Source organism: Amblyomma maculatum, chromosome 1, assembly GCF_055883805.1.
Source record: "Amblyomma maculatum isolate TAMU_Amacu chromosome 1, ASM5588380v1, whole genome shotgun sequence".
Lineage (NCBI taxonomy): Eukaryota > Metazoa > Arthropoda > Arachnida > Ixodida > Ixodidae > Amblyomma > Amblyomma maculatum.
In genome coordinates this window covers 506,373,337-506,517,515 of record NC_139344.1, presented here as the reverse complement: position 1 = coordinate 506,517,515, position 144,179 = coordinate 506,373,337, and the positions used below count along the sequence as shown (strand labels likewise).

General features: G+C 47.7%; 2 protein-coding genes and 1 pseudogene across 5 annotated transcripts; 1 reads left to right on the top strand and 2 right to left on the bottom strand.

Moving 5' to 3' along the window:
• Positions 1-9,453: 9,453 nt before the first annotated feature.
• On the top strand, positions 9,454-10,310 carry LOC146210366 (uncharacterized; annotated as a pseudogene).
• A 23,860-nt stretch (positions 10,311-34,170) lies between these two features.
• LOC146210365 (uncharacterized) lies at positions 34,171-37,799 on the bottom strand. The gene is made up of 2 exons (XM_084575825.1): positions 36,498-37,799; positions 34,171-36,446 (listed from the first exon to the last, which is right to left on the bottom strand). Exons 1-2 carry the CDS (start codon positions 36,793-36,795, stop codon positions 35,674-35,676), a joined length of 1,071 nt encoding a protein of 356 aa, XP_084431951.1. The 5' UTR covers positions 36,796-37,799; the 3' UTR covers positions 34,171-35,673.
• Positions 37,800-42,072: 4,273 nt separating this feature from the next.
• Positions 42,073-134,753, bottom strand: Mcad (Medium-chain acyl-CoA dehydrogenase). 4 transcript variants are annotated; one of them, XM_084575804.1, is made up of 13 exons: positions 134,558-134,751; positions 133,186-133,282; positions 132,525-132,622; positions 123,065-123,134; positions 122,178-122,278; positions 111,015-111,095; positions 110,827-110,957; positions 102,296-102,404; positions 101,399-101,470; positions 85,670-85,738; positions 85,300-85,395; positions 75,810-76,058; positions 42,073-42,386 (listed from the first exon to the last, which is right to left on the bottom strand). In XM_084575804.1, exons 1-13 carry the CDS (start codon positions 134,576-134,578, stop codon positions 42,318-42,320), a joined length of 1,263 nt encoding a protein of 420 aa, XP_084431930.1. In that variant the 5' UTR covers positions 134,579-134,751; the 3' UTR covers positions 42,073-42,317. The 4 variants fall into 4 exon arrangements, with proteins under 4 accessions (XP_084431930.1, XP_084431926.1, XP_084431943.1 ...); XM_084575800.1 differs by lacking the exon at positions 122,178-122,278 and adding an exon at positions 116,770-116,870 and having other exon boundaries at positions 134,558-134,750; XM_084575817.1 differs by lacking the exons at positions 75,810-76,058; positions 122,178-122,278 and adding an exon at positions 116,770-116,870 and having other exon boundaries at positions 134,558-134,753.
• Positions 134,754-144,179: the final 9,426 nt, after the last annotated feature.

The window sequence follows — 144,179 nt, the reverse complement described above, 5'->3', positions numbered from 1 at the left end:
ACCGACTTCGTTGGCATTAAAGTATATTGCTCCTCGCCTTGCGGCCACGCGCTGGCGACAAAGCAAAAAATGCATGAATAACGTTTTTGCTGTGCTTAAAAGGAAAATGCACTGCAGACCGTGCCTGGCAAAATTTTTTAGTTTCCCTGACAATTGCAAGTTTTCCCTTTGCTAGACACCCTGGCACTGCCTGCTGGAAGCTTACTCATTGATACGTGGCCGAGATGACTCCGCACACAGCAGCGTTGTTCTCTAATGTGATGGCCCACACAGGGGGATCGGGGTGCAGAGATATTAGATTTTGAGATGTATAACTACATCGCAAAAATAAATAGAAATAAATGCTAGGGAATAGACAAGGAAATGTAAATATGATAAACCAAAATATAAAAGAGTAAATACTAACGCACGCAGTAGGAGAATAGTAAGATTTATATGTACAGATTAAAACTTCAAAGCATATTAGCAAGGTAGACGTTTTGTTTCTATTAAGAAGTTTTGAATGGCGTTAAAAACAGGCCTGTGGCTGTACCCAAGCATGGTGGCACCGAACGATAATAAAATTTGGCTGCTCAAATTAAGACCCAGCTGTCGTAACGGCTTCCCTAAATACCGTTTTCTCATCATGGTAAAACGGCGGCAAAATATCAAGAAATGATCTATTGTTTCCGGTTCCCCGCAGAATGCGCAGACAGGAGAAAGCGCCAAACGAGACCTGTGCATATAGAAATTTAGGGGCGGAATACGACAGCGTAGCCTGGTTAGAGAGACCTCAGTCTGCCTTGATTGACATGATTTCCTATTCCAGGAATACTTGAGATGCAGGTAGTCATCCGATGATAAAATAGATCCAGACTGCGTGCTTAATAAGGCACGCCGCCGAAATCGTGCTGCTGTTATGTACGCTGTTGCCGGGAGAATGGGCAATACAGGGCCATTCAGAGAATCTTTAGCTAGTCTGTCAGCAACCTCACTGGCTGTCGCATTGCTGTGTCCTGGTACCCACACTATATGTATGAGGCTCAAATGTGAGGGGACCAATGAAAGAAAGGTGTTCAAAATTGGCGAATCCATATTCGAAGAAAGCGACAAGCACAAGGAATAAGAGTCTAATTACAGCCACTGTTGAGTATGTTGGGTCTAGTTTGCGCAGAGCAAGCACCACCGCCAGCAACTCCGCCTGGAAAATTGGAGTAAAATCCGGAAGACGGACTGAAAAAGCCCAGTCTAAAAGCGGACAGTATATTCCAACGCCGGCTTTTTCAATAAATTGAGAAGCAGCCGTCGCTATCGTTATGCTAACGGGAAGACTTTGTAAATGATCTTCTAATAATCCATTTAAAATGTGAGGTGATAAGTGTTTTGCATTATTTGGGAAAATGTCATCATATACAATTTGAACCGACGATGCACTTACTTTTGTTGGAAGGATGTTAGAAAGGACTACGTGCAAAGGTTGTAACAAATTTTGCACTAGAATTACCTGCGGGGTATGAAACCGAGGCCATCCGACTCCAAGAAAGGAGTCTGGCTCGCAGCAAAAATTGATATGGAGCGGTGGAATTGTGATTCATATATTTTTAGATACGTCTGGACAGTCAAGAATTGTAATCTAGTTAACAACTGTGGTATTCGGGCTTCAAGGTATAGTACATTGTTAGCTAGAAATTTGGGGAGCTAAAGACATAATCTAAGCGCTTCTCGCTCTAAAAGAGCAAGCGCACGAATTTTGTTAGCAGGAGAACCAGAAAACAACACAGATCCAAATTTTATAATTGGCTGGACATACATAACATAAATGCTTAAAAAAGCATCTCGCCGCATTCCAGACCTTGGATTGCTTAACCTGCGCAACATGCCCACAGCACGAGCCCCCTTCGCTGCAACATGTTCAATGTGATCCCTCCATGCCAGATGGTCATCGTAAATCACCCCTAGATATTTCAAAGACTTAACTTGAGGAATCATTTCCTGCTTAAATGTTAGAGAAAGATTTACCGGATCCTGAATTTGGAAAACAAGGAACGCGCACTTTTTAACGTTTAATGTAAATCTTAAGTCACATAACCAATTTTGAAGGGAGCTTAGGTACGATTGCAGGCGCCTGTTGAGGGATTGAATGTCAGGTGCAGCCGTAAAGAATGCGATGTCATCCGCATAGACATACGTGCGAACCTCCTGATGAGTGGGAATTGAACTCATTAAAATGTTAAAAAACACGGGCGAGAGAACTGCCCCTTGAGGGACACCGCTGGTTTGTTGATATTTGCCAGAATGCACTCCATTCAATGAACAGTAAAATTGTCTGTTTTTTTAGGAATGTAGATTAAGTATTGTGGAAAACGTAGAGATTCTAATCTGTGCAATAAAATTCGGGGCTCTACACTATCATAAGCCTTCTCTATATCGAGAGTCACCAATGCAGCATGCATTTTTTTGCGCCGCGCAAGAAGAATTCGACTCTCAAGGTCGGTATGTGCATTCCATATTGAACATTTTGCTCGAAATCCGATTTGACAGGGACTAAGAATATGTTTTTGTTCGACAAACTCGGTAACCCGTTTGAGTACGACCCTTTCAATTAATTTTACCAAGTTTTATGTTAAAGATATTGGTCTGATAATGTCCAAAGTATAGCCACCACCATTATGTTTCCGTAAAGGAATCACTTTGGCTAGTTTCCAGTCACCAGGTATCAAAGAATGAATTATTGAGTAATTTACCAATTCTAACAAGGAATTTGGAGACACCTCAAAGAGGATCTTTAACATTATTGACGTTACTCCATCAGGGCCAGGCGCAGCAGTTGGCAATGTCATTACAATCGAAGAAAGCTGAGAAAATGTAATTTTAGGGACATCCTTAACCGAATATACTGGCCCTACAAACATAGGGGATTTGGGAAGTGTTGACAAAAAACACTTTTCTAAACCTTTAGCGATGTTTTCTACTGTTTTAAGAGCCTCTTTAGGAGTCGAAACACATGAGGGTAAATTTTCTGAGACAAGAATCTTTTTCCGTGATTTTAAAAACCTGAAAAGTGCACGTCGGTTATTAGATTGTGAAAGGTAATTGAAATACTCAGTATCATAATTATCTTTCGCTTATGCGACTGTGCGTTTAAATGTAGCTGCAAAAAATTTATAATCATGCCAATTTTTGGGGCACTGGTTGTGAAGGAGCTTCTTTCATGCAGCCTTTCTTCTTCTATAATCGCGCGAGCAATCTGCATTGCACCATTTTGTTGATGTATTGCCTTTAGATGCACGTACTAAGAATTCACACTTCTTACGACAGGATGCAATAGCCTGGCATAATGTTTGCGATTTTAACTCTTCCGTAGCCTCAACAACTGACTTAAGAGACGAAATCAAAAATGAGTGAAACTGGTTATAATTTACGTATGATCTCAACTGAGATGTCGGCGGAGTTAAGCGGCAGTTAACCTCAAAAACAATAGGTATATGGTCGCTAGAGGTGCCACCATCAACTGTCGACCAATTTAGGATAGATACACTAGTGCTGGAAAAAGTTAAATCTATCACAGATTGACTGTGAGCACGTACAAAAGTTGGTAAGCCAGAATTCATGCAGTTAAGGTTATTGTCTGAAAGCCAATCCCACAGACGCTTGCCGCAGGGATCCGTCTTGTAAGCCCACGAAACATGGTGCGAATTAAAATCTCCAGCCAAAATAACCGAATTTTGACAATTAACTAGTAGGTGGTCTAGAGATGTGGTGTCCTGAACACCATGAGGGAAATAAACATTCGCTAATGTAAACGGACTGAACCCTGGAATTTCAAAATCTAAAGCCAATAATTCAGAATCTAAAGTAGAATATTGAAAAGAAATCTTAGCCCTATGACAAAATTTTGAAGAAACTAGAATTAGTAACCCACCACCTCTTGACTGCCGATCTTGTCGGAATGATCGATAATTTTGTAAGTGAAAATGTTTTTCAGTTGTAAGCCAAGTTTCTTGCAAAACGATTATTACTGGATTATGTTTTAAAGAAAGATAAACTAAACCTGTAGTAGCTGAAAGAAGAGATTTACAGTTCCACTGAAGAACTTTTAACTTTCCAATGGTTATGTAATCCGGGCAGCAGCAACAGCCTGCCCCAAAATGTTTTCCTTTGGTTTAGAGCCTAGCTGTTGCTTTTTTGATTTTGCTTGTGGCCGAGGTGATGACGGGTTTGACAACGGGGATCCACTGCCTTTTAGAATTCGCGTATCTGTCTCTCCCATATCTGCATCATGAGCCTCGTCTGACTTGTGGGAATTTTGCATAGGTGATGCGGAAAGAGACTCATTTTGCGAACAAGACATTGCAGCTAATGAATGCTGTACTGATAGTGAATGCCCAGGTGCCGTAGGAGAAACCATAGCAGTTTGCACAGTCTGAGAAATGTGAGCTGCCAGAATGTTGGATATGCATTCTGTGACTGTTGTCATAATCCTATCCACCATTTTGGTCATGGTTGCTTCCACAGCAGTTACTATGGTTTTAGACATCGTGGAATCTAATGATGCTCCTGAACGGGCTGACACACCTGCATACCCATGAGCTCTGTCTTTAATTTCTTGCCTCGAGCAACGTTTGCGGTCAATAATCTCCAGAATTTTCATTTCATGCGCTCTAGAAGGACATTCCAAAGAATTTGCTGAGTGAAGTCCGCCGCAAAGACAACATTTGACAATTTGATCAGAGCATCACCGCATTTGCAACCGCCTGCAGTATGGCCATAACGCCAGCAGTTGTTGCACTGCAGAGGCTTTGATGGTAGGGGATCTACTCTGAATATTAAAGGCCACGCTTTAATCTCCGATGGACAGACTGTGCCTGCATATGTAGCAATAACCGATTCTGTCGGCACACGAACATTATTGACCTTCCGGCTACAGCGATAGACCGCAACAACGCCTGCCGCGGAAAGAAGGTCAAGGGTTTCTTGTGGACTTAATAAGGAATCTACACCTCGGACTAGACCTTTTGTGCAGGCCAGGTGTGAAGGGATAAAACTGTTTACCAGATGAGAGGCAAAAGTAGAGCATTTTAGCAGGTCCTTTATACATGACAGGTTTGGTGAACGGCAAAGAATCCCGTCGCGACCAAATTGGCGCACCTCGGCTATTCCTTCGTAGAAGGAAGTGATTTCCTGAAGGGCAGCTTGAACAACTCCTGGGTTGTTCATTTTAATGGTGCCCCCATCCTTAGGTACGAGTGCCACAGGGATGTTGCGGACACCGGAGCTCTGAAAAGCTTCCAAGGGCAGATCATCGGTCAGGAGGGAAGCCGACTAAGGGGAGCGCCCTTGGCCGGGGACAGCGTCGACATTACCTTAAATTGACAATATCACCGCGTGCGTTAGCCAACAGAGAACAAAAGAAGCACAGGGGAAAGACAAAACCGGGACCAGCAACCCAATACTTAGCCGATCGTGGTTGACTGACACTGCTCGCACGTCGTCTTCACCAAAACTCACGAGCTTCTTCTTCTTCCGTCCTCATGCCAGTACATGCACCGCCTAATGTAGCGCTACCCCGCCGGCTAAAAAGCACCCAAAATAGAAGCCTGGGTGAGTTGGTATGTATACACTCTAAAACAGCGCAAAAGAACAGGGACGAGAGAACGAAACGTACAACACGAGCGCTGACTTAAAACTGGGTAAGTCAGCGCTCGTGTTGTACGTTTCGTTCTCTCGTCCCTGTTCTTTTGCGCTGTTTTAGAATGTAAAAAGCACCGTCCCGGTGCGTACTAGCGTCCAAACCAGGGTCCGTGTAGTACGGCTTGAGGCGTGCAACAAGGATCGTCTCGGTGCGTGGTGGGGAGGTATGCGTTGCGGGGTGCAAGGGCTCAATTTCATATGTCACTGGAGTCACTTGTCCTAGAATGCGGTAGGGTCCTGTATAAAGGGGCAAAAGTTTCTCCGAGAGGCCAACGCGGCGAACTGGGGTCCAAAGCAGTACGAGTGAGCCGCAAGAATACTGTGTGTTGCGATGACAGGAATCAAAGCGACGTTTCTGTGAGTGCTGGGAGGCTGCGAGTCGGTTGCGAGCAACAACGCGGGCAGCATCAGCTCGGGCTATGGCGTCACGAGCATATGAGCTGGCAGTGGCGGCCGAAGGGAGCAGGCTATCAAAAGGAAGCAGAGGTTCACGGCCGTATAGAAGATAGGGGAGTAGCCGATAGTGTCGTGACGCGACGAATTGTATGCGAATGTCACAAATGGCAGCGTTATGTCCCAGTCGCGGTGGTCATCAGAAACGTACATAGACAGCATGTCAGTTAATGTCCGGTTAAGGCGTTCAGTAAGCCCGTTCGTCTGTGGATGGTAGGCAGTCGTAAAAGAATGACGAACGTTGCACAATCGTAGGATCTCGTCGACTATACGCGCAAGAAAACAACGGCCACGGTCGGTGAGCAGTTGGCAGGTGTCACCCGTTAATAATTAGGGGGTATTAGTAATGATGCGCCCTTAACGGTGCGCCCACTCCCAAACACCCTTAGAGTGAGTGGGGGTAGCTGTTCCGGTCGCAAAGGAGATGCCCTCGACCTGCGTGGCAATCTCAGTCGGAATTCAACTACCTTGTAGTGACAGAAGGGGGGTGGCCGTTTGGTGCCCAGCTGTCGCCGGTTCAAGCCAGAGTAAGGGTTGGAGTCAGAAGTAACAAACAAAACAAACTTTACACACAGCAAGAGACGATACAGAGGAACACACAAACGGTAAAATTGCACAGACGAGAGGTTCACAGAAGAACAAACGCTAAGCTTACAACTAGGGAGGTATTCAATAAAACAGAGGATTTACAACAGATCAAACACCAGAGAGTCACAAAAACAAACACCAAATTGTTCACCGGGCACTGTTGCAGTCCGACGACTCGAGAGTCACGATGTGGCCGCCATGCAAGACGAGCGCCGCTCCCTCGCAGGTCCGTGGGCTTGCCAGCAGCAAGTGATCCCCGGGAGTCCAGTCGAAGCACTGGCGAACACGCCGCAACCACTCACTCACTCACTCACTCACTCACTCACTCACTCACTCACTCACTCACTCACTCACTCACTCACTGACTGACTGACTGACTGACTGACTGACTGACTGACTGACTGACTGACTGACTGACTGACTGACTGACTGACTGACTGACTGACTGGCTGGCTGGCTGGCTGGCTGGCTGGCTGGCTGGCTGGCTGGCTGGCTGACTGACTGACTGACTGGCTGACTGACTGACTGACTGACTGACTGGCTGGCTGGCTGGCTGGCTGACTGGCTGGCTGGCTGGCTGGCTGGCTGGCTGGCTGGCTGGCTGGCTGGCTGGCTGGCTGGCTGGCTGACTGACTGACTGACTGACTGACTGACTGACTGACTGACTGACTGACTGACTGACTGACTGACTGACTGACTGACCGACTGACTGACTGACTGACTGACTGACTGACTGACTGACCGACCGACCGACCGACCGACCGACCGACCGACTGACTATGCAAGCGGCGCGGTCTCTAAATAGGGCGCGCCGCGTCTGTCTGTTAACACGCGCCAAAGCTAGCGCGCACGCACACTTAGCTTCGCTGGTTAGCTCTCTCTTCCTCCCGTCGAGCCGCGCGTCATCATTGGCTAGGTCCCGTAGAATGTTCTCGAAAGGTCTGGCACATTCCAGTCCGATGAACCACCGTCATCCCCGGGCAACGCGTACAAAGGTACGCGCTCTCTCGCGCGGGGAAGGAGGCTTTTCTCTCCATGCGGCGCCGCATGGGGCTCGCGCTGCGCCGGCTTGATAAAAATGTGCGCCGATTTCGTGACAGCAGGGAGCTCCGTAGACGAGTATAACGTCGTTGAGGAGGAAAGCAGCGACATCAGTTGCACAACTGGTTGGTATTGCTCGTGTGACCGCGTAGCGTGTTGTGTAATCAGTGGCCACCGCAATCCATTTGTTCCCCGATGCGGACAGTGGAAAAGGCCCTAGAAGATCCAGACCCACTCGAGAAAATGGGTCTATGGGGATGTCGATCGGCTGCAGTAGTCCAGCTGGTAAAACGGATGGTGTTTTCCGGCGTTGACAGCGGTCACAAGCAGCCACGTAGCGGCGGACTGCGCGGTATAGGCCTGGCCAAAAGAACCGACGGCGCACACTGTCGTATGTGCGAGAGACGCCTAGATGACCTGCTGTGGGAACGTCGTGAAGCTGTTCAAGGACGGTTGTGCGTAGGTGCTGAGGGACTACTATAGAAGGTCGGGGCCATCAGGTCGCATATTGTGCCGGTATAAGGTGCCGTCGTGGAGCACAAACAAACGAAGGGAAGGGTCATGGCGATCGGCGCTGAGGCGATTTATAATTTCGCGAAGCTGAGGGTCCTGGCGTTGCTCCCGACGAATGTTAGAAAAGTCAGAAATAGAGAGCACGCAAGCGCCGTTGTCACATTCAAGTTGGCTTGGCGGGTCGACTGGGTGAAGGGACAGGCAATCGGCATCTCGATGCTACTGGCCAGACTTATAAAATACTGAAAGATTGTACTCCTGAAGGAGCAAGGCCCAACGTCCAAGGCGGCCAGTAGGGTCTTTGAGTGTGGAAAGCCAGCACAATGCGTGGTGGTCAGTGACTACTGTGAATGGCCGCCCATACAAGTAAGGGCGGAACTTCGTAATGGCCTAAACTAGGGCTAAGCACTCACGTTCAGTGAGGAATAATTCTTTTTTTGCAGCAGAGAGGAGTCGGCTGGCATAGGCGATGACGCAAGGGGGACCGAGCTGACGTTGTGCGAGAACTGCACCAATTCCATGAGTGGGCTCGGTAGCTGTGCGACAGCGCAGTCTACTAATCCTCTCCTTTTCACAATGCAGGTATTTACCCTCGCACTTCACCTGCTTCTCGCCACTGTGCCGTCTGCAGCCTGCACGTCCGTCTCTCCCGTGACCCTGATGCGCCATGAAGATGAAATTTTTTGTTAACCTACGCGATCACCATTGTTGCACCTGCCTTCACCGCCGCCAGAGTACGTCATCGAGGATCTTCATTGGCCAGTCCCATCACCAGGAACATCAACACATCTGATCTTTATAAAGAGCATGCTGTCATCACCGCCGCTCTGTGGGCTCGGTAGCTGTGCGACAGCGCAGTCTACTAATCCTCTGCTTTTCACAATGCAGGTATTTACCCTCGCACTTCACCTGCTTCTCGCCGCTGTGCCGTCTGCAGCCTGCACGTCCGTCTCTCCCGTGACCCATGATGCGCCATGAAGATGAAATTTTTGTCAACCTACGCGATCACCATTGTTGCACCTGCCTTCACCGCCGCCAGAGTACGTCATCGAGGATCTTCATTGACCAGTCCCATCACCAGAAACATCAACACATCTGATCTTTATAAAGAGCATGCTGTCATCACCGCCGCTCTGTGGGCTCGGTAGCTGTGCGACAGCGCAGTCTACTAATCCTCTGCTTTTCACAATGCAGGTTAGTAATAAGTTTTCCCTATTTGCTAAAAGAACAGTAACTACTTCTTAATGCAGCTGCCGAGCCCTCAGTGCTGCTGTGATATTGCTGCCGAATGTTTGCGTGTTATCCGTCTTCTCTTGCTATTGTCAGGGGATGTTGAAACTAACCCCGGCCCCGACCATATCAACAGCGTACTTTTCGAGCTCCAGAAACTAACTGCCGGCCAAGCTACAGTAATCTGCAATCTACAGGACATTAAAATACAACTGAAGACTACTGAAACAACCTTAAGTGACTTAAACAAACGCATGGACGCTCTGGAATCACACTACGCTTCACTTTCCACTCTCCATTCCGAAATAGACGCTCTGAAAACTCTGAACTCTGAACTTACCTGCAAGATTGAAAAGCTGGAAGCACGTATGGACGATGCTGAAAATCGCTCTCGTCGCAACAACCTCATATTTTACAACATACCCGACACTAACCCCGCTGAAACATATGCAGACTCGGAAGAAACAGTCATTCGCCACTGCTCCACCCAACTAGATTTTGCCATCGAACCTAATCTAATCGAGCGTGCTCACCGCCTTGGACGCCACTCCACTGATCGTAAAAGGCCGATTATCGTGAAATTCACCTCACCCAAAACCAAAGAAAACATCCTTTCCTTAGGCACCAAACTAAAAGGCACTGACTACAGTATTGGCGAAGATTTTTCCCTTCCTGTACGTAACGCTCGCAAACATCTTGTAGCCTTTGCCAGATCGGTAACCGACAAGTTCTCCTTGCGCTTCAAAACTTTACACATTGGTCCCAAACGATACACGTTCGATGAATCCTCACAAACCGTAAAAGAGGTAAAATAGCAACCACCTCATCACCAACCGACAGGCTGTTCTAAACATGCACAACAAGCACTTTCATTGTCAGCGATCTTTACTAACATCCGAAGTTTGATTTCAAAGCGCGACATTATTTCCAATATCGTCACATCATCCTCCAGCAACCTACTAATCTTGACAGAAACGTGGCTGAGTAGTGACGTTTCTGATAGTGAAGTCCTTGCCGACTTGCCCAAATTCCGTGTTTTCCGTAAAGATCGTCCAGATAGAAGGGGAGGGGGGGGGGGGGGCACTTATTGCAACTGCACAGGAGCTATCATGCACGGCCATTCACCTTTCATCGGATATTGAAATATTATGGGTCTTGTGTCATGCCTCACCAAAGTCAGTTGTGATAGGCGTTTGCTACAGGCCTCCTAGCAGCCCAGACTTTCCACAAAAACTTAATCACGCATTAAATGAAATTAAAACCAAGCACCCTAACACATGCACTATCCTATTCGGAGATTTTAATTTTCCCAGTATCGGCTGGCATAATCTAACCGCTACAGGTAACAGGGATGCTAATGATTTTCTTGACGTTTGCCTTAATTTTAATCTCGTTCAACTAATATCTGAACCAACCCATGTAACGGATGTCTGTGCTAACATTCTCGACCTAATATTAACGGATAGCCCTGAATACTACGTTCATTCTATCACCTATCTACCAGGTATAAGCGATCACCAAGTCATACATGCCGGCTTCACGATTAAACCATCTTCACGCGCAACATGTAAGCGAACAATCCGACTTTACGATAAAGGGAACTATATTGCTATAAATAATGAACTTCGTGCTTTTTTACCAGGTTTCCAATTTAACTTTCATCAAAGATCCGTCCAAGAAAACTGGTTCATGTTTAAGAAGAAAATTGAAGATTTGGTCGACAGGTTTATTCCCAACATAAATATACGAACTAACCCTCAAAACCCTTGGTTCAGAAACACACTCAAACGTCTTGAAAATAAAAAGAAGCGTCTTTTCCGTTCGGCCAAGTCACGCCCTAGTCAAAACGCTTGGAACAAATATTACGCAGCTGAAAAAACGTATTTATTAAACATTCGAGAAGCTAAACGCACGTTTTCCATACCGATCTGCCCAAAATGTTGATTACTAACCCCCGAAGGTTCTGGCAAGTCATTAACCCCCAGCACACACGCACTATTTCCCTCACCGACGCATCAGGTGCTACCATCTGTGAAACTGAATGCGCCAATATGTTCAACACAGCCTTTTCATCCATATTTACCAATGAAAGAGATCCGATATTTCCTTCAAACCCGGTTATTATCCAGGATACCATGCCCTCTCTTACATTTTCTTCAACAGGAATTTTGTCACTAATAGAAAACATTAAACTTTTATCCTCGGCTGGAATTGACAATATCAGTGCCAAAATACTGATTAACACCAAAGATATATGTTCATCCCTGTTGTGCTTGTTATTCACTCAGTCACTCCTCACAGGTCAACTGCCCAAAGAATGGAAACATGGGAAGGTTGTTCCAGTCTACACATCAGGTAACAAGAACTCACCGCTAAATTACCGTCCCATCTCGCTAACTAGTATCCCTTGCAAAATCATGGAACATGTCATCTATACCCACATCATGGCATTCCTTGATTCCAACGATTTTTTCCATCCTACTCAGCACGGTTTTCGCCGAGGTTACTCCTGCGAGACCCAACTTTCTACATTCATTCATGAACTTTTTCTGAAGAACAGCGCGACTTGAACAAGTACGGAAGGAAGACAACACGGACAGGCGCTGACGTGCAACTGAAGTTTATTGCTCGGAACGTGGTATTATATATATCAGGCTCCAAACAACAAGAGAAAACACAGAAGCGATACACATTTGATTAAACACTTGAAAACTCGTGTGATGCCACCACGTCACTTCCCTGTAGCTAGATATCTAAGCTCCTTTGCTGACAACGCCAAGGACGGGCTGCTGATACAGGCGTCACTTAACCATGCGATTTGTGCGGCCTCAATAATTTCACGGGTTATCTTGTCCCGATGCCTATTTAACACTTTTGTTTTTTGGAAATAAGGTTAGCAGTCGTTACTTTCGCAAGCTCTGCAATGGATGCCGAGATGCCCTTTAACGGAGTTGAAAACATTATTATTGTGTTCTCTCAGGCGCTCATTAAGGCATCTGCCCGTCTGGGCGACGTACTGCTTGCCGCAAGATAGTGGGATGGAGTAGATAACACCATCTTTGCATGCAACAAATTGATTCTTATGTTTTATAGTGCACTTTTCTCGTATAGATTCAGCGTTAACAAGCTTGCACAATTTCCCAAGCTTTTCGGGAGCCGAGAAGACAACTCTGACATTAGCTCGGTGGCCTATCTTCTTTAGCCTGTGGGAAAATTTGTGGATGTAGGGAACGACTGTCATCTTTTGTTTTTCTTTGGCGGATTCGGCCGTTTCCTTCTTTTTGGTTTTGCCTAAACACGCAAGCATCGATTCAGGCAAAACCAAAAAGAAGGAAACGGCCGAATCCGCCAAAGAAAAACAAAAGATGACAGTCGTTCCCTACATCCACAAATTTTCCCACAGGCTAAAGAAGATAGGCCACCGAGCTAATGTCAGAGTTGTCTTCTCGGCTCCCGAAAAGCTTGGGAAATTGTGCAAGCTTGTTAACGCTGAATCTATACGAGAAAAGTGCACTATAAAACATAAGAATCAATTTGTTGCATGCAAAGATGGTGTTATCTACTCCATCCCACTATCTTGCGGCAAGCAGTACGTCGCCCAGACGGGCAGATGCCTTAATGAGCGCCTGAGAGAACACAATAATAATGTTTTCAACTCCGTTAAAGGGCATCTCGGCATCCATTGCAGAGATTGCGAAAGTAACGACTGCCAACCTTATTTCCAAAAAACAAAAGTGTTAAATAGGCATCGGGACAAGATAACCCGTGAAATTATTGAGGCCGCACAAATCGCATGGTCAAGTGACGCCTGTATCAGCAGCCCGTCCTTGGCGTTGTCAGCAAAGGAGCTTAGATATCTAGCTACAGGGAAGTGACGTGGTGGCATCACACGAGTTTTCAAGTGTTTAATCAAATGTGTATCGCTTCTGTGTTTTCTCTTGTTGTTTGGAGCCTGATATATATATTACCACGTTCCGAGCAATAAACTTCAGTTGCAAGTCAGCGCCTGTCCGTGTTGTCTTCTTTCCGTCCTTGTCCAAGTCGCGCTGTTCTTCAGAAAATGGCATACCAACTCGCCCAAGCATCAGTTCTAACATCATTCATGACCTGCATGCTAACCTTGATTCTAACCTACAAACTGATGTCATATTTTTAGATTTCGCTAAAGCTTTTGATAAAGTACCTCATAAACGCCTACTGATAAAACTTTCCCGATTAAATTTACACCCCGATATATTGAAGTGGATTGAAGAGTTCTTAACTAATTGTTCTCAGTTTGTCTCCGTTAACAATGTGAACTCTAACTCACTCTTAGTAACGTCAGGCGTCCCCCAGGGGTCTGTGCTTGGCCCGCTACTCTTTCTAATATACATTAATGATCTGCCCTCAAACGTAACATCTAACATACGTATGTTTGCTGACGACTATGTACTGTATCGTGCTATTCTCACCACCGCTGACCAATCTTCTCTTCAAAACGATCTTAATGCTGTTCAAGACTGGCGTAACGAGTGGCTAATGGAACTTAACCCACGTAAGTGTAATCTTTTGTCTATTAACCGTCGCCGTAACCCTCTTGTTTTTCCTTACGTAATCTCTGAAGTTCCCGTACAGCTAGTTCCATCATATAAGTATTTAGGCATAACAATTTGTAGCGATCTTTCTTGGAGTATGCATGTTACTAAGATAATATCGTCAGCTAACAGGACGTTAGGTTTCTTAAAGCGCCATCTTCATCATGCTCCCGAAAACGTAAAGTTATTAGCCTACAAATCATTCGTCAGGTCCAAACTAGAATTTGCATCGCCCATTTGGAATCCTCATCAAGCTTACCTCATTAGTGCCCTCGAATCTGTTCAAAATCGCGCCGCTTGTTTTATTCATTCATCGTATTCTTATGAAATCAGCGTTTCCTCCTTAAAAACAGCATCCGGATTATCCCCCTTATCGCTCCGTCGTCGCATTGCCAGCCTATCTTTATTTCACAAACTTTTCCACAGTCCTATGCGCATCGCACCTTATATTCTTCCCCCCACACGCATATCTCATCGCACCAGTCATCAGCTACAAGTTGCCCGTCCACGTTCACGTACCGTCACGTTTTCAAATTCCTTTTTTCCTCGAACAGCTGCAGACTGGAACGGCCTTCCGGACAACATTGCTCTCATCACTTGCACACCACAGTTCATCGATAGTGTCAAAACTTTCCTGTTATTGTGATTATGTATTTTTGCTCTTGCCACCCCTTATGTAACACCCCTTTTTAGGGGCCTTTAAGGTAATAAAATGAAATGAAATGAAAAAAAACCACTTCCGTCGGTGCGTACTTCTGTGGGCGCTGACGGATTGAAGTGAGCTAACACTGGCGGACCGGTGAGGTTGGCAATAAAAGCGACGAAGGCGGCCGATTGTTCGTGGCCCCAGGAAAAGGAGACCCCTTTTTTCAGAAGCTGCGTGAGTGGACGGGCGATTTCCGCGAAGTTTGGTACAAATCGCCGGAAATATGAGCAAAGTCCGAGAAAGCTACGCACGTCGCTGCTAGATTGCGGTATAGGAAAATCACTTACAGCGCGAATTTTGTACGGGTCTGCTGGATGCCATGGGTGTTGACCAAGTGTCCTAGGACCTTGAGTTCCCGGCGACCAAAGCTACACTTCTTGGAGTTCAACTGAAGGCCAGCTCGTCGGAAGACGCCAAGAATAGCCGAAACGTGATGGAGGTGGCCCTCAAAGGTCGATGAAAATACGATGACGTCATCGAGGTAGCACAGACATATGGTCCATTTGAACCCGCGTAGTAAAGAGTCCATCATGCGCTTGAAGGTCGCAGGGGCATTACATAATCCGAAAGGCATCACCTTGAATGGGTAGAGGCCATCTGGGGTAACAAAAGCCGTCTTTTCACGATCTCTTTCGTCAACAGAGATCTGCCAGTATCCAGAACGGAGATCGATGGAGGAGAAGTAGTTGGCACCATGCAGGCAGTCGAGGGCGTCATCGATCCATGGAAGAGGGTACACGTCTTTCTTGGTTATCTTGTTTAGGTGTCGATAATCTACGCAAAACCTCCAGCTGTTGTCTTTCTTTTTAACGAGTACTACCGGAGACGCCCAGGGGCTGCTCGACGGCTCAATAATGTTGCTGGCCAACATTTTCTCCACTTCTTCCTGAATGACCCGGCGTTCGGAAAGAGCAACTCTGTAAGGCCGTCTGTGAATAGGGCGGGCATCTCCAGCATCGATGCAATGTGTGACGACGGACGTTTGGCCCAGGGATCCGTGACCGAAATCAAAAATGTCGCTGTATGACCGCAAACGGCCGGCAAGGGCGCTTGCATATTCGGGACGCAGGTCAGAGGCAACCATGGCTGAGATGCGGTCCTCCGGACTATGTGACAGGACAGGTTGTGCAGGTACCTCGGCGTGACGGTCAGACAGCACTGCAGAAATAGTAAAGCTGGACAAATGTTACAGCTCGGCAAGGGAAATGCCCTCCGGGAGAACTTGCGAAGAAATGCTGAAGTTGATTGCGGGAATGTAGATGGGGTATTCTCGATGTGTACAATGTTATGAGGTAGGACGATGTTGCGCTGTAGAGGGACGTCGGTGATGGGGTTGACAACTTAGTCGCCATCAGGAAGGGAGAGAAAAGGTGACATGGGCACGTATACTGCCGCCTCGGGAGGTAGGCGCGTAAATGTACTGGAGCGGAGGCGAGGCTGGGATTGGTCAGCACTAGGGTCGTGAACACTATGGGGCAGGGCTAGGCGCAAAAGTCCGGAGGCACAGTCAATGAGAGCGGAATGGGCTGTTAAAAAGTCTAGGCCTAAAATCACGTCTTCAGGACAAGTAGTAAGGACGGCGAAGAGCACAGGGGCGTGATGGCCGGTGATGCTGACGCGCGCAGTGCACATTCCGATGATGACAGCAGTGTTTCCCTCGGCAACACGAACTGTGGAGGTGTTAGCGGGCGTAAGAACTTTTTTGAGACGCTGGCGGAACGACGAACTAAGGACTGAAATATGGGCTCCAGTGTCAATAAGGGCAGAAACGGAAACTCCGTCCACAAGAATGTCAATGAGGTTACGTTTGGGTGTGGGGGTCGGTTCCGAGTTGACAGTCCGGGTCGATAATGCAGCGTCACTCCCGGGCGCTGCACCCGCTAGTTTCCCGAGTAGGTGCCGGCGTATGGTGGGGAGAAGCTGCGAGGAGGGACCGGTGCGCGGGATCGACGAGCCAGTGGGGATGGAGATCGGCTGGTGCGACGGGCAGTGGGGACGGTTTCGTTGCAAGGCTGATCTGTTTGAGGACGATAATGTCCAGGTCCATCATAGGCGGGGCGGGTCTCCTCTGGTTGGGCATGGTAGCGTCGAGGTCTATTGTAGTATTGACGGTCGGCGTTGTAATAAGAGCGAGGGGCGAAAAAGGTACGGCTACGGCAATAACGAGATGTGTGGCCGGCGCGACAGCAAATGAAGCAAATTGGCCTGTCGTCTGTGGTGCGCCACTCTGCAGGATTGCGTCTAAGGCAGCGACGTGGGGAAGCCTGGCTCGCGGTAGCAGCAGCCACTACAGGAACAGAGTGTGTTGGTGACGGTGGCAGCACGGGGCTGGAGGAGATGCCGACGTTGGCGAGTTCTTGGCAAACAACGGCCTGTATCATGGCCATAGTGTCGGGCGGCGGAGACGTGAGTGGTGCAGGAGCCAAGGCCTCGAATTCTCTCCGGATGATCCGAGTGATGTTCGCTGGATGAGAAGGCTGTTCCAAAGGCGGCAGGTCAGCGCAGGATGATGTAGCCGCCGTGTTTCGAAGGCGGTCAAAGCGATGTACGATACGGCGTTGTTTACCCGGCTCGAATTTTCGACAGACTTGAAGTACCGAGTCGACGGTAGCGCAATCCGTACAGAAGAGGATGTTGAACACATCATCCGCTATACCCTTGAGGATATGCCCTATCTTGTCACCTTCTGACATGGAGCTGTTCACCTTGCGGCACAACGAAAGAACGTCTTGAATATAAGCAAGGCAGGACTCCGTGGGGGATTGGGTGCGAGTGGAAAGTTCCGTTTTTGCTGCGTGAGCCCGCTCAATCGGCTTTCCGAACAAGTCCTGTAGCTTTTGTTTACAGATTTCCCAGGTCACTAGCTCTTGCTCTTGATTTTGGAACCACGTCCGAGCTGTTCCCGCCAAATAGAAGATTATGTTCACCAGCATAATGGTCGCGTCCCAGTGGTTGTTTCTGCTGCAGCGCTCGTACTCATCTAGCCAGTCGTCGACGTCCGGCTTGTCTTCGCCATTAAAGATGGGAGGGTGGAGGATCTTCGTGAGTACCACTGGCTGAGCCGATGTTGCTGCGATGGTAGGGGATGCCTCGGAGGTCATAGTGGTCGTTGCTGACGTCGTTGTGAGCCCAGATAGGTGGCGGCCACTGCGCAAATCCAGCTTTTCTGTGCTATTTTGCTCTTATATTCTGTTCTGAGCGCACGGGGGTCTTGAGTCACCTCCACCAAGATGATACGTGGCAAGGTAAGGCCAAGAGATTAGTCCAAGATGACTCCGCACACAGCACACAGAAACACAGCAGCGTTAACCGGGCACCAACCAACACTGCTCGCACGTCGTCTTCACCAAAACTCACGAGCTTCTTCTCCTTCCGTCCTTATGCAGATGTCTGTGCATGCACCGCCTAATGTAGCAATATTAATAGAGTATATGGAGTAGAGTTGTTCACTGGCCCTGGCTGGCCCGAAAGCCCGTAGTAGGCCCGGCCCGCTCGGAAGCCCTCTATCTCGGGTTCGGGCCCGGCCCGAGTTGGTTTATTTATCTCGGGCTGACCAGGCCGGACACCCTGATAACATCATCATCATCATCGTCAGCCTGACTATACCCACTGCAGGGCGAAGGCCTCTCCCATACTTCTCCAATTAACTCGGTTCTGTGATAGCTGCATCCACGTGACCCTGCAAACTTCTTAACCTCATCCGCCCACCTAATTTTCTGCCTCCCCCTGCTACGCTTTCCTTCCCTTGTAATCCGGTTTGCTACCCTAAGCCACGGTGTAAAGATATTTAGCTGGGGACACATCACGGGCAAGGCACTGAACGCAAGTTTCCAGATAAAATACCAGCCACGCTCCTCCGAACCGGGCCGCTGATCGCAGCGTCAGCGTCGATGTGGCGGTGATTCTTCGCTGGAAGGAAAAAAACACATACATCGACGGCGCCGTTGCGATAGCAACCTGCTGATATTGCGTGAGCCATTTGCGTGGCCCGAAGTGTTTCTCCGCCAGGACCATCACCGTAGCACTTCATTCTTAAGCCGTACCCCATCACTGCAGAAGCCAAGTCCAGAATAATTATTGGCTTGTCAATACTATTGACGTAATTTAAATCCTAACAACGAAGCGAAGGAAAGGTTCAAGTTGCACCTTATGTATGGAGGAGTGAGTACTACATTACTCAGCCATTAAATCATGGTTATTTTAGTTATTTATACTGCTCCTCAAGGTGAGGCTGTAAGCACGAGCGGGAGACATCAAGTATAGCATAAATAATACATCCGAAAAACAAAACAAGGCACTATAAGCCAGCTTCCGCAAACCGACGCGCACAACTTGGCAAATGCAACCGCGAATAACAGAACAGCATTCTGTTAAAAAGAATAGAAATAAAAGTAATAATACAGAGAAACAAGTAAGGTACACGTGAAAGAGTTCAAAGCGCCTACTATCACAACTGACGGCATTTCTGAAATGATTCAGTGGTTGGGCTTTCCACAGCACTTGCTGGCAGTCGATTCCACTCACGTATTGTCCTCGGAAAGAATGAGTTTGCGAATGTGTTCGAATGGCAGGAATAATCTTGCAGTTTTTTATCATGATGTGATCGGGTGGTTCGCCTGCACACTGGCTGAATGTACTCGCGTTTGTTCACACCATATTTACCGTGGTATAGCAAGTACATGTATTTTAATCGATCACGTTGGCGCCGCTTTTCTAAACACTCTAATCCTGCCTTTCTTACCAAAGCACTCGCGGAAGTGCGCCACCTATAAGATAATCTCACCTCGCTGGTACACTGTCGCAGATTTCGTCTTAAGTAACCGAGTTTCCACATGGCTCGCTTCGCAACTTCCGATATTTGCTCATTCCACCTTAAATCCGAAGTTATGGTTATTCCTAAATATTTATAGCTGTTTACCCTTTCGAAAGCGCTACCACCTACGGAGTACAAGAAAAGTAATGGTTGTCGCTTCCGTGTTACTGTGACTGCAACTGATTTTTTTGTGTTGACTGTCATTTGTCAATCCGAGCCCCACATTGCAGTCTTCGCTTGAGCGCTGTTGAGTAATGCCTGGTCTCTGCTATTATGAACTTCCCGATAGATTATGCAGTCGTCGGCGTATAGTTTTATTTTGACGGGCAGGTTGTGAACTGTGTCAATAATTAAGATTAAAAATAACAATGGACCAAGAACAGATCCCCGTGGAATGTATTATTTAACATGTGCAAGATCGGAGTACAGGTCATCAATACGAACACACTGGCGTCGACCCCGAAGATAAGCTTCAATCCACGCAAAGAGCAAATTGTTTTTTAACAGAGGTTGAAGTTTTAACAGAAGCTTTGGGTGTGAAACGCGATCAAACACTTTTTTCAAAATCAATAAATGTAATGTCAATGTGGTTTTGGACATCGTTCGCTGCAGAGAAGTCGTGAAGTAGTTCTAGAAGTACGGTTACAGTGGAAAGTCCTTTTCGGAACCCATGTTGCCTGCTGTCCATCATGTTATTTTCAAAGAACGTCAAGATATGACTGTAAATAATATGCTCAAAAACCTTAGAACATGTGCACAATAATGATATCGGCCTATAAGATGAAAGTAATGATGAATTATCTCCCTTGGTATGGGTATAATATTGCTGCTTTTCCAATCAATCTGCTTTACCGGTTGAAGATAATACATAAATACTTGCTGCACCACTCGGCGTATCTAACGAGAAAGGCGATGAGTATGCCATCAGCACCTGGTGTCAATACTGAGCAAGAGTGAGAAAAGGCCCTCTTCGGAAACATTACTTATGGGCGCACAGTGCTCCGCTTTGTCGAAGTCTTACCGTCATCGTTAGTAAATACAGAGCAAAAAAATTGATTAAAGGCTGACATGACCAGGCGAGGCGATGTTATTGTTTCGCCATTTGTACAGAGTTTTTATGTTATTTTCTTTTTAGGAGATAAGTGGCGAAAGAATTTTTCTGGTAGCAGGAATTTCTTCATAGTAATATTGACATAGTAGTCCTTGGTTTTCTTAATGCATTCCTTCCGTAGTACACATTAGCTGCTGAAGGGGAAGATCGCCTTTGCTTTTTTTTATTTTACGCTCTATTTTGCCCCCTTTTTCTCTTAGTCTGTTCCTGCATACACTTGAGTAATATCTGCTTGAAAAATCGCCATCAACCGAGCAGTCCGATGATTCACTTAAAGAAAATCCAAAATATCAACGTCACCAGAAAGTTTGGAACTATGTGCGAAATCTTGTCTTTGCTGCGAGTAGAACTACTTGAAATGTTCAACACTGTGCAACTTTGTCACTTTGCTTTCGCCCAATTCTATGTATTCGCTCGAGCTGGCTGGTGAAGATATCGTTCAGGACAGATTCCTCACGATCTTCATGCGTTTCGTCTGCCTTCTACTCGACACCAAACAGAAGAAGATTATTGCGTCGACTACGGTCCTCTAAATCGGCAAGTTTGTGTTCCAAGCTCTCAACTTTTCTAAGCTGCGAGCTGTAGAGTATAGGGGGTATTCACTGACGCTCTGTGCGCGGTGCATTGTGGGTAATTGAGGCGCAGTCGACCATTTTTGTGTCCACGGAACGAACAGGGTGAACGTACGTATTAAGTGCTGTCGTGCGGTTCTAAAAGCAGCGGCATCCGCAGCTATATGTTGTTTATTCAGCTATCGTAGACTGTAATAGACACGTGCACAGTGTAAACAACTGAAGCTGAAGAGCTGCGTGAACGACCACGGCATTTTGGAAGTACACACGAAAAACTCCACTCGAACGAGACACCTCACCGAGATGCGACGTCACGTATGGCTGGCACGGCTCAACCGCACAAGTATAATGAAATATGAGAAATGTATGTCAAAATTGGCTGGACTGGAATCTTCCGGATGTGCCCTAGCAGCCAGCTCTTGTCACTATCCGTGCACGACTGTTCTTCATGCACTCGGAAGACACATTCCCGGTAAAAGAGCAGCGCGGCAATGTATCGCCTCCAGTCATGCGCATACATGCACCGCGCCGCCAACACCTCCTCGTCGTGTTTTGCTGCAATAAAATCCTTCAAAGAGGGCTCGCTAAACCTTGTTTGCCGTACTTGCCTCATTCGATAAGTCGGATGTTCGCATCGCCTGTGTCGGCTGCTAATCAAAGCAGACCGCGTGCAGATTCGGCGAAGGAGCGTAGGCGGGCAGAGTTGTTTTGCAGAAGGTTTGAAGAACTTTATAAACTTATTTATCTCTAATAACAAATCAAGTTTAGCTTGGCCAAAACTGCGCTGTATTTCAAGAGTTTTGATGCAAAAAGTTATGTCGAGCCCGCAAGGCAGTGAGGTGGCGCCACCGGTGTCATCGCTGTGGCCTGTGGCAGCGGTTTCTCTTGCTTCCTTACCGCCACAGACGATGCAAACATCCGACTTCTTCTGATCGATTGAGGCAAGTACACCAAACAAGTTTTGTATAAAAGATACTGACTACCAAACACCATTTCTATGCAGAATATCAGCTACAAAAACTCAGCGGTTTAGTTGGTATAAACGTTGGACGGCACGCACATAATTGCACAAAGAGCGAGTTCGTCTGCTTCAACCGCGGCTCTTGACCCAGCCGCTTGTAACGTAGTTGCGTTCTTCGAGTGATCAGTAGGCTTGCGATTGGTTTCTTGTGACGAAGCTTGTCCGTAGGACAAGGAATTCATGAGTGTCGCACATATTTATGCGTGGGCACAGGCCGACGCTTACCGTGCAGTGGCGCATATCGGCTGCACACGGGTCGATGCCAAAGTTATGTTTCGTACAGGTCTCTGTCCGCATCGCGCACACTTTGCCGATAAATCGAACTGTCACTCATAATACCGATTGAGTTTTCATAACAACGGTGCTGGCATGAGGCACAGTGACAGAACAAACGGACACGCACGAACAGCTAAGCTAACCGCCGCCCCGTACTAGTACTAGTCAGAACAGGACGCAAAGATGGCGTCGGCTGCATACTGACGTCAGCTGTGACGTCACGTGAATACCCCCTATACTTCAGTAAGAGCTGAAGCAGAGTCTTCAAAGCTCTTAAGCTTTGGTTCAGTGTCGTCCAGCCGACTTTGTTTCTGTCCCTCTAGGAGTTCGCCAAGTAGTCGATCAGTTTTTAGACCGGGGTTCGGCTCTGCATCGCCACAGAGCATAAGCAACGAGGAGGCGAAATTGGAAACAACCTTACACACAGTGCATATAAACTGGGGGCACGTCAGCTGGATCAGAAATGGATTACTGGATTTAAAAGTAGAAGCAGGTTTACTAACCTGCACGAAAAACATGATCGGGGCTATCCAAAGGCCAGCTGACGTGCCCACTGAGGGAGCGCGATGGTGGCAAGCTATTTAAGCGCCAGGTTGGTGACCTCGACGAGCATGTACGTGATGCCGCCCAGATATCGTCGGTGTAGATTGCGTCGTCCACGTCATCGGCTTGGAATGTCGAAGCATCGATAATGAAGTGTGCAGTGGTCTGCGCGGACTCTTGCCGCCAGGCCGAAGAAGATCTGTACGAAAAACATGGTCGGGTTTGAGACGGTGCTGTCCAATCTCCAGCTGACGTACCCACGTCAGTTGTCGAAGCCAAGAAATTCGCACATTTGCCGGTTGGTGGTGGGTCGGAGAAACTGACTGATAGTGGTGACATGGGCCGGTAATGAGCGAATGCCATGGGCGTTGTCGCAATGGCCGAGAAAGACCAACTTTGCAAAGCAGAAGTCGCTTTTCGGTCTATTGATCACAATACCAAAGCTGCTGAGTCTTGCGAGCACATGACGTTGGTGGACCGTTTTGGCCTCTGCCGTAAGGCTGAAGACGAGAATATTGTCAACATTAACAAAACAGCACACCGCGTAGTACTTGGTCAGAAAAGCGCTAAAGTCTGCGCCGCATTACGAAGACCGAAAAGCATCCTCAGAGGGTTCGATCCCGACCACAGGCGGCTGCGTTTCTATGGAGGCGAAACGAAGTGGCGGTCGTATGCTGTGCGATGTCAGTGCACATTAGAGATTCTCAGGTGGTCTAAATTACTCCGGAGCCCTACACTACGGCACCTGTTTCTCTCTTTCCGTTTTCACTCCCACCTTTCTTCCCTTACGGTGCGGTTCAGGTGCCCTCATAACAAGTGTGACAGATACTGCACCTTTCCTTTCCTGTGAACCAAATATTACTATTATTATCTTTAATTCGAACATGCCACAAGGTGTAATAATGTCGGTCTTCGGGATATCCGAGGGCTCCACAAGAATCTGGTGATATACCTTCACAAAATCGATCTTGCTGAAAATTGTGCAGCCATGAAGAGCCGATGTAAAATCCTGGATGTGGGTAATTGGGCAGCGGTCAGGGACTGTGGGCCTTGTTGAGAGCCAGATAATCGCTGCACTGGCGCCGGTCTATTGGGGCACCATGGGGAAGGGCGATGCCCGAGGACAGATTGAGGGAGGGATGAATCCAAGCTTCCAGCAGACGATCCGGTGCGAGGCGACGAGCAAGAGCAAACACAGGAGGACCCGTCACCACAATAGAATGAGTCACGCTGCGAGCGACCGCTGCTTGAAGGGACGGGGGTTGGAAAACATCCGGATACTCAGCACGTACGCTAGACCAAGGGTTAGGAAAGGTACTGTGCGCTTAGAGGAGCTGGAGTGGTGGATCCCGGCAAGAGACGCATAGGAAGACTAGGTTCGTTTCAGTTTCACAATCCAGGATGCGGTTTTGCCACATGTCAGCTAGGAGCCTTTAGTGCCATAGAAAGTTGGCGCCGATGAGTGTTGAGCGCATGTCCGCGATAAAAAATACCCAGCGAAAGGAACGGCGAGTCGGATGTCAAGAGTCACCAACTTCCGGCCGTATGTCCGTTTGTTTGATCCGTTGATTGCTGTCAGAGGAGGAGTCGGAAGGATGGCGTCGCTCAGCCAACGTAGGCGGAAGAACACAGATCTCGTCACCAGTGTCGATGAGGCAGATGAATTTTGTAACACAGCCAGTGGCGGGGGGGGGGGGGGGGGGGGCCGAGAACACCGATCGCATTCTGTGTTCGGCCCGACCGTTTCCCGCGAAGGATCAGAGCTTGCGGCATTGGTGTGCGCGAGAGCCATAGCGGTGGTGGCGGCGGTGGTATGAGCAAAAGGTCCTGGAGTGCTGACAACAGTTGCCAGTAGTACTGGGGCTGGTACGACGAGGTGGAGGCGAGAAGTACCAAGGGCTGCAACCTCAGCTGTAAGTTGCACTACCTGCCGGATTAGTTTCTCATTAGCATCGATGAGGCGGGCATAGTAATCGTCAGCAGCTGCGCTGGGTTACTGAGGGGCAAGAGAGCGATGAATTATTGCCACAGAGGGAAAACGAGACGTCCATGATATCTGCCAGGGGTTCCAGGGTCAGAATCATGCGCACTTGTGGCGGCAGTGGCAGAAAGAGTTCCCGCAGGATACCTATGGTATTGGCTACAAGGGCGGCCACGCGACGCAGTAGCTCGGTTGGCGATTTCTGAGCTCGTCTGAGCTACTGCAGACGACGCGGCTCCGTTTCAGGTATCTGGGTGAGCGTCGCCTTACGATCATCGTAAGAGCGATCGGCAGGCGGAGAGCTGAGGAAGTCGCGAGCAATCGCTTCAGTAGTAGGCGTGAGCGCAAAAATTACGTGGCCGAACACGTTCACCTGCAAAGTGAGACGGTGTCGGCGGAACAAGGCCTCCATGGTGAGAACCAACGTTCCGAGTTCGATAACCAGACGTTGGGGAGCTTGAGGGCGGAGACCGCGGACTCATGAGGTGGTAGCGTGAGAGGCGGCGGAGACGGTACATGAGAAGGATTTATGACCATGGCTTATACGATGGAAGGTAAGCTGGGTCTCGAGCTCTGGGCGGTGGTAGAGTAGCGAAGCGGCTGATAGAAGCGCAGGGCAGGAGTCCAGAGTTACTAAATTGGTGGATATTGTTACGGGGATGTACTTAATGTAAAAGCACTGCGATGGGCTGAACTCGACGCTGAGACTTCAGTAGCCGTACAGTGTCCACTCTGTCAGCGTCGTCCTCTTAACGCTTTGTCGTGCCCGTGTTCCTCGGTCGTCGTCTTCGTCAGTGAGCACATCACTTTGGTCCCGCGTTTCCCGGTAACACTACCCCCCTCGGCAAAAGGCAACGTCCCGGTGCGTATTAGGCGTGCGATGTGGAGGGGGAGTAATATGGCTTTAGGCGGGCGACATGTACGATTTCGGAAGTGGGTGTAGCAGTCGGTGACTTTGGGCGGAGCGGTGAAATCTCATAGGTCACGTCGGTCACTGGGCGTAGTACACGGTAAGGACTTGTGTAGTGGGGCAGAAGTTTTTGACACAACCCCACACGACGGCACGGAAGCCAGAGCAACACCAGAGATCCGGGAGGATAGTGCACATCGCTGTGGTGAGCGTCGTAGCGGCGTTTTGAGCTTCTTGAGAGATGGTGAGATTGTGACGAGCAATCTGGCGAGCAGCGTCGGCTCGGGCGATGGAATCGCGGGCATAGGTTGTGACGGGGCCAGCGGCGGGAAGCAAAGTGTCGAAGGGCAGTAAGGGGTCTCTTCCAAAGAGAAGATAGAATGGAGAGTACCCAGCAGTGTCATGACGCAAAGAGTTATATGCAAAGGTGACAAATGGCAGACTAATATCCCAGTCGCGATGACTGTCGGATACGTACATTGCGAGCATGTCGGTGAGTGTGCGGTTAAGACACTCCGTAAGGCCGTTCGTCTGAGGGTGATACGCAGTGGTGAACTTGTGCCGAACGGAGCAAGAACGAAGTATTTCCTCAACAACTCGGGAAAGGAAACAGCGGCCACGGTCGGTAAGTAGTTGACGGGGAGCACCATGGTGTAGTATGACGTCGTACAAAAGGAAGTCAGCAACGTCTGTGGCGCCGCTGGTTGGAATGGCGCGAGTGATCACGTACCGCGTGGCATAATCGGTGGCCACAGCGATCCATTTGTTTCCTGACAAGGACTCGGGGAAGGGCCCTAGGAGGTCAAGGCCAACACGAGAAAATGGCTCAGTCGGGATAGCAATCGGCTGCAGGTGTCCGGGTGGTAGCACAGGGGGTTTCTTCCGGCGTTGACAGAGGTCGCAAGCGGCTACATAACGTTGGACAGAGCGGTAGAGTCCAGGCCAGAAGAAACGCCGGCGCACGCGGTCGTATGTGCGTGAGAGGCCAAGATGACCAGCTGTAGGGGTGTCGTGCATTGGTCGGCCAAACAAGTAGGGTCTGAATTTTCCAACGGCCCAAACGAGAGCCAGGCACTCCCGTTCCGTAATAGAATAGTTCTGTTCTGCTGATGACAGGAGATGACTGGCGTAGGCAATAACGCAATGTTGGCCGCGTTGTCGCTGTGCAAGAATGGCACCAATCCCGTGGCCACTGGCGTCGGTGCGAAGTTCCGTTGGGGCAGACAGGGTCGAAATGGACCAACACAGGAGGATTGGTGAGAATAGCAATGAGGGTGGAGAATGCGTTAGCCTGCTCTGGTCTCCGTGAGAAAGGAACGCCTTTATTCAGCAGATTAGTGAGAGGACGAGCAACAGCGGCAAAGTTTGGGACGAACCGGCAAAAATAAGAACACAGTCCTATAAAGCTGCGGACATCACGGGGTGAACGGGGACATGGAAACGCAGTGACAGCGCGAACTTTGTCTGGATCGGGTTGCACGCCGAAGGCATTCACCAAATGGCCAAGCACTAAGTTCGCGGTGACCAAAACTGCACTACTTTGAGTTCAGTGAAGTCCGGCACGGCGGAAAAGTGCCAAGATGGAAGAAAGGCGACGAAGATGGCTTTCGAACGAGGGCGAGAAGACAATCACGTCATCCAAGTAACATATACAAGTCGTCAATTTGAAGCCGCGGAGTAAGGAGTCCATCATTCGTTCAAACGTAGCAGGGGCGTTGCAAAGTCCAAAAGGCATAACCTTAAATTGGTAAAGTCCATCGGGTGTGACAAAAGCTGTCTTCTCGTGATCTTGTTCGTCAACAGAGATCTGCCAGTAGCCGCTACGAAGGTGGACGGAGGAAAAGTAGCGGGCTCCATGTAAACAGTTCAAGGCATCGTCTATTCGCGGCAGCGGGTAAACATCTTTCCTTGTAATCTTGTTCAGATGTCGATAGTCGACACAAAAGCGCCAACTGTTGTCTTTCTTTCTAACGAGCACGACAGGAGATGCCCAGGGGCTGTTCGAAGGTTCGATGATATCGTTGCCCAACATCTGACTTGGCGTTCAGAAAGGGACACACGATAAGGCCTCCGATGTACAGGCTTTGCATCGCCGGTGTCAATGCGGTGAGTCACGACTGATGTTTGGCCCAGAGAACCGGCAGCAAAGTCAAAAATGTCGGAGAAGGATAACAAAAGGTTGTGCAGGTCCTGAGCTTATTCGGGGCTGAGGTCAGAGGCAATCATTGCGGAAATAGGGTCGGTAATTGTGGTGGAGAGTACGGGTGTTGGAAGGACGCTTGAATGTGGGCCAGGAGTGAGTGCACAAATGGTGCAGTCTGTGAGAGTGGACAAGGTAGCAAAGAATATTCCTTCGGGGAGAACTTGGGGTGACAGACTGAAGTTCAGGATAGGAAGGTAGGTGCTGTTCTGTGTAACGCGTACGATGAGATGAGGAAGAACGACGTTGCGGTCAAGAAAGACCTCGGTGATAGGGCAAGCAAGATAGTCACCGTCAGGCACAGGCGGCAAAGGTGGCAGAGGTAGGTAAACAGCAGAGTCAGGGGGCAGGCGAGCGAACTCAGAGGAGCGAAGGCGGGGTGCAGATGGAGGATGTTCTGAGCAGACAGATAGGTCCAAACAAAGAAGGCCGCTGGAGCAGTCGATAAGGGCAGAGTGGGCCGTTAAAAGTCAAGGCCGAGGATCACATTGTGAGGGCACTGGTTGAGGACGGTGAACAAAACAGGTATGTGATGACCGGCAAGGGTGACTCGGGCAGTGCACTGCCCAGTGACGGCAGCAGTACTGCCATCAGCAACACGAACGGTGGGAGAAGCGGCGGGGGTCTGTACTTTCTTGAGGCGGCGGCAAAACGATGAGCTCATGATCGAGACTTGGGCACCAGTGTCAATGAGGGCAGAGACGGGAACACCATCCACGAACAGGGAGAGGAGGTTACAGGGCGAAGAAATAGGCAGTAGAGGATTTCCAGGTCGGGGTACCAATGCAGCGTCACCTCCGGGAGCTGCATTGGCTAGTTTCCCGTGAAGCGGCCGGCAGAGGAGGGCGAGGAACTGCGGCCAGGAAGAGGTGAACGGGAACGGCGGGCTGGCGGGGAAGGAGACCGACTGGACACAGGAGGAGGCGGAGTAGTATCGGTGCGGGGCGGCTCATAACGAGGCGTGAAACGGGGGTGACCGTAATTGGAGTAGCGGTCAACGTAAGGAAAACGTCGAGGTGGTGATGTCCAGCGGCTGCGGCAGTGGCGAGCGATGTGGCCAATACGCGAGCACGTGAAACAGATCAGCCTGTCGTCAGGGGTGCGCCACTCATCAGGATTGCGGTATCGGTAGCGTGGCGCGTAGGTGTTGCGGGGTGTAGCGGTGGCGACCATGGGAGGGATGGGGCTCGAACTGTGGTGTTCCACGGTGTGGCTATAGGGGACGCCCAAGTTGGCAACCTCTTGACGAACGACGGCTTGAATGAGAGATATCGTCGCTAGGTTGCTGTCCGAGGAGGGCGGGTTGGATGCAGCAGGAGCGAGCGCTTCCAGTTCACGACGCACGATGCGTGTCACATTTTCAGTGTTGGAAGGTTGCCTTAGGGTCGGCAGATCCTCGCACGTGGAGATAGGGGCAGTGTTGGGGAGCCGATCGAAGCGATGTGCAATGCGTCTGTGTTTGGCCTGCTCGAAATGTCGACAAACGGGCAAAACGGAGTCAACCGTAGCACAGTCCCGACAGAGTAGAAGATTGAAGGCATCGTTGGCTACGCCTTTGAGGATGTGCCCCACCTTATCAGGTTCTGGCATGTCTTTATCCTTTTCGGCAGAGGGCCAGAAAGTCTTGTATATACGTAATATAAGGTTCGATAGATGTCGGGCCACGTTTGGCGAGGTCCCTCTTGGCGGCGAGTTGACGGCCAACCGGTTTTCCGAACAGGTCACGGAGTTTTTGTTTGCAAATATCCCAGGAGGGTATTTCTGCTTCATGCGTTTCGAACCAAACGCGTGCGTGCCAGTAAGGTAGAAGATGACATTGGCCAGCATCAGCATGGCGTCCCACCTGTTGTGCTGGCTAACACGCTCATAAAGCGAAAGCCAGTCCTCGACATCGACCTCATCCGTACCGCAGAATGGGCCAGAGTCACGGGGGTGGGCTACGACGACAGTTGGAGTTGCGGAGGTAGATGGAGCCGCGTCGGTTGTCATCGTGACGGTTCCGAGGTGACGGCCACTGCGGAGATCCAGCGTCAGATTGTGTCAAACCTGCGACCTCCACCAAGATGTTACGGGGATGTACTTAATGTAACAGCACTGCGATGGGCTGAACTCGACGCTGAGACTTCAGTAGCCGTGCAGTGTCCACTCTGTCAGCGTCGTCCTCTTTCTCAACGCTTTGTCGTGCCCGTGTTCCTCGGTCGTCATCTTCGTCAGTGAGCACATCACTTTGGTCCCGCGTTTCCAGGTAACAATATTAATCACAGACGCAGGTCGTTGTCGGGCCTCCACAAATATTTTGGCAGGACACGCTCGGCCAGGCAAAAACGGGACAGCGCGCTGTCGGTATTCAGTATTCAGTTGAGCAGCAACAAAATCTTCTCCTTCGGTGCATATGGCACATACCCGCAGTGGGGGATTGGCCAGAACTCATTGTAGGTGTCAGAATGCAATTCATGATGTCGATTTAGCTGAATTATAGATAAATTATTAATTAGTAATTAGTGTAACTAAAGTAATTTTGAATTTTGAGACGCTAAAAACACACATTTAAAAAAAGGGTTTAATGAAAATAATAAGAGTATAATTCACACAGGTCACAGCTAACACACAAATCTTCCGGCAGCAATATTATAGTTGTGAAGTAACTGACATACCGGTTTCAGGGCACACCCTTTAACGGTTGCACTAAAGGAGATGAGGACAGCAAGTGTAAATGGCAGCTCCTATTCGAGCAAGAGGTATTTCTAAATAATTTCTTCTCTGAGTAGCATACCTGCGGCAGGAGAGGATATAATGTTCAATTGTTTCGGCGTCATCACATGACGCACAAAGATTCGACGAAGTGCATCCACAGCGACATAAATAAAGATTAAGGCAAAGATTTCTACAACGCATGAGCGTCATGGAGACCTCACATTGCCTCGAGTTACAATATCGGACATTCCAAGGGAAATTTAAATGCTAGAAAACCGTAGTCGCAAGGAGCGGCTCATGGCTCAAGGAGTGTAACGTTTGAAACCGTTCAAACTGGGATATATTTAGCAAAGTAATATTCGGTACAACATCGACAACAGGCCCATTGAGAGCTGAATTTGCTGAGCAATCCGCCTATATTAGAAGCGATACCGCAATGCCCTGGAACCCACTGAAAACACACTTCCTGTAAATGTAACGGAAGGAAAGACATCTGGGTTTGTTTCAAAAGACGCATTTTCGGGCTTACTAATGCTGCTAAGACTGAGAGACAGTCAGAGAGTATGACTACGTGACTAGCGTGACCAGGGACTTTTTGAAGGGCCAAACAAATTGCAAGCAATTAAGAAAAAAATATTGTGTAACCAGGAATCCGTACAGAAAAACTCCGAGTCCCTGGGAATGAATACCTATTGCTGCTTTTTCATACTATTGTGAGGTATCTGTGAAAATAGTGTCACGTGGTGGTGACCAGGGTCGATGGCACAAATGAAGAGTCGGTGATTGCACTGAAGAAACTCTTTATTGGGCTGACTGGCACCCGCAAAAAAACTAAGCAACTCGGCGGCGGCGATAGCAACAAACGTGCTCGTCGATCGTCGAACAAAGAATACCCGTCGCACTCGTCAACGCTCAATTTAAAGGCTGCTCAGAACAATCTAGATAACGTCGCAATTGCTACCAGCACAAGCTGGAACATTGTAGAAAGACACACGAGTGGCCGGAATCTTCGGGACCGATCTCGGTGCATCTTGCGCTACAACGAAACTGATAAAGGTGTGACTCGCTACATCGAGCATTAACAAACAAAGAATGCGGAACTGATACGCGATCCAGAATTAGTGTGATAAGGCCGTATGCCGGCGGCTGTTAAAAAAACAACAAATACAGTTTTGAAGGTCTCGCGGCATTACTCCCCCCTTAAAAGAACATCGCCTCGATGTTCCAAAACAAAGCAACTTAAACACTACAAAGTTTAAACACCACAGATTCCTTAACGCGCGTAATATGGCTTCAGTCGTGCAACATGTACAATTTCTGGGCGTTCGCGTCGCCGTTGTGATGCTGACGTTCCGTCAGGAATGACTAGCGGTCCGACGCGGCGAATGATTTTGTACTGCCCAAAGTATCGACGCAACAACTTTTCACTTAGTCCGCGATGGCGAATTGGTGTCCAAACCCACACTTGATCTCCTGGATTGTACTCTGCGTGGCGTCGTCATAAGTTGTATCGTCGGCTGTCGGTGCGCTGTTGGTCTTTAATGTGCAGCCGTGCAGAGGAAGCCCGACGACTCGCACGGCTGTGTATTAACTGCCGCGCATTAACGCCTGGACTGCCGTTTATACGCAAGATGGCGTCCCAGGTCTTGTGTTAGCGTCGACGTAGTACATGGCGATCATGTCCGCAATCGTTTTGTTCAGGCGCTCGGTAAGGCCATTGGTCTGGGGATGGTACGCAGTTGTTCGTCGATGGCTTGTATGACTGTATTCCAGGATGGTTTGCGTCAACTCTGCCGTAAACGCCGTTCCCCTGTCCGTGATGAGCTATTCTGGAGCGCCGTGCCGAAAGATAAATTTGTTCGACAAAAAAATTTGGTGACTTCTGCCACGGTATCATTTGGTAATGCTCTTGCTTCGGCGTAGCGGGTAAGGTAGTCAGTGGCCACGATGATCCACTTGTTACCCATTGACGAAGCTGGAAAGGGGCAGAGGAGATCCATTCCAATTTGTTGAAAGGGCAGGTCTGGGGGCGGAATCGGGTATAGTAGTCCTGCTGGTCTGATAGGCGGCGTCTTGCGTCGTTGGCACTCACGACATGTCTTCACGTAGTGGGCAACTTCGGCAGGCAGTCGCGGCCAGTAGTACTTCTGGATTCGACGCAACGGGCGTGCTAAACCCGAGATGGCCTGCTGTGGGCTCATCGTGCAACGCCTGCAGAATTTCCTGCCGGGGGTTTTTAGGCACTACAAGAAGCTGCGCGGTCTCGTTGGATGCGAAGTTCTTCTTCACGAGGAGGTCATTGCTTAACGCGAACGATGATAAATGTTGCCTTAACACATCAGGAGGGGAAGCGGTCTTTCCTTCTAAGCAATCAGCTAGCGTTTTAAGCTCAGGGTCTGATCGGTGTTGTTCTGCGAAACTGTTGGCGTCTACAGGTCCCAAAAAGGCGTCGTCATCATCGTCCTTGGGGGGAGCGTCGACGGGAGCGCGTGATAAGCAGTCTGCGTCGGAATGCTTCCGGCCCGACTTATAGACTACAGTCAAGTCAAATTCCTGAAGTCGTAGGCGGCCGGAGGGATCTTTCAATAATGCCAGCCCGCAGAGCGCGTGATGGTCGCTTATTACCTTGAATGGTCGGCCGTATAGGTATGGACGAAACTTAGAAGTAGCCCAGATGATCGCAAGGCACTCCTTCCCGGTCGTCGAGTAAATGACTTCGGCTTTTGTGAGGGACCTGCTAGCGTAGGCGATTACTTTCTCCTCTCCGGCCCTCTTCTGGACGAGAAGGGCTCCTAGGCCCACACTGCTCGCGTCGGTGTGAGTTTCGGTCTCGGCGTTTTCATCAAAGTGGCCAAGTACAGGAGGGCATTGCAGGCGGCGCTCAAGTTCGTCGAAGGCTTCTCCTTGCGGCGCTTCCCATTTAAAAGGTACGTCAGCCTTTGTAAGCTGCGTCAACGGTTCGGCGATGCGCGAAAAGTTTCTGACGAATAGATAATAAGCGCACAACCTAAGGAATCGGCGCACAGCTTTCTTGTCGACAGGCGGTGGGAATTGTGTGATTGCAGCTGTATTCTCCGGGTTTGGGCGAACACCATCCTTACTAACGATGTGACCTAGGAACCGCAGTTCTTCGTAGGCGAAGTGGCACTGCTCTGCTTTTAGCGTTAGCCCCGATGACTTGATGGCTTCCAGCACTGTCTGCAGTCCTTTTAGGTGGTCTTTAAAGTTTGACGAGAAGACAACAACGTCGTCCAAATACCAAACAAATTTGCCACTTCAAGCCTGCCAGGACTGTGTCCATTACTCGTTGAAACGTGGCTGGTGCGGAGCAGAGGCCAAATGGCATCACCTTGAACTCATAAATGCCGTCTGGTGTGATGAATGCGGTCTTCTCGCGATCTCTTTCGTCGACCTCAATTTGCCAATATCCGCTCTTCAGGTCCATCGATAAGTACCTTGCATTTCAGTGCCGGTCGAGAGTGTCGTCGATGCGGGGAAGCGGGTAGACATCGTTATGCTATTCAAGCGGCGGTAATCAACGCAGAAGCGAAGTGTGCCGTCTTTCTTCTTCACCAAAACGGCTGGTGCCGCCTAGGGGCTGTTCGATGGCTGGATTACGTCATCATGCAGCATTTCCTCAACTTGATCGCGAATGGCCTGGCGTTCTCGCGGCGATACACGATAAGGGCTTCGGTGCAGAGGCCGGGCGTGTTCGTCCGTTATAATGCAGTGCTTGGCCAGTGGTGTTTGTCGTACCTTCGATGATGACGAGAAGCACTCCCTGTAGCTTCGGAGAAGACAGCGAATCTGGTTTTTCCTGCTGTGGGTGAATGCCGGGTTGATGTCAAATGTGGGCTGACGGAATTGGTGCGCTGCGTCTTGCAGTGGTTAGTCGTGGAGGGCGAATACATCTTTGAGGTCCGCTAATTCGTCGAGAAAAGCGATCGTCGTGCTCTTGTTGAGATGCCGGTATTCTTCGGTGAAGTTTGTTACCAGCACCTGAGCTTGTCCTCTCCGGAATTTCGCAATGCCTCTTGCGATGCCGACACCTCTTTCCAAGAGCAATTGGATATTTCCTTCGACGATGCCTTCAGCGGTTTCGATGTCGGCGCTACCTACGCTGACTGCGACGCTTGATCGGAGCGGCACGGTCAATTCTCCGTCGAGGACGTTTAGAGCGACATGTTGCATCAAGGTCGTCGTAGCAGGTATGGCTTTGTCTGCAAAGAGCTTGATGAGCTTGGATCGGAGGTCAATGATAGCCCTAGGTTCATTTAGGAAGTCCATGCCTAAAATCACGTCTTGGGAGCACTGCTGCAAGGCCACAAAGCTGGTGGAGTAAGTACGCCCATTTACGGTTATTCTTGCAGTGCATCGTCCCGATGGAGTAATCAGGTTGCCACCTGCGATGCGAATCAGCGGGCCATCCCAAGCGGTAGTAACTTTCCTGAGCTGAGAGGCTAACGGTCCACTGATGACTGAATAGTCAGCTCCGGTATCTACTAGGGCAGTGACTCTGCGACCGTCGATATCAACTTCAAGGTCACTTGTTCGCGTCCTCGCATTGCACGTGGGCCTTAGTGTCCGATCTCGGCTCCGTCGTTTCTTCAGGTCATGGCCGGGGCCTACCGTTGTTACTTCGCTGGGCGGCGGTGTCGGCTTGCACTCTGGTCGTGTTGTCGTCGATGTCATCGTGTGGAGCGGCGGTGAAATGGCTGCGTCGTCATTAGTGGTCGTATGCGGCGGAGGATGTTCGTCTTTTCGCCGTTGAGCAACCTCACCTCCAAAGGTTGCTGCCTTTAGTTTCCCCTACGGGGGCTAGGAGACCATCCTTGCACGTACCCGCGGCCCGGCGACACAAATTGGGCATTGCACGGTGATGGGGAGCGTGACAGACGCCTTGGCGATGAGTGTTCGCTGCGCAGGAAGTCATAGATTTCCTGTGGTCGCTCACCAGGACGGGGTCGTGGAGCGTCGACAGCGAAACAACGGAGGCCGATCCGCCTGTACGGGCAGTGACGGAGGATGTGTCCTGCCTCACCACAATGGAAACGGAGCGGTCAGTTGTTAGATGTCCTCCAGGCGTCATATTTCCTGGGGCTTGGAGATCGTAGACTTGGCGGGCGGGTGCCAAGGGGCGGCTTTCGGGAGCAGGACGGTAGCGACGAGGGCTTGGAAGGTCGCGTCGGGGTGGAGGACGACATAATGCAGCTGCATAGTTCATCGCTGCTGATTCATGCACTGGAGCTGTCGGAGTCGTCGCTTTAGGAACGCCCAGCGCCTGCTGCACTTCTTCACGGACAACGTCCGCGAGCGTCGCCACCTGGGGTTGTTGCGATGATGGCAGCAATCGGCGGAGCTCCTCTCGCACGATCTCCCGGATGAGATCCCGAGGGTTCTCTCCGCTTGCACATGCGCTGGGGTAGTGGCTTGAGTAGTCCGGCTGAAGTGGTCGCTCGTAGCGGCGCATCCGGATGTCCAACGTCTTCTTGATGGTCGATGCTTCACTTTCAAATTCTTCCACAGTTTTCGGCGGGTTCCGGACAAGCCCTGCAAGAAGCGACTCTTTAACGCCTCGCATTAGGAATTTCACTGTCTCACCTTCGGTCATGTTAGGGTCGGCGCGGCGAAAAGGGCGCTTCATCTCCTCAACGTAGACCAGGACGGGCTCGTTTGGTAGTTGAATTCTTGATTGGAAGAGGGCCTGAGCTCTTTCTTTTCGGAGAGAACCTGCAAAGGCCATCAAAAACTGAGCTTTGAATATCTCCCAATCCTTGATAGAAGTCTCGTGATTTTCGAACCAAACTCGGGCATGTCCTTGAAGAACAAAGTAGACCTGCCTGAGTTTCGCAGCGTCGTTCCAGCCGTTGAATTCTGCCACACGGTCGAAAAGCTCCATCAAGTGTCCCGCATCTTCATCCAGTCGTCCATGGAAGCAGGGGGGCTCACGGGGTTAGACGAAAAAAACCGGTGCTGTAGGCTGGGCCATTGTCAACGTCGATGCCTTCCGAGATCGAATGGGGTCAGGCAGCAGACCGTGTTCGAGTTGTAGGCCTTAGAGTCGGCAGCTGGCTCGGTGACCTGTAGGCTGGTCTTCCAGGGCGATAGGAATAAGGCTGAGGTCTTCGCTTGAAGGATCAAGGGCAGCACGTCCACCATATGTCACGTGGTGGTGACCAGGGTCGATGGCACAAATGAAGAGTCGGTGATTGCACTGAAGAAACTCTTTATTGGGCTGATTTGCGCCCGCAAAAGAACTAAGCAACTCGGCGGCAGCGATAGCAACAAACGTGCTCGTCGATTATCGAACAAAGAATACCCGTCGCACTCGTCAACGCTCAATTTAAAGGCTACTCAGAACAATCTAGATAACGTCGCAATTTTTACCAGCGCAAGCTGGAACATTGTAGAAAGTCACACGAGCGGCCGGAGTCTTCGGGACAGATCTCGGTGCATCTTGCGCTACAACGAAACTGATAGAGGTTACTCGCGACATCGAGCATTAACAAACAAATAATACGGAACTGATACGCGATCCAGAATCAGAGTGATAAGGCCGTATGCCGGCGGCTGTTTAAAAAAAACAACAAATGCAGTTTTGCAGGTTTCGCGGCATTATTCTTGGAGACGAAGAACCCATTGGGCCGTAGAGAAAGGCATAGGGTAAAAGAGCGGACACTTCCATAGGGCCCAATTGACTGTAGCGCACCAAGCGGCTGATGCTTAACGCACATCCGCTTTCGTTAAAGCGCGCCGTTTGTATGCTGAAACGCGCTGCGCCACGGCGCGCAGTTTGAATGCTATCAAGCGCTTGCCCTACTGCCGCGCCCTCTTGGCACATTATATTCTGTACGATGTGGTATTATTTTATTTATTTTCAGCAATGAAATATTATAGAAGGGAACAAAATGTAGCGCACCAAGACAAGGACAGAGAAAAAAGACACACACAAGAAGAAAGAAGACTCTGTCCTTGTCTTGGTGCGCTACATTTTGTTCCCTTCGATCATATACCAACAAGCCCAAGTATCTACCCTTCTGAAATATTATAACTAGGTCCGAATTACTGCTGATTGGCCATCAACGCAGCTGCGTCAAAGCCTTTGCCAAACAGCAGTATTGCAGGAAAGATGCCAGGTTTTGCTTCATACAATAACAAAATAGATACAATTCTGTCACACTTTGGTTCACGAACGTAACCAGGAAGAGAGACAAAGCGTAGGATACATCAGCCCACATGTACATTATAAAAAAGCAAAAAGAGATTACGCAAGGCAAGAAAAAATACATAGGTAGACAAATGTAGCATTGCATGCAGATATACAAAGTATGGAAAATGATACACAAGAAATTAGACACACTATGCTCAAAATACATTCGCGGCTCCCTCACAATATCCTATACTTTATTTTAAACAGAGATTTCAGACAAATATACTTCAAGTAGCCTTGGGTAATATGCCACAGACACATTGCTTTCAGCTTAAATGCGCACCCTTCCCCATACAATCATGCGTTTTTGGATACGCCCTTGGCAGCAAAATTCCAGCAGACAGTCACGTCTTTCATCCTCAGGATTACCTTTTGCCGAAAGATTGAAGGGTTCCTAATCACAAATATTCTTTAAGCTCGAAATAAGCTGCAAAACATTAAAGTGCCTTGTATTCATTTTACAGTGACAATGTAACTAGCGCTCGTTAAATTCATAGCCAGAATACTCAACAGTGTCAATATAAGAATGCTTATTCTATTATGCGCGCCTTTATAGCCTGGTTCTCTTTGGGTCGTTAAATAGAAACCAATCAAGCTTAGCTTGCAATGTCGCCAGATGGTCAGTTTGTTGGAATGTGAAAATATGCACTGATATTAATATTTCAAGAAAAAATTGGGACATTTATTTCATGCCTATTAACACATCTTTTATGTTAACAATTATATCGTTGTAGAAATACATATTAAATCATGTGAAATGGCAAGCCGCAAGTGAAAGTTCAAACATATCGTGGAATGCGGGATATTGGTCCGGACCTCTTGCACGCATGCTTCAATCGTCTCACCAGGGCAGAGACTGCCCAGCTGGAAAATTTACAGTATATATAATGTCACCGTGATACACCATTTACTGACACTGCGTAAACAGATTAAAGGCGAGAAATTTCTAAAGGAATTGGTCATTGATTTATCGAACCTCGCGTGCATATCCACGTAAAATACACAAATCAAGCTACACGGCAAAGATTCCTACCACTAATTTTCAAGCATTGCTTAATTTCGCGATGTTAGTCTTTGGTTGTTAAAAGCTGCATTGACAGCCGACTACGCGTTTCATTCCATAAAAATATTTGATACCTGGCGGTAACAACACAGGGGATACCACAGTGCACGTCAGTTGCATTGAAAATAAATGCGCGGGTGGAATGCATGTTTTTAGAAACCAAGAGGACGAAATTATCGGCGCGCCACTTCTTTAGCATCACGCTGTTTAGAAGCAGCTCGGCGTTTCCTTTTCTACTGCTTTTTTTTTTTAAGCACATTCCCCGCAAGTTTTTCGGTGCAGATGACGATCCTCGACACACAAGTTTCTGGTTCTCCAGATTTTGTGCGGTACCTTTTTTTTCTACCGTCTTAACAATAACGGTCCCGTATGTATATGCCAGCTGCACTGGGCAAAGAACATTGTCTTGTGCCTGTTGAACTTTTTTGCTGACGTTAGCTGGGATGCATCATAGCACGTACGGAGCTCATCTGCGGCGGCACATTTTTGCAGGCCCCCCGTCAAAACCGGACCCAAGCCGCGGCGGTGGTGAGGCGCGTGCTGCCGCCGCTCGAGTCCGGCAGTGCCCCATAGCGGCGGTCAAGCCCGGCCCTGCAAAAGCTTCCGTTGGGCAACTGGGAGGAAAACTACGCCGATGCAGCTTCCCCGGCCAGGAGCAGGGAGCTGCTGCGCAGGCCGACACCGACCAGCAAGTAGCCTGGTAGTCAGCAGCCTGACCATCAGGCTGCTGACTACCAGGCACAAGGAACGCCGCTGCAGCCGTCGCACTGGCTTCACACTTTAATGTTTTGCTGCAACCAACGAAACTTTAAATTCATCCCCCTTTAACACTTCATCATCAGCAGCTGGACTATACCCACTGCAGGGCGAAGCATTCCCAATTTCTTCCAGTTATCCCAGTCCTGTGCAAGCTCCATGCACTTAATCCCTGCAAACTTAACCTCATCCGCCCACCTGGTTTTTTACCGCCCCGTGCTACACTTTCCTTCCCTTCGAATCCAATTTGTTACCCTTAGCGACCATCGGTTGTCCTCTCCATGCATTACATGCCCTGCTCATGCACATTTCTTCTTGATTTCCACTAGAATGTAATTAACTCGAGTTATTTCTATGACCAACTCAACAGGATAGTCGCGTGGCATGAGGTTAACAGGACCAGTGAAAAACAGAGCGAAATGGCCTCAAGCTGCCCCATAATGTGCACTGCTGTCAGCTATGCAGCATGGTTTAAGCAGGCACAGCTCAAACTGTTAAAGGCCGCTGCAACAATGTGTTAGCCACCTCTAGTCTTGCCCGATTACATTTACGAAACACCCAAGCAGTGATACCCTTTGGTCAGATGCGAAGTTTCTACAGCTGCACACTGCAAGGTAGTAGTGGATGCCCAGCTGTCCAGTGGGAGCCAAAGAAGCCTTCTTGTGCATTCCACGAACTTCTTCTACAGCGTGACACTCCAGCGAACGGCTGTTGGGAGCTGCCACTGGTACAGAGTGCGTGCAGTACCTGCTTTATCACACTGCTATGCATTGCAAATTGCCTTGACACTGCCAATACAAGCAAGCAGCTTCTTTACAGAACGCATAGAAGTTATTTCAGGCCTTGTCTGGTGACCAATAACAAGTGGTTCCAAACTCCTTTGGCCTGCCCATAAGCTCAAGATAATAGTGTACAGCGCTGTAGGCAAAACAAGTTTCAAAATCTTTTCACCAGGCAAACACTTTAATGTTACTAGAAAGGACTGTATATCTATGCTCCACTTCTGTCGTTGTAGTGCCCGCAATGCCACAAGAGGCATTTGCGAAGAAGCCTTCTTGTTTCACTTGAGTGTCAAGGCAAACCTCACGCTGAGCTGTGCTAAATGCTGTGCTAAAATTGGCATGAAACCACCAAAAATACCTAACAAAAAATAGTGTGTTAAAACATTTAGTCACGCTTTACTCATTTCCTGTCTCCTTCAAATAATATGCTCACCTGTCAGTTAAATGTTAACCTTCAATTGACACTGAGCAAGTTCTAATCTCTTCATCTTCAATGCATAAAAGAAATCTACATAAATCTACACTTCAGAAATGAGAAAGACTGAGTGTTGCTGGTGCACATGGTGCATCACATTTGATCTCACTATCAACTAAACACTACAGAAATGAGAAAGCCTGGCCATCGCTCGTGCACATGGTGCATCACGTTTGCTCTCACTATCATTATCAACTAAATGCATCGTCATTATCATTGCTAATATCATTATTGTCATTATAGCTAACTCCAGCGTCATTGTCATCACTACTACCATCGTTACAATAGACAAAGTCAATTTTCATGTGCGCTTCACGATCCCGGGCGTGGCGCAGTCGTTTGTTTAAAGTGCTCGGTTGGGGATCCGAGGGATGGAGGTTCGATTCCCAGTGGAGACAGAATTTATTTTTAACAATCTTTCTCATGATAGACAAGGAGAATCACGATGCACATTTTACGATCCTGGGCAAGCTGACTTTGAACCAGAGTGGCACTCTCTTAGTGACGTGCTCTACATTGCCTCTTGTTTAGAGTTTTGTTGCCTTGGTGTACTCTATTGTGTATCGTGTTGATTTGATGCTCTTTTCTAAATCATTTTTACATAGTCTATGTACATAGGACATCGTTTCAGCGTAATAAATACCATATTTTAAAAAAAAATCCCAGGTGTGGCATAGTTAGTTAAAGCTCTCGGCTGGGGATCCAAGGGGTGGAGATTCGATTCCTGGAGAAGAGAGGATTTTTACTTTTCTGATGTCAACATGACATCATTTGATTGACAGCTATAGTGTGGCTAAACGAACACCAACAGTATGAGCCATTAAAGGCTTTTGCCTTAATACAAAAGTGTGACAAACTCTTTATATGCAATAAAAATATCGATACAAGAATAAACGAGGCAAGGCTTCCTTTATTCCTTGTGAAAAAGAAACCTTACTGATTAAAAACAATGAGGATTTCTTCCAGGACACACATCTTTTGCTGTAAACTGTAACACTGGATACAGCCTGTCAGAAACAAGAGTGCCTGACCCTCTTGTCAAGGTAATGCCTAACCCGTGAAACTGACGGTTTGGTCGGTTAAAAGTGATTACACCAACGGGCCTCCCGGACAATTCTTGGTGTCCCTGCAGGCCTCATTGGTACCGTCCCAGCAGCTCTCGGCCAATGATGAGTCTCTGGATCTGGGATGTTCCCTCATAAATCTGCACAGAAGGGGAGCAGAAACCTCGTCAGACCAGCACTTCTCAGCCAGACAAACTGCTCTGCAAAGTCCCTGCAATATTGTCACGTAGTGGTGACAAGGCCGTACACGCCAAAAAAAAAAGACAGGCGTGATGGTACTGAAATAACTCTTTATTGGGGCTGACTTGTGGAACTAAGCAACTCGGCGGCGGCGATAGCAACAAACGTGCTCGTCGGTCGTCGGACAAAGAATGCCTGTCACACTCGGCAATGCTCAATTTAAAGGCTGCACAGAACAATCTAGATAACGTCGCAAACAGCTACCAGCACGGGCTGGAACATTGTGGAAAGACACCGAGTGGCCGGAACCTTCGAGACAGATCTCGGTGCATCTTGCGCTACAACAAAACTGATAAAGGTGTGACTCGCGACATCGAGCATTAACAAACAAAGATTACGGAACTGATACGCGGTCCAGAATCAGAGTGATAAGCCTGTATGCCGGCGACTGTTAAAAAACAACAAATACTGTTTTGAAGGTTTCGCGGCAGTACTCCCTCCTTAAAAAAACATCGCCTCGATGTTCCAAAACAAAGAAACTTAAACATAAACACTGCAAAGTTTAAACACCACAGATTCTTTAACACGCGTAATATGGCTTCAGTCGTACATGTACAATTTCTGGGCATGCGCGTCGCCGTTGTGATGCTGACGTTCCGTTGGGAATGACTTCACAGTCCAGTGGTCCGATGCGGCGAAGGATTTTGTATGGCCCAAAGTATCGACGCAACAACTTTTCACTTAATCCGCGACGGCGAATTGGTGTCCAAACCCACACTTGGTTTCCTGGGTTGTACTCTGCGTGGCATCGTCGTAAATTGTATCGTCGGCTGTCGGTGCGCTGTTGGTCTTTAATACGCAGCCGTGCGAGTCGTCGGGCTTCCTCTGCACGCTGCAGGTAGGCAGCGACGTCAAGGTTGTCTTCGCTGGTTACATGCGGCAGCATTGCGTCGAGCGTCGTCGTGGGCTCCCTGCCGTGCACAAGCTTAAACGGGGTCACTCTGGTCGTCTCCTGGACTGCCGTGTTATACGCGAAGATCACGTACGGCAAGATGGCGTCTCAGGTCTTGTGTTCAGCGTCGACGTACATAGCGATCATGTCCGCGATAGTTTTGTTCAGGCGCTCCGTAAGGCCATTGGTCTGGGGATGGTACGCAGTTGTTCGTCGATAGCTTGTGTGACTGTATTCCAGGATGGCTTGCGTCAACTCTGCCGTAAACGCCGTTCCCCTGTCCGTGACGAGCACTTCTGGAGCGCCGTGTCGCAAGTGAATTTGTTCGACAAAAAATTTGGCGACTTCTGCCGCGGTACCATTTGGTAGTGCTCTAGCTTCGGCGTAACGGGTAAGGTAATCAGTGGCCACGATGATCCACTTGTTACCCATAGAAGAAGATGGAAAGGGGACGAGGAGATCCATCCCAATTTGTCGAAAGGGCAGGATTGGGGGCGGAATCGGGTTTAGTAGTCCTGCTGGTCTGATCGGCGGCGTCTTGCGTCGTTGGCACTCACGACAAGTCTTCACGTAGTGGGCAACTTCGGCAGGCAGTCGCGGCCAGTAATACTTCTCCTGGATTCGACGCAACGTGCGCGCAAACCCGAGATGGCCTGCTGTGGGCTCATCGTGCAACGCATGCAGAATTTCCTGCCGGAGGTTTTTAGGCACTACAAGAAGCTGCGCTGTCTTGTTGGTTGCAAAGTTCTTCACTAGGAGGCCATTGCTTAACACGAACGATGATAAATGTCGCCTGAACCCACCAGGAGGGGAAGTGGTCTTTTTTCTTAAATTTTTTTCCGATATAAAATAAGAATATCCCATCCATCTGTGCACTTCCCCACGTTGCTTTGCCTCATGAAAACTTTTGCTGGAATCGATATGTGCTCTACCCACTTGAACACACAAGAGGGCTGGCATTGAGGAATGGGTGGACTGCCTTGGCACAGGTGTCAGCTCCCATTTTCTGCCCAGCGTCAATCAATCCGCAACACCAACAGCACTAAATGTAGTTGTCCACAGTGTTAAAGAATAATCGGATGAAACAGAACAAGTCCTAAAACCAAAGTCATTGGCAAAGTATTTAGAGATAAACTAGGTGTGAAATGTGAATCCGTTGGTAGAATTCACAGACTTGGCAAGGGGAGCGACAAAAGACCCGTAATAGTTTTCTTTCAGGACTACAATGAAAAGATGGCAGAATTCAAAAAAGTCAGCAAACACAAAAAAGCACATTTGTGTCCAGAATGATTACAGCCATAAGACACTGAAAACGCGAAAGCTGTTATGGGAGAGCTCAAAATTTGATAGGGACAATAGAAAAAAAGTTACTCTCATACATGACATACTGTGCTTTGACGATGATCTGTTTGTATGGGATGACGTGCAGAACGACCACAAGCTAATTAAGAAGAAACAAAAAAAACTTACCCCATGAAACATGCATCAGACTACTTAATTTTAACGCCCGCAGCACCTTAAACAAGACTGTTCAGCTTAAATCTGTCCTTCTTTCTTACAACCCGCATGTAGTTGTCATTTCAGAGACATGGCTTAGCAGTACTGTAAACGATGACCTTCTAATCCCACCTAACTATAAGATATACCGCATGGATAGGGAGACTAGGGGAGATGGCATAGCTGTTACAGTAAAACCTCGTTAAAACGTACCCACTTTAACAATAGTTTCGTTTTAAAAGTAGTAAACTCAAGTCCCCGACTCGGCTCCTATTCCATATAGAGTCGAACCCGGTTATATCGAACCCGGATATATCGAATTTTGGTTATATCGAACTCACGGAATATCCCCTTGAAAGACCCATGTAAAAGTACAGAAAAGCCGCGTCATACATCGAACTCAATTTTACCGGTCGTTTGATATATTGAACTTCGCACCACGCACTGGAAAGTGTGCCTTCCCCAAAGACGGTCGCATCCCCCTTGGCCGTTTGCCGCGTGACATTTTCAAGCCACGCGCGGAAGGAATGGGAGGGGACAGTTCTGGACAGCGCCGCGCCCATTCCCCAAAGGCGCGCGCATCTGCAGTTATCGTTTCCCGCGCGCCAATACATGACGTTTGCAAGCCATGTGCGTGGGTCTGCCCATTCTTTTGCCGAGCTATCTCTCTCCTTCAGCACGCGCTACGCATGCGCCAAGCCTGCTCAGCCCGTTTTCAGACAGACGTCGGATGCTTTCTCCAGCGTGTTGCGAACCCTCAGCCCACGGCGGCTGACGTAGCTATGGCGCCTGCGAACGTTAAGAAGCGGCAGCTCTCTCTGTGTTTTTTTTTTTTGCGAGAGTCATCCTTTCTTATCGTTGTGCTGTATGCGCGACGTAGCGTAAGATGGCGGCTACGGACGTTACGTTAAGAAGCGGTAGGCTTTTTTTTTTTTTTTTGGCGGGAGCCGTTTATCTTTGCATGTATGAATCAACGGAAGCACGCGGTCTGCTGCTGCGATCATGACGCCCGCTTGGAGCCCGCTCCAAGCGCGGCGTGATAAATCGAACCAGGCTTGTGCAATCAAGCCATCACGGGCACTCTGCCAAGTTCGCTCCCCCCCACTGGAGGAGCTATAAAAAGATAAATGCGCCCTGATGTTATCGCTGCGCAGCATCTTGGCACGCTGCCAAGAAATGAGCTGTGGACCAGACGACCCAAACGGAGTGACGCGTGCCATCCACATGCAAGCGAAAACGCTCGCGATTTCTGCCGCAGCGACGCAGAAACCTTGTACTGAGCTGTCGTGGTGGCTTGAGCGGCAAAAGGGACGCAGTTCCAACAAGTTTGAAATTTTTCGCTCTGTTGCTGCCGCTCGTTGCTGAGATCGCTCAATCGCTTGCGTGTGAGCGAGCTGGTCTTAACGCATTTTTTTTTTTTCAAATTCTCGGGTGCAAAAGTGGAGGGTGGGTTCATTATGCGAGTGGGTTGATTACGCGACACATGCAGTATCGTTTTTTGGCATCGTAAGTGCCGTCACAAGCCGATTTTTGTATATCGAATTATCGATATATCAAACTATTTCGCGATCCCCTTCGAGTTCGATATATCCGGGTTCGACTGTAATGCATTTCGCATCCGCACAAACCGTACCAGCTTATCGCGGACGTATCGATTAGCACATACCATTTTCACTTTTCGTCATACAATCCACCTTTTTCACAAGGCCGCTCTGCGCATGCGTGCCTCTCCCCTGGTTGAAAACAAACCAACCTCAGCTGCACATGCGCAGTTTTGGCCTCCGTGATCGGCGTAGCCGTAGCTAATCTTGGAGGCCATGTGCAGGTAATATTCGTGACAGGCGTATGCGATAGATGGCGTTAGTTGTCAAGAACACAGACCGTCATTTCGCTGGCGCCAAGGAAGTTTTAAACCAGTAGCAGACGAATTTTCGACCTCTCTGAGAGGGCGCCACATTTTGTGAAAAAGGCAGATTCACGGCGGTAGTACCGCCTCGCAAAACACTGACTAGCACTGTGACAAACCTCCATAAACGCGACCGATGCAATAGCAAGCTACATAGCCAATGACAAGTCGGAGCCAAGTTTACCAAATGCAGCTACAATGATGATAATACAACTAGCGCCATCTTGCGGCGAGCGCGCCAATCCAAGCCGTAAACTAAATGTGGCCTCTGAGCACCGTGCCGCCGGAGCAGATTACAGAGTCATCCACATACTCCGTCCTCCCCCTAGCGGACCCTATTTTGGGCCAGTCCAAGCGACCACCCCTTATTGTTCCGTGCCCCTTGCACGCCTAGGCCTTGGTTCACTTTCTTTCGCACATGTGACGAGGTGACTTTGAGCGGTGTACGTCGCGAGTTCTCCATTCGTCTGCATCATGCCGAAGCTTGGACAGAAACATTGGGTGCTTAGTATAAATGACAAGGTGAAGAATGTCTGTGCCATCGAGAGAGGGGCAAAAAAATCTGCGCTGGCCCGTGAGAGAGACTTGCCACTAACAACTGTGTGCGGCATTTGGAATGCCAGAGAAAAGCTGCTCAGCAGTGCTGTTCCGACTGTGAAGAGATGCGGAGTACGAGGATCAACATTTCCAGATGTGGAGGAGGCGCTGGTGCGACGGCTGAAAACAGCTCGGTCAAAAAAACCTACCAGTTAGCGGACCTCTCCTCGTTGAGAAAGCCCTGGCTTTCTCCTCGCAGTTCAACCATGACAACTTCGTGTGCAGCAATGGCTGGCTAGCCAGATTCAATCAAAGCAAGGCACGGAATAAGCACGAAGACCGTAGCTGGAGAAGGCGCCGCAGCTAACACTGAAGGTGCAGAAGATTGGAGGAATGGCCAGCTTGGACAAATTTTGGAAGACTATGCGCCTGACGACATATTTAACCTTGATGAGTCCGCGCTTTTCTTCAAGCTGCTGCCGAATAGAACAGTTGCGTTCAAGGGAGAACCGTGCACCGGTGGCAAGCATGCCAAGGACATTTCAGTTGCATTCGCATGCAATATGTCTGAAAGCGAGAAGTTGCCACTTCTCGTCATTGGCAAGTCAGCCAAGCCAAGGCGCTTTAAAGGCGCCCCACTGCCATCAGGAGCCCTTCATAGGAATAACACCAAGGCATGCATTACTGGGAAGCTTTTTGAAGAGTACATGCACTTCACTGACCGCCGTTTTAAGGCGAAAGGAAGAAATGCTGTTATCTTTGACAATGCATCGGCGAACGTTGCATGGATAGCCTCAAGGCGCTGAAGCTGGTGTTTTTTCCACCAAACACCACAGCGATTGCCCAGCCCTTGAACCAGGGCATCATTAGAGCTGTCAAGCAGCTCTACAGGAAGAATCTACTGCGCAGGATGCTGCTTGCACTGGAATGCGGCAAGGTGTACGCCTTTGAACTGCTGGGTGCGATTCACCTGCTGGAAAACTCATGGCGGCAGGTTGAGTCTGCTACCGTGCAGAACTGTTTTAAGCACGCAGGTTTTCGCGATATGTGCAAGGGTGACGCAGACGACGCAAAGCGATATCACCAGCCTCCCGGACCAAACATGTGAGAGCCTGCTGACCGAAGTACTTGAAAGGGAAGGTTCTTCAGAAGGCACTACCTTCTCTGAATTCAGGGACGTCGACAACAAAGTGGAAACTTCGCTAGACATGTCGGATGAAACCATTGTTGCCTCAGTGGTGGCGGAAGTGGAGTGGCTCCAACTGACAGTGACGACGACGATACAGAAAGTGTGGAAGACCCGGGCACAACAGTGGCAGAAGCTGTGCATGCTGTGAGCGCCATGCGGCTGTTCGCCGAAAAAAAGGCGACTGGCCGAGAAGCTGGCTCGTGGCCTGAATGAGTTTGAAGCTGCTGTTGTCGCTGCTAGAGCACCGCGGCGTCAAACTAAGATTACCGACTTTTGCAGTGCAAAGTAAAAGCTGCATTTTTTTTTTCAACCTACTGCCCTTTTCCGCTTGTTTTTTGGCAGGTAAGTGGGTAACTTTACGCTACTCCTATTAAGCTGTAGTACCGTTTAGTACCTACTTTTTCAGAGTTACGGTCAACTAAGGCTTAACGAGGTTTTACTGTATTGTGAAAACTGACATTGAAGTCACTATTTTGCAGAAAATTTCACGTATTTAAACTCTGCGCCTAAGAATCAGCCTATTCGGACATGTTTTTGTACTGTTTGCAGTATACAGACCGCCAGATTCAACGCCTAATTTTTTTTTCAACTTAAAACCCATATGGAAAAATTCAGCAACCAGAAACTTATTGTGGCCGGAGATTTTAATCTTCCCGATATTGATTGGAGTCGCTTACAATTGCGCTTCGTTTCTGACGGCTTTTCTGGTATAATCTTTGATATCATGTTCTACCACAATCTACTCCAAGTTGTGCAAGAACCAAAACGTGTTACTGCTTCTTCATACTCGGTTCTTGATCTTGTTTTTATTCCCTTCTTATAAATAACTATGGTATAGTTGATCCAGGGATTTCTGATCGCCAGATTGTTTCAGTCACTTTTTCCTTGCATGGTAATCGACCTAATCATGCTTCCGTGCTAAAAACTGTGAAAGATAACGCTCATGCCGATGACGTAAGCATAATAAATTTCTTAGATTCTCACCTCAAAAACTTCTCTGCGTTATAAAGTTTAAAAATGTATGCTTCTTTTGTCTTGACAGCTACGTTCCTAACAAAGTAAAAAAGACTGCTAAACGTAATCCATAGATTACTAGGGACATAATACATTTAAGAAGGAAAGCGAAGCGGGCAAGAAATAACCATACAGCTTCACATGACTATCTAAATTCGTCTCGCCCTTTCAAGTGCCATTCAGCCAGCCAAACATTCTTATTTTAACACTACCTTGCCTAAATTTACCAAATCAGATTCTGATAAATTCTGGAACATTGTTAGTGAATGTAAGAAACCTATTGAGCACATTTCACATGAAGAGACCTTAATAACAGATCCTGAGGCTATTGCATCGCATTTCAACCGCCACTTCAGCAGTGTCATTTACATCTCTGAACCACTGTAAACACACCTTTGTATACTCTCGACATTATTTCATATGAGGGCATTGTTAATATGATGTTAAAGTTGAAAGTAAAATCATCCCCAGGACCAGATGGTATTCCAAATGCATTTCTCCGGCGCTATGCAGAGCAATTAGCAAGGTATATTGTATTAACCTTCCAGCTTTCAATCAGATCTTCCTCTCTTCCAGGTGACTGGAAGATAGCGCGCATAGTGCCTGTGTTTAAAAAAGGCAACCCACTCTCAGTATCTGATTACCGCCCTATTTCCTTAGTATCGTCAACCTGTAAAATGCTTGAACACATAGCGAGTACTCTCATCTCTGACTTCCTAAATAACCACAATATTCTATCTCCATTCCAGCATGGCTTCAGAAAGGGGTTTTCAACCACAACACAGTTATCAACAGTTGTTCATTTTTTCGCTTCTGTCCTCGACAGAGGTGGACAAATAGACAGTATATTTTTGGACTTCAGCAAAGCTTTTGATCGTATTCCGCATAACAAACTTATTATTAAAGGAGCTTGAACTTCCCAGTTTCCTCGTTGCTTGGATCTCCGCCTACTTTATCAACCGTTCTCAGTACGTACATATAAATGGTTCAGACTGTCTTCCAGTCTCTTCCTGTGTTCCGCAAGGTAGTGTTCTTGGGCCACTCCTCTTCCTGATATTTTGCAATGATATAGTTAATGGAATCCACGATCCCGTGAAAATTCGTCTCTTTGCCAATGAATGCATTATATTTAATAAAACTGTGGTACCCAAAGACCAGCACGCACTTAATGTCGAACTAATTAACATACTAGAATGGTGCCAGGAGTGGGGCCTGCTCCTAAACTCAGAAAAATCGGTTTTGCTTTGCATAACCAGGAAAAAATACCCGCTCCAGTACTCTGTCCAGGACCGCAGTAGAGCCGAAGTGAAGGAATATAAATATCTCGCCATTACACTAAATAACCGCCTCAGCTGGAACACACATATTCTTAACATCTCCGCTTTAGCCTTTCGCAAACTATGCCTGCTCAGACACAAGCTTAAGGGGGGAGGAGGGGATCAAAACTAACTTTCTTATTTCTTGACAGAATGGGCTGAAATTTGGCACACATACTGCAGAGTGCAATAAAAAGACAAATATAAAGTTTCATGAAGATATCTTCATTAGTTTTTGTTTTATAGCAATTTATATGTTCGCTGCTTGTGGAAAGCCTGGCACAGTAACAAAACATGGTAGAGAGCCAAGAATACTTTGCGTGCTTGCCCAAATGTTTAATCTACAGCAAGACAGTGTTAGAATTTTTTTTTTCAAGAGCTAATAATTTTTTAACAAACATTACATGCACACGACTGTGCGTCACTGCAAAGAGCCATATGCTTATTGTAAAATAATAAAATAATGAAAAGATAAACATTTCAAGACTCTTTAAATACAGAACAGTTTAAGGATAACAGCAAAAAAAGCTAGATCAAAATCGGTTTATCCATTGTAGTGCTATGCTTTCCACGAGCAAGATGATCGACAAAAAAACGAAATTGAGAAAACGGCCTGCAAAGTTTTGCAAGCACTGCACATTTATCAAAAGGCACCAGGGCTGTAATATTTTACATCACTGCTGTCAGGCATCTTCTTACACCTTTGCCTCTTTGTTTGGTGAGCTTTTGAAGCTTTCTTTGAGCGTTCGTAGTCCTTTTCTTGAGCCCTCCGGACAGCAAGGGCACCAGGATGTACACTCAACTTGGCTAACATTTCAGAGTACGCTCTTTGGTTCCCTGAATTGTAGTTTATGACTGCCTCATTTACAGCTGTCTCGACTGCAAAAAGTGAGGCATGCTCGTCCTTTGACAATGTGGACCAAATAACAGAATGCAAACTCTCAGCTGCATTCTGTGTCCTTCCATCCTTGCAGCGCTCCAGCAAGCGGACGTCTGAAAGGCGCTGATACAAGGGCAGAATGGCTTGGGCAACTCTGCTCATAAGCTTATATTTATGAGCAGGCTGTGCTTCATTTTTTGCTTCTGCTGCTCTCTGCTCACACCAGCTGAGTGGACCAGGGGGGTACAGTTGATGGTGGGGGTCACTGTCAGTAGATGTTACGTGCCAGTATGTGGCCATGACAGCTCTGTGCATCGCAGCAACATCATTGGTGTTCCTGCTGATGGCCAGGCCATAGTAGTTGGTGAGCTTTTTTTATCAGCTGTTGCGTGAGCCCACCTCTGCCACCAAGTGGTTCCCCTTTCTTGGCCTTACTCACTATGGAGCAAAGGCCTGTGCCCATTCTTTTTTTGACATGATTTATGCAGTCTTCTTTTGGGTTGGGTTGGGTTGGGTTGGGTTTTTTGGCACATAGGCAACTATGGCCATCATGCGCCAAACACTAGGTTGCTGAGCTTCTTTATGAATGAAAATGAAAAGTTTAGAAAATTACAGCTGATTTAGAATCCCTAACTCTTTAGGAAAACTAAAAACAGATGAAATTTCAACAAGCGGGTTGTCTCCTAATAGTAAACAGGGGTGGAATGGGATGCGTTCATTATAGAATGGAGTAAAATGTGACTGGTATAAACCCATAGGGCTGTTCATCTTGCAATGCCCTGAAAACACAGCTGTCTCCATCACAGACAACTGCCGTATATCGCAGGTCGTTCTTGGCCAATGAACGGCCAAAAAGCTGCAATGCGGCCTCCACTTCCATTCTGCCAGAGCCAACTTCCGTGTTTTTTTTTGGCACCGATGTTGCTGCTTCAGCTCAAGGTGTGTTGGGTCACTCTCTGCTGGCCCTAAGCTGCACCAAAGGCAGAAGTTTGAAAGAACAATGCTGTCCAGCACAAGCCCTGTATAAAACTCTGTAATGCACCCTACCCCAATATGGGAGCTATGACCGCGCGTCAACCACGTGCCATCATAAACGGTCACATTTTTTTGTGAAGCCAGCCTCCATCTCTCTGTAAACATTTTTCACAGCAGCTGCGGCATCCCTAAAGACGCTGTTGGCAGCCTCCTCTGCAGCAGGCTTGAATAACTCCTTCAAGTGACCTTGGAAAGTCTTGAGTAATCCAAGATGAGACACATTCATGATGGCCCAGAAATCGTTCAGAGCTGTTCGCCCTTTCCCTATTGTTTTAACGGCTTGCATTGAACGATCGTTAACATCAAACACCCGTGCACCTTCCTTCCTTTGAGATGACCACTGGGACTCGATTGGGCCACAAGCAGTGCATGACAGCACCATTTCCACCGCCAAACCGAGTCTTGTACTGCAGAGTACACTCACAGAACGCTGTTGACAGCTTGGGCACAAAGTTTTAGCGAGCAAAGAGTTGACTGTTGAAACTTGCGCAAGAAAAAACTCACTGTCAGAAGGAGCCAAAAGTTGTTCCTCGCCTTGCTGTTTCATCAAGCTCAACTTTCATTGAGTTGCGGACACTGCGCAAAGGGAGTCGCGAACGCCGCATGCCTGCTCTTCTGCCGTCATCGCACGAAACACGGCTCGTGGCGCGCCTGAATGGTGCGACAGTCGGGTGACGAATCATCCGGTGAATTTTCAGGCACCCCACTGTAGCTTGTCGACGGTTGGGGCTCATCCGCAGGCTGGATGTCCAAGTCCCGCGATGTGCCCGAGACAGAGTACACCGTCTCTGCTGGCGATGGTGACCTTCGACCAGCGTTGCTTGCAACAACGTGATCTTGACTGCTGATTATCGCGGCCGCTCGCCGCGGTGCGAGAGCCTCCGCTGGTGAGTCATTCGTCGTCTGGGTGATTGGCGTTGATGGCATAGGGCGATTACCAGCTTCGCTGCTGCTGTCGAACAGTGCAAGATAGCACACCACGCTATCCGCATGTTCAGTCGGGTGCTCCGCCGGCTCCGCGTCTCGTGCTGGCCGCCGTATTTTTCTCGCCGTAGGAGGCTTGCGCTTTCGTTTTCCGAAGGCGTGCTTCGTCAAACATTTCTTCTGAAACGAGCGACGATCCATCTCTATCATGGGAGCTGCGAGAAATGAAGACGCCGGCGTGGTTCGTGAAGCAGACAGCAGTGTTCCGCTGCGGTTGCCGACTTGCCCACTGCCGCAGCAGCAGCCAATGGGAAGGCGCCTTTCAACATGGCAGCCAATCGGAGGCGTGCTTTCATTGAAGGGCCCGCGTGATCCATCCCCGGCAGACCCACGCTTCTTTTGTGTTTGTGCAATTGTTACAAGATGGCGACGACTGAAGAATTCACAAACGGCACAGCGAGACGGTGAGTTTTCGAACGATACCAAGATGGCGGCGCTCAGTGGCGGGAAAGACGAGATATGGCTCCACGAACTTCGGTGATTTTGCGCGATTTAAAGCTGCTTTTTCGCCCTGTGCACTGACAAATTATTTTTTTTCAGGCACTTTTAGTGCGTTTTTAGCCAAACCATTTTGATACAATGTAGATTAGGTGTTGTAGATACTGAAACGCGTGGTTTCCAAAAATAGATTTTTTTATGCGATTTTCGCGATCTGATCCCCCGTCCCCCTTTAAGGATGCTCCCACTCATATTAAACTTCTCGCATATACAACTCTTATAAGGCCTAGGCTTGAATATGCTTGCACAGTGTGGGGCCCCCATATGCTGTGCAATATAAATGCTCTTGAAAAAATTCAGAGACGGGCAGTGTGTTTTATTTATTCCAAATACGATCGCACCGATTCGGTATCTGAATTAATGGCAAGAAAAAAATTCCTCAGTCTTAAATTTTTATTTCTCTTACTTAATAACAAACTCGCACTTGATTCTAGCCCTTACATTCGCCCTCTTATTACTAGGCAGACACGCCACTCTCATGCCCTTTCTTTAGCGCTTCACTTTGCAAGGACTAACTTATACAAATTCTCATTTTTCCCATTCTCATTTTTTATGTAAATGTATGCCACTCCTGCTTGGGCGCTCAGCCTGCACAGGGTTCGTACAGATTCAAAAGGGGCAAATTTAAGAATATTCATGGAATTTCAAGGCCCAGTTGGAGTATATTCAAGGACTCAACACAATGCTACACGCAGCAGTTTTTAATATCAGGCACCAATTTTACGTAGGCACATTTTTTCTCTCCGCAAGAAAATGCTTTGGCCACATCACTGTCGGGGAACAGACGCTGGAATAGCTAAACTGCTTCCGATGACTGATAGGAGAAATGCGATGTGACAACCTTCAAAGTCCACAGAATCTCTGCTTTCGTCACCAGCTCGTGTGTCTTGCAAGCATCGTCTAGCTTTCCCAATTGCGAAGGAGGCAAGGCAACTGACCTTTGGCTCGTACTTGGAACTAAATACTTTCGCACCGAGCTGTTGGCTGCAATCGTCATGACGCCAGCATGCTTAGCACTCTTCATACGGCTCTTTAACGTCAACTCGCCCATGGTGGTGATATCGAAGGTCTTGCTGCAAGGTCTGCATCTTGCGCGGTGCTCACTCGTCGTATCTGGTGCAATCCAATCTTTGTAAGCTTCTTTGTAAAGCCACATGCCTTGAAATTTGCTTTTCCCAGGCATTTGCTTTGTAGTCAGATGCTTCAGCTGCAACAGGTCGGGTGCAGACCCAACGGCAATATGGAATGCCGTCAACCACCATAACAAAGCGGTAAAATCTGATTGGATTGAACTGGCTCAAGTTGGCTTCAGAGCCGAGTGGCTCCAATGTGGCTAACCGTCATGCAACATTGGCTATATTAGCACCACCGTGATTAGCACAAACTAATTTATCACACTTGAAATGCAGATACGGAAACATGATATTGAAAATACAAATATTTTAACCGCATTTTTCCTGATTAAGAGCCATTTGCGTGCACTAAGCTAGGAATTCAAGGATTTTAAAGGAGCAGCAAAAATTCCAGGATTTTCAGGGGCCTTGAAAACGAAAATTTCAAATTCAAGGGTTTTCAAGGACCTGTGCGCACCCCTGCTGCAGTATGTTCAAAATAAATAACTGTTGATACTAATATACTGTTTCTTCATAAAGACCAGACTACTTGAGAAATCGCCGAGGCTTTCCATATTAACCGGAAGCAAAATGTTTGTGTCAGTAAACCGTCCGTCGCATTGACAAAAAAAGAGATGACCATGCTGCACAATCAATAGTGCGTCGGCAGTTTTCACCACGTGTGTGTGATGGGGGGCGTTTTACATGTGTTGATATATTTTTATAAATTTTGAATATGCGCATGTGGGTACATCAAGTGTGTGTATATATATGCTCTTCCGTTCTTCCATTAAATCAGTTGTCAGTTCTGCGCCGTCGTTGTCCACTTCTCCTCTTTGTCTCGTCTTTGTTGCGCACTTATATTACTGTCCATCATGGTTCACCAACTCACCCAATCAGCCGTTCTTTTACAAATAAATAAAAATGTGATGGACACATCTGATGCTATCCATTGGGGCCCATGATGACGACGTTGTAATGTCATTGATCACCAAGTGTGAAAAGCTCACTTTAGCGCTCATGTAAAAAAAGCAGCTGGCCAATTTCTTTGTAGAGAAATGATGTTCCCAGAAGCTCATAAAGAAATGATGTTCCCAGAAGCTCATAAACCCAGGAAAGCTGCCCACAGAACCAAATTTCAGCATCGCTGTGTAACCCAACCTGTGTTTCTTTTTTCTGATTTTGCCTCAACAAAGATTTAGGCTGAATAAAATTCTTCGCGTACCCCATCAGTTTTGTTGCAGTAGGTCCAACTGTCTGGTTTGGTTTGTGGGGTTTAACGTCCCAAGTAGGCCCAACTGTATGCTGAAGTTAATGACTCGCACATTTAATCCGAAATTGGCAGCTAGCTACTTCTTGAGCAGCACAGGAATGCGCCTCTCCAGGCAGGCCTCCTAATTTCACAGCAGGCCCCTTTCTTTCTCAAACCCTGAGAGCTCCAGACAAATGTAGTGAAAGAAACTGATTGAAATCAGTTACGTAAATAAATATGAGGTTTTATGTTAAACTCGGGGTCTTAATGTCAAGGGGTACCCAGAAAAGCCACTCCTAGGATTCTTATGGGACCCCATCCCGTTCACTGCAAATCCACTGGCATTGTGAGTGAAAAATGACGTGCACAGCAGGTGGCACCTCACATGGCCGATCACTAATTGAACGTTTGCTGCCCCTTTCCTTTCGTATGGAATATCAGAACCAGCCTGCACTGCCCCTCGACCATGCAGGCACACGGCTTGGTTATAGCGGGGTTTTATATGTGCACACCCTACCACCTCATACCCTTAAAGGTGAAGTTCAAGTGTTCCCCATTATTTTTGGACCTGCTGTGGAAGTGGGATAGCATTTGCTCCCAACAGCTGTCATAGCTGACACATTAGTACAGTAAAAGCTCGTTAATTCGAACTTCACGGGACTGGAAAAAAAATTCGAATTATCTGATGTTTGAATTATCGAATGGCCTCGAAAAAACTGACAAGAACCCTTTGTATTACAGTAAATGTACCGTATTTAGTCACGTAACGAACTCGCTCACATAATGAACCCACCCAACCCCGATTTGTGCCTACCAATCTGAAAAAAAAAAAGTGTTCTGTTTCAGGTGGTCACAGTCCACAACACATTTCTTGGCAGTGTGCCAAGATGCTGCCCAGGGATAAGGGCGTGTTTATCTTATGACTTTAGCTCCAGCAAGGGGGAGCGAAGGGGGGGGGGGGGGGGGAACTTTGCAAAGTGCCAGCGCTTGTCCAGTTGTGCAAGCCTCCTTTTCAGTATGTTTGCTTTATCATGCTATGAGCGACTGGGGCAGGCGCTGTCTACTGCCACTCCACTGGAATGCGCATAGCAGCAGCAAGGGGCTTTTGAAGAACGGAACAGCGCTAAAAGCCGCTGTTGACAACTGATGGGTGAAAGGATGGATGGCTATCGGAAAAAAAAAAAAAAGTTTAACCCATAGTGCCCGTCCGAGATCATAGCCTTTCATGGGCGTTGGCTGGGACCGCGCCAACAGTACTTATCCCTATTTCCAAGTTAACAGGGTTGGAATAATTGAGTATTTAGTTGCGAGCTACGGAGGCTGCGCATAAGAGAGAGCTGGCAGCCGCGGCCGCCTTCCCCTACCTCCAATGCCGCCGGCCGCCGTGCCGGTCATGGTGCCATTTGAGTTTTACCCACTCTTCCATGGTTTTACCTGGTTTCATCATCTGTCCCCGTTTTGGACGTGCGAAGCCTCTAATTATGCTTTCCGATTGCGGAGGAGTTTCTTTTTGTTTTTGCCGTGTGATGTGCGCCAAGCCACCCAGGCGCGGCGGCGCATAATTAAAATTATCGATAGCGGAACCGATTCGGGTTCGAATTACCGCCTTTTTTATACACATATCTCTATGAAGCTTGGCCGGACCAAGTAGTCTAGTTCGAATTCACCGAAAATTCGAATTATCGAGGTTCGGATTAACAAGCTTTCACTGTAGCTTAATTGCGGCAAACTGAAGACATGTATGAACACTGCACTCCCATTAGTCCAAACGGCTGGTTAACTTGAACTGACGCTAGAGTATCCACAAGTTTCCAATGTCAGCATTATATTTGCCACCTGTACACAGCAATTATATAACTACCACACCGACATAACTCTCAAAGTAAAGTTACATGGGCAGTTACACGTCACTGAACAACAGTTCAGTTTCCTGGATGCTGCTGAAATTAACAGAAGTTGACCTCATTTACACCCCACCCTCTATGAAAGTCCACTCAATGGCTCAATCAGTTGATGCCATGAGCAGTCAATATAAATGTGGCTACCATTGCAGAGTGACACATGGGCTATGAGGGTCACCACAGTGGCCTCAAGACCCAACAGCTCAATGCCATTGCGGTGGGTAAAAAAACATGACATTTTATTACCTTCAGTTTTAAACGAACATCTTACTACATTACACTGCGACAACGCACAGCTTAGCACATGCTGCAGTCGAACCCCAGAGCCAAGGCAATGTGCAAGTTTTTTTTCCTCATGCTGCTTTGCATGTTTGTGCTACATGCACATTTAGTGTGAGTTACGCAAGCCAGTGACTCTCATGCAATAGAAAGCTTGCAGCAAAATGAGTTGGTATGGCTATTCTACTGGCCATCTCATCTGAGCTGCTGTTAAGGGCATCTGGCACGCACTAAGGCAGCTAAAATTAACTCGGAAATTGCTCCACAATGTTATCTTCCACTCACTTTCATGTGTGCTGAAGTGGTCAGCATTTAGAGTAACAAAATTTGTTGCAAACAGAATGAAACATCAATGTTATCACAAATTGGGTGGAGAAACAAAATATTCAATTTCTGCAGGCACGTCTGATAAGTCATTTATTATTACCGTATTACAGATATCGAACAATTCCAGTTTCAGAGCGCCACGACACACTATGATATCTGAGAACCAAAAGAGTAGGGACCCTGGCCACGTTGCCCGCACAAGTTGACCCAGACTGCTGCACCATCTGCTTTCATCATACGCCCCTCAAGCAGAAAATGCAAGCGAGCGAGATAGTACCAAGGCCTCAAATCAAACCAGCCGCTTGAGCTAACCCCAGTCAGCCACTTGGTCTCTGCACAGTTCTTGCCTTTGTCACACCACGCACGGCTGCAGTCAGTCAGTTTCCTTGTGGAATGCCCCCATATTGATGCACCTTCACTTGGCCCTCAACTCCTAGCAACACTGGCTCTACTAGCAGACGAGTGCCCTGCAGTGGGGGCCTGCAAATGTGCATACTTTGATATCCAGTGCTCCATTTTTCTGCTGCTTGTTCAGTCAGTGTATTCACTAAATTAGAATTTAAATACACTACAACACAGCCACTGGGAAACACTACTGTGTAGGTTTCCATTAGCTACACATGCATGCACCATCCAGCATGAAATGCAAGCTGTACCAGGTTATAATAAGTCGAACCCAGATATATCGAATTTTGGTTATATCGAACTCACGGAATATTCCCTTGAAAATCCCATGTAAAAGTATGGGAAAGCCGTGTCATATGGCGAACTCAATTTCACTGGTCGTTCGATATATCGAACACTGCACCACGGACTGGAAATGTGTGCCTTCCCCAAAGACGATCGCATCACCCTTGGCCGTTTGCCACGTGACGTTTTGAAGCCACGTGCGGAAGGAATGAGAGGGGACAGTTCGGCGATGGCTGGTCTAGGGCAGCGTCGCGCCCATTCCCCAAAGGCGCGCACATCTGCGGTTATCGTTTCCCGTGCGCCAGCACATAACGTTTGCAAGCCATGTGCGTGAATGAACCAGTGGTAACGAGGGGAAAAACGAGCTAGAGCGAAGTGCAAGGATGTGCCCATTCTTTTGCCGAGCTATCTCTTTCCTTCCTCTCTCCCGGCCTTCGTTCGCAGTAGCACGTGCTACGCATGCGCCAAGCCAGCTGAGCCCGTTTTCAGACAGAACGTCGGACGCTTTCTCCAGCGTGTGTTGCGAACCCTCTGCACGTGGCGGCTGACGTGGCTATAGCACCTGCGGACGTTAAGAAGCAGCAGATCTCTCTCTCTTTTTTTTTCTTTTGCGAGAGTCGTTCATTCTTATCGTTGTGCTGTACGCACGGCGTAGTGTAAGATATGGCAACTGCGAGCATTAAGAAGCGTTTTTTTTTTTTTTTGCAGGAGTCCTTTATCTTTGAATGTATGAATCAACGAAAGCACGCGGTCAGTTGCGATCATGACACCGGATTTTAGCATCACTCTGCCAAGTTCACTCCCCGCTATCGTTATCGCTGCGCAGCATCTTGGCACGCTGCCAAGAAATAGCTGTGGATGAGACGACCGAAACGAAGTGGCGCGCGCCATCGACATGCAAGCGAAAACGCTCGCGGTTTCTGCCGCGGCGACACAGAAACCTTGTTTTGAGCTGCCGCGGTGGCTCGAGCGGCGAGAGGGACGCAGTTCCAACAAGTTGGAAATTTTTTGCTCTGTCGCTGCCACTCGTTGCTGAGATCACTCAATCGCTTGCATGTGAGCGAGCTGGCCCAAACGCTTTTTTTTTCCCAAAAAATTCTCGGGTGCAAAAGTGGAGGGTAGGTTCATTATGCGAGTAGGTTGATTACGCGACAAATACGGTATCGTTTTTTTCGCATCGTAAGTGCCGTCACAAGCCTATTTCTGTATATCGAATTATCAATATATCAAACTATTTCGCGATCCCCTTCGAGTTCGATATATCCGGGTTCAACTGTATTTCTTTTGCACCGGTCGTACCTGCACTTGTTTGCGCATCGTCAAACCCTGCAAGGTGAATGCCAAATGCTTCATTGCCATGTTGTGGCCAACTTTTATTTCACACAGCACTCATCAGCTTTCTTTATCCAGGCTGTGTTATTTAGAACTGCCTAATTTGTCCACAAGCGATGCTGACAAATGCAGCTCGGCACAGCAGCAAGCGAGGCTGCATATTCTTCGCAAAAGCTTACAGTCACTCACTACACGTGGCATAAACTGCACAATTGCATTTGGACACAGCCTGTCTTTGAACCAAAGAGAGGGCAGACTACACTCCACAAGCAAAATTTTTTGCAAGTCACAAAAGAGCGGCCTTTCTCACACAGCCGCTTTTGTACGCCTTTACCTCCTCTGCCCTCTCCACTGGTTTAAAATATGTCCCCACCTGTCAATCTGACTCAACATTTGGCACATCATGGCCCCCATATGCATTCATTTTTAACCACTTCTCTGGAGACAAATTTTTATGTGCTCACCATACTTTGCGAAAATTACTCATTCCATTAAACTCACACATTTACTTATCCTTCACTTAAGTACAACTCCCAAAGGAAATACTACTGAAATCAGCCAAACAAATTCTGCCTGTCTGTAATTTTTGGTTAACCCAGTTCCAGTAACGGGGCAAACATTGCATTAGTTTGCTAAACACACTACAAAACATTCTCACAAAGCTTTCAGAACCACCTCAAGCGATATGGCGACATTCAGAGCGAAAGTGTCAAATCCTTCTAACCCCACAGCCAATGCTCAAACCCTAGAAATAAAGCACACCTGCCCTTGAAGGCATGTTGATGCAAATGGCTGCCGACCATCACAAAATCATCAGATCGCATTCATGACGCTTTTTAAAGCAAGCAATGCTGAAATACGATTGTGGCTCCCCACATGCTTTTGTGAACGATGGAATGGCCAGAATTTTTCTTTTTCTGTGGTAACAAACCCTCCTCAAATGATGTCAACTTTTTGTGAAAGAAAGTGGGTAAGCAGATATGGTACACATTAAAACCTCGCTGATGTGTCTGCCCTTCAAAGGAATCAAAATGTGTGCACAGAAGAAGAGACGCACGCAGCTAAGCATATGAACGTAGGAGATTCATTCACGGCCACCTCTTACCTTCCAGTGTTGCAACTATTCAGCCAAAACCTACAAATGGTGCTTTTAAAAACCCCAGGAACCAAAATGCAGCAATCATCGAAAGGGAGTCTTGAAACATGATGCATTCAATCTTGGCGAATGACTTGTCAGAGCTCTCCCACTTGTCATAAATTTCAAAAAGACTAACTGTATATTCCCTCTGGTGACACTTGTGACATCCATGCAAAACTGTCCATGCACTTGGGCCACGTGGCAACAAAATTTGTATGAACGCCTCTTGTATAAACTACGTCATATTGACAAGCAGGAGTTCCACTAGATGCCAATGCAGTACAGCATAGGGATCAAGGGTGCCTTACAGCATGACCAACAGCTTCTCTGCGGCTCCAGCACCTTACTTTTGGGGCTACCCTTGTATTAGCACTAAAATGGGATTAAGTTGGCTGACTGAGGCTTCCCTAACCAGCTCTCTAACCGGACTTCATGGAAGAAAGCTAGATAGTTACTGCCCCTACAAAACGTCAAAACAAGTGTTACCAGAAAAACCTCACCAAAGTTGCACTTTGGAAGCAAACAAAAGAGGCAACTCCCAAACAAAATTTATCCCTCTGATCTGCAGTAACATCAGCTGGAGTGGCCGATGTGTCAATCACCCGGTGGAAATGCATGTCCCAGACAACCTTATCCATGAAGGGGCTACTGCACTAAAAAACAAAACAAGAAGTGGCGGACAGGACATGCGCAGGCTCACAACTGAATTTTAATGACTGAAAGATCATATATATACCATATTTACTCGCATAATGCTCGCACTTTTTTCCACGGAAAGTTGATGCTAAGTTGGGGAGTGCGATAATTATGCGGGCAAAATTTTTGAGCAGATGTTTTGGAGCGCTAAAAGCAAATTTAAATAGGTACGAATCAGGAGTTTTAGGCTAGCTATTGTAAATATAACCATAACATTACTTTCAAGCAGAACTTACCCTTGTTATAAAAGTACAGGTTCGCCAAAGGCACAAATTGCTAAAGTCCTTTATTTACCGCACGCAGCCTCATCATCACTCCCCGCGTTTTATGCATAACTCACAGCAGACCATACAGTTCTACTCTTGATCAGAGACTTGACCCGAGTCCGTGTCGACACTGCAATCGCTATATAGGGAATATTTTCATAGAAAAAGCAGGGACTGCCGTCGCAAAAAACTTCGAAAGAGTCCGGCTTAACATTAACAGGCAAAAGAGTGAAGCTTTGAGGTTGTTGCATTAAATGAATTTGGAACGCCTTTGGGAGGCAGTTAAGTCAGAGAGAAACTGTTTTTTCTTCTCTGCCAATCCCACAAACCGAGAATTCCTTTCATATGCATAGTTACGGAACGCGCCTCCTGGCAACACTCCGTATCAGGTTTTTTGCAGAAATGTTTGGACACGCTTGTACCTGATGATCCTTTTTTAGTTTCTAATTCAGTGCCCATTGTAGAGTATTTGCCGCGTTATAACCCTGGTTCAAGTGGAATGTTCAACATTGCCATCCAAGATTTGTTTTTTCTCTTCCTCAGGCAGTATGTTAGAACAATTGGATGAAGAGGGGTTTATTTCGGATTGTGGGGTGTTGAATCTTTTTTGGAACGTTTTATTTGCAGTCGACTTTTGTGGAATGGATGCTCAAAGAGCGGGGGTGTGCATAGGTTCAAAAGTGGCACCCGTACTAAGTAATATTTTCCTTTGCTATGTGGATAGGGCAATAAAAAGTACCTTGAGGGTATGTGTAAAACAGGTTTTTAGGTATGTTGATGATTATTTAATTTTTGTGGAGGGGGACGTAATGGGACAGGTTGGTGAAATTTTGGGGGTCTTTGATAGTTGCGGGCAGGGCTTGAAGTTAACTTTCAAGGTACCGAGCGGCAAGAAGTTGCAATTTTTGGATTTAAGGTTAGTATTAAAGATAGATCATGTATGCTGGTCTTTCCGGCAGCGTTCGGAGAAGCCGTTACTTAGCTACAAATCAGCCCACTCTAAATTGGTTAAATGTGACATAGCTGTCGCGTGCTTGGGGTCTGCCCTTTTAAAGTCATGTGTGCATGAAATGATCAGTAGTTTTGGCCAGCAGATTGACAGATTAAGATTGGCAGCATATCCGCATCAGGTAATCTTGCTTGCCTGTAATAAAATTGTAAGAAAACTAAAGTCGGACGATAGTTCTCAGCCACAGGAGCCGGGCAGTAGAAAGAAGTATGCGGTCATACCGCATGTACACCGGTTGTCTCATAGGTTAAACATAGGATAAAGATATGCTGTTGTATTTTCAGCCCCTGAGAAACTTGCTAAGATATGTGCCATAGTGGACACAAGAATGAAGAATCAACAAAAAATAAGCGAGAGGAGATCGTGTAAAACAAATCACCAGGTTAAGTTGACACCATGTGCTGAATGCGTAGTGTATGACATTGAATTTTCTTGCGGAAAGAGGTATACAATGTAGCGATCGCGGAGAACCGCGCATCCCTCCGAAGCACCGCGCGCCGCAGAGGATGAAGGGGACAAAAGTATTCCTTCTCTTCCGAGGTTGAGTAACCCAAACGGGTTGCTCGATAGCGCCGCGTTTACCTCTTCCCTCGCCGGGCGCAGGAGCGCACCGCTAGGCATCGCAGACACGACGCTCATTGGCCGAAAAAGGACAAAGGGCGAGATGCGCCGAGATCGGCGGGAACCGGCTACCGCCGGGGAGAGACGACAGCGAGCCGCGACAATGGAAGGACGCAAGGTAAATACCTCCCCGCTATACTTCTTTATTGTCGCCATCTTGCCCTTCGAAGTGTCAGGCCCCATCCAAAAGGATAGGGTCGCCAGCAAGACCTTCACCAGCATTCTTTTTGGGAAAACCCAATAAACATCTGGTTCCGGACAAAGTCCTGTTCTGTGTTGTGTCGTACTTCGCATTACCACTTTGCGGCCGTGAGAACAGCTGCCCGTGGTGTGTGATCGCGGGAGCTCTGTGTTTGCGGCCTAGACCTCGGAAGAGGCTCGACGGCTTAGTAAGAACCTCCACAACTGGCGCCCCAACGTGGTTCTCTCATGCAGAAGCACTTGAGCTACTCGCTTCCGCCGGACACAATGCCAGACCAGCAGAGTAATCTGCCTGATCTGATGTGGCTCGCAGAGCTCAGCCCCGGGTACAGGGAAAGCCCGGCCCACGGCTCGCTCACCGCCAACGCGACTCTACAGACGGGACAATTCGCTGCTGCAGGCGCAGCCAGCGAAACACGACGCCCGTAGGCAGATTCCGGCAGACGCCGCGAAATGCCACCCTCAAGAGGTTGCGCGCCCCTGCACTACGCGCGAACGGATCGGGGAGAAGCGCCAGGCACGCCATGTCCGCCCTCGCAGCTACCAAACGGCAGCACAGGGGCCGCGCCAACCCCGCCGACGATCTCGCCACTCGTCGCGGCACCCGAGAGCGAGGCAGCGGCAAACGCCGAAAACCTCGCAGGAGTCCTCACCAGCACATTCCAGCAAGCACTGCAGTCCTTGCAACCCAGCCCGCGGATCGGAACACCGATCCCAACGTACAGCGGCCACGGCGATCAAATGAGCGCCAACAGCTTTCTCCTGGCGTTAGACCAGTACGGCCAAGTCAACGGCTGCAGCGAGACCCACATGCTGCGAAGAGTGATACCAGTGGCACTGGTTGACCAAGCCGCTCGGTGGCACCGTTTGGTAGGTCACACAGCGAGCACTATGGCTGAATTCCGCAGTATGTTTAGGGAGGAATTCCTTCCTCATGACTACCAGCAGCGAATGCGGCGAGAATTGGAACTCCGAACCCAAGCTCCCAACGAGTCGCTCGTCGAATACGTCAGGGCGATGCAGGAGCTTTACGATTACGCCGATCCCAACGCTTCGAACACGGAGCAAGTGGAACGAGTAATCCGACAGAGCCACCCCACCTTTGCTCTTTACCTGCGGGAAAGTCGCTGCAGGAACCTGAATGAGCTTGCCGTGGAAGCGTGTCGGGTGCAAGCCGAAATTTCAGCTGCCCGTGCGTACCGGCCCCCGCCACCCCCATCGGATTGTCTGGAGCCCAGCTGCGCCCGGAATGGCAGTGCGCGTTCAAGGAGTGAAAACGCTCGAACGTCCCGTGTTTCAGGTGAGAGTGCTTTCCCGGAAATCTCGGATCGCGCTCTTGATCCTTACTCAAACGAGCCGAGAATCATCGAAGCTGCGCGAGAGGTAAAGTGGTCAACCTGACGCCGACCGCCCGACAGAGATTACCAAACACGGTCAAACGATCGAGCTCTGGTGACGCGTGCGGACGGGCAGCGTAACATGGTGGTGGCACCGGCTCAACAAGCTCTCACGGACGGCCGTACGCGAGAGCACCCTCGTCTGCCTCAGTCTAGAGCCCGGAATCCCGGGCCATGCTTCTCTTGTGGCCAAGTTGGTCACTTGGCTCGTGCCTGCCCTGCGAGTCAGGGAAACGAGGTAGGCCGTCGGTAGGAGCACCAGCGGCCAAAGGTGATCCGAGCGACGGAGCTGCAATAGTGGCACCCTCACTTCTCAGGATCGGAACACCGACCACTACCAGGGCTCCGTTCATAGACCTTGCGATAGCAGGGACTACGTTCCGAGCACTGCTTGACACTGGTGCTAGCACTTCTCTAATCGGAGACGAAGTCGTTTCCCGCCTTCGACAGAGAGGCATTCGGGTGCGAAAACACAGCCTGCCCCTCCAGTTGGCAAGCGGAGAAGTATGCTCCGACGGTGATGTGCGCCTCGTCGCGCGTTGGAATGAGCGCGCTCGGCGACAGCGTTTCATTCATTTGCCTGGACTCACGGTACCAGTTATTCTCGGCCGAGATTTTTTGTCCCGTACGGGAATCGTGGTTGATATTGGCAATGGTGGCTATCGGGAAAGCCCGTTCGCGCCACTCAAGCCGTTCGTCACAGCACCGACCGCGACGGCCGAAAGGACAGCTTCCAAGGTGGAAAGGAGGAATACCTCCCGTGGAAGCGGCGCTCCCCCTCAGCCGCTGAATACAGCAGCTGCAGCCCATCCCCATGCCTTGCGCGTGGGCGCAGAAGAGCGTTTACAGGGTCTGCTGGCAAACGCCGACAACCTAACAGACCATGAGCGCGGCCGCGTCTTTTCGTTGTTAGGAAACTTCGAAGAGATGTTCACGGACCGCCCCGGCTGTACCAAGCTTGTACAGCACCGCATCGAGACAGGAGACGCACAGCCTTGGAAATCCAACCCGAGACTGGTCAGCCCCGCCAAAAGGCAGGCGATTGACGCGGCGCTGCAAGAACTGATCGATGCGGGCATTGTTCGCCGCTCATCAAGCCCCTGGGGATTCCCAGTGGTGCTGGTCCCCAAAAAGGACGGTAGCTCACGGCTCTGCGTGGACTACAGGCGACTGAATGCGGTCACACAAAAGGATGCATACCCCTTCCCGAGCGTGAACGACATTGTTTCGAACCTCGGCGGAGCGCGGTATTTTTCTACTCTGGACGCTAGCAAAGGCTATCTCCAAGTAGAGATGCGACCAGGCGACGAGTGTAAAACGGCGTTCACATGCCACAGGGGTCTCTACAAATTTGTTAGGATGCCCTTCGGTCTGTCCGGAAGTCCGAGCACCTTTCAGCGGCTGATCGACCGTGTACTGGGAGACGCCAAATGGCATCACGCTCTCGCCTACCTGGACGACATCGTCATCTACTCCCGCACATTCGAGGAATACCTCGAACACCTCCGAGACGTTCTGGGAAAACTCAGAACAGCAGGTCTCACGCTGAACCCCGCTAAAGCACAGCTGTGCAGGGCTGAAGTCAGTTTGCTCGGCTACCGCGTTCAGCGAGGAAAAGTAGCCCCAGACCCTGACAAACTTCGCGCTATCCTGGAATTCCCGGTGCCGAACGATGTAAAGGCCGTGCGCCGTTTTCTCTGCATGGTGGGCTACTATCGCCAATTCATTCCCAACTGCATCCGCCTGCAAACCCCTCTAACAAAATTGTTAAGGAAGGCAGCCTCGTGGGAATGGGGAGAGGAACAGCAGGCGAGTTTTCGTCAGCTCTCGCAAGCCATCGCCGATACCGCGTCACTGAAACTCCCCGACCTAAATAGGCCCTTTTTGATCCAGACAGATGCCTGTGATTTCGGAGTGGGCGCAGTGCTTCTCCAAAGGGAGGACGAGAAACTGCGCCCCGTGGCGTTCGCCAGCCGTGCGCTAACGCCGGCGGAGCGCAACTACTCAGTGATGGAGAAGGAATGCCTCGCTATCATCTTCGCGCTCCGAAAATTCGAGATGTACGTGGAAGGTACAAGGTTCACAGTCGAAACCGATCACATGGCCTTGACATGGCTGACCCGCTTACATGAGCCAAGCGGGAGGCTCGCGCGCTGGGCACTGACGCTACAGCGCTTCGATTTCGAGGTGCGCTACCGGAAAGGTGCCACAAACGTGGTTGCGGACGCGCTGTCGCGCGCGCCGGTGAATGACCCGTCCCCAGCCGCGGGGGAGGAGGCGCGGCAACTTCCCCGCTCGTCGGGAAAGGAGGGCCGAAAGGAGAAATTTCTGCCTCCGGAGCACGCGCATCTCGTGACAGCGAAAACGCCGATCGAGATTGCATTCAGCAGGGAAGAGCTAATCAAAGCTCAACAGGAAGACTCGTATTGTCGTGAGATGGTCGCCAGTCTGCGTGAAGAGACGGACCAATCGACACCGCTGGTCGAAGAGCGCCCAGAATCCGCGGAGAACGCGGTAGGCGCGAGCTCTAGTGCAGCTGGTATTGCTGCGAGTGAGCGGGAGAGCTTCCTGTTGGACGCTGATGGAGCTTTGCTGAAATACGTGCCTGGCAAAGAAGACTCAAACGAGTGCTTCAAAGCTGTCATCCCCGGCCAACTGAGGCATGCTGCTTTGCAGCACTATCACGACGCAGACGGTCACGGAAGCGCACCAAAGACATGGAAGAAACTATGTCGGCTCGCTACCTGGCCAGGAATGAAGGCTGATGTATGTAAATACGTACGGACCTACCACGTCTGCCAAGAAAGGAAGCCGCGAGGTGGAAAACCGCCTGGCCTGCTCCAACCGATCGTGAGCACAAAGCCATGGGAAACTGTGGTGTGTGATCTGATCGGACCGCTGCCGCGCAGCAAAAGAGGGCACAAATTTGTGTTAGTGGTGACATGTCACTTCAGCGGAATCACTGAACTCTATCCGCTGCGAAACGCCACAACGAAGGAGATCCTGACGAAGCTCTCAGGATTGTTCTGTCGCTACGGGTTTCCGGAGAGGCTGATCACTGACAACGCCTCGTATTTCACGGAGAAAGTTTTTCGTGATACGTGTGCCGCAATGGGCGTACGGCAGCAGCGAACAACGTGTTATCATCCGCAGTCAAATGTGACCGAGCGCTGCAATCGCGATGTGAAGCCACTACTCGGGGCATACGCCCGAACGCACAACGACTGAGATGAGCACCTCGACGCGATCACCTTCGCACTGCGAACAAGCGAGAATCGCTCCACAGGTTTCACGCCTGCCTTCCTGATGTTCGGGAGGGAACTAAATACGCCAACTGACACCAATTTGACCAAAAGGCAGGATGCTTCGTCAGGCTAAACGGCAATAGCCGACTACGCGCGGCACATGCGTGATCGTTTGCAAAAAGCAGTGAGCGAGGCCAGCCAAAATCGCGCTAAAGCAAGGGCTAGCCAGAAGGCTGCCTATGATCGCGCGCATCGGACCGTGGAATTTCAAGTGGGAGACTTCGTTCTAAAGCGTAGCCATGAGCAGAGCGATGCGAGCACGGGGTTCGCAGCTGGCCTTGCGCAGCTGGCATTGGGCCGTTCATAGTTGCTGAGAAGCTCTCGCAGTTGAGCTACAGGCTGAAAGATCCGAACACGGGTCGACTTGGCAAGCCGATCCACGTCGGGGAGCTAAAGCAGTACTTCCAACGGGAAGTGGCTGGCAGGGCGGCAGCGTCGATTTCGCGAAGACGCGAGAAAAGGTCAGTGCCCCCACCTACCCCCAAAGCTCGCCCATACAACACCCGCTCTAGGCGAAAACGACCTTGATGGGGTTACTGGCCTAACAAAGCGTCGACCACTCAGAAGAGCGGTCAGGTAAGCAACCGGTTGTGAGGAAGCGAGCTGGCTGCAGGAGGGTCATATCTAGCAGTACTGTTGGTATGTCCCCTCGTCCCAAACAAAGAGAGGGGAGGAAAGGAAAAGCGGGCGTTGGCGAAGACTCTACCAAGCTGTCCCCCCTCTCCCCTCGCTGCCGTAGGGACCTGGCCAAATGGCAGGCAACTATTGGCTAGGAGCGCCAAGGGAAAACTAATCGAAAATCCGAAAGGGGTCTCCCAGAAGGCGCTGCGAAGACAGGAATCGTCTCCCAGCGACCTCGCTGACGCAGTCAACATCACAAGCATCGGATAGTCAGCAGCAACAACGCCTTGGGTGCCAGCGACGGTCGCAGCTCTAGCCGCCACAACAGAAGCGCGCACTCAATCGAGACTGGCCGTGCCACAACCCAAGTCGCCGCTGCCCAGCCGTCAGGAAGCAGCGCCCGGCGACGGTTCTGGACGGCTGTAGGAGCAGCAGCTGCCGGCTGCAGTGCCGCCTCTCGAGCGCCGGATCGCCATGGAGGGACACTTCTCAAGATAAGCGTTTCGGATATCGCCGCCGTGTTTCCGGCAAGTGGCGTGTGTGCGTGCGTGCGCGCGTGTGGGTGTGACGGCGGTCGTCGCAGCAGTGTGACAGCATTTCCATGCTGTCGGCGTATCGACGAGCGGCGCCATGTGATCATCGCAAGCTTCAAGGCAAAGGACTTAATTCGTGCTCACGGCAGACAGAGTAGCGGTGGAGCAGCGAACGGAAAGATTACGGCGCAACCAACCCTCCAGGCACTGCACGTCGCGAAACCGCCGTGGCGGCGCTTACACCTGCACAGTGAAGAAGTGTACGGAAGACCGGACTACCCGACCATCCCAACTAGCCACCCGGACAGCGACATTGGAGCGTTGGATGCAAGACAAGGCGGCAAAGAAGTCGTTGCCGGCCTACCGTCGCCTGATTTCAGGTGACGTTCGGTCTTTAGGGAGGAGGAGTGTAGCGATCGCGGAGAACCGCGCATCCCTCCGAAGCACCGTGCGCCGCGGAGGATGAAGGGGACAAAAGTATTCCTTCTCTTCAGAGGTTGAGTAACCCAAACGGGTTGCTCGATAGCGCCGCGTTTCCCTCTTCCCTCGCCGGGTGCAGGAGCGCACCGCTAGGCGTCGCAAACGCGACGCTCATTGGCCGAAAAAAGACAAAGGGCAAGATGCGCCGAGATCGGCGGGAACCGGCTACCGCCGGGGAGAGACGACAGCGAGCCGCGACAACGGAAGGACGCAAGGTAAATACCTCCCCGCTATACTTCTTTGTTGTCGCCATCTTGCCCTTCGAAGTGTCAGGCCCCATCCAAAAGAATAGGGTCGCCAGCAAGACCTTCACCAGCGTTCTTTTTGGGAAAACCCAATAAACATCTGGTTCCGGGCAAAGTCCTGTTCTGTGTTCTGTCGTACTTCGCATTACCACTTTGCGGCAGTGAGAACGGCTGCCCATGGTGTGTGATCGCAGGAGCTCTGTGTTTGCGGCCTAGACCTCAGAAGAGGCTCGACGGCTTAGTAAGAACCCCCACAACAGACAAACCTCGTTATAATGAAGTCTCATTTTGCGTGGAAATTCGTTCGTTATATCCTATATTCGTTGTAAAAGTACACACAAATTCCTACAAAACAAAATTCTGTTCATAAACCCAAGTAAAGGCTACCCTAAAATGGAAAGCACAGAGCTGAAAAAAAAGCATTTTTTTTCCTTTAAAGTGTGGTATAAGCACGCGAAACCTTACCTTTCATTTTGCACTGCCAAGCAAAAATGAGCACACAAATCGGGATTTAGGCAATGCAGAACTGATTTATTTAAAAAATGACGTAATCTTCATTTGGCGGCACTTCACACTATTCGATAGAATAAATTTCTCAACAAAATCGACACTGTGCAGCGCTTTCCCAATGTCAGCTGATTTGGCCACAGGTAGGTTCTCAAGGTACCTTCTCAATTTCCTCGCCATATCGGCGGCCTCGGTGCTGCTGAGAGCTCGCTCTTCGCCTTCTTCTTCACTCGTAGCATCATCTGTAGGAAGCAGCTGATCGACAATTTCTTGGTCGGTCAATTCGGGCGCCACAGCCAAGTTGTCATCGGCAGCAATAAAGTCCTCGAATGTAACATTCGGAACCGCCAGTTGACGCCATGTCCGTCGAAATTGTCCGCTTCACCTTCAGAATCGTGGGCGTCGTTGGGCTCAGTCTCGCTGGTGGATGGGGCTAGGCCAGCATCAACAAAGCAATTTCTTATTGTCGACTGTGCCACTTCGTTCCATGCACCGTACAGCATGTCCAGCGTAGTTTTGAGGTTTATGGCCGTTGATATGCCCCTGTCTATGTCAAATACGAGCTTCGTAACCAATCGCTTTCGGTAGCAGCATTTTAGTGAGCAAATGATGCCCCTGTCTAATGGCTGCGGCACTGAGGTCGAGTTTGGCGGCAAAAAAACTAGGCGGACCGCTTCAAGTAGTACAGACACCTTATGGGCAGAGCAGTTGTCCAATATAAGGAGCACTTTCCTGCGCTGCTCTGCCATGTCTTTGTCGAAGGCCTTCAGCCATGCTTCAAAGAGTGACGACGTCATCCACGCCTTTTTGTTCGAGCGATAGTCCGCTTGGACATTCCGGGCGTTGCGCAGGCACCTGGGGCGAGCAGATTTACAAATAACAGTTTTTACATATTTACAAATAATAGCCTTTTATCTGACCCATCCATGTTGACACAAACAACAACGGTGACGCGGTCTTTGCTTTTCTTGCCTCCTCGGCACAGTTCGTTCTTCGCAACGAGTGACCTTTCCGAGAGCAGCTTAAAAAAAAGCGGTCTCATTCCCGTTGTAGACATCGCGCATCTCGTAGCCATCCAGTTGCATGCAGAAGCTTTCTGCCCACTTCTCGCAGTTCTCTACATCGCCGGCTGCTTCTTCGCCCGACAAGGTGTGGCAAACAATCTGGTGGCGGTCTTTAAATCGCTGCAGCCAGTCACTGCTTGCATAGAAGTCGTCGTGGCCTAAGACGCAAGCGAGACTTCTTGCCTTCATTTGAAGCACGGCACCAGACACAGGCAGGTTGCGCACTATAACGTCCTTGAACCACGCGAACAAGGCATCTTCAATATCCTGGTGGTGACAATACCTGAAGCGCTTCCTGTCGTTCTTCACGGCGCCTGCAGAGTGCACGTTTTCTATCTTCTGCCTTGCGCTCAGTATGGTTGACAGAGTGCTAGACTCAACGCCGAAGTCTGCGGCAATCTCTTTCTTCTTGCGCCCGCTGTCGACCGCCCTGAATATTTTTATCTTTGTTTCAAGAGAAACTGCTTTGCGTTTCGGCGCCGCCATGCTGCAAGACGACGGCACGGCCTCGAGGAAAGTGAGCACACGCGCGGGTCGGCAAAAAGTAGGGGCAGGGGCACGCGGGCGGTGGTTCGATCACGTGCAGGTCACATGCCAGGCAGTCGTTGATGCTAGATTCATTCGCGGTCCCTAGTTGGCATGGCGTGCGAAAGCGCGGGTGATTCAAACACATTTTAGGTGGAGACGATTGATAAAACCGAAATTTAGCGTTTTGAAAATTCTTTTTTTTTGCTTCTTTGCAGATTTTGAGTCGTATGAATACGAAATATGCTTCGTTATAACCGATTTAACGACATGCAAGCGAAAATGCTCGCGATTTCCTGCCGCCGCGGCGACACAGAAACCTTGTTTTGAGCTGCCGCGTGGCTCGAGTGGCAAGAGGGACGCAGTTCCAACAAGTTTGAAAATTTTCGCTCTGTCGCTGCCGCTCGTCGCTTGCATGTGAGCGAGCTAGCCTTAACGCATTTTTTTTCTTTAATTCTCGGGTGCAAAAGTGGAGGGTGGGTTCATTATGCGAGTGGGTTGATTACGCGACAAATACGGTATCGTTTTTTCGCATCGTAAGTGCCGTCGCAGGCCGATTTCTGTATATCGAATTATCGATATATCGAACTATTTCGCGATCCCTTTTGAGTTCGATATATCCGGGTTCGACTGTATTACCTGTGTATTTTTCAAATAAACTTCAGTTGTTAGTCAGCGCTTGCCCGTTATTCTCTTCCTTTGTTTCTCTCAAGTAGCGGCGCTGTTTTTTGATTTTGATTTCGCTCTCTCCAGTAGCGTACTACGCAGAACTCGGTGCCCAAGTGCCTGCTGGCAGCGCAGTTGCTATGCTGTAGCCCGTACTCGAAAGCTTTCAGCTCAAAAGCAGCTGTAAAACTTGCATACCGCCCCACCGCGGTGCGGCACCAAGAACACGGTAGATAGTGGAACAAAGCAAGTAACATATGGACGGAACAAAGGTACTGTGACGAGGCGCGGAGACACCTTGCCAAATGGTGACGACTACGAGCATCATGGAGGTAAAAAGAAAGATACGCATAACCTATGATGATGATGATGATCTACCCAAACACGCTATCGCCGACCGGTAGTGCGTGCACACAACAAGGCCAACTAGGTTCAATAGCGCTCCAAAGATGGCGCTTTCTACTACCAGCAGACAACTCTCGCAGTGGCAATATTGGTAGTGCAAAGATTATGCGAGGAAAAAAATTCCGATTCTGGACGACCAATGTTGGGGGTGCGAGCATTATGCGAGTAAATACGGTACAGTGAGTAAGAAGACATCATGAAATTTGTACCGTCATAGGGACTGCCGCAGACGAGAACTTCTCGAGGCGTATACTATCAAGAAGAGAGCACGTGGTTGTATTAGCGATTTTTCGGTTGCACTTGCAGATTGTGAGGTGATGTATTCGGACGCAAACATGTGACGGCAGCACTAATTTGCATTTGTATGGCCTCAGGGCATGATGTTGTCTTTTTGTACACTGTATATATGTCATCTTTCAGCCATTAAAATTCAGTTGAGAGTCTGCGCACGTCCTGTCCAACGCTTGTTCTTTTGTCTGTGTGTTATTTAGAGAAGTATTCCCCTTCGTGAATAAGATGTACACTAACCAACTAGCCCAGCTCACTGCTCTAGTAGAAACCCAGTTTTAGCAAGTCAAATTATTGGTTCAGCCACAGTGGTAATTCGTTAAAGGCCCTAGAGGATGAAGACAAGATGGGGCAACACGACGGCACAATCTTTGAGACACCCGGCACCAGGTGCATTCTAGGAAAGAATATAGGATGCCCAGACATAGCAGCACCAGTGCCTCTGGGTGGTGACTTGTCCCTGTGCACTCTTGAACGGTTCCTCCATAATGGTTAAAAATTTCCCTCCTCTAGCAGCACTGTTTTCCAGTGCTCTCTCGGAGCTGTTGAATCATTACAGCTGCATAACTCCCTGCAGGCTTCAAAATACAGACATCAATTTAAAGTGTGCAGTTGGGGAGACTACCAAAACATCCTATTGCGGCTGCTGGAAGCAGCCTCCCACAAACAGGCCAGAAAACATTTTGATCCTGATAGTATCACCAAGAAGGCTAACCTGATAAATTTTGGCGTCACGCATGAGCTTCTCAACAGGGTACTCCGAGTTGAACCCGTTTCCGCCGAAAATCTGCACGGCGTCCGTGGCACACTTGTTGGCAACGTCCGAGGCTAGCGCCTTGGCAATGGAGGCGTAGTAGCTGTTCCTGCGGCCCTGGTCACACTCGAAGGCCGCTCTCATCCATGCCAGGCGTGACACCTCCACGCCTATTGCCATGTCTGCCAGCATGAACTGAACTGCTTGGTGCTGCAAAGGCAGGCACATTGTCAGTGACTCTTTCCACTTGTGGTCACAAACACTCATATACATCCACACTATATGACCGTCAATATAGACACACTTGGTGCGACTGGCTGCACCTATGTGGGAAGAACTTCTTGCTACTCCGTGATGCCAGGACTGATGGTTAGAGTGGGATGCTCTGCCTGGTGCATGCGCATGTATGGTCGGTTCCTGCGTCAGCAGCATCCTACTTGCATGCAGCACCAAAGCAGGGAAAGGACTCACCATGAGTTCAGATTCAAAACATGGGAAAAGAAGTTGGAGGAATCTGAAGCTCCACTTTTAGGAGTATGACATGACAGCGTTGAGACGTATTATGCACAACTGCTACAAATAGCACAGCAGTGTCGAAATGAGCACCTTCGCGATTTTTTAACAAAAGGGACAAGGCTCACATAAGTCAAACCCGCATATATCGAACCCGGATATATCGAATTTTGGTTATATCGAATTTTGGTTATATCGAACTCACGGAATATCCCCTTGAAAATCCCATGTAAAAGTATAGGAAAGCCGCGTCATATATTGAACTCAATTTCACTGGTCGTTCGATATATCGAACACTGCACCACGGACTGGAAATGTGTGCCTTCCTCAAAGACGATCGCATCACCCTCGGCCGTTTGCCGCGTGACGTTTTCAAGCCACGCGCGGAAGGAATGAGAGGGGACAGTTCGGCGACGGCTGGTCTAGGGCAGCGCCGTGCCCATTCCCCAAAGGAGCACGCATCTGCGGTTATCGTTTCCCGCGCGCCAGCACGTGACGTTTGCAAGCCATGTGCATGAATGAACCAGAGAGAACCGGTGGGAACGAGAGGGGAAAAACACGATAGAGCGAAGCGCAAGGGTGTGCCCATTTTTTTGCCGAGCTATCTCTCTCCTTCCTCTTTCCCGGCCTTCGTTCGCAGTAGCACGCGCTACGCATGCACAGAGCCAGCTCAACCCATTTTGAGACAGAACGTCAGACGCTTTCTCCAGCACGTGTTGCGACCCTCTGCACGCGGTGGCTGACGTGGCTATGGCACCTACGGAAGTTAGGAAACAGCAGATCTATTTTTTTTTTTTTTCGAGAGTCGTTTGTTCTTATCGCTGTGCTGTACGAGCGGCGTAGCGCAAGATATAACGTTACGAAGCGGCTTTTTTTTTTGCGGGAGTTGTTTATCCTTGCATGTATGAATCAACAAAAGCACGCGGTCTGCTGCGATCATGACAGCGGCTTTTAGCATTTTTCGCTTCAAACAGCATTTGCAGCTACTTTATCACGCTTTCCAATGATTTCGTGGCAGTAGACTACGCCCGCCCGAAGCGCGGTGTGATAAATCGAACCAGGCTTGTGCAATCAAGCCATTATGGTCAGTCTGCCAAGTTCACTCCCCGCCGCAGCAGAAGCTATCAAAAGATAAACCCACCCCGACGTTATCGCTGCGCAGCATCTTGGCACGCTGCCAAGAAATGAGCTGCGGATGAGATGACCGAAACGGAGTGCGACATAGAAGCGATAACGCTGGCGATTTCTGCCGCGACGACACAGAAACCTTGTTTTGAGCTGCCGCTGTGGCTGGTACGGCAGAGGGAGGCTGTTCCAACAGGTTGGAAATTTTTTGCTCTGTCACTGCCACTCGTTGCTGAGATCGCTTAATCGCTTGCATGTGAGCGAGCTGGCCTTAACGCATTTTTTTTTTTCAAAATTTTCGAGTGCAAAAGTGGAGGGTGGGTTCATTATGCGAGTGAGTTGATTACGCGACAAATACTGTATCATTTTTTCGCATCGTAAGTGCCGTCCCAAGCAGATTTCTGTATATCGAATTATCGATATATCAAACTATTTCGCGATCCCCTTCGAGTTCGATATATCTGGGTTCGACTGTATTTCCACTAGCTAACCGAGCTGGCTGTTGAAATATACATGGCGCAACTAGTTTGCTCCATGTATCTGCAGCCCGGACATTATCGAAGAAAAATGTCACATACAAACCTGCAGTCGCTCATATTAAAGCGGGGAGGCATTGGAAGTCGAATTAATTGCGCCTGAAATACGAGGAATGCATAATGCACAAAAACTAAGGAATCATCTGTCAAAACTCCCCACTACCTGGTGTTTCCAAGCTGTCCGCATTACATGCGACCTGAGCAAGGAAAGGGACAAAATGACCGCTCTGCTGATGGCAATGGCTCAAAAAACTGTAGCTAAATGCAACGGCTCTAGACAGAGCCCAAAGTATCCATGATGGATGCCTGACATATCTACAAATTAAGTAGTTGGCCTGTTCACGTTACGTACATCTTTGCTGTAAGGTCATGATAGGTCATGGAGGTGATATGAAGCAACAAGCTAAATGGAATGCTTGCTTTTAGTTATTCCCTGTTTCATACAACATCCCCAGCTGATTTGTGAAAGGGAAGAACGCATCCACATCATGGACCTCTGGATATGACCAGTGCTGAAAAAATGGACTGACATGGGAAAGAATTAGGGGAAAGAATTGTGCCCTCGAGAAGAAAAACAATTGCCAGAGCATGGCTCCTCAGTTAACTGTGTTTTTTGTCTGCGACAGCTTCTGTTAATTAGTATAAATTATTGTTACCCACTAGAAGAGAGCAACTGCATACTAACAAGTTGAAATATGACGCTGAACAGCGCTGCGTCCAGAATCATAAGTGCGGCAAAATGTACACGGGATTAATAATCGACCCGAAACCCGGGTTCAGATAATTATGTGCGATAAAACCGCTATTAGACTGAATGGGAAACCAGTCGCAGAAAAGCTCTTACAGGTGACGTGCACTGGTTCTTTTTCAGTGTAAAGGCATTTAAATGTCTGTCACAGTGATGGTGCTTCGATCAACCTCAAACCTACAGGTTTGTTGAAGCGCATGTCTTAAATTATCAACGTAGGTTGCACCAACACTTGGATGAAAGTGCAATTTCCCGCCTATATTTCCACCCATAGTGCACTGGGCGTGAGGTGACTTCCCGCACGCAGTCGTGATATGACCATATTTGCACAATGAACACACAAATTCAGAAGGAGCGTTCATTGCGTGTTAACCTGCATAATGAAACAAACTCCATTTCATGCAACTTGGCAAGAAACATAACACCACCATTCATTGCATGACTACTTGCACTAACCGTTTGGATTGTAACAGCACCCATGGGTCCCCATGGGTGCTGTTACACCCATGGTGACCCATAGCAGCAGCTCTAGGAAGAGCATGAGAAAAATGACACCTTTTGTTGGTGTAGTCATGAAATGTGTCTTGGAAGAGCCATAATCACACGATTCTGTGCATCCTCTTCTCATGAGGGACATGACTGCACCAGCCTGAAACCTGCCAGTCCAGCCAGAAAAAAAAATTGGAGCACTCATTATGCAGAGGGAAAAAATACAAAAAATACAAATATGAAAAAGTAATATGCTCTCCTTATGCTCTAAGCAATAATGTCTAAGGACTCATCTATGTACAGATTAGGCTGCCAAGCGAGACTACACGAAGTGCCTGTAGGCTCGCAAGAGTTGAGCGCAGGCTTATAACTCATGGAGCCTCCAGAGAGAAAAACTGTTGCCTGGTAGGTAGAGGGAGTGACAGTAACCACAAAGTCAATGATGGCTCACAGTGTGGACAGTGCAACGTTATATGGGCTGCACACATAGCATGAAGGCTTGTGTCATCTGTAGTGGAGTGGAACATCATACAAAATTCTGCCCACATGCAGTTCAGCAACAAAGAAATTGGTATCATCCCCAAATTTGCAACGTCATCATCATCATCAGCCTGACTATACCCACTGCAGGGCAAAGGCCTCTCCCATATTTCTCCACTTAACCCGGTTCTGTGCTAGCTGCATCCACTTGACCCCTGCGAACTTCTTAATCTCATCCGCCCGCTAACCTTCTGCCGCCCCCTGCTAGCTTTCCTTCCCTTGAAATCCAGTTTGTTACCCTAAGCGACCATTGGTTATCCTCTCTTCGCACTACATGTCCTGCCCATGCCCATTTCTTCTTCTTAATTTCCACTAGAATGTCGGTAACTTGAGTTATTTCTCTGACCCACTCTGCACGCTTCCTATCTCTTAATGTTACCCCTACCATTTTTCGTTCCATAGCCCTCTGGGTTGTCCTCAACTTAAGTAGAACTCTCTTGGTTAGCCTCCACGTTTCAGCGCCATAGGTGAGTACAGGTAAGATGCACCTGTTATATACTTTCCTCTTTAGCGATACCGGTAAGCTGCTAGACATAATCTGCGAGTGCTTGCCAAATGTGCTCCATCCCAATCTTATTCTTCTTGTTATTTCCTTTTCATGGTCCGGATCTGCGGTTACTACCTGTCCTAAGTAGACATATTCGCCTACTACTTCCAGTACTTCGCTACCTAATGTAAACTGCTGTTCCTTCCCGAGGCTGTTGAACATTACCTTAGTCTTCTGCATATTGATTTTCAAGCCTACCTTTCTACTTTTCCTGTCTAGGTCATCAATCATTATTTGCAGTTCATCTCCCGAGTTGCTTCGCAAGGCAATGTCATCAGCAAATCGCAGATTACTGAGGTATTCTCCATCTACCCTTATCCCTAACTGCTCCCATTCCAAGTCTCTGAATACTTCCTCTAAGCAAGCTGTGAATAGTACTGGGAAGATTGTGTCTCCTTGCCTAACACCTTTCTTTATGGGAAGTTTGTTACTTTCTTTATGCAGAACTATGGTTGCTGTGCAGCCACTGTATACATATATCTTGCAGCACTTTCACGTACGGCTCGTCTACCCCCTGATTTCGCAATGCCTGCATCACCGCCGAGGTTTCAACTGAGTCAAATGCTTTTTCGTAATTAATGAATGCTATGTATAAGGGCTGGTTATATTCCGAGCATTTTTCTATCACCTGATTGATGGTATGGATATGATCGATAGTAGAGTACCGTTTCCGAAACCTGCTTGATCCTTTGCTTGATTGCAGTCTAAGGTTGTCCTGATTCTATTAACGATTACCTTAGTAAATACCTTATACGTAACAGACAGTAAGCTGATTGGTCTGTAATTTTTAAGGTCCTTACAGGCCCTTTTCTTATGAATAAGGATAATGTTTGCATTCTTCCATGGTTCCGGTACCGTCGATGACACCAGGCACTGCGTATACAAGGTGGCCAGTTTTTCTAACACGATATCCCCCCCGTCCTTCAGCAAATCCGTAGTTATCTGATCCTCTCCAGCTGATTTCCCCCTTTTCATAGTTTCTAATGCTTTCTTGACCTCGTCCTTCGTCACTGGTGGAACGTCTGACTGTTTTTCCCTACCGCCAATCTCATTACGGTCCTGACTACTTTGGCTACTGTAGAGATTTGTACAGTGGAGACCACTTATAACGTAACCGCTTTTAGCGCGGAACCGGTTATAACACGGGTTTTTCCGACTCCCGGTATTCGTACCATAGAACTCAATGTATAGGCAGACCGCATAATACGCAGGCACGCGAACCAGAATACCGGTTATAGCGCGGTATTTGGGAGGTTGAAGGGCGCACTCCGCGCCCTTCGAGGGAGCGCAGTCCGCGGTGGAGAGCAGTGGCCGCAGTGGCTGTTGGGAGGACACGCGCGACGAAAACAGAGAGGGAGAAGGCAACCCCGAAGCACCCGACGAAAGGCAGGCGCGTACATCACCATGGTAACCATGGAGCATGTACGTCATGCTGGCAGCACCCAATCCGAGCGTGCCCGGCCCGCCAGTCTTTTCGTTGTGTCCATCGTCGTGACTTGTGCTATTTGTGCTGTTGATTCTGCTGTCATGGCGTCGGCGTCTGCGTCTTCAAGCAGCGTGAAAAAGCGGCATGCTTTATCGCTCGAAACGAAGGAATGCATTATAAAGGACGTCGAGAGCGGGTTGAAGAAAGTGTCGGTGGCGGCAAAGTATGGCATATCCGACACCACCGTGTCGATTATTTACAAGAATCGGGAGAAGGTGCGGCAGCAACTGCAGCAAGATTCTTCTTCGCTGTCGCGAAAGAGAATTCGTGCGTCGAAGTATGAGGACGTGGACGCAGCACTTTTCAGATGGTTTCGAGAAGTGAGGGCTCAGAGCATACCAGTAAGTGGCCCCCTGCTCCAACAAAAAGCTAGGTGCCTCGGTGCTCTTCTAGGCCACGACGACGTTAATCCACTTAATGGGTGGATCCAACGTTTCAAAGACCGCCATGGCATCAGCTGCAAAGTTGTTTGCGGCGAAAGCGGCGAAGTGAACAACGAGTCCATCGCAGCCTGGCTCCGTTTAAATTTGGAACCTATGTTCTCGTCGTATGCGGACAGGGACATCTACAATGCTGACGAAGCTGGCTTATTTTACAACCTCCTGCCCAACCGCAGTCTCGCGCTGAGAGGCTTCGAAGGAGCGTATCACAGTGTTGTTTTGCGCAAACATGGACGGCACCGATAAGCGTCGCTTGTTCGTAATTGGCAAATCGGAGAGGCCGCGTTGCTTCAAAAAGAGTGAGTACCTGCCAGTGACATACAAAGCGAACAAAAAAGTGTGGATGACGCAAGAGCTTTTTACAAGCTGGCTTTGCAAGTTTGATGAAGATATGGTGGCAGAGAAGCGGCGGGTTGTGCTCATCCTTGACAATTGCACAGCTCATAACATCCAGCCAAAGTTGACTGCAGTCAACTTGAAATTTTTGCCTGCTAACACTACCGCTAAAGGTCAGCCCCTTGACCAGGGCGTCATCGCCACTGTAAAGGCACTGTACAAGAAACGCCTTTGCGAGAGAGTTCTGCTGAACATACAGCAGCAGCAGCCCCTCAAGGTGCATCTAAGGGGCGCAATTGACATGGTTGCTGCTTCGTGGTGGCAGTTGAAGGCCACAACGATAAGCTAATGCTTTCAGAAGGCTGGCTTCATGCGCAATGCCAAGGCTCTTGAAGCTGAGGAGCAGGACGACGTTGTCGATGAGGCAGTCGACGCTGACGACGTGTGGTCCGGCCTCATTGAGAGCAACTTTGTTTCCGCGACAGACACTTTTAAAGAATATGTCGATGCTGACGAAAATGAGCCGGCTGTCTGCGAGGAAGTGAGCACAGACGATGCGATTGTCGAAGCGGTGCGCAGTGGCGTGGAGCTTGCGACCGAAGATGAATCTGACGACGACGATGTAGACCCGATGCCTGATGTGCCTTGCAAGGACGCGCTCGAATGTCTGAACAAAGTTAAAATTTACTGCGCGAAAAACAGCTCGAGCGATAAGGCGCTTCAGTGCTTAAGCTTTGTTGAAGACGAGATCGTTCGGAGTGCAGTGAAAAAACGCCGCCAGACGAAGATCACCGCATTCTTCTGCAGATAATTCACTTGTGACAAACATCGTTCCTGTTGAGTTGCAATCGTTTTGTGTGTGTGTGTATGTGAAATGTGCAATAAATTGTGTTTAGCGTAACAGCCAAAAAACGCGATGTTTTGGTTATAACGCGGTACCGCTTATAGCACAGATTTTCGCAACTCCCGTGACTTACGTTATAAGCGGTCTACACTGTATAGAACTCCTCGGCTACTTTGACTATCTTATCCATATTCGTGATGACGTTGCCCGCCTTGTCCCTTATCGCATACATCTGGTTTTTGCCTATGCCCAATTTCTTCTTTACCGCTTTAAGGCTTCCCCCGTTCTTTACAGCATGCTCAATTTTCTCCATGTTATACTTCCTTATATCGGCCACCTTGCGCTTATTGATTAGCTTTGATATCTCGGCCAATTCGATCCGGTCTGTTGGATTGGAAGCTTTCATTCTCTGGCGTTTCTTAATCAAATACTTCGTCTCCTTAGACAGCTTACCGGTATCCTCTCTAACTATCCTACCGCCTACTTCTACCGCGCACTAAGTAATGATATCTCTGAAATTATTGTTCCTTGCTTCTAGGGTAATGCCGCCATCCTCGGTTAGAGCTGAATACCTATTCTGTAGCAAGATCCTGAACTCTTCTGCCCTCCCCCTCACCGCTAATTCGTTGATGGGTTTCTTTCTTACTAATCTGTTCCGTTCCTTCTTCAGATATAGGCTAATTCGGGACCTCACCATCCTGTGGTCACTGCATCGCACTTTCCCGATTACCTCTACATCTTGTATAATGGCGGGGGTTGAACACATTATCAAGTCGATTTCATTTTTAGTCTCCCCGTTCGGACTTTTCCATGTCCATTTCCGGTTGTTCAGTTTGCTGAAGAAGGTATTCATGATTCGTAAGTTATTGCGCTCTGCAAACTCAACTAGTAACTCCCCCCTGCTATTCCTAGAACTAATGCCATAGTCACCTACTGCCTTGCCTCCTGCCTGCTTTTTCCCTACCTTGGCATTGAAGTCACCCATTAGTACAGTATACTGCGTCTTTACTTTTCGCATTGCCGATTCTACATCTTCGTAGAAGCTTTCAACTGCCTGGTCATCATAACTACATGTAGGTGCATAGGCCTGTACAACTTTCAGTTTATACCGCTTATTAAGCCTAATTACGATGCCTGCCACCCTCTCATTAATACTATAGAAATCATCGATACTACCCGCTATATACTTATTGACAAGGAATGATAACACAGTACATGCCCATCCTTCAGTACAGTATATGCCTCATTTGGCCTCCTAACCTCACTAAGCCCTATGACATCCCATTTCATACCTACTAGTTCCTGTTAGAGCACTGCTAAACTAGCTTCACTAGCTAGGGTTCTAGCATTAAATGTTGCCAGTGTCAGTTTCCAATGGCGGCCTGTCCAGCGGAGCCAGGCCTTTTTAGCAGCCCCTGCTGCGTCACAGGTCTGACCACCGCCGTGGTCAGTTGTTCCGCAGCCGCTGGTGACTGAGGGCCGGGGTTTTGTGGAGCTTATCATGAGAGGTTGCGGCCAATTACTGCACCAGGGTGGCCAACTCCTGTTCTGGTGAGGGAGTGCGTTGACGGAGGTGTTCACCGGCATCAGGTCGCACCCCAGACCTGTTTATGCAATTCCATCGACACGCGGATTTTTTTTTTTTTTTAATCCGGTGGAGAATTGCGCGGCACCAGGATTTGAACCCCGGTCCTCTTGCATGCGAGGCGGATGTTCTACTGCTACGCCACCACTGCACCCTTTGCAACGTCAAGACGGTACAATACAAGCAATGGCTCTTTTTCTAAAATTCTGAGCCGTGGTGGGGCGAAGGCACTTGATAAGCAAGGGCACGTGAATGCACGCACCGCACAAATGGGCTGGCCGAATGCCTTGCGCTCGAGGCTGTACTTGGTTGCTTCATCCAGACACCTCTGAGCCACTCCCGTTGCACCAGCAGCAACCTGGGGACGACATCAGTTGGCACAATAAATGAGCACTATGGCACCCAACAGAGACTATTCCCTGCCAGTGGGGATCACTTGTCATGCACTGCTCTTAAGTAGTAATTTGCAGCATTGCTCCGTCGAATATGTGGACACAGCATCCCAAGTACAAAATGAAGATGTTGAAATCACCGTCCATAACCCTGACTTGTCATCCACACACAACATGTTGGCCAATAATAACATGGGTCCCTCACCATGCTCACACCCCAAAGCAGCTGGAGTCACTTACGGGTGCCCTGGTGCGGTCAAAGGTCCCCATGGCCACCTTAAAGCCGTCTCCTTCCTTCATGAGCACATTCTGGAAAAACAACACATTCAGCCATCCACCACACATAGCCTCATACTGCGCAGCTACGCAAGCAGCAAAGCAAATTCAAATATGACTTTTGAGTCACACGTTTAAGGAATGGAAATGCAAAAAAAAAACACGGACAAGATGAGCACAAGGACGGGCACGATGTGAATGCTAATCAAATATTTTTCTAATGCTGCAAAGCCACATTACAGATCTTCTGCAAACCTAGTCAGAGAGAGACAAACATTTATTCGGAGCAGGCGTGAAATATTCGGCCCTAGGTGGGCAGCCTCCTCAGGAAGCCCCGAGCCATCTCCCGATTCCAGTTGAACAGACAACGCTGGTCCTCCAGGCTGGGGCTTGACAGCCGAGTCTCCGACTGCTCTTCAGTTAAGGCCATGGTGGCTATAGTACCATTTGGTATCTTGCATCCCCACACCATATTTTGTAGGGTGTTTAGTACGTTGCAAAATGCGCATTCATACAGTCAAACCTCGATATAACGAACACGCATATAACGAATTATTGAATATGACGAACTCCTCCGAAATATTTTTGTCAAACGCATGTATTTTTAACTTCCCATAGCGAACGCAGTTCGGCATAAAACGGATATTACGAACTTCGCGACGCCAAGCACTACCTCACTTTAATAGCAGGAGGCAGGCTTCGTTGCACTACATGTGTGTTATGTGGCACAGCAAACGTTCAGGATTACCTCGCAAGCGCTGACAGCGCCACAGATGCCACGACGGCATTGGGAGTTGACAGCTGAAGAAATCTATGGCCTCCGAGATTACCTCCGCGTGCCTGTTTGTGCGCATGGAGGTGATCTCGGAGGCCATAAGAAATCGTTTGCATCTCACAATAGCCGATAGCGCCGCTTAAGCAGCGGCGGCAGCGGCACGATCGAATGTTGTTTTTTTGCCTTTTTGCATGGAGGAAGGAAACAACTATCTCTTTTGGTTTTTGCACCATTCGCGTTTTATGGTTTTGGTTTTAGCAGCGGCGTGGCCGTCGTAACGTTCAGCGGAGACTGCGCCGGTCGTCGTGTCGAGTGTGCGTAGTGCTGTGATGGCGGTGAACGTGAAAACAAGAGCAGAACTGACGTTAAAGACCAAGCTCAAGATAAAGGCAGTTTACAAGAGGAGACTGATTGACACTCTTCTCGTGAAGCTTCTTATGAAGCAGGACTTGAAGATCGACTTTCTGGGAGCATTAAAAAAAGGCTGAATCACATGCACGCGAAAACTCACGCGAACGCGACGGCGGCAGCAAAGCCTTCGCGCGAACAGAAATGCATGTGTCGCTTGGATCGTCGTTCGGATCTGCCGAAATAGAAAATTTCGCTCGTTTGCCCGGAAGTAAGCGTACGTCACTGCCGCTCATTTTGCACGCTTTCTTTATTTTGCTGTGTTGCATTGCGATTGTGCACAACCGCGCAATTTTTTCGCTTTGTACAAACAATGGTGAATAGCCAAGGATTCAAAGAACGTCTAATCGCAACTGAAACAAAAGAAACAAGGGGTCACGTGACTACTCGTACAGACTAACACACATTCGATACGGTTTGTTGTAAATACATTTTCCTTTGGCATGTTGTCGCAAAATAACTTCCAATCGTTATGACTGTTGTTGCATTTGGCAGTAGTTTTGCGGTGTACTAAGCCACTATGCCAGCCACACAACCTACGCAGAGAGTCGTCGCAGTTTCGCTCGGTTCGCGCTGTCGCATGCATGCGTCTTCCCCAGTAGGCGACGGAGCGAACCACGATCGCTTTCGCCGCGCCGCCTTGTCGCGTCGCTCACTTTTTCGCTCACATGCGTTTCCCGCTTAAAGCGGCATGGGACAGCGTGAAAGGTGAAACAATTGCCAACTGCTTTCGGCACGCAGCTTTTGTTCCAGCAGAGGCCCGCGCATCAAGTGACGATGGGGACGAAGCAGAAGCAGAGCTCCGCGAGCTCGATGATGCGACATGCCCGCAACAATGACTGTAGAGGACTTTGTAGGCGGCGACGACATCGCGGTGACCACGGCTGTACTGACGGACGCCGAAATCGCTGTGGAAGTTTCTGAACATCCCGCAGACGAAGCTTAGGCTGACCGTGCAAACGATGAGAACATTCTGACTTCACAAGAAGCGCTTGCTGCATTGGATTCACTGCGCCGCCACTACAGTGCTATTGAGAGCAGTGGGTTTGCCCTTGTTGAGCGTTTGCAAACTGTGGAACAGGGCGTGATACGGAACGCGATCAACACAAAAAAGCAGGCCGCAATAACGCAGTTCTTTGCGCGTAAATAAACGGACGTGACCCAAGAAGGCACCCTCAGAGTTGCTGTGCCTTCTCTGATTGAATTTTGCTGCTCTTGCATGGATTTTCAATGAAATTTTATATTATGAATTATGGATAGAGCGAACTATTTTCCGATCTTTTAACTGTTCGTTATAACGAGGTTCTACTGTATTCTTCTCTGCGACCGCTAAGCGATCCTTTATGCTTAGCAATCGAATTTCTCAAAGCCAACAATGGACTTAAAGAAGTTGATGTTAGTACTGGCAAGAGCCACCTGGCACTTTTTCCTGCACTGCACAGAGAAATGCTATAAATAGTGCAAAGAACAATTCTGACAGTGCCCTAATCAAAGACGAGGAGGAAGGAAAAAAAAGCCACTGTCATAGTTACAAACCTGCCCACCAGCATAGGTCGGCGGACGCACTCGGGCTCACACTCAGATCATGATCCGAGTCATGAGTCGCTAATTAGCGGACTTGAATTGCCTGTGCAATTCTAATAATGAATAAGCTTCTTGGTGAGCTTATTAGATGTAGAGCAGGGGTTACCAAACTGGGTTCCGCGGAACACAGGGGACCGCGGGCTGTCTTCTTGTGTTCCGCGAGAACCCTCACCGGCTGATCCCCGTTTCAGGTTCATTTTTAGTGTACGCGCGCAAACCAAACAGCGCTTGGTTCGTTAAAGCTAATTTTTACTCTTCGCAGCCTCAAAAAACAATCTTCCGTGTCACACCCGCAATAGCAGGCGTTGACAACGGACGTCTTTTTGCATACGATCGAATTCACACGCCTACCAGTTTTCCGTGGCCTCTGAGATCACGTCCTAATCTCGGAGGCCATGCGTTTTTATAGGCACTTCTGTTTGTCGTCGCCAGATGGCACTACCCACGCCGCCGTCGCGGAGCCAAACCAAGCCTAGACAAGCAAAAAGAAGCTCGTTATGTCGCCGAGGTAGCCGCTGGATCTTAACACGCAGTACTTTTGCCCTAGCATCATGAGCCAGAAAGCAAAAGGGAGATTGTACGATAGCAGCTATCTTGCATACGGCTTTACGCAAAGTGGAGGAAATCCACAATATGTTATATGCTGCGAGGTTTTGGCTAACAGCTCGATGAATCCGGCCAAGCATTAGTATTTGTATTAATCTGTGCAATAAAAAATCATTTAACCTTTGCAACTCTCTTTGCAAAAACGCACTCGACAGCATTGCTGGTAATTGAAAGCGGAGGGGGGGAGGGGTTCCCTGGAACTTATTGAAGGCTTTTGGGGTTCCTCCAAGCAGAAAAGTTTGAGAACCCCTGATGTAGAGCAATTTCGTTGTTTTCATTGCGCAATTATTTTGACTGTGGCGATCAATGCAGGTTAATCGAACATTTGTTCTCGTTGGCGCGTTGTATTGCGGCGGCTATATGCGGTGGCGGCTTTGCTGTTTATTTACTTCGAAATATCTCAAAACAATTTCACGGGTTAGCTGCTCATTGGTGCACAGCAATGAAAACGAGAGAGGCTAGCCGTGCATAGCTAATAATATCAGGCTAAGTTCGAAGAGACCATTGTGTAACCACAATTTTAATGTTTTTTCTTACTGCGAAAGAAGTCACATGCTCACCACCACAAACCAAGAATCTTGTCCGATATTTCTTTTTGTGGGCCATTGCTCTAATAGGGTAGGCTGTTTGAGGAGGTCACAAATATGTGGCTACGTACGTGGGCAATTTAAACGCATTCCGGTATAGCTGAAATTTTGCTTCGGTCGATTTGGTCCAAAACCTGGTTTGGTTGGTTTGTGGGGTTTAATGCCCCAAAGCGACTCAGGCTATGAGGGACGCCGTAGTGGAGGACTCCGGAAATTTCGACCACTTGGGGTTCCTTAACGTGCACTGACATCGCACAGCACACGGGCGCCTTGCTTTTCGCCTCCATCGAAAAGCGGCCGCCGAGGCCGGGATTCGATCCCGCATTCTTGGGAACAGAAGTCGAGCGCCGTAACCACTGCACCACCCCGGCGGGGCGGTCCAAAACCTGTCCAACATAATTCACCTATGGCTACCATGATGATGACCTCCAGGGCCACCTTATATTTTGCCCACCCAGCGCCGAAATTTGACCTCGACTGACTTGGGCAAAAATCTGTCCAATTTAATATGGCTATGGCGAACAAGATGGTGACCTCCAAATTTGACCGGGCCCACCCTCAAATTTGGTCCCTTCACCCCAGTAGATTGACCTGAGCCTATTTCGGACCAAAATGAATAAACAACATAATTCGATTACGGCGAACACTATGGTGACCTCCAAATTTTGGTTTGGGTCACACACGGTTTACCAACCCTCGAAATTTGATTTTGGCCAATTTACATCAAAAGCGATCAATTCCTAATTGCACTCACCATCCTCGACACTATGGTTACCTATAAAGTTGGGCATGACCATTTCCAGAATTTGGCCCAGGCCGCCTTCGAAGTTTCACCATTATAATTGGTATCCAACCATTACTGACTGACTGTGCCCAACAACAAGACGGCAACCACCAAATCAGCCATAGCCATATTAAAAATTTCACCCATGCTATAGCTAAAAAGACCAAACTGTCGAAGAATAATCAGCTTAAAAGAGATAATCCCTACCATATTTTTTTTTTTCCTGTAACCTTTCAACTCATTCATTACTGAAGAAAACAGTCTAATCATGTAATGTTATACGTTAATTTTTTTTATTTATTTCCCGCGTTTTTCTCTGTACTGCCTTCCGCCTACCTATACAAACTTTTGAATCGTCACTCGTTGCTTGTCGAGATTGGAAATAAGTGAGTCTATGATGAGTGAGTCCCGATGAGACGAAATGAGTGAACTCAAATGGGTCGTGAGTTGAAATGAGTGAGTCCAGATGAGTCTGGGTTCAGATGAGTCGTGAGTCTAAGTGAGTGAGCGCAGATGAGTTGTGAGTCAAAAATGAGCGAGTCGAGATGAGTGAGTTCCAGATGAGTCATGAGATGAAATGATGAGTCTGAGTTCAGATGAGTCGTGAGTCGAAGTGAGTGAGTGCAGATGAGTTGAGTCAAAAATGAGCGAGTCGAGATGAGCGAGTGAGCCCAGATTAGTTATGAGTCTGAGTGAGCCCGAGTGAATCATCATCATGTATGAGTTTGAGTTCACGAGTCTGAGTGAGCCCGAGTGAGTCGCCAGCTTGCGTGAGTTTGAGTTCATGAGTGAGAGTGAGCCCACAGATGGACCAAATTTTTCTAAAAGTGAGCCTGAGTGAGCACACGTGATTTTGCCGACCTATGCTCACCAGTTCACTCTATGTTTGAAGGAGATAGAGAGACGAAATACTCCACATTGATTGACGGAAGGCATGAGACAGCATACTAGCTAGACAACAGAACAATTTAATTCAACAGCAAAATGCTATCACACAGAAGCGTAAATTTCTAGAGGGTCAGGGGGCCCTCGATCACTTCGCTTAGAGGGTTGAAGGGATAAAGCATGCGAGCCTAGGGCTACAGGATATGTGGTGTCACATGGGAGACACCACGCAAGTTGTTTGGACAGGTACCACCAACGATGTGCTCTGCCTCCAGGAACAAATAGAAAGTGCAAAGTAAAATTACGTTATGCCTCTGATTTTGGTGCCTATCTATAAGATAGCTTTTTAAATTTTCAATTCCTATTAAAATTACACGAGAGCAGAACGAGACAGCGCCTAACTAGAGCAGTATGATGTGCAAAGTGAACAGGCCAGGATTTCGTGCATAAAGTTTGATTATGCTTCCTAGAATGTGTGCTTAAATCTAGGTTCATTTATGGAAAAAAAAAAAAAAAGCAGCGCTTAGAACAGGGACAGAACTAGCCCAAAACCGCACTCTGCATCAATTCGCCTATGTTCACATCTCCTGATCTGCTTCATTCCAGACAGTACCCGCATATGAAAAAGGCAGAAACTGGATTGCCTGAGCTGTGAAGGCCGCAAAAGAATGAAACCCACCTCGAGCCTGCATGGCATAGTACACACCTTTCATTTGGACTGCGCATATCCCAAAAATATCCGAGGACACTGCCACAATGGAAACTTACACTGACGTTCTTGGGCATATAGAGTTTGCAACAGCGCACCAAGGTGTTATCAACATAAGCGTCTTGAGTGGTCCGATAGAAAGCTACACTGCAGCACCAACTGAAGAGCTTGCTCAGCCGTTAACTGTTTTTTTTCGGGGGGGGGGGAGACTGGGCTGAAGGAAGACGCTTCCTTTTAACAAAGAGAGAGGCAAAGGAACGAACCGCATGAATGCGTTTGTACCCTTCTGAGAGCAATGCTGCCACGTGCACCTAAGTCTCCACCCGGTGCCACAGGGAGATCTGATAAGAGAAGCCACAGCTGCCGCTTGAGTCCGGAGAAGTGAGTGGTCTGCAGAAGAGTTTTTTCAAACATCTTTCACTGTGGGGGGAGTCTAGCCTGTGCATTGCCAGAGAGAGCTAAGCACACTTGCTTGGTTTGTGCTGTATCTCCCATGTAGTGCGGCTTACTGTGCTACACTGCAGCACCAACTGAAGAGCTTGCTCAGCCGTTAACTGTTTTTTTTTCGGGAGGGGGGAGGGGGGAGAGAGGAGGGAAGACTGGGCTGAAGGAAGACGCTTCCTTTTAACAAAGAGAGCGGCAACAGGGTAGTGTTTCGCATTCGAGAGTAGGTCTTCCCCGAAGTTTTCCTCGTGTTGGGACCTGGCAGGCACTGTAACAGTATGCAAGACAGGAGCTCTCTGGTGGGACTCTTGCCTTGGCGGCATGCATCTGCATATGTACAGTGAAAGCTTGTTAATTCGAACCTCAATAATTCGAATTTTCAGATACTTTGAACTACACTATTTGGTCCGGCCAAGCTCCATAGAGATCTGTGTATAAAAAAGCCCGTTAATTCGAACGCGAGTCGGTTCCGCTACGGATAATTCGAACTACGCGCCGCCGCGTCTGGGCGGCTTGGCGCACATCAAGCGGCAAAAAAAAAAAAAAAAAAGTTAAAGAAACACCTTCACGATCGGTAGGCATAATTAGAGGCTGCGCACGTCCAAAACGGGGACAAAATAAGGAACCAGGTAAAACCATGGAAGAGTGGGTGAAACTTAAATGGCGCCATGACCGGCGTGGCGGCCGGCGGTGTTGAAGGGAGGGGACACGGCCGCGGCAAGGTCAGTGCATGGCCGCACGGCGGCGGCTGCCTGCTCTCTCTCCTGCGCAACCTCCATAGCTCGCAACTAAATACTCGTTAATTCCAACCCTGTTAATTTGGAAATAGGGATAAGTACTGTCGGCGCAGTCCCAGCCAATGCCCATAAAAGGCTATGATCTCGGACGGGCACTATGGGTTAAACTTTTTTTTTTTTTTGCAATAGCCATCCATCCTTCCACCCATCAGTCCTCAACAGAAGCACGCGAGTCAGCTGCGATCATGACGCCGGCTTTTAGCACCGTTCGCTGGGATGATTGAAGTGGCATTGAAGTGGCAGTAGAGGGCACCGCCCGCCCAAGTCGCTCATAGCATGATAAAGCGAACGTACTGAAAAGGAGGCTTGCACAACCAGATAAGCGCTGGCACTTTGCCAAGTTCCCTTTCCTCCCCCCTGCCCCAGCTAAAGTCAAAAGATAAACACGCCGTTACGCCGTTATCGCAGCCCAGCATCTTGGCGCACTGCCAAGAAATGTGTTGTGGACCATGAAGGCGCGAAACAGAGAGAAGCGCTAACGACTGACGCCTTTATTATTATTATTTTTTTTTTTTTTTCAGATTCGTAGGCACAAATCAGGGCTGAGTGGGTTCATTATGCAAGCGAGTTCGTTACGCGACTAAATACGGTACATTTACCGTAGTACAAACTGTTTCGGTTAGTTTTTTCGAGGCCATTCGATAATTCAAACATCGGATAATTCTAACTTTTTTCCCGGTCCCGTGAAGTTCGAATTAACGAGCTTTTACTGTATTAAGAAAATGTAGGAACACTTGAAACATTCTCATAAAGTCGTAAGCTACAATATTACAGACCATTTTAACCAAACCCAATGAATGTGTCGGTGAGGCTTTTAATGCCCCTTTTGACTTTTTATCGCTTTTAATTTTCATTCTCCTTTTAACGACCTTTTTAGATTTTTATTTCATTTTGTTCGACATCGCATACGTGTTACTTGTAACCATTTTTTTTGGCCTATTGGCTTCATCCTTTTGATCGCCCTTCATTTACTTTGTCTAGCTTGTTGTCACGATTTGTTATGTTCAGCTTTGTTATCTCGCGTTTTTTCAACTTTTGGTACGTTATCTTTCTGTCTTGTGCAAACCCTGCAGCTGTTGCCCATGCTTTCCCGCCCACTTTTCAAACATTGTGTCGCTTTGCAATAAAATAACCAGTTGAAGTTAGCGCCGTGTTGTCGTTCCTTTCTTTGTCCGTGTTGTCAAGAGTGCACTGTTTTGTTTTCCTAAGATGAACTACCAACTAGCCCATTCTTCCACCCTTGCAAGTGGCTTTGGGGCAGCGAGTCTTATTTGAGATCCAAGTGCCCTGGAGGGCTGAACTTCGATGTCACCCTCCTATCTCAATAGGCAAAAAACATTCCACAGCAGGTCAGACCCGGCTCGTGCAGACCTCTATCACCAAGTGTGAAGTGATGTTTTGCAGCTTTCCCCGAATCTAAACCCTGCTTTGTGTCAGTCAAAAATTCTAGTTCAATAGTTGCGCTATTTCTGCAGCATTGAATCAGCATCACTTTTTTTTTTATATCGTGACGGACCAAGCACGGGAAACCATGCATTCGATAAGGAGCCGTTGAAGGCTGACATAAGCCTGGTCCACCTCTACAGTGAAAGTGACCTTGACAAAGTAATGTCAAAGTAAGAATACTGGCACGCTGGTGTGTGGGAAAGCTTTCTATCAAGATAGTTAAACTCCTTAAGTTATCGGATAAGGCGACCGAGGTTTCAATTGCTAACACAAGAGGCGAATTCCATCTTAAAGGTATACTGAACAAATATTAAAGAATATTGAGAAAGCACACAACTCCATTTTTAAGACACGATTACACTAGTACAGACACATAATTCGGGTTAGTTTTGAGCGGATGGCTGTATTTTTGACGTTTTCTGAGCAGCCGTCGGGTCAGAGGCAGCGCGCTCCCGACTGTGAGCTGGTGGGTATGACGTCACAGCTACCCTCAGCGTCATGGCCCCGCGATCCCACCGCCCCCGCACCTGAAGTTGGTTGACCGGCTACACGCATTGTCGGTTCCCCCGCGTCGTGCCCTGCACAATGCTGCGAAGTGTGGAATGCTACATACGAGAGAGTTCAAGGGAGACACGTACGGAAGGCGCGTATTGCGGACAATTGTTTGCGCGCTGGGAGGGAATGAGAAATTGTGCACAGGAACACGAGCAGCAAAAAAAGAAAAAGCATCCGACCGCGGGCTTTGTGAGTGCCACGGGGAAAAGAAAAAATGAACAGGTGCGACCACTTGCAATGGGGGTGGCGAGGGAGGCAGGTAGTTACAACGTGATATCCGCTTTTCTCAGAGCTTTCACAGGAGCCCGCTAGGTGCGGTGATTTGAGAAATATTCATTAAAATACTTACTTTCTGCTCATTTCTGTTCATAAAGAGGATTGTTTTGTTCACTCCCAATGCAATAGCTACCATCTGCACTGGAAATCTCGGCGGAGATTTTTGTACTCAGTATACCTTTAAAGCAGTATGCTTCGTATACTTTTCTGCTGAGTTTGGGCGCGAACTTCTTCAAGATTGTCGTTTCACAAAACCGAGGTGCACGCCTCAATTCTGTGAAACAGAACAACCATGGCAGTGGCAACAATAGACAGCCGGTGCCGGTGCACTACTCCTGCGTGATGGTCCTGAAGTATGACATTTCTGCAACATCCACTTCGTCCTATGTAAACGACGGCACTCTCCCACGGAACGAACCTGCCTACATGCATTCCTGCTTGTGCTTTCCCTGCCCCATATGGCACATGTCAGCAGTAAAGACTACGAGGACGTCACCTTTCTGAGCCACATTTTTTAAGCGGTGGCAGATTTGATGGCAACGGGTCCTGTACCCTGCGGTTCTTCACTGCAGTGGTGCTCCACCCCTAGCATCATTGGCCTCTAGAACAGACCACCTCACAGGGTCAGTGTTGGCAGCCAGACACCATGTGTCATTTCATGTAGGCATCATTTGCCAAGAGCAACATGAAGGTAGTATTTAGCAATACTCTTCTTAAGAAGCTTGGACTGGTGGTTTAAAATATCATTTTTTAGCCAGGCTGATACCTCCAGTAGGCTTGAATTTTGCAGACAGCAATAGATATATCTAAGAACTGCAAGCATCCTTGTGCTGGCATCTTAAAGCCAAACCCTAAAGTGCATTTGGCGAAGACTTATAGAAAACGATTGAGCACTGTCATAGCATGCAGCATTACGATTGTCGGGCATTATGATGTGTGAAACTTATGCTAACTACAAAATGGATGCTACCAATCGAATAAAGAATATTAAAGAACCTTATTACTTCGGTACAGGACTTGAACAGAATAACACGAACTGCAAACACACTAGACTTTGGATACTTGAAATGAAAAAACTCTTTCGCGACATTGTGCTCAATGCTTACACGCTATTACTTCCCCAATGATATTAAACTGCCTCTGAAGAAAACTGTTCTAAGAAGACAGAAAAAGTAAAACTTAATGCTACAGAAATTACGAAAAAAGAGAATGCTTTGTAATTACCGTAAAAACCCGCATATAATACAAGGTTTTTTTCCAACTTTCAGCGTTCCAAATTTCCGCCTCGTATTATTTGCGGATCCCAACCAAAATGTCAAAGTTTTGCGAGAAGTTTTGGTTTCGTTGTTGCCGCGTGGCTACAGCTTGGCTTTGTTATCGATGTGCAGCTACGGCTTGGCTTCGTTGCCCTAACGTGGCCACGACGTCGAGGTGTCGTCTCTTCGTTGTTGAGTCGTCGAGTGCGCACATCAACAGCGCATGTGCTCTCATGCAAACCACGCTTCGTGAAAAAGTGCAAGTTTTTTTCTTTAAGTGAACGAGCAAGATGCCAGGGTTTCGGAAACAGTACTCGGCTGCTTTTAAGAGAAATGTGATTTTAGTTGCTGAAAACATCGGCAACAGTGCAGCCGGGAGGCAGTTTGGCGTCACCGAGGGAAGCATTCGCGGATGGCGACGACAGAAAGAAGCCCTTTTCGCGTGCAAGGGAATGCGAAGAAGCTTTCGCGGGCCAAAGAATGAAGCATTCCCGGAAATTGAACTCGCTCTGACGGAGTTCATACGAGAACAGTGAGCAGCGCATCTAGCTGTGAGCGTAGAGCTTATGCAGGCAAAAGCTAGGGAGCTTGCAAGGAAAAAGGGAATTCCGAGCTCCGCCTTCAAAGCAAGCAAGCACTGGATACGTCGCTACATGTGCCGTGCTGGATTCTCGCTACGCCAGCGAACCTCGATTTCACAAAAGCTGCCCGAATCCTTCGAAGAGCTGCTTGTGGCTTTTCAGCGCCACGTGATTTCTTTGCGAAAGACCAAGAACTTTCAGCTGGGGCAAATAGGCAATGCTGACCAGACGCCGGTTTACCTGGACATGCCATCGCCCCTCACCGTCCATGGGAAGGGCTCTAAACAAGTTTGTATCCGGTCTACTGGAAACGAGAAGACACGGGTTACAGTCATGCTATCGTGCACTGCAGACGGCCGCAAGCTCCCGCCCTATGTCATCTTCAAGCGCAAGAAAACGCCGAAAGGTGAGGAGCTGCCGAAAAATGTCATCGTGAGATGCCATGAAAAAGGTTGGATGAACGAGGATCTTGTCCTCGACTGGGTGAATTCAGTGTGGTACAAACGGCCCGGTGCACTGTTGTCCTTTCCATCCATCCCCGTGCTGGACGCGTTTCGTTGCCATTTGGCCGACTCAGTGAAGAGGCTGCTACGCGACTGCCGCACTGAACTTGTTGTGATTCCGGGTGGGATGACCTCACAACTGCAGCCTCTCGACGTTTGTGTCAACAAACCCTTCAAGGACGCAGTCAAGCGATGCTACGCGGAATGGATGCGGTCAGGTGAGCCTGCAGTGACGCCGGCCGGGCGGCTGAAGCGAGCATCGCCAGCCACGATGTGCAAATGGATTGTGGACGCGTGGGCAAGCATCCCAGAGGAGCTTGTGCGCCGTTCGTTTAAGAAGTGCGGCATCTCAAACGCCCTCGATGGCACAGAAGATGAGTACCTGTGGGATGATTTGTCCGACAAAGAAATTTCCGAGGAAAGCGCTGCTGAAGATGAAAGTGATTGAAGTGTGAGGTCCGATTTCAATAAATGTCTTGCTTTTTCTCTCTCGTATTACATGCGGTAAAAACTTTTTTTTTCCATTTCACGTCTCCAAAATTTCACCTCGTATTATATTCGGGTTCATATTAATACGCGGACTTTTACGGTACTTGCGGCACGTATTTAATGCACAATATGATGGTTTTTGGTAATTCACAACAAAGCGAAAGATGGTAAAAGGAGTAAGAGAATTCTACTTGTTTTTGCAAACACATGACAAGGATTACGTCAGATGTTGAACTGCGGTTTTTTATTGCGGCTTTAAACTCTGGAAGTGGACGATCCCTTTGCCACCAAGAATTCAGCAAAGGTGACAGCCTTAGACCAGTCTTCCATTGGATACCTGTTTTCTGTGGATGTTGAAGATTTATTCTATTCAGTTCCGCATAGCGACCTTTTCAAATCCGTACGAGAGTGTATTGAATCTAATGGCGTTATAGCATTTCAAAACTCAGCTGGACTAAGTGTGGACAATTTTTTATCACCTCTTGAATTCTACCTCAGGTTTACAATCGTTTCCTTTGAAAGAGAAATGAAGTTGCAGAAAAGAGGCATCGGTTCCTGTGTTACCTTGTGTAATAAATATATTTTTATCATCTACTGACCGTGCTTTAGCTTCTTCTCTTCACAATGGCTTGCGAAATTTTAGATACGTGGATGACTACCTGGTAATTCTTGCTGAAAGTACCTTCAGACAACAAGGGCTGGCTCATTAACTGCCAGTCAACGACAGCTTGTGTCAAGGGTTTTGAAGGGCGAGAGCGTTGGATGTTTTCCCCCCGTACGGATCAGCGCACTCTAAGACAGGTGCTTCGCTTTGCCCACTTGAGTCTTGTGCTCACATGGCTGAACAACAATCAGATCGAAAGGCTTCCAATGGCTGGTTTCCCGTGTTCTGTTGTTTGCAGTGTAGCAGAGACCCTCCTACAAAAAAGCCGGGATCAAGGCGACCACAAATGGTCCCCTATATTCACCGAGTGGCGCACAACTTGAAGAAGGTTGCCAGCTGGTATGACGTCGTTTCTCCACGCCCAAAAAGCGGATTATGCTCGCAAATCAGGCAGAAGAAGAAAGCCCTGTGCAAGCATTTCAGTTCTTGTGCCGTCGGAGTGGTGTACGAATTCCCACTGACATGTGGAGGGGTCTATATACGCCAGACCGGTCACTGCATTAACGACAGGGCACGGGAGCATGAGAAATCGTTAGAAAACGAAGGGTGATCGAAATTGTCTACCAATGCAAGCTTAACGATTCTCGGCAGGAGTCGCGGTGGCACGTGAAATTCTTGAAGCTTTCATGATCAAAAAGAAGCGTACCACTTGTGTTAGCGACCCCTCTGCATACCTTCGTAGAAATGAAGTTTTTTTTTTTATAGGTTTTTATGAAGTTAGGCACTGTGCGGCTTTTCAGCGCTGCAATTTCTAGTGGCCGTCTGTTGTTTGTTTAGATGGGTTGTTAATTTCTTCATTCGGTTGACTCTGCCTTTGCTATGAGCGTCTCTTGTTGTTGTTGTTTTAGGTTTGACCGCTTTTGCTTCTTTCGTTTGACTCGGCCTTTGCTACGATCGTTTTTAGTTGTTATTTTTAGGTTTCTGACCGCTTTTGCTTCCTTTTTGACTATGCTTTTGCTAAGATTGTTTTTGGTTGTTAATTTAGGTTTCTGACTGCTTTTGCTTCATTTGTTTGACTCTGCTTCTGCTACAATCGTCTGTTGTTGTTGTTTTATGTTTTTTTTCTTTAGCTGACTGCTTTTGCTCCTTTTTTGACTCTGCTTTTGCTACGATTGTTTTCTCGTTTTATTTTTCGTTTTTAGCATCCAGACTGGTTTGCTTCTCAAGTCTTACTCTGCTGTTGCTACGAATGGTCCACAGAGAGATGGCCTGCCTTCCGTTTCAATTTTTTTTTCCGTTTCTGTTAATGGTCCACAGAGAGATGGCCTGCTTTCCGTTTCAATTTTGTTTCTGTTAGTTTATCTGCTGGGGTTAGAGATGTCTGGTATCCTGATGTTGCCGCCTGGCTTCCACATGTTGGATTCGCAGCGATTATTTGGCAATGAGTCTCATGCTTGAGCTGGACTTGTATATATGCCACTTTTCCATTTAATAAACTGTGTGTTGCGCCGCCGTTCATTTTCATCATGCCCCCAGGCCGTTATTCTAAATTCACTGCTGTTTGTTTATTTTCCGTTGGTTTTGTTGCGAATTGATTTACACAGCTTATGAAAGCTCTATGTTAAACTTGCTGCCCAGAAAGTCAAGAAACACTTTCTAATGCGCCGACTAATCATGCAAGCTACTCCGGACGGGGTTAAAAAAAAAAAAAAACACGTGGCAGATCACAGCAGACGAGATCACCCCACCTCGGTATTTTATGTTCAATGTTTCTTCTGCGTGCCCCCTTTCTTTTGGACCTTCACTTTATTTTTTTTATTTTTCTGGCCCTGTGATTCCCTGAGTGGCAAAGAAACGTTAGCTATGTACTTCTGTACTTCGCTGGTCCCGCCGTGTTCCATGAGGCTGGAGACAGCAACATCGTTCTCAGTAACTCCCTGCAGCTTTTCTTAGAAACATCATGAGTGCCGGGGCAACTTTGTAGCTTACGTTCCTGCTTCTTCACCGTATTTTCCTCCGAAGCCTACCTGTAGCGCCTGTTCCATTACATCTGTTTTATACAGGCCCAATAGAGGAGAAAGTGTATGGTCTTTCATGTTGCCGCGTACATTCTCTTACTGCAGAAACTACGCCTTTCGTGAAACATTTGCACCCACCCTCAAACTCTACCTTTTCCTCCCTCACCTCACTGAGTCAAATCCTCACAAGGTGAGGGTGACGACGTCCTCATGCGGGTTCACTTTCGTGAGGATATCCATGGTGCGACATATCGTCCGCCCCAACCAATCCATTGTACAATGACACTCTCATTCCATTGCTCTTCAGTCTGGAGTACACACAGGCCAGGGTCACCATGTCAACCTTTGTCCAAACACAATCCCCTCACAGTTCAAGACAGACCCACCTCTTCCGGAACGGCCACGTCTTCGAAGGTGACGCCACGAGTGTCCGATGCCCTCTGGCCCATGTTCCACTCCTGGCAGGCAAGAGAAAGGCACTTCATAACACAGCTGGGCATTTCTTTCAGATTCCAACATTTCCATGCTTTCCCAAACTATTCTGTCGAAATTCCCTGCAGAGGTGCTGGACAGATAACCAGCAGCATATTCACAGCAAAGAACTAAAACAGCAATACCACATTGCAACGACACAAAAAGTTTTAAATTACAAGATAAACATGTTTTCACAAGTCTGAGGTCAAATGTTTGATGGAAGCCTGTCTGGTCAGAATAGAACATTATGAAAAATAAACAGTACTGAAAAAAAAAGATGAAGCGACGTTCACACAAAAGGCCAGGGAGCCGAAACGTCATTTCATCTTTCTTTTCGTCAGTGTCCTTTACTTTTCGTCACGCTTTTCACAGCGATTAAAGAAACAAATGTTGCATCTCTTATTCCTCACCATATACCATGTTATGAACAAGCTGATCCTCCATGTACCACTGTGAACAAATCATGCTGGAACAATCCTCTCTGTGACTGAATAAGCCAAACATGTGCGAAGTCGCAACCGCAAAAGCTTGAGGCTTTCAGGCTTCAGTTTATAACAGTGGTCAACATAAAAGCGCAGAATGGGTAGATAGTGCCCATTTTCAGAGGAGCAGAGTGCCCATCATCAATCACTGCTGCCACGAACACAACGACTTCTCTATTCTCTCGCTACGTGTGGGTTGCCAGTCCACTGCCTCCTCTGGTTTTTGCTACCCCAAATGAATACATGCACTGCTATCATCTCGTGTCCCCTTCCAGATATTTCTCAATAAATCCAGGTTTTTTACCCCCTGGGATCAGATAGTCTTGCCTTGCGTCCGGGCGTCACTCCAGGTGTGTCACGCTCCACAATGAAGGCCGTGAAAGCCTTAGAGGCCGGGCACTTGGGGTCTGGATTGGAGCGCGCCAGCACAAAGTACCTGCGTGCCACGCATAAAATTACCACAGCAAGTAATGCCTCACCCTTAATCTTCATCAGCCTGACTATACCCACTGCAGGGCGAAGGCCTCTCCCATATTTCACCACCTAACCCGGTTCTGTGCTAGCTGCATCCACTTGACCCCTGCGAACTTGTTAGCCTCATCCGCCCACCTAACTTTCTGCTGCCCCCTGCTACACTTAAACTTAAGCCAGTGCATAAGTGCCTCTTTGGTAAGCTTCAATGGAACTAATAAAGTAGTTCACTCAAATGAATGAGCATTCACAAAAAAATATAAGGCAGAGTACAGGGCACACACAAAATCAAATTGTGAAATGCAATTAATGAAGTTGCATTCCTGGCTTTCTCACTTATAAAAAAAGAAATTTATATTTGCACTGGTTCAAGGCATCTTTGGGTTTTGTATCTGGCTCTGTGATCTGTTTGGTAACCAGCTCACTCTTCAAATGAAAGTTAACATCTATACTGGCCACATCCCGGGGTGAATCACCTCGCTATTCCCCTTGCTCACGGGAGGGGGCAGTTTCTAACTGTAGTTGGTCACCACCTCAGTCACTTGTCTCAAGTTGACTGGAACACTGTTGCCAATGCTGTGTTAATTAAAATTTGATGAACAAACTACATCATCTTCCAAGCAGTTGAAGTACACAGTTTGGCAGAAAGTAATCAACAAAGCTGCTCAAGTGCAGAGCAATATCAAATAAATGCTTGCCTTCCTCACTTGATCCTTCATGCTCAGGAGACATTCACTGAAAATATTTCTGGCATTGATAACTTTTTGTCACTATTATAACTGCACGGCAGGGAAGAGACACCTTTAAAACATTATGGTTTCTTTTACGCATTTTCAAGATCAACTTGGTTCACAAGAGTTCTCAGATAAGATGAACAATGCGAGACCAACTGGTTGGTTTCCCACTGGACTCAATGTTAAAAAGATGAGCTTAAGATGAACCATTTTGTGTGAGCCACGGTGGTCCCCCACAACGGCACTGTCAAAGGGAAAAAGGGTGCTTCAGTGCACCATAGCGGAGAAAACGGCACCTTCTTGGGGGCACGTGCATCATGCGCTGCTTCATTCAAAGTACTGCTGCCCTGACTTGCCGTCACTGCCTGTGTCTGCTCGTGGGTAACAGCTATGCTGGCTACCTTCCAGGTACACAATATGGGAAGCAAAAGGTGGTGCTACGAGATACCCTTTCCAGAGAGGTGCAGTGGCAGCGAAAAAGAATACTGGAGCAACATTATTTTCAAGTAGGCTAACATCCTCACTTCATGCATAGTGCAATAAATACTCCATCTGCAAAATCATTTCCCTACAAAGCTATTTTATACATTGTTTTCATGCAACATGTACTCAAACATGAAATAACATGATAAGACAAATTTCCTGGCCCCTCAAAGGGAGTCTAGTGTACTTCTCAACCACTGGCGGCTTGTGGCTGCTGTTCCAGCAACACTTGGCTGGTTGCTCTTGTTTCCAAGAGTCTTGTAATAAATATCATCGGGCGAATATCCTTCGCAGTGCAATGCTGGGCTTCCATTGAAGCAGCGCCCACTGCTTTGATCAACAATCCAATTCGCCCCGTTTTCTAGAAGGATTGCAACCTGCTCTGTGAGAGACAACCACTTCCGCCGCACTCATTACAAAAGTGGGCACACAAATTGCTGTTGTGTTACATAAGACTAAGATGGCAAACAGAACCAAATAGAAAACCAACGTAGCTTTGTTCCATCTATGCTGCCACTGAAGGGGTGGTCACAGAAGGTGAGCAACGCCAGTGCTGCAGAGGACTGACTGAAACACTTTTGCATAGCAAAACCACTCAAGATTTTTCACAAGTGGGCTATTTGTTAAGCGGATGCTTGTACAGGTGAGTTTCAGGTAATAAAGGAGCAATGCCCATCCTAACAGCGTGTGCACAGCATACAAAGTACCATTTTGAATGTAGCGCAAAAAACGAGGGAGTAGAAGGACACGAGCGCTTTAGAAAGTATGCCTCCCGCAGCGGTGACAGTTTGTCCCCACTCATTGCTAGTAAACTGTGCAACATGATTGAGTACCCACATCATCTGAATGCAACAATCACCATCCAAAAGGCCTAATGTCGTCATGCAACAGTCAAACCTCGTTACAACGAAGTCTCATTTTGCACGGAAATTCGTTCGTTATATCCAATATTCGTTGTAAAAGTACACACAAATTCTTACAAAAAAAAATTCTGTTCATAAACCCAAGTAAAGGCTACCCTACAATGGAAAGCACAGAGCTGAAAAAAAAGCATTTTTTTTTTCTTTAAAGCGTGGTATAAGCACGCGAAACCTTACCTTTCAATTTTGCACTGCCAAGCAAAAATGAGCACACAAATCGGGATTTAGGCCACGCAGAACAGATTTATTTAAAAAACGACGTAATCTTCATTTGGCGGCACTTCACACAATTCGATAGAATAAATTTCTCAACGAAATCGACACTGTGCAGCGCTTTCCCAATGTCAGCTGATTTGGCCACAGGTAGGTTCTCAAGGTACCTTCTCAATTTCCTCGCCATATCGGCGGCCTCGGTGCTGCTGAGAGCTCGCTCTTCACCTTCTTCTTCACTCTCATCGCTGCTCGTAGCATCATCTGTAGGAAGAAGCTGATCGACAATTTCTTGGTCGGTCAATTCGGGCGCCACAGCCAAGTTGTCATCGGCAGCAATAAAGTCCTCGAACGTAACATTCGGAACCGCCAGTTGACGCCATGTCGTCTCGTCGAAATTGTCCGCTTCACCTTCAGAATCGTGGGCGTCGTTGGGCTCAGTCTCGCTGGTGGATGGAGTTAAGTTTGCGGGCTTCGCCCAGAAGCAAGATTTCGAAGGGGCGACCAAGGTCAAGGGGCAGCTTGATGCAGGCAGATTTATGAAGGTCGCGCGGGCGACCGCTTCTCGGAAGTGAGCCCAGAACACATGGCAGCGGGCGGCGCTGCCGGCCCTGTCCATCCCGTGCCGCGAGGGAGGCAGACAATACAGTTAGAGCGCACAGCATAAGCGCAGTGGTTGTGGGTTCAGCGCTAACTGCTATGTCCCCCGGTTTGAGTGGAGAGGGCGCGGAGGCCATAAATCCCGAAACGCGGCGTAACACGGACCTGGGGAGAACGCGCGGTAGAGGGAGCCGCTGTTGACATGTCTTCCCGGGAAGACGCCTGTGTGTCCCTTTGAATCCGCCGCCCGCGCGCAACCGGCCAAGGGCAGGGACCGGAATGTTAGGGCCTGAGGTTTGCGCGTGTGTTTTTATGTATTTTCGGAAGTGTAACCATCGACGCAGTTTGTCTTTGCGACTGCTTGGCGCCTCTTGCGTGGGAGGATTTTGGAGAGGGAAAAGTTGTAGATGTATGTGTTTGTGTGCGCAACCACTCTCCGCTTAGTGCGTGCTTTGTGTGTGTTTTATTTGACATGCGTAGGAGAGGGGTATATGTGGCACAATGATTGGCCAGCCCATTTCAAAGGACTGCATGTTATTGGCCACAAAGTGACTGGTCGTTGATTGGTCAACGGACTAGACTGGAATTTTGAACGCTAAGGAAGGAGGTTGAGACAGTTGGGCTCAGAAGAGAGTTGGGCTCGGACGAGAGTCGAGAGCATACGGGTTGTTCGAGGAGGGAGGCTAGGCTGACGGAGGGCCCGAGAGACTCCGGCCTAAAGTGTAGCAGAAGGCCAAGGCCTGATTCTGCTAGCCTCTGACCTCTGATCGTACACCCAGTTGCAGTTAGCCCTCTATGTTTGGATGTGGGGTTGTTCGAGGAGGGAGGCTAGGCTGACGGAGGGCCCAAGGGACTCCGGCCTAAAGTGTAGCAGAAGGCCAAGGCCTGATTCTGCTAGCCTCTGACCTCTGATCGTACACCCCGCTGAAGTTACCCTCTGTTTGATGTCGCACCCGACGACATTATTGTAAATACTAAGTTGTAAAAAGGTGTAAATAAACGTGTACAGTCCGAGAAGGGAAGTCGTCATCTCCGCACCGCAATGTGTCACTGAGCCACGGACGCAGCGGTGGTCACCAACACCACTCGGTACGAGCGAAGGCAGCAGAAGAAACAGCAAGAACACCTGCTGTACAGGGAAGCCCACCTATTCCCCAAGCCTTCGTCGCCCTTTAGTTTAACTGATGGGGCTAGGCCAGCATCAACAAAGCAATTTCTTATTGTCGACTGTGCCACTTCGTTCCATGCACCATACAGCATGTCCAGCGTAGTTTTGAGGTTTATGGCCGTTGATATGTCCCTGTCTATGTCAAATACGAGCTGCGTAACCAATCGCTTTCGGTAGCAGCATTTTAGTGAGCGAATGATGCCCCTGTCTAATGGCTGCAGCACTGAGGTCGAGTTTGGCGGCAAAAAAACTAGGCGGACCGCTTCAAGTGGTACAGACACCTTATAGGCAGAGCAGTTGTCCAATATAAGGAGCACTTTCCTGCGCTGCTCTGCCATGTCTTTGTCGAAGGCCTTCAGCCATGCTTCAAAGAGTGACGACGTCATCCACGCCTTTTTGTTCGAGCGATAGTCCGCTTGGACATTCCGGGCGTTGCGCAGGCACCTGGGGCGAGCAGATTTACAAATAACAGTTAGCCGCCTTTTATCTGACCCATCCATGTTGACACAAACAACAACGGTGACGCGGTCTTTGCTTTTCTTGCCTCCTCGGTACAGTTCGTTCTTCGCAACGAGTGACCTTTCCGAGAGCAGCTTAAAAAAAAGCGGTCTCGTCCCCGTTGTAGACATCGCGCATCTCGTAGCCATCCAGTTGCATGCAGAAGCTTTCTGCCCACTTCTCGCAGTTCTCTACATCGCCGGCTGCTTCTTCGCCCGACAAGGTGTGGCAAACAATCTGGTCTTTAAATCGCTGCAGCCAGCCACTGCTTGCATAGAAGTCATCGTGGCCTAAGACGCGAGACTTCTTGCCTTCATTTGAAGCACGGCACCAGACACAGGCAGGTTGCGCACTATAACGTCCTTGAACCACGCGAACAAGGCATCTTCAACATCCTGGTGGTGACAATACCTGACGCGCTTCCTGTCGTTCTTCACGGCGCCTGCAGAGTGCACGTTTTCTATCTTCTGCCTTGCGCTCAGTATGGTTGACAGAGTGCTAGGCGCTACGCCGAAGTCTGCGGCAATCTCTTTCTTCTTGCGCCCGCTGTAGACCGCCCTGAATATTTTTATCTTTGTTTCAAGAGAAACTGCTTTGCGTTTCGGCGCCGCCATGCTGCAAGACGACGGCACGACCTCGAGGAAAGTGAGCACACGTGCGGGTCGGCAAAAAGTAGGGGCAGGGGCACGCGGGCGGTGGTTCGATCACGTGCAGGTCACATGCCAGGCAGCCGTTGATGCTAGATTCATTCGCGGTCCCTAGATGGCGTGGCGTGCGAAAGCGCGGGTGATTCAAACACATATTAGGTGGAGGCGATTGATAAAACCGAAATTTAGCGTTTTGAAAATTTTTTTTTTTGCTTCTTTGCGGATTTTGAGTCATGTGAATACGAAATATGCTTCGTTATAACCGATTTAGTGTCAAATTTTCAGTTTTTCATCTCGTTATACAGATAGAACTCCCATAGAAATAAAGCACAGCCAACCAAACTTTGCTTTTACTTCGTTATATCCAATAATTCGCTGTATCCGTGTTCGTTATAACGAGGTTTGACTGTACAGATCTCTTGTGTAGCGCTGCTTTGAAGAGTGGTGGATTCACTCAAGAGCCCTTGAGAATGATTAGAATTTCTATCTCCTCTGAGATGAACTGCGTCAATGTACTACCATCCCATATTTCTAATTACACTGCCACGCTTGACTTTTAATGCCGAAATCTGGTACCTAACAATGGCTAATTTCGTAATTGTAAAACAACGCGAACAACGGTAGACAAGAACGAAAAAGACACTGGACGGGCGCTGACTCTCAACTAAGCTTTTAATGCCGAAACTTGGCGCCTTTAAAGGAAAAACAGTACATTCTATGTCACACTGAAGTTGATAAAACCAAACCAAAAGGCAGAGACACGTGCGACACTCAAAGGTCGCCAATAAAAGCTATCTCTTTGTCATTTAGAGTGACAGATGGTTTGCTTATACATTTTGAGTCTTGACTGATATGGAAGGCTTCCATTATTTCCCGCGTTGTCAGGTCGCAGTGCTTGTAAAGTATATCTGTTCTTCGCCATAAGGCGGTGCAAATTCCCTTCTTTTTCATTGTTTCACACTTCTTGCAGTAGCTTACCAGGTAAGATAGTTCCTTGTTACTGTCTAGATTATTTTTGTGCTCGAGCAACCTTTTATTTATGCAGCGTCCCATCTGCCCAATGTACCAGGCTCCGCAGGAGAGGGGAATTCTGTAAACTCCCCTTTGCGGCATGCAACAAACTTGTCCGTGTGCGCGATGCCACACCCGTTCCTTTTTTCTGACTGCTCCTTCTCCTTTTGGATTGCTGGACATACCTGTTTAAGTTTGATGGGTGCTGATATGGCTAAATTCACATTGTACCGGCCTGCCACATTTTTTAGCCCATGGGTGATGCGATACAGGTATGGAAGAACAGTAACTTTTTTCTCCTTTCCCCTCGATGGTCAGGAGTTTACCGAGTATCCTGCTGTTTCACCCACTTGAGCAATCGAGAGCAGGTCTCCGTGACCATAAACATTGGATACCTAGCAAGCCTTATCCTGGAGAGTTGTGAACGAAAACTATCACCGATACAGTGTTGACAGGTTGTTGTCAAAGAATTCCGAAGGCAAGAATCTACAATGCCGTTTTTAACTATTTTTGAATGACCTGAGTGGGAACTTAGGAGCACTTTTGTTGATCTAGGATTATACATCCAGCAAATATGCCCGAGACCGAATCGTAACCGTACGTCCAAGGATTGCAGCTCGTCGTTGGATGATGCCTCGAAGGTGAATTCAAGGCCTGAACCGCAAAGTCTAAAGAACTTCAAAATGTCATCCATGCGCGCTGTCAAATCACAACGGTCCGTAAACACCAGGTAGTCGTCCACAAACCTCATGGTCTTATGGTGCATTCCCTATAGTTTCCCCTCAAGGTCCCTATCCAAGTACATAAGAAAAATTTCGCTGAGGACCGGGGCGACACTGGATCCGATACACACTCCTGCTTTCTGTGAATAAAGTTTTCCCTGCCAGCCCATGACAGTCGAACATAGGTAAAACCGGAGTAGTTCTAAGAAACTTTCACTTGTAGGTCTTTCTCGTTCTTGTCTACCGTTGTTCGCGCTGTTTTACAATTATGAACGTCTACCAACTTGCCCAAATGAACATTCTGCTTGGCTAATTTAGGCCTTGTCAGATATTTTGACCTCAACACTTTGTTGCTTCCATAATCTTCCCTCTAAAACATTTGCATATTTCAATCATATAACGGTTACTAAATGATTACCTAGACTTTTGGTAGCACAATTTATTAACACAAACACAGGTGAGCAACATGTACATCATTTTTAACCCTTTCACTGGAGTAATGAGATGCTTCTGCATTTCTTCTTCCCCCCTTGACACACCTTTCCTACAGTGCCTTCCAAAATTCACGCCAGGGCCGTGCTTGCACTTGCCACAACACCTATATTACAGGCTCCAACTTTCGCCCCGTGCTGGTGGTGTGTGTGCACTGTAAAGTGCAGAACGACCACGCACACCTTTCTTCCTGTTGAAGTGGCTGATGCGTTACCTCTCAAAACATGGCTCGATTGCCCCTTTCACTCGCTCGCTGCTACAGCAGCAAACAAGGTCCTTGTATCCTCTCCACATTTCTCTATCATCTTTTTTCCATAACTATGCATTGTGCAGGCCTGTTCCATCCATGCATGTGATTACTTTCGGTTGGCTGCCACTCGAGACACCGTCAACGGCGAACTTGAGTGGTGGCTCTTCTGATTCCGAATACGAGCCGAGCTCGGATCACTTGGCGTAGCCAGGAATATTTTTAACAGGATGTCATACACTGCCAGTAAAAAAAAAAAAAGGCTGAAAGGTGTGGGTGACAAAGCATTCACAAAATTTCGAGCAGGGAAAAGGGTAGGTAGTTCCGAGACCGAATTATGTGCATCTCCCATTGAATGTTGACAATAATAAATAAATGTGCTCGGCTGGCCACATTCCTTCTAAGGAGTCATGAAGTAACTTTTATACACTGGTTCTAGGTTTGTGGGAAACCTTTACAAGAATTCCACCCAAAGAGAAGAGGGCTCATCATCATGCAATGTTGCAGAGGGAAATAACGATGTGCTAGTGGAATGAAAAGTGCCACCAACTTAGCTTCTGTTCTTGTTTGCAGGCTGCACTGGTCATGCTGTCCATACAAATTCTTTAGCTTAACGCCCGAGAGCACCAATGCCTTGGATAGACCCATGGCTCACCAGTTGGCAACGCCGCCATTGGTGATCCACATCTTTTGGCCATTGAGGACCCACTTGTCACCCTTCTTCTCAGCCCGGGTCTTGATGCCAGCCACATCCGAACCTGCTCCAGGCTCGGTCACGCAGTAAGCCTGGGAACAAGCAGTCAACACTGGACGCTCAGCAAGCAAGCACAAAGGAGCACTTACGGCAAGCAAAGGTTCTTCTAAGAGACGGCCAAGGTACTTCTTCTTCTGCTCTTCATTGCCAGCAAGAATGACCGGTGCTTGCTGAACAAAGGGAAATGGGGGAGATATTTAGTCCACACTTGTAGCCTCCTCTTCCAGAAATATACCAGCATGCCAACTTTTACAAAGAAATTTTTAGTTTTACTTGAAGAGCCTTCCTTTTTCTACCAACACTGTTGACCATACTGGCTTCCCAGATTTGTGTGTGAAATGTGCAGAAGCATCGAAAATGAAAAAACTCTGGGCAACAAAGGATAACTTATGCAGCTTGACAAGACTGGCTTTTCAAGCAAAAGGGAGGAAAAGTACAGCCCAAGGGATTAAATGCTGAGGCCACGTCTCATTACAAACACAGCACCCGAGGCCTAACTGAGCTGAAGCAAAGCCCAGAGGGTGCAGCATATCATATTGAAAAAAGGAAAATTCCGCCCCAAGTGTGACACATGCATAACCTGCAGCAATGGTCCGCACTGTGGTAAATGCACTCTGCTACTACACAGTTCTTGGGCCTTGTTCGGTTTCAGGCCTGCGACACTCGCCATCTCCTGACCACATGCATTCCAGAGTACCAACTCTGTCCTGTACAGCAGCTGTAGCTAGGCATCTGAGGTGTATGCAGGACCCAAGTCAGCAGTGAGGATGGGCCAAAGAGACCCTCGCATCATTGGCAAAAACAAGCACTACCCTTCCAGAGCTGTATTAGCTCAATGTCAAAGTTACTAAAGTTTTTCCAGGGAATAAACAGCCCCACCCACCTCAATGAAAATGTTATTGGGCACACCAGGCAACCAAGATACTTTTTTGGGCGAGTTGGTAAACATCCATTGTTAATAAAAACAGCGCAAACAGGAAGATAAAAGGAAGCCACAGTAACACCAGGCAGCTCGTGCTAGCTTGGAATTTAGCCACAACTCTCAACTGTATATGCAACCTTTGCGCTAGTCCTGTTTTTTCATATGTCTTGTGCTTACATTGCGCTGCTCCTCTCCACCAACTGGCTCACACGAAGGTATTCCCTCATCCCACCTTCGTCTCAGTGCTGCAGATATATTGGTTTAAGAAGCATTCTATAATTATCAGCCCAAACATTCACACCCTGGCAAGTTCCGCAGTACACAGTGCAGTTCTTGAGACACTTAAGGAAACAACTGCGCCCATATCATAAGCAACAGCCTCTCCCATAAACCTGTGCCAACTGCAGTCCAAACTTCCCCTTGGTTCCAATCTGCCACCTTTGCCTTACATGCAAACATCATGCCTCTCTTAACATTACACCTATCCTTTGCACTGTCATGAATACACACATTCACCACATCTCCTCACAATTGTGCATGTTCGTGAGTGAGGCATTCCACTGCAAAGGTTATCAATCATTTTCTGCATTCAGTCTGTGAAGCACAATCATGTTGGATAGACCTGGCTGATTCCGCATCTTCTCATGTTACCAGACTAATACAGTGAAATCTCGTTACTATGAACACCACATTAACAAACTTTTCAAATTAACGAATTTTTAAAGAATCCCCGGCAGATTTGCTATGTTTTCAATGTTAAACTATTTCAGAATTACGAATTTCAAAATAGCGTATATTTCAGAATAACGAACGTATTTTATTTCTTCTTCTATAATTTTGGAACATCAGTATTACGAATTCGGCTAAAATTAACAGCTCCGCAGCTTGGAACTCTCGCGTGAAACGAAACAGAAACCGCCGATTCTGCGTGTACGGTCCGTGGGCTGTAGCTATCATCATCAGGACATCTAGGACCAGCTCCTAGCGCCACCATGAAGCTATGGTTTATTACGCAGTAGCCAGTAGGCCTAGCCGCCTGCGTTTTTTTTCTTCCCGTGTTGTGTGCCATACGCGACTCGGTCGTTCGTGCGTTCGTGCATGCGGGACGGTATTTTTATTTTCTTTTTGCCACAGATTATCTTATCGCGAAGTTTGCGCAAGATTGGCGATGATATTAGCCAGCGAAGTGCCAAGAAGATACGAACGTAGCTGCTTTCACTGCAAGAAATCGACGCAGGGAAAAAGCGATTCGGCTTCTACAGACAGCAAGCATTGCCCCATCGACTGCCGCGATCATTATGGAAGACTGAGACAAGATTTTCAAAGTTCAGGGAGCATAGAAAATGGGGTCAAAGAGAACTTTGATGTTTTTTTGTTTTTTTTTTTGTTTTTTTTTTTTTTTTGCACATGGACGAAGTCCGTACTTTCATCGCTCGGTGCAATCACGCACGCAATGAGGTGTTCCGGAAAGTGGAAGGTGTATGTGCTGTAGTGGTGTAATGTAGTGCGCGGTCGTGTTTGCTGCGCGCAGCAGAAGAAAATATTTGATTTCTTCAAATAAATCAGCTTTGGAGTTAGTGCAACATTTTCACTTGAGGTTTTGCTCGTCTACACACGTGCCTACTGCCAAGGTACGTCATTTTCATACTTAGGTTTGACCACTGGCTTATAATCGCAGATTTTCATTACAACAATATTTCAAAATAACGATTTTTTGCGGTCCCGCGGGATTCGTTATATCGAGATTTGACTGTACTTGAACAACTTGCATCTTTGTCCCAGCATTATCTGACAAAACAGGCACTGCAACACATCTCCAGCTCATCTCATTTGTAACAATATTCTTAAATGCCATACTGCTTCCATCTTCTCCGCCAACTGATAAATGCACCGCTTACTTGAGTAGCCATGTAGAGTGCTCACAAAGCGTTCCAGCCCACAAGAAGCATTTTGCCTCTTCACTTAGTTGCAAATGCACTGGCACCAACTGTGTATATATCGGGTGTTTGTTTCAAAAATAAGTTCAAGACAGAAAAAAATCTGCAGCAACAAAACCTCTGCCTTGAAGGACACAGGCTGCTGCAAAATTCTCTTAATTGTATAACTGGTTTGGATTGCAGGGTTTAAAGTCCCAAAGAGACGCCCTCCACTAGGAGGGCTACGGATTAATTTTGACCACCTGGGTTTCTTTAACATGCACTGGCATCACACAGCACACGGGTGCCTTGCATTTTGCCTCCACCAAAAAGCAGCCACCGAAATTCGATCCTTGGGCAAACAAGTCAAGCGCCCTAGGTATAATTGTATAACTAATGAAACAAAACCCTCAGACTTTTTAGTTGGCACGGTTTTGTAGTTAGTGCCATTAAACAAAGCAATTTTTCTACACGAAACCAAAACTAAGCGCACTGAGATGCGAAGCTAAGTGCTGAGAAGACGTCCACTGTTGAAGCGTTGCAGTGGCTGTAGTGCCAAATTTGAATCGGTTTTATGCCATGTCATGAACAATATTTCGCATCTCAGGCTGATGCAACATTCATTCCCAACTGTGGGATTATTTTTGTGATTAACAAAACAAAATAGAAACACAGCACACTACAGAAGGCAGTTGGATCTTGGTGCCGTAGTGGACTGCAGAAAAACATAAGCAGCGGATGTCCCACCTGCAAGCATGTCCAATGCACTCGGTTTCATGGAAAAAAGCTCTGGGCAAATGACCTTTTAGTCATTTCAAAAATTGATACGGCATTGCCTCGTTTGCGGCTTTGAATTTCCCATTGCCAAAATGCATTAATTACCTTGCTTTAGTTAATTGCTTCGATTGTGCCAGGCAAGGCTGAGAGTCTGCTCCTGCAAACTCACTATGTCATGCATGAGAGTGAATCTCCTCACAATGTTGGGACCCAGTTGCACACCGACCTCGACACAAGGTGATGTGCACAACGCTACCTGCTAGTAGAAAACTACCAAGAACAGACAGGTGTATCCCAATGCTTACGGTGGGTGGCTATAAGTATGGGTAGGTCGCAGGAATATGCACTGCATGCAGTCAGGCTGAGTAGTAACGAGGCAGAGCATTGAGTGCGGGCAGCAAACACTGGATCACCCCATGCCAAATGCACCACGCTCATTGCTTTTACAGTATATCTAAAAATAGAATAAAGGCCAAAAGGCTTGACCAAGCGATCTGCTGCCACACAGAAATGAGGCACCAGAAAGTTGCCCCACATTTTGGTAAAGCCTACAAACCCACTCGCCATTACCGTACAAAAAAAAATCTTTTTCAAATGCATTCCTTCAGAAAGGCAGAGCAGATGTCCCGGAATGCATTTCCGCAACCAGCAACGTGCATACTGGCACCGAAATACGAAGGGAACAACAACAAGAACAGCTATTTGCAACTGATAGTTAACGGCCACCATGAAGAATAATGTCCCATTTAGGTAAAACCAATATCAGCAGATGGTATCACCACAATTTGCACTGTGCTTTTGCAAGGCACGGCAAGAGCACAACAGGAGTGCCAAGTTCAAGAGTTGCACTTGACTGGTAGTTGCCAAGGTGACGTGCAACAAGCATTTTCATCCCGCACTTGCCAAACTGCTTCCCATCGTTATTGGGCAAAGTATGCCCAATTTCATGCCACAAGCAAGCTAGGTCAAACTGCCAGTTATGCTCCCGCTAGAAAATGAGTTGTCCACACTCTGTCCACAAAGTGTGGTCCCTGAAGTGCTCATCTTGTTTGCAAATCCAGAGACCTCACCTTGTGGCATGCAGTTCATCACAACCCCAGCTCAGGGATTCCACTCATTTAGAGTGCCCTTAATCCGCCTATCATGCCAAGACGTCCATTTCAAGGAACTAAGGGGAGCAGAATGGGCAGCCATTATATCCTGCAGTGAAGGAAAACTGCCAGCATGGTTACTCACAAATTACTTCCCCCTCCCGTGATTTAATTTAAATAATGGCTTCTACATCCTTTTTTAGAACAGCAAACAGTGCCGTTGACAAGTTCATCAAGCTGGGTGATTCGGCCTTCTAAATGCCAGTTATTCCACACATGCACATAATGGACAAATTGGGTGTTTTGATCTCAAAACAAATACTAACAGATACCTTATCAACTGCTTACACAAGACAAAGGCTTTTCCAGTCCCCTCAAGTTGTAACGTGCATATGCAATTTCATTCTTTAGTTTATCTTGTAGCAAACCAAGCCTGCAGAACTGGTCTCATCAAAAATATGCTTATGATGAACTGTAAAAAGTGAGTAAACTAAGTGAGCAATGAAAAACCAAAAAGCTATGAAATGCTTCATGCTAAGGAAGAAGCTCATGCAAGCCTTCCAACAGGGCATCCTGTTTCAGTATAATTGAACAAAATTTTAAGTGGCTGAATTCCCAGAAGAACACTGTTAGCGCTGCACTGATTTAGAAGAGACTTTTGGGAAAGAAGCAATTGAGCTCAAGGCTGATGTAACAAAAAAGCACAACCTTTACCAAAGGAATACATACACCAACAAAGGTAATTGCCAGGTTCACCTGGATGCCAAGTGGCACATTAGAAATCAATTTTTACCTTTTTTCTATATCAACCACCTACTGACGACATCATAGACCAGTAACATGAGGCTGCGACTACTGCTTACACCAGCCTGCCCCTGAGTTGGAATCATATTGCATGACACAGGTGACCCCGCAACAGCCGTGGCACCTAAACCTAGATTATTTAGCTGCAGTAGGTAAATTCCAGGTAGCACTATTCCCTTGCACTGCAATGATCTTGAGATAAAAGATGGCAAGGTGAGAATTCCACTAGCATAAACCACTTCATCAAAGCACCTGTACAGAGTGAGCACTCTGTTCATGTTTTTCTCCAAGCCAAGAAGCCTTGGTTGAGCAAATGAAAAGGACCGGTTCCTACCCCAAGCTCGGTACCCGTCAAAGCGAGACAGATGCCCGAGCAGGCGTGTGCCAGCTCCTCGATGCAGAGGCACGTCTCAAAGCTCTTCAAGTCAGGCCCACCTGGTAGGAAGGGAGGAGAGGCTTCAGCTGCTGCAGCCTAATACACACCTGAGCGGAACCACAGCTAAACAGGTGGCAACAACCCACTGAGCAATGCACAGCTTTTGTTTGCTCTACCCTTTTTCAATGCTGATTCCAAGACCTGTGCTGATCAGAAAAATGAAGCTGACATGAACAAGCAATCTTGCAGCTTTTACAAAAGCAGTTATCAATAAAGCCAGCTGTTGCTTTAAGCATAAAACCCACTCTTAACGTTGAGCCATGCAAAGGAGTTGCCACCGACTTCAAGGGCTCAGTCACTGAGCCCAAGATGCCAGACCAAAACCACAGCTGCCCACTTACAGACTGTCATTCCACAGCTAATACTATTTACAGCAATGCTTATGGCTCATGCTGCAAGGAACACCTTTTGAGTTGAGACACTCCTTCACGACATCATCGGGGCACACACTGACCAACAATGAGAACACTGGCTATGAATACCTCAGTTGTTTAGCAGGTGATTACGGGCACAAAGATGGACACAGGACCCTCTAATTTTGCCTCCACACAAAACTGGCAACGTTCACTTCTACTCGCCAGCATTTTTAGTTGGAGTTATCCTGTGTTCAAATTACCATCTGGACTCAAAAAACTGACCGTTTGCATTATGGCAAATTTAGCGTATCTACTCACATAATGAACACCTCCCCCTTTTTTCCCACAGAGAATTAAAAAAAAGAAAAAGCAAAAGCACATCTCTCAGTTTTGTGCCATCGCAGCCGACCACGCATATCTTGCGCAGATGCTGCGATAACATCACCATGTTTCTATCACCTCTAACAGAAAGGGGAACTTGGCGGCCTTGTCTCCTCGCCAGCACTCAACAGTACAAGGCCACAGTGCAGGCCCTTCACAAGTAGTCTGTGTTGCGTATGAGGCTTCACCGCACGACGCACTGAATGGCACATTTTGGCAGCAGCAGAAGAACCGTAATAAAAGAGCATAAAAACATTGTGGGGGTTTAAGCATGGCTTGAGCCTAGTGAGATCGAGCAATGAGTGTTGCAGTGATAGCCCCTGTAACAAAGCCTTTTCAATCCGCGGTTTTTTTTTTCATTATTTTTCTGTAAGTTAGGTTTTGAAGAAAGTAAGGCACATTATAATTTTGGGTGGACACCATAGAATGGTGGACAGCTACACCTAATCAGATCAAGGTCACGTTTTCATATGTTTTCTCGTCAAGTGGTTTATAACAAAAGAAAAGCGCAATATCTGTCAGATTGAGTGAAGAGAGGAAGGTGGGAGTGAAGGCGGAAAGTAAAAGAGATCCCGTAGTGGAGGGCTAATGAGTAATTGTGGCCACCTGGGGGCCTTTAGCGTGCGCTGACGTCGCACTACACGGGGCTGCCTCTCCATTTAAGTTAAGTTTTCAGGAAAGGAAGGCGCAGCATACTTTTAGGTAGACATCATGGAATTAGGTCACTTGAAGGTCAAACTCCCGGTCATAACCTTGGCTTCCACTACAGGCGTCTGAAATGCCATGCAACTGCATTCGGCCAATGAAGCTAAAAAAAAAAACAAAACTGAAACCATGTTGTGGATCAGGCCGTTTGTGATTTTGATATTGCGCACATGACAGAGGTCAACTGCGCAACTTGTAGTTCAGGTTTCAGGAATGCTACTTTAACAACCATTTACAGTCTCATGCAATCATATCCGTAGCGGGAGACACGCGTAGTGCCCGCCTGATGCCTTACCTGGGCTAGGACTGTGCCAACATTATCCATATTTCCGAATTAATGGGGGTTGAATTAGCAAGCATTTAGTTGCAAGTCTCAAAGGTCACACAAAACAGACAGCCAGCAGCCACCGGGCCACAAACTGCCGGTCATAGGTTAGGCTTTACCCACTCTTCCATGGTTTTGCTGGGTTTTGGATGCACGCAGCCACCCTATCGTGGGGGCACTTCTTTGGCCATATGGGCGCCCAAATGCTGTGCCGGGTAGTATCTGTAGTGAAAGCACGGGCTTTGTTAGATACGCGCTGTTCCTGCATTTCACTGTCGATGTTGTCCCTCGTAACCAGCTCCGCAGCCGGGGCAGCGCGCACTCCTGCCATCACCGGTCGCTGCTGCGTGTACCCCTTCCTCTTCCTGCGTGGCAGCGACAGTGTTCTCTGGTTGCCTAAGTGCCGGCTCGGCATCAGCGGATCATAGTGCGTGCATCCCTAGCCGAAACGCACAGCCACATTGACTTGACTCACTAGTCAGTCACTGGTATCTCTTCTATGGGCCCACGCGCTGCCTCCCGCAACCTTGTTAATTGCTCTCTTCATTTCTCCCACCACAAGGCTTCCTTCATCAGTCAAGAACTGTTAGTGGAGTGTTTCTTGAAGAAATACGTACGAAAAATTTAAAAAAGTTTAAGAATCGAGTAAAACAGTGCTAGGGGAGACAAAACACGTGAACGACAGACACATGCGCTGTCGTCTGTCATTCACGCATGTGTCTGTCGTTCACGTGTTTCGTCTCACCTAGTGCTGTTTTACTCGATTCTTAAGCATGTATTTGCCCTCTTCTAAAAAAAAGTTGTCTGTAATTGTGCATACATAATGAGTTGTGCTCAAATTTCACATTAGGAAGTAACGTAATTGTCAGCAATTTTTGTACATAGACCTCTATGGAGCTTTCCTGGACCGAGTAGGTAGTTTGAATTATTGAAGTTTGAATTAAAGAGCTTTCAGTCATTCTGTACAACATGGCCAGCTAATAACACAAGCAAGGAAATCCATGCTCAGCTAATTACTGCCAAACACCACCGCTTCAGACGCCTTTTCACTAAGTTGAGTTGTTGTGGAGCGGGCATTAAAGAACTCGACAAGTACTAACTAAAGATATCGGTCCGGTGAAAGTTGTATAGCTATTGACAGTGTCCAGACATGCTCCACCATGAATGCACATGTGTTGCCACCATCTCTTTGTGCCCTATTTTCAGTATTGAATGATTTCACTATCTGCCTCTGGGAATGAAATGTCTTCCCAACTCGTCTCTTGGCATCTGTCACTGTCACACTTTAGTGCCCCATTTTCTGTTTTTGATTAGGTTGATTTCACAGCCTGCTTATGATCTGGACAGACTTTCCACTTATCCCCTCCTGTGAAATGTAATGAGTCTGGTCTCCTGAATCCCCCATAACATGCCTGCACTTGGGTTTTTCTTCACACTTGCATGCAATGTGATGATAATCTGCTGACAATTAGAGCAAAATTCTTGATTAGCACATCAACCTCACTGGCCAGCAAAACTATTTCTCCATGACATAGGCACCACACCCGAGGCACATTCAACCTATACTCTTTCCTGTGAGCGACACAGCAATCACCCCTTGAAGCCTGGTTTCCCTGTCACTTTCCCTCAAATAGTGCTCCGTAAACTAACTTCCTGTACACTGTACCGATTAGCAATCTTATCCAGTCCACTGGGCTGAAATTGATAGACTTTGTTCACCTCTAACAGCCCATTTTCAACACTGCACTAAGGTAAAACTATGCCCATCACAAGAGCAGTGGTGGCACCCTTTAAAACTTTTTCTCCAGGCCTAGACCTCCAACTGAACCCACTGCACATATCCATGTGTGCCATAGCAATGCTGATCAACCACCACCAACAGTCAAGCAGGCTCCCTCCAGAGATAGGATGAGAGAAAAAGGCTTTAAAGGGCACTGAACAAGGGTAAAGAGAGGGGAAGCCTCAGTTCGCAGGTCGAGCCAATGTTTCCACAACTTGTCGAGGCAGCAAACCTCTGGCCCACACCACAAAGTGGGGAACTGTTTCATGGAGCTGACAGGGCATTCGGTTTTATTCTGATGCTTTGACTTGCTAGCACCACAGGTAAGTAACCTTTTGCTAAGGCACAAAGATGCAATTTCTTTAAAACATAGTGCAAATATAGACAAGGATGTTTTCAAGAAATTGCTACCAACCAAACATCTGTTGCATCCCGCACACAATCCTGCCAAGGCAGCTACAATGGTGCCAGGCTTTCATTCAATGAAAAGCATCACTGCAGAGTAACATTATTAATCAATCCTTCAAATTTGCTTCCAAGCATATGGTTGATTTATTCATTTGCCTGTTTGGAAGCCATACTTTTCTTGAGTGGGGCACACCATGTACACATGGCTAGTTTTGCAAAACTGGGAAATGGTATGCTAGGCATGTTTTTCCTGCTTCTTCCCCACGTTACAGTGCCCGATATCCCTCACCGTGAACAAACCCGTCAACAACCAGGGCTGCTTGTGGGCTGTCTGCCGCTACAATTACATCAACACAGATGTCCAAGTATCTACCGTTTCGATATTCGTGCCACGAGTCTTGTTGTGGCTTGCTAGCCTCAGTGGATACAAGACCTCAAAGCATCTGCTGAGCTTCCTCTTGTTTCTTTGCCGAGAAAGGTACACAGTGAGCGATACAGGCTCACTGTGGCCACACAGTCAACCCCAGAATTTGAACCAGCGCACTTTTGAGGAAGCCATGCACCCAAAACTTACTATTCTTGCTAACAACATATTAGTCATTCCAGTCGCAAGTTTGAGCATCAAAAGAAATTTTAGCACTGCCAGATTCATGATCCAGGAGTGCCGTAAAGCCTTCATCAATGCATAACTTGTTTTTGCACAATAACTCGGAAGGATAATTGTGTGCATGCACTGTGCCTCTATATATACTACAGATTTGTCATCATAAACTTGACAACTAAACATTTCAACATTTTGAATAAACTAATCATCCTGCAATTATTTCTGCATCGTCACTTGAACTGCTATTATAGCAGGTAGGGCTGGGCCAGGCCTTAAGTCTGAGCATAGGGCCAGGCTGAGCTCAGACCCTTAAAGTGTTGGGCTCGTGTCTGTGGCATAAGGACCGGGAGAAAACTTTGGCCTGTGCACACCTCTAATTTGCCTTTCTCATTACTTCCTTGTCAAAAGCAACCTTCAGTGCTAGTTTCCCTCAACAACCCTGCAAGCTGCACTTTCTCTCAAAGAAGGGAATACAAGAGGGGGAATTACGGACCATTGCTGCACAGTTCTTCTCATCGCAGTTGCAAAACTCCATTCTTGGCTGCATTTTCACATTTGACACTTGCCCGTGCTCTGTCTTGACATTGGGAGTAAATGGGTCCCATCTGAACGCTCAACATCTTCACTTTAAAAAGAGCGCTGCATGACAAAGAAGGCTTTTACAGAATGCTGTCCCACTAGCGCAGTGCCTTCATGGGCGTTTTGCAACTGGACCAGGCATTTTCATGGTAACAAAGAGTCCATTACCCCGAGGCCCGTTCCTTCAAGAATGGTTTTGATGCCCGAGCAGGCATATGCGATCTCTTCAGTCACCAAACAATGGCTGACGAGGCTTAGACTGCTGCCACCTGGTGGTGAGAGACAAGTATCATCAAATTCCAGCTGGCACAGCCCAAGGTCAGAGTAAGCTCTACCTCTGTACATACAGTAAGCATGCTGACAATGAATTTGCCTCCAAGGGCTAGCAGACACTAATGTGTCACTTATGAGTTACACTGCAACAAGCCACACTGCAGCAAAAAGTTGCCTAAGCTGTTGGCCACACCCCTCTATGTGCACCAAGGTCTCGCTGCTTTTGCCCAAATGGGTCTGAGCCATCCACTTGACCCGTAACCTCATCCGGCCACCTAACTTCCTGCCACACCCTACTATGCTCGCCTTCCCATGGAATTCAGTTTCTTATCCTAAGCAACCATCGGTTGTCCTCTTGTCGCACATGTCCTGCCCATTTCTCCTTCTTCGTTTCCACTAGAATGTCATTAGCTCGAGTTATTTCTCAGACCCACTCTGCGCCTTTGTAAATAAATACCCTTTACATAACAGAAAGTAAGCTGGTCCTATTTTTCAAGTGTTTGATGCCCTCTTTCTTATGGATTAAGGTAATGTTAGCGTTCTTCCAAGATTTTGGCACTGTCGAGGTCATGAGGTCCAAGGGCGGCCAGTTTTCCTAGCACGATATCCTCCCCAACTGCTTTGCTCCTTTTCATAGCTCTGTTTTTCGTTACTGGCCAAATACTGCCATTTCTGCTATACTTGTTGGTGCTGCTTAGATGGTATCCTCTCTAATGATATTCAGCACACAACCCAGCAGGGTTTACACATGGAACACAATCAGGGTAGGAAAGTGCACTGACCATATTTTGCAGGAATGGAGAGGTTCATGAGACCAACTTCAAAGGCCTTCTTGACGATATCCCAGGGAAACTGCAACAAGCACATTTCATGAGACACTCTTCCAAACCCTCAGCGAAACAAGTGGTGCACTGAAGGCATCAAGAGAAAACAGCCATCTGCCGTGTATGCCAGACCACACACTGCTTTTGCTTCTCTTTGCATGCTGGGGCCACATATGGAAGGGCGGCTCCACTAGCACGCTGCCAGGTTCCTTTTGGCAAATTTACTACCCAGAAGCCCTTATTCACCACTGCTGTTGTAATCACAGTGCAGGAACACTATTTTTTCTCTCTCATCAAGAGCAAATTGCAGGCTTCCTGATGTTGAATGAAATCTCATGCAAGCAGCCTTCCAATTTCTCCACAACCTGATGGTGGTGAAATGGAGTGCCTAAAAAAGACTACGGTGCAAGCAAGATAAGCATGCGCTGCCTCCAGTAGCATGGCAATAAATGTCAGCTATGAATATTAAATTGGTGAAAGGAACGAAGAAACAGCACTCCCATTCGTCCCGTCTGTTTGCGCTGTTTCTTCGTTCCTTTCAACATGAACCAACCAGCCCAATCATGCGTTGAAAAGCATTGGCTACAATAGTAGCTTTATTGTGGCAACCTTGTTGAGCAAATGCCTAGCAGGAGAGAAAAACGTTCATCTTGGCAGGAATCAGAACGCATCTTAGATATTGCATACCAGGCTGTGTTCCGGTAAAGCCTGATGCCATCAAATCTCAATCATACAGTAGTATCAACACACAGCTGAAGCATAAAAAGAGACTGCAGGGCACTGTTATAAATGTGGTGTGAATCAGGCAAAACGCGGTGGCACTGCTACCACCAGCAGCTCGTTGCACAAGGGAGGGTTATCACCCACAACCAAACAAAAGTTTTAGTTTCTCCCCTCCCTGAAGAAAAGCCGAGTACATCCAAGAACACAATGCCCATGTATATTTAAAACCCTTCAATATGCTGAGGATATTGGGAGAAAAGTTCCCAAACATTTTTCCCATTTACCCATAAAGGTGGCTGTTCCCTAACAGCTGGCCTTTCAGGAAAATAAGTAGGCAACGTCAATCGACAAAAATACATGGCTATTTCTGCACAGTGTGTTCGAGTAGTCCGATATGCTCTACATTTGCACTTGTTTCACAAGGTTACGCTCAAACGACTAATGAACCATTGCAGACAACAGTCAGCATCGTGTTTAAAAACGTATGTGGCAGACGCATGGTCCTGTTTCATTGATGCCATAAGTTGGGCTCACAGACCCATTGTTAATGCCACACACTTCAATAAACACAGTAGCAGAAATGTTGATTGCAGTAAAAATGTAGCACACCCCTGTTACCAGGGATATATTTGTCAAACAAGCCACTGTTTGAACAGACGCCTCCCAAAAAACAAGAATCCTTCGTACAATCCCTGCAGCAGACCACTAAAGAGATTGAAAAAAACTTGTCAAGCAAAAGCAATGCATGCCGTAATCCAGACACCTGTTAAAACACCATTCACGAGTTCAAAGAAACATCTGTTATGTGTGCATCAGCAGTCTACCCTGACAGGTTGCGCACTCGAGTAATCTGAGAAAAATCATCATTGTTGCTTTGCTTTCATGTAAAATGCATAGACAGTCAAGGCGTTCATCAAATAAAATTCTTGTAAAGATTTTTCATTCAATAATTGGAACATCTTTCCTGGTCCCTTGAGGGCTGAATGAGCGAGATTTTACCGTGTTCGCAATGTGGCCACCGCTTTCTTCTTTACTTCCTTTCATTATTGTCTCAGGGTGTCTATCAAGTTGATGCTTCCAAAATCCCCGAGTTTTCCAGGTTTTCCCTAAGTGCATTTGTAAAATTCCCCGAATGACACAGTACTTTGTTTTATACTAAAACGGGCTGACACAATACCACCTGATGCTATCACTCTACAGTAAACAAGTTAAAAAATAAAACAACAATATAATTTGTTTTGAAGCAGTCACATTTAGTTTATTTAAAAGCAAAACAGAAGGCAGACATTATTAAATCATAACAAATCGACTGCCTCAGAAAAAATGCTATAACCAACTGCAAATCAAATCGAACATTTTCAACTACACTAGCCGACCAATTTTTTTTACACCAATAATTCGCACTTGCAATACTTCGGACTTTATGGTGCTGAAAAGTTGGAATTTTCAGATCAAATTTGGTGGAAGCAATAATGTGGCGATCATTTTTTGACCAAAGTCTCGTTTTTGCAGCATGGCATAAATGCGAGTGGGCATCGCTGTCGCAAGCAACCGGTTCTGCGCAGTTATGAAAGCTAGACAAAGCAGTCATTTGGACGGGCTCTCTTCATTGTTGAGGTAGTGGCAATAAGGAAACGCTCGTCGGTGTCATTACGGTTGCCTGCGATAGTCCACAATCGGACTGAAAATGGAACATGAGCACTGTCTGCCACGGCTCACTACGACCGCTCGAAAAACAGGGGTGCGGGGGGAGGCTCTCGCTGTTTTCTTGCGAGTTTCATCTCGCGGTATTCGCCACCCGTCGTTAACCATGAAAACTGAATGTTATCGCTTCGCGCAGCACGTGTATGAGCATGACCTGAAGCTGTGAAGTAGCATAGACATGACGAAAGTATGACTGGCCGAGATATTCTAACTGGAGGGTTATAGTGATTACACCTTAGTACTTTTGGCAAAATCTGCAGTGATAGCCTTGAGTGCGCATGCTCTCCAGTGGCGTGCACGCCTTCAGCGTCGACACCAATCAGCGCACGTACACTGGCGGCTGCACCCGCCATATCAGATCATGCTAGCATGTGCGCATGGCCGGCATGTGTTAGGTGATCACAGTAGACGATCGCGCTAATCTATAACTCCCTCTTATCGACATATAGACAAAATATGGGCAGCAACGAAGTTTCTCATCTGTAAAGTTGTTTTTTTTTACAGAAAAGTGATTTTCTTTAATTTCATGATAAAGCTCCCAAAGCTGTGGTGCCTGTATCGCGTGCATGCACCCTCGGTGGCAGAAATGAACGCCTCCACCAAGAAGATTTGGGACTTGCATTGCTCCCAATGGAAATCTCAAGCTATAGTGAACTATATGGAAGCGTCGCAAATTCTCGCAATGTTTTCTGCCGCCTTGTTGGAGCTGTCTACTGGGAGAAACAAGGGGACGCCAGTGACTGACAAATAGCACATGTGGGATCCGTAGGCAGCATGCGCTCAGAGCACCGGGGAAATGTCCGCTTTCAACACACATTGAGATTCGAAGCGCCAATGGCACCGCTTTTTGCAGCCTTACTGAGATGGTATACTTGAGAGTGCAACACCACATTGTACAACCTGTGCAATTTCAGCCCATTTTTATCGCAAGTTTGCTTCCCTTTAAATAGAACTGCAACTAATTTTCCCTGATATAAGCACAAATTCCTCGAGTTTTCCCAGGTTATCCAAATTCCCTGAGTTCCCGCTTTTCATGTTTTTCCCAGTTGGTAAACACCCTGTGTCTGTTTCTGAAAAGCTGCATTTTCCACTTCTCTGAGATATTACCACTACCAGAGTGCCTACTTGTCAAGTGCACTGACGCTGTTGAAGCACTCCATTTTTGACATCCTTCATTACAACAAGGCCAGTCTAAAGCTGCGTTCAGACTACAGTTGCATCCGTCGTGTCGTATTTATCAAAGTGCGCATAGCTGCTGGAACTCCCGTTTACGTAGCTTGCGACTGCACATGTTCACACTGGGCCGTTCGGTAAGATACGTTCTTTACGACCGGCCAATCACCACTCTCAACATGGCGCCGGTTAGCAAGCGGCTGATAGCGGAGGTCGGGGCTCTTCAAGCTCAAAATGAGCTTATCATAGTCTGTGCGCTGAACTTATGTAGACGGACGAATAATAAAAGAATTTGGGTTTGTCAAATCTTCTTCGATAGCGCATGCCTGTCAGCATGGTCCGATTGTGGTCTTGCACGCCAGCTCCCGCCCTCACGCTTCCCCAATACTCTTACTTTTTTGGCAAATGTCAGATGCCGCGCCGCCCCGCAACACACAATAAAAGGAGCAAGGCAGTTTTTTTTAACAACCCCCGGTCGCACGTAGTTCCGGCGTGCGGTCCGCCAGCATCCGTGATTGCGATATCCAGTTTACCAGTGCCCCAGAGCAATCTTGGAGACAGGCCGGTATGGTGACTCAAAGGTTGTACTACTGACTCCAAACAATGAGCCAGGGCGCGCGACAGACATGGAAACATCCGCAGAGCCTCGTCCCCCCTCGGAAGACGCTGTTTTCTTTTTCTCTTTTACGGTGACCTTCTTTCAAACATCGATGGGTCGGCGCCAGCTCCGTTCTGCGGCCCGATCGCACCGTCGCCCCGCATCGGCCTTTCGCTGCAGGCCAACTGTTCCCTCACTTGTCAACGGAGCTGATGGGCTGCGAGAATGCACTGGGACAAAGCAGGCATCCCCGCCACCATAACCTCGCTTTTCTAAGCTATAGAGGAAGCATTTAATTGATCAGAGCTTGTTTGCACATGAAAAAAAAAAGAGACTGAAAAAGCATTTAATGCTTTGACTCAGCGCGCAAGCAATTTGCAACCAGGCATCGTTTTGCACTTGTCTCGATGCAATTTCAGCCACTGGTAGTAGAGAACCGACCTCTGTCAAATTTGTTTTTTTAATGAGAGGCTGATAATTCCACAGCGAAGAAGATTCTGCATTGCACATGATCAAGCTGCAGGCAGACACAATCACCGACACAACACCAATAACACCGGAAAGCCGAGACACTGCAGAGTAGGAGTGTTGAATGATGCCGCCTGCTAGCTGGTTTGCGCAAGAAATCTGGGAGGACCGGAAGCCCCGTGACTGGAAAGAGAAAACCGAAACAGCTGTGTGCATTGGTCCCGCAGTAACAGACGTATCTGTGCTAGTCGTAAAAGTTGCGGGTCCTCCGACATTTACGCCCACGCTAGGTGCGGACGTTACGCATCTTACGCTCAATGCGACAGCAGTCTGAACAGACACATTACGTCTTTTGCGCTTACGAATGATCCGTATGCTGCATACATAGTCTGAACGCAGCTGAAGCCTTGCACAAGCACTAGCGAAGCCAGCAAATGATTTGGAGTTGTGCTGAAGATGGGCCCAAAAAGAAAAGCTGTCTTTTTTCAGGCGAAAGCCTTTAATGGCTTATGACTCGCCAGTGTGTCCATGTGTAAGCATCTGTCCCACTTCCTGGAGAGATTCCGCAGGATTCCACTTGTGTATCATCCTGGTGTATAATCAGAAAAATAAAAATCCTGTCTCAACCGGGAATCGAACCTTCATCCCTCGGATCTCCAGCCAAGCCCTTTAACCAACTGCGCCATGTCCAGGATGGTGAAATGCACATCGTAATTCTCCTTGACCATGAATAACTGATTCTGCAAACTAATTACAGAATGCCAGTGAATGCGTTCAACAAGGGGCGCACGATGCACCATGTGCAGGCTTTTGCACTTCTCCACTACCAGTGAAAGTTTCCTCTTTCAAGATGTCATCATTTGCTTTATAACACCCTTTGGTTTTCAAATGCCCACCTGAGAATTTTCTGGCAACAACTCTGATCACTGCTGCAGGCAACTTGGGTGTGGTGGCCTAGCACCCAAACTGATCAACAGAGCAAACCAGATAGAGAGCTGCTGGCATTCTTGAAATAAAGCTGTTTGTGCACAGGAGCAACATCCCTACTTGCGATTGTACTCGCCAGCACAGAACGAAAGAGGAGATTTCATGTTCATACCAAGCTTTATCGAAAACTGTGAACTTTTACACCTTTGCATTGTCCATGTTAGAGTGCCTTTCGCTCAGGTTTATTAATAGACTTGTTCGCAGAAATTTTGGGTGCAAACAAATTTTCTTACCAAATATGACTTTTATAATGAAGTTCAACTAGATGCAGCCAATATTAGATATATACAATTTCTTTAAAAATGAATTTGCTAAGATAGCTAACATGACAAATTCTAACTCCTGCATCAGCACACACGAATTAAACATCAAAAGGGTTTCCAGTTGGTGACTGACATGTTCAAACATCGTTATGAAAAGCAGACGTAGAAAACGATGCGAGACACAGAAGCGCAATACAGCACTATATATCCTCACAGAAGAATTTGTGGGAGGACGTCACCAGGGATGCTCTACTCTTTCTGATGCTCCCACTTACTTGGGTGGCATCTGGCTGGTGCAAAACAGCAGCAGGATCAGCATATATACCTTGAAGTAATTAAATGATGTGCATGAATCAAGAAAGCATGCAAAAGTGAGTCTATCATTTGCTGCTGTCATGAGAGGGCAGGAAGAGGCATGCTCAGTGAACACATGCTCAGAGCTCAAACTGCCAACTTTGTTTGCATTTTATTTGTCTTTATTCATCCATTTTTCTCATTTCTACTGTGATTGTAAGTGTGCTAGAGCCTCGTTCATATAATTTAAAAAAGCATGCCAAGGAACACAACAATTATATCAGAAAATGCAAAATCAAAAACGAGCAGGGTTTCGAAAAACGTGACAAGAAAGGTGTTTATCGACCCTCACTTTCTATAAAGTGCTCGCATTACCAGCATATTCCTTGCCATTTACAGTAGCCAACAGATTTTATATTTCGGACTGCATTCAGGACCCCCCCCCCCCCATAGGAACGTGTACATTTTCACGACCAATATTCTGGACCCTATGGTGTCTAAAAGTTGGATTTTTCGGACCAAATGGCACCAGCAACACTGTGGAGATCGTTATATGGCCAAAGGCTTTTTTATTTTCGGCATGAAATAGACGCGAGTTGACGCTTTGTCACAAACGTCATGAAAGCTGAGGTGAAGCGGGTCATTCGGACTAGCTTGGCTGCATCGTTGCCATTAGAGGCAATGCTCGGCCTTGCAGCACACAATCGGACGGAAAAATGGAGCATGAGCACCGTCAGCAGAGGGCTGAATGTTATTGCTTTGTGTTTGCGGCCTGAGCATCACCTGCAGCTGCGTCACGTCCGACATGATGACAGCATCACTGGCCGCTATAGTGGTTACAGCTCCGCACGATCCGCCTTCTGCACCTTGTGCGAGTTGCATGCTTAGTGCACGCACTTGCTGTGTTGGTACCAGCCAGCGCACCTGTTTCAATCGCGCATGCGCAAGAGCTGATCACAGTAGCCGTTGGCACTATGCTATAACTATTACCGACACATAAATGAAACATGGGGAGCGTTTGTGATTTGTAAAGCTGACACTCTGCAGAAAAGTGATTGTTTTTTTTCAAGATTTTTTGGATCATTTCCAGGGTCTCACCGAGTTTGAAAAAACGGCCAACGACTGTACTACGAAATTTAGTAAGGGCAGCTGTCACTTCCGGGTACTTCCAATATGCACTGCAGAGAAGCCACAAGACTGATATCCTGATACAATCAGTATTTGGTCAAGTTGCGAAACCTCATCATTATTACCGAGAAATCAAATTATGTGGTGGAATATTTTCATTGCCTCTGAGCATATGAATGTGTGAACCAGGACTGTGTTTGCTCTTCTTTGTGCTGTCCTTGTTCTGTTCTACTGAGAAACCATCGAGCCAGAAATTGGATCCCTGTGTTAAAGAAACACAACCTGCCTGCACTACAACCAGGCCAGCCACAAACACCTGCCCAAAAAATTCCCACTATTTAGGCTCTATTCCTGCCTAAGAAGCAATCAAGTCAACCTAGGTGGCTCCATGAAAGACAGGTGATACGCCTAAACCTGAAATTTTCACACAAATGTGGGTGCTTTCATTCTGATGATGCCACCCTGCAGAAACAATAAGGGCTTTTTCAAGGTGTTGATATCTCGCTCTATTAGTCACAGACTGCTTTATGTAACCGTGCTAGGCATATTTTTACCCCAGGTCACCTTTTCTGTTCTGCAATGCTTCTTTCTCACTGGTGAAAAAGCAGCAAGTTTGCACCAGGCTGCAAATGAGACAAAGTGGGCGCCAATCAGTGAAGCTATACCCGGCTGGAAGCTAAAAAAATATCCTTGGTAGATCCCTTGCCTACACTGGTTGGTGAGAATACAGGACAAATGAACCCAAAACAGAACTCAAACTGATGTTCTCACATCTCAACTGCCTGCCATGGCGGCCCTCAAAACTGCCTGCTGGAATAAGCCCACAATTTTTAGACACAGAACGCGCATGGGTATGCTCAATGACACTGTTCATTTTCATCACCATCATCAGCCGGACTACCCACTGCAGGGCCTCTCCCATGTTCCTCCAATTAACCCGGTACTGTGCTAGCTGCATCCACTTGACCCCCTTAACCTCATCCGCCCACCTAACTTTGTCGCCCCTGCTACGCTTGGCTTGCATTGGAATCTAGTTTGTTACCCTAAGCAACCATCGGTTGTCCTCTCTTCGCACTACATGCCCTGCCCTTGCTCATTTCTTCTTGATTTGAAGTCAGTAACTTCTCGGACCCACTGTTGATGTTTCGCGCCATAGCTCTCTTCTACTGCACTGTAAAGGACAATCTAGCGGGTCCCAAATGCATGACAGAGAGCAAAAAATCCTACTTGACACAAGGCAAACCAAGTGAGAACTTTCACTGCCCAACAAAGTTAATTCCTTATATCTACCAACTCTTGCGTATTAATAAGACAGGTAAGCAGGAAGGTATAGTTTTGTCTGCCTCGGAATGACCTGCCTGAGTGCCAACAAAGTGTAGAAGCAGCCTTGCAAGAGAAAGCATAGCCTTCACCTTTTGGGCACCCAATAGTGGCAGTGATGTGCTGACTGTTCTTAAATGTAAACAAACTGAAAGACCTAGCCATGCAGTAGCAACAATGCAATTGCATTCACCCTTCTTGTGAGGAGTGCAAAAATTGCCAACAGTAAAGAGCAGCAAGATTTATATTTGTACGGCCGTGAGCCTCGACTGCCGCTTGACACATTGTTTCAAACCAAGATGTTACAGGAGGCATTCATGCGACAGAAACACTGTTACACTCACACAGAACGGGACATAAACACAGGGCGTACCGAACCTCTGCTGGGGATTTGGGGAGCACGTGCACTTTGTCTCATCTTGGATGAGTCGGCAATATTGTCCAAGGATGGTAAGTTTCAATATTCCATCTGTAGCACTATGGCCCCCATTAAACAGAATGTCTTCCATTCCTGCAGTCATTTCTTAATGACCTTTGCATATTACCATGTATGTGACAGTACAAAATATCAAGCTCATCCTGTTAACACAACTTTCACCATTTCTGACACCATGCCCAGTTGATGCCTCTGGTCAACTATGTCCCTGTAAAGTATGCACAATGTCACATGTTCCAAAGCTTTGGTGGCTGGGGCTGCTGGCGCGTACAGCCAGCAGCTGCATGTGCAACTGCTGACTGTACAAGTCTTTGCAGTGCCTACCTCCCCAGTGCGGTCGTAGTGTGCTGCCTTGGGAAGGATCTCCTCTCGGGCAAATTTGCGCGCCAGGTTCTGGTACTCCTTCTGCTCCTCAGACAGCTCTGCACAGACACCACACCTGTTCACCTTCCAGGCTTCACAACACAGGCAACATCTCTCACAAAGAGCATTCTCTGTCCGCACACTACACTGAAACTCGCACCAAACTTTAAAGCAATGTACCACTCTTCTAGAAGACCTTGCTTGATATCTGGAACTCCAGTATAAGTCCCAAACCTTGTCACTCTCTAGCCCAACAAGAGTGCACAAGAATTAGTTTATCACTGGAAATCAAAATTGCTTCACAATTGCGCAATAGCAAAGAACAGACAAAAAAGGGCACGCCACATGTGTCCTGAGCAGCAAAATGCACAGCGACATCATGCAGTCAGCAGTGCACAGTACATCACTGTACCAAACAGCTGCAAGCCCAAAGTAACAAGTGATTAGGGATTGCTCTGTTAATTAAATGAGGTAAACAATGCACAGAACACCAACAAATGAAGAATGCTGGAGCACTTACTAGGAATTGAGTTTTGCCTAAAAAGAGAGCTTTTACATGCAAATAATTAAGTTGGAGCTTGTCTAGCAGTCAGCCACCATGGTGCAAAGGAAATATTCTCACCAAAGCAATATCCCACATTGTTGGCCTTGGCTGTAGCGGCAGCTGCCTCGGCAGACAGGGGTCGGCACTGCTGGATGAACCGAAACGTGCGAAGCACCTGCACAGGAGCTGGATCACCTCTCTGCAAGGCTTTTCTCAATTTACCACAAAGTCAACAAGTGCAGCCTTGAGAAACTAGTATTCTATGCACTCCTTCCTCAAAGGAATAGAACGGCTGAGCTGGAGATGCCACATGGATGTGTTTTACAAAGCAGTGCTCATCAATCTGCTAATGAGGAAAGCACCCCACAGGCAGGTTTTTCAACAATGCTATTCGAGTTGCGTTGTTGAAACACCCTCTATCATTTTATTCTGAGAGTTTGCGGAAATGGTGCTGCTGCCCATTCAACTGCGCAACAAAGCACATCACAAAGGCATGAACAGATAACAATACCACAGTTTGCCCAATGAGGCAACTGCAATTTAGATTTAGTTGTTCTCTTTAGTGTTCTCAAGGATTAATATATTTAAAACTCTCCTGGTGGTGCCCTGCAAGCAAAGGATTCGCTTAATTGCGACGCCGTTTTTCTTTTTTTCACCTCTGCTTTGACCGTGCCATCATGCCAACATCATTCGAGGTCACCCGCTTTAGTATAATATTTTACGTCACCAGCCACTCGAGTCAATACTTCATCAATGCCGAACCCAAACTAAGCGACGTAGCCACGCAAACACTTCCGGGTTGATTCAATTAAATACTAAGAGATCGCAGCCGACCTGTGCCCACGCCGACCAAACGTCAGCCTATTTGTGGAGAACGAGGTCTTTGTGTCAAGCCGTATCGCAAGGCACGAGTTGCAAAAATACTGATAAGCGATAGGTAGCATCCGGGTAGATGCAAGATCGTTCGTACGTCTACGCGGTGCTCTACCCACTACTGGACGACCGTCGAATGTAAGACACGATGAGACACACACACTGGAACACGGCAGTGAAAGCAGTCGGGTGCAAAGTGCGATCTGCGAGCACGATCACCTTTTGTGCTTAGGAACAAAACCAGTTCCACGGTGAATAAATGCTGCCGCTTTCCGCGCGTCTAAGTAGGCATGCTTAGTCGCAGCTCTTCGTAAACAACTAAATGCGCCATAAATTACGTCGCAGCGAATGCGCACATCACTTCCTCCCTACATTTGCTTGCCCCGCTAGAGACATCTGACTGGCGGTCATCCCTGATTTACAACGGCATAATTGATCACGATCTGCACTTTCCGCCATTAAACATAAAATTTCTTTTCTTTTGTTCTTTTCAAGGGGGTGGCTAACGCCCTAGCTGTGGCAATCCGACTGCGGCGGCGACACAGGCAAGCTAAAAAGGAATGACCCTCTGACCCACCTTAGTAAGTCGCGCAGCCATCTTCGTCAGTGTAGCGATCCTCCCGAAGTGTACCGCGTTTAACCGCGTCAACAAGCGCAGCTGCTGCAGGAAGCCGCTACAAGGAAATCGAGACTGCGGGACCTTGGCGCTACGCGCACAGCACAAGGACACCCGCAGCCGTGGACACTCATGTGATAGACCTCACAAGCTCACACAACCCTGGGCCGGTGGGCGGTCCTAGCACCTCTCACGTGACCCTACGTCACCGCTCGGCCGGTACGAGCCAACACCACGGCACGGCGGAGTGTCGGAGCACGGGTGTCGTCTGCTTCTGTGCGCTGCAACGCTGACGACGCTATGCGGGCCCATTGCACGTGACGCATATCTGTGAACGCAGCTGATTTGCCGGTACAAAAAATAACAATAGAGAGTTTTAGCACTGCGTACGTAAGCATACGCAGAACCCTTGCGTACGTAGGCGGCCTGCGTGCTGCTTACTGCGCATGCGTCATACGCATCACGATTCTTGCGTACTGCGTATACGTTGCTCGCGTACGCAGAAATCCCTAACTCTGCGTGCGTTCGCTGAACCGTCTGCGTGTTGCTCTCGCGTAGGAGAAATCTCGACAGACACGTTTGGCTATGTGGCCGCGCATGATATGCAGCAAACACGCAGCGCGTGTTCGTTTTTTTTTTTTTTTCTTTTCATTGCAGGCGATTTGACGTTTCGCAAGAAGTAAAATCTAATTCATTTGTTGCTCCGCAATAGAGGGCGCGGATTGCCTTATGCGACGCACAAATTGTCTATGAATGCGCTGCGCGAACGCTCCAACTTCTAGCTGGTGTATTCCGTCGCCAGGATCTCTGAAACTTGAAGCAGTAAGTACGAAGTTTCCCATGGGCTTTACACCTATAGACAAACGCAGTATTCAAGAATATGTGGAAGCGAAAGATTTCAAAGCCATTTTATGTCTTCACGGGGGCACCTATGATTTTGTTTTTGGTATAGAGCAACTACAAACATTCAAGAACAGACTGTGAAAATATGAAATGCCGTTTCAAAGGCGGAGTATCTATATAACGCTGCGTGACTTATAGGGGTACGAGCTGGTAGGGATCTTAGAAAACATGTAAACACAACTTACCGCAATATCTTTCTTGTTTAGTACAGTACCAATGGAGGCTGCCTATCATTAAATGTTGGCGAGTGCTTTGAATAAATGTGTGACAAAGTATGCTGAGTCCTTCCGCGGGTAATCTATTTATAAACGGCTCTAAAATATGTGTTGTGAAGCCGCACATGCCGCACACACGCTCGCTATGCGCTGGGTGCTTCTCCCAATCGCAGAAGCTTCTCGTATACAGCTGCCGTATGTACTAAATTTTCTTAATACCTTTCATTCAAATTAAGCAGCTCATAGACAAAACTACATTCAAAAGGCATTTTTAAACTTTGGAGGGGAACGGTTGATTGTAGCAGACGGCGGCGCAGCCGACGCTCTATTCGATCGTAGACGACGCCGGCGACCGCGAATGACATTCGTGTGATCAGACGGACTGTTGGTCGTCTGCTGTTGTGCACGGTTCGTTTTTCGTGCCGAGCGATGACTGCTTTTAGCTTAAAAGCTTGTATCATTTGAGCGGTCGCCTTTAAGAGGGAACGTTGAAACTTTCGGAAGAGCAGACAGCTAAATTTCAGGCGTATGCAGGTTTTTACAACGCAGATTCATCGAGGCGCGTTAAATATTGTTTGGCTCCAAAAAAGCTGTAGCATATTTTGTCATACTTTTTCTTCGAAACATTCGCTAACTTTTAACCATCTGCCGTGTTCATTGGGGCTGGCCTAAACCGGAAAATTATTTTGGTAAGTTTTCTTTGCCTATGGGCCATGGTATCGACTTTTACGGCATGCGTTTCGTGGCATTTTAAATATACTCCGCCTCTCTAATGAGGCTTCGTATAGTTTCGCAGTGTATTCTCCGAGGTTCATAGTTACTTTGCACTGAATGATGACATCATAGGCGCACTGTTAACTCGGAAAACTGCTTTGGCATATGACATTGTTTCTTTCAGAAAAACGGTTTGCTTCTTCGAATTTTAAATTTGCACGGGGTTGTATTGTTAATTTTCGTTTTCTACTACGTTTGCTGGGGGTAGTGCTCCGATTCGGTTAAGTTATTAATTATATCCTCATCCTCTGTAACAACGACGAACCAAATCAGCACCTTTGCAGCATGGGTTCCATCTCTCGCCTGTCGGAAAAACAAAGAAGCAGGAGTTCCTGCGCTGGAAAATTCAGTTCTTGAATGGCTGCGAGATGGCACTGCACAGGCTACTGCGCTTGCCGCGTTAGCTTTCAGACCCCTGCGTACGTATACGCTTCCGCCCTACTAAAAGTCTTTCTGTGGCATGTACGCGACCGTGGCGTAGCGTTCCGCAAAGTACGTGGGCTGTGTGTACGTAGCGCTCAATACGCAGTACTAAAACTCTCTAATAGCTCGCCTATAATATCAACCGCACGCTCCTCAACAATGCTGATGTCAGGGCAGATGGATTTAGCATGCTTAACAACAAAAGCAACTGTAGATTCGCAGAAGGCCCAGGGTTCGCACTGATGCCCACTGTTAACTAGGGCCATAGCATACAATTCCTGTGCACACTATGGCGAAAAAGACGCCAGTCTAGTGTTTTATGTCAATTCATTTTAACGGTCTCCGGGTAATCCAGATTATTCTGGTTGCCTCCGCTACGGCACTCTCGAGCGCGTTCTTTTCTTCGCTCAACTGCCTTCCGTCAAAGCGCGGCTGGGCCTGAATTGCGATAGTAAATGCGTTTTAGAGCGCAGCTCTTTGGCGGCCGTTCCTGGGTTTCGCGGCGGCGTCGGCCTCGTAACCAGTTCCGCCCCCCCTTTCAGCCCCCCCGTTCGAGCCGGCGCTTTGGCTACCGGAGCCTCGCAGGAGGAGGGGGGGGGGGGGGGGGGGTACACTCAGCGGCGAATGATGGGGGCAGGAGCGCGCGCAGCTACCGGAGCACACCAGGAAAAAAAAGGGGGGTCGCCGGAGGCAGCGCTAGCGTGCTGCGTAGAACACCGTCGCCGCCATGCAGAAAGAGGAGACCCCCCCTCTTCCTGAGTGAAGGCGAGGGTGCTCTCCGGTTGCGGGAACGCCGACCCGCTCCGCAAGTATGCGGGCGCACCGAGACGACCGGTCCGGAGGGGGATACAATAGCGCTCGCATCCTTCATCCGCAGAAAGCAACCGTACAGCGGCGGATCACGGTGCGTGCATCCCTTTCTCACTCGCTAGCGGCGTCAGCGAGTCGCTGCTATCTGTTCGTTGCGCAACGTTCCTATGGACCCACGCGCTGCCTCCCGCAACCTCCCGATAACTCAATTGCTCTCTTCATTTCTCGGACCACAAAGCTTCTTTCATGACAGCCAAGAACTGTTAGTGGAGGAATACGTGTGAAAAAATAAAAAAAAAAGAAGTATGTAATTGTGCTTATGTGCCTTGCTCGAAATCCTTGCCTCTTTTTTTTTTCTCTATTGGTTCACGGGAAAGGAAAGGCGCAGTATTTGTCACATTTGCTCTGTGGACACCTGAACCGCGCCGTAAGGGAAGGGAGGAAGGTGGGAGTGAAAGTGGAAAGACAGAAAGGGGAGCCGTAGTGGAGGGCTACGGAGTAATTTCGACCCCCTGGGGGTCTTTAACGTGCCCTGACATCGCACAGCACACGGACGCATCTTCGTTTTGCCTCAATTTATCGAAAAGATGAAACAGCTGATGAGCTGCGCTCAAATTTCACATTAGGAAGTAACATAATCGTGGGCATTTTTTTTTTTCTTATACCACTTGGTTTACAGGAAAAGAGAGACGCAGTATCTGTACGTAGCACTTGTTTCTGTGGGCACCTGAACAGCGCTGTAAGGGAAGGAAAGAGGGTGGGAGTGAAAGCGGAAAGAGAGAAATAGGAGTTGTTGTGGCTGTAGGAAGAAGGAAAAGAAAATGCACGGGCCTGCTACATGGTTCTGGTAGCTGAGCCACCTCCGCTGCCTCGTGCGGGCAGGAGAGAAAGTAGAGAAGAAAGGAAGAGAAAGAGAAAGACGCGCGCCGCAACAGCCGTCGTCCACTACCACCGAAGTGGTGGCGGGGGCAATGACGGCTTACAACAAACATCAGTGGCTTGCTAGCCTCCACCGCAAGCAGCGTTGACATACAGTAGCTGCGTAGGGCCTGGAACAACCACCCTTCGCCCCCACTAAAAAAAAAAAAAAAAAAAAAAAAAAAAAAAAAAAAAAAAAAAAGTAGTGGAGGGCTACTGAGTAATTTCGACCACCATGGGTATCTTTAACGTGAGCTGACATCGCGAGGCCACACACGGACGCCTCTTCGTTCCGCCTCGATATCGAAACGCAGTCGCCGCGGTAGGGATCGAACCCGGGTACTCCGGCACAGTAGCCGGGCGTCTTACCACTGCACCAACACGGCGGGGCTCGTTGTTCCTTAAATCACGTTGTAGGGAAAGGAATGCGCAATATACTTTTCGATGGACACCGGGTCAAGGTTGTTTTCATACTTTTTTCTGCTATGTTAAGCTTGAGCAAATGAAGGCGCTGTATACTTGCCCAGACGGCCACTGACGTCCGACGGACAACCGAACTCGGCCGCAACTCGGCGGCCGATTTCGGACGTCCGCCGGAATTCCGGCGTACGTACGAAAGCGGATGGTCGAATCCGTTCGCCCAGCGGACAGCCGCCGTACGTCCGCCACTGGATTTGCTTTTACACAGCTATGATATAGTTTGTAGTCGTCGTGCTCGTCTGAACTGCGTATAAATCAGTAATGCCGTCAAGTCTGCATTATATGATGCCAGAGCGAATCGATGCGATAGAAAGCGTTTCCATTAAACAGTTCTTTTTATTTTCCGCATGTTTCATCGTTGAATTCTTCCATCCAAAATTTTTGATTAAAAGTTAAATGACCATTAAACATGTTTCTATCATGATGCTTCGGTGAAATTTTAATCAGTGGCTGAATAGACGCAGCAAGCTGCAAGCTCAGAAAGAACGAAACCGAACCTATCCTCAAAAAAATCTGAAATGAGCCAATCCAATCCACCTGACAAGTTGAAGTTTAGTCATGGAAGATGGCTTCACGTTTCCGTGTTCTGCGTTTTCTGCGCAGTTACAAATACCTACGGCTGTAATGCACTGCTAGCATTGTTTTTGCTGTGGCTTGGTGCGGCTGGCACACTTTGTTCACCCGCTGATTCCAAAGTAAGTATTTCACCGAACTTTTGTTTCTTTAGTTGAACTTTTCGATGCACCGATAGTGGTGAGCTTTTGCGTAAGGAAACAGCTCTGTACAGCAGCCGAACGGTCGAGTGTTTTAGGCGAGACTGACAGGATGGCTCCGCGCCGACTAACTAAAGTGCAGCCTCAAGTCTGAGGGCCATATTTTCGGCATTACTGGACGCTGCGCCAGTAAGCAGCGCAACTTCTCTGTCTCTGATAAAGGAGTGCCTGCCCGAGCTTTAAAGGAGTTAATTTGTTAACCATGCGCAACGTGCTGAGTTGTAAAAACTATACGAGAAAACTTTTGCACTCCTCGAGCCTATCGTGCGACATGCCTACACTTGTGAAAACGTCGCGAGTTTTTTTTTTTTTTTTTTTTTTTTTTTTTTTTTTTTTTTAATGGACAGCCGCTGATCTTTCTCTCTCGAGCTTTACGGCAACTACAGTTTCTAGAAGGAACGGCTGTAGCTACTAAATAACTAAAGGTTTAGTACTCTCCTTCAGCTTTGACAAACTAGGACAGCACCTTGCGCATGTTGGTTATGCATGTGGGACCGAACCGCGCAGAACAACCGCACAAGGAGATGAGAGAAAAAAAAAAAAAGTCAGCACTTGTCTTTTTCTTGACCCGTTGTTCTGCGCTGTTCTGGCACGAATTTGACATACCGCCGCCGCGATACAGTTGGGCTGTGAGCTCTGGTGCCTGCAACGCCTTCTTTTATGCAAAACAGGCGTACTGGGAGGCCATGCAAGCCGCGGGCTCAAAAAAAAAAAAAAAAAAAAAAAGGAGTTGAGCAAAAGTGAGATGAAAACAAAATTGTTGTTGCTTTGACCTTACAGATATTCAAAGGCTCCTCAGAACTTCACTGCATTATTGACTGCGAGATAATGCCAAAGCTGCACTAGAGCCATGCAGCACCTTGTAGTGCATGATACTGAGCTTATGTGTCGCACTGAAAGCTCTTACCATGTTCTTAGATTATCATATTAAAGTAGCTTTAAACCCATGCTTGTTAATACAGTGATAGCCATAAATTGAATCTAGGGCATCATGCTCACATACAAGGCTTCTGATAACCGCTGGTCACATGATGCGGGCTATAGCAGAAACCTGTACGTGGTCATCTTACAAGCATTTGTGCAATTGATGCTTTTAATGTGTTGTAAAAGATTTTGTGTTCTGTTTCTGTATGGGAATGCTTTCCTTATTGAAGGCTAACATTTGGCTTGCTACAGCAAAACCTCTACCTACTCATCCTAAAAACAGCACCGCAGTTGGTGCTTTTAATGTATTGTAAAAGTATTTGTGTTCTGCTTCTGTATGGCAATGCTTTTCTCGTTGAAGACTAGCATGAGGCTTCCAAAAATTTTTCAGATGCCATTTGCTGTAGCCGATTTCGTAGGCCAACAGGAAGCAGCACTTTGAACATGGAAAACTGTCATCCACGGGGGAAAAACAGCAACATCCCTTTGCATTCTCATTTCTTTGGTATGGCTAAAAGAGTATTGTATCATTATCTATATTATTAATATTGAATCATGATTGTCAGTGTTGAAGTTGTTTGAGCGTGATGATTTTAAACACACAGGACATCCCTTCGACATTAAGGTTTTAGCTTGTTTACATGTAGGATGTAGAACTGGTTTCAACAAACTTTATGCAGCAAATTCTTTTTACATTGTCCACCATGTTACTTTTTGTCATTGGACACAGTCGTCCACTCTTAGCTTGAATGGGAATGTGTGGCATGCAGTTTGCAAAATAGCAATGCATCCGTCACAGCCATGCATCAAGGCTAAGTGGCTTGTGCGTAGAGGGACCAGCCGCTCCAGCTTCACGTCATCTGCCTCTTTGCTCCGGTGTGCAGACGTGCATTGAGGCAAAGTGGTTTATTTGTAGAGAAACCAGGAGCTTCTTTGTCACATCTGGCTGTTTGTTACGGTGTGCAGATGCGCATTGAGGCAAAATGGCTGATGTGTAGAGGGACCAGGAGCTGCTGCTTAACGTCCTTCGCCTCTTTACTACAGTGCACAGCCGTGCATTGATGCTAAGTGGCTTGTGCATGTAGGGTCCAGGAGCTGCAGCTTCACGTCTGCCTCTTCGCTCAGGTACGCAGGTGCGTATTGAGGCAAAATGGCTTATGCATAGAGGGACCAGGAGCAGCTGTGTGGCGTAGTGTGTATATTTGCTATGGTGCGTATCGAAGTACAATGGGGGGCTCATGTGTAAAGGTACCATGAGCTGCTGTGTCATGTCGTCTGCCTCTTTACTATGGTGCGCAGGCATGCATCAAGGCAAAGTGGCTTATGCACAGAAGGACCAGGAGCTGTTGCTTCACATCTGCTATGATGCGCAGCTGCGTATTGTGGGTGGTGGTGGAAAACATTGCCATCAGATACAAATACAGGAGGTTACTAGCTGACCCTGAGGGGGCCTGTCCTGACAAAAACAAGGGGTCCCTAGTTTGGGACCCCAGTGGTGGTAGAGGGACTAGAGGCTGGTACTTCACGCTGTCTGCCTCTTCGCTACGGTGTGCAGCTGCGATGGATGCAGTGGCATCTCAAAAAGTGGATGCCACGCACTCGCATGTTCAGCCTGAGTGGACGACTGTGTACCTGCTATAGCTTTGTTATTCATAGAATAAACCTAGGCCAAGTTGGATAAATTATAGCTCACCTCATATGTGGTCAGCAAAGAAAAGCCACTTCAGAAAATTTGATGCATTTACTGTCATAGGGTTCTTATTCGTATACATGGTACTGACAAGTCAGATTCTTCACCCTCAGAAATGCCAGAAAAATAACCAAGGGTGCGTCTGCAATAGTCTAGCTTGCTCTTTCTCTGCAGACTTGAGTCAGATGTGTGTTCCATTGCTGTGGGTGGGACAGGCGTGAATCTTTGATTTTAAGCTTGCAACAAGTATATTATTGTAGTTTAAAGGCAAAACGGTACTAATAATCATAGCCCCCCGTGGCCTTTATCCCCTTTTAATAGTGTTGCTAGACACTGAATTACTAGTTTACTCTGCACTGTTTCTGTCTAGTTAATGTGCGGAGATGTACATATATTTATATGACTTGGAGTTGTCGACTTTGTACTTAGAAACATTGTAGTGTTATCTGATGTGTTGCTTTCATTTCTTTAATGATTTCTGTAAGGGATCGGTGGGTATGCTAGGCACCATTATTAGTCTGCTCTTTTTTGGGTCACCTGTTCAATGCCCAGCTGCGGCCGTCTCCCACTTGCCCTTGGACAGGAGGCGGAGAGACGCGCACAGATAGGCAGCTACAGCAGCTACAGTGCTTAACGGAAACGTAGGCAGAGAGGGAAAGAAGTCCCCTCTTCCGAGGACTTTGCTGTCGCACTCGAAGACGCGGGGACAGGCAGTTTGTTCTCGTTGCTGTCTCATGTAGGGGGCTCATTTTTATTTAAGGAGCTTTACGAACAGTATACAACTAAGGGGTCCTTAGTACTAAGCGTACTAAGGGATCCTTAGTACGCTGACTGGACCCATCACCCGGAGGCAGCACAGCTTTGAAACGAGCACCTCTTTTGGAAGAACTGCTTATCGTTCAAAGAAAAAACACTGTCAGGTTGAAGGGTGTAAGGCCCTCTTCCTTGTTGGGGAGCCCATAAAAGTGACAATTATTCAGTGCAGGCGCGCTGAGTGGGGTCTCGTTGAGGATTCCAACCCTGGATGTTAACAATGGTGGGAGATAGCGGCGTTGAAAAAGGGCAAGTGTGTAACAGTGACGGTATGATGTGGGTTGGCTCTTCTGATGTGGTCCGCAATGGTGCTGACTCGGACGCCAATAATTGCAATAATTACCCTGTAAAAGGAGCCGCCAAGGATGCAAGCTTTGGGCAATGGTTGCGCACGTGGGACACCGTTTTGATGGGTTCTAATTATTTATTTTCTTTTTTTTTTTTTCCTAGGGGAGAGAGTTTGGCATGTGACCTAGTGAGCCAATCATTTCGAGGTCCATTCTCTAAATTCCGTTTGTTGTGAAACGAATTTGTTGTCCCTTTTGCATTGCTTGTATTAGGGAGAGGGTGAAGAACTTATGAAAGTGGAAAGACATGCCAAAATGTTTGTTAGCCAGTCATGTGTGAGTTCGTTGTCATCGGGGAGAAGAAATGTGGGCGAAGTCCCGAAGTTAATGAAACGGCCCCGCGGCCTGGAGAACTCGTTCTGAGCTAGATTTTGATCTCTTTGCTCTTCGGCATAGATCATAGTCATTGTTTCACCTGTTGTAAATACGTACATTCATGTATAAAATTTTCAGTTCATCTTCCTCTCCGTGTGCAAGTTGTTGTGGCCAGATGCAGTAAATTCACTATTTTCA

Coding starts and splice junctions, on each gene's coding strand:
- Mcad (XM_084575804.1), bottom strand. CDS start 134,578: ATGGCTGCGCGACTTACTAAG. Junction 123,135..132,524: donor ACTACGACCGCACTGGGGAG/GTAGGCACTGCA, acceptor TGCTTGTTGCAG/TTTCCCTGGGATATCGTCAA. Junction 102,405..110,826: donor AATGGCGGCGTTGCCAACTG/GTGAGCCATGGG, acceptor CGTGGCACGCAG/GTACTTTGTGCTGGCGCGCT.
- LOC146210365 (XM_084575825.1), bottom strand. CDS start 36,795: ATGGAGCTTTTCGACCGTGTGGCAGAATTCAACGGCTGGAACGACGCT. Junction 36,447..36,497: donor CGACCCTAACATGACCGAAG/GTGAGACAGTGA, acceptor CGCTTCTTGCAG/GGCTTGTCCGGAACCCGCCG.